We start from the raw sequence: 144,179 nt of genomic DNA, 5'->3' as shown, positions 1-144,179 counted from the left end.
ATAAATCAGGAGCTTTTACAGCCCAACGATCACCCTAGGCAAAGATATTCTATTTCTCGTCCCGAAAAATGTGTCTTGCGTTGAGGATGTGTGCCTTGCATATATTCGCATCCAGTATGAAACAAGCATGGGTCCCGAAAATTCTTCAGAAACTAGAGAAATTATCTACGAGAACTCTAGAGAAATTCGCTCCAGTGAGGCGCTCCAGTAACAAAAGCACGAGCAGATCGCCCAAATGCCGGTGGCCGCGATAATTTCTCTAGTTTCTGAAGAATTTTCGGGACCCATGCTCTTTTCATACTGGATCGCGTGTGCCTTACAGAAACTGAAAAGTTCTTCCTATATCAAAAATATAGAAAATAATCTTTTGTTGTAAAAAGGTTTTATTTTCTTTGCTGATCATTTTGAACATAAAAAATCACAAATCCATTGCAAAAAAATAATTCCGTGAAAGTGAACTATTTCCTTTAACGTATTAGTTCCTTATAGCTGATGATTTTTTAGGATTTCATCTTGTTCTCCACTCAATTCTGCGTAAGATGCCGGGTTCCGTGTCCACATAGCTTGAGCGTAACGGATGCAGCGACCGCAAACGTAAATCGAGGTCCCGAATTCCCTATTCCCCAGCACAGGCGGCGGCCGCTTTCTGGTCTGCGCAACATGGCGGCACCGTTGGACACCATTTGGCGGCCGATGCGCATTCCACATTATAGAGTTCAGTGGTGACATGTGACGTAACAGCATCAAGAGCGTCTTTTTCAAGAACTTTAAAAAATATGTTTTCTATCTGTCTTCCCCCATTTCTCTCAGCATAATGCTTTTATGAGGAAACTGTATGCACCATAAATTCTGCAAAAATAGTCTGATCATTTCTATACATTCTTCAAAAATCGAGTTCCCAACCCCATCCATTTTTCAGTACGTTTTTGATATTGTACAGTAATATACAGGGTGTCTAAAAAAACGAGACGATAAAAATCGTTTTATTTTGAAAAGTAATTACGCTAGAAAAATAATTAATATGTCATTCAAAAGAGAATTGTTGAAAGTTTTTTTTCTAAGATACGTCGGTTTTTATTGTCCGGCACGAATTACGACCATGCCACGTGCAAACATCTCGTGCCTAAAAAATATTATTTTTTTAAGTTGACAAACTTGATCTCTTCATCCGGCGTCATTCGGCGTTATGAATCAGTTCACAGACGAGCAAAAGGCTGCTACTGGTTTGATCGATATAGATCTCCCATGCTCGTAAAAAGACTTTTCCAGAAAAAAAAAATCATTAAAAGCCCACATCGTCATGGGTTTGCTAGCTTTGTAAAAATAATCTTTTTTGGGCACGAAATGTTTGCACGTGGCTCATAGTTCGTGCTGTAAAATAAAAACCGACGTACCATAAAAGACTTTCAACAATTCTCTTTTGAATGACATATTCGTAAGGGAAAGTGGGGTAAGACGGGCACCTAGACTTTGGAGCCATTTTTCGGCCGGTTAGAAATATCATAGAAACGGGAAACTGAGTGAAAACCCTTTTTAGACAATTTACTTCCATTTGCCAGAAGATGATACTTAGACCTGATTCAACAAATAAACTTCAGCTATTTTGGCAAAACCTTGCAAAAACCTGTCTTACCCCACCCCATGGGGTAAGACGGTCACATGGGTAGGGCAAGACGGCCAGCTTCTTTCACCGACCAGCACAGCTCGCAACAAATGCCTGAGATTAGCCGCATTGATACAGTCGCTCGTTGGTTTCAAGTGCTTCGGAAATGGCAGTATAAGAGATTTGTGCAGAATGCGTATGCTCGTAGGACGTGACACGTGTTACACGCAGACCCCAGTGGTGCGCAAGTTAATAAAGATTGCGCGTTAAAGGGAACCTCCCACCTTCAAAAAAGTTAAGAATTGGCATAAAAGTAATGTCACTCGGCTTAGAAAGAGCAAAAAACAAATATCTACGCAAATTTCAACAAAAATATTCACTGGTTTTCAAGATTGACTTTTGCTTACTTTTTGGGACATCCACTGTTCCTCTGCCGTCATTTGGAAGCAATAATTTGGCATCCCTAAATAGGATTTACGATTTGAATAGGATTTAGGATTTAGTATAGGATTTAAAATCCTTAGATTTGCGCTGACGTCACAAATTATAAGGGGGCATTCAAATGCATTAGCCTTTAGAAGCCGAATACTTGTAGACTTTGAAATTGAGTATCTCGGAATTACAGCATTTCTCGATGTCGTAGTGCCCAAATCGGTAATTGCAAGCCAAGGACCCCAAGTTGGCTATCCCTACTCAAAACTAATGTTAAGGTGAGATGGTCACTTTAACCCTCGCCGGCACAGGCCATTTTGAGTCCTTCGACGGCACAAGGGGGGGGGGGTTGGTACGACCCCCCCTCGCGTTTGGCCCCTGATCGAGCTAGAGCTTCGCGGAAAAAACGAGCGTGTTGCCCGTCACAAGAGGAAGCCGATGATACCAAATTTTAAGGTCCTAGGTCATCGGGTGACCTTCCAGGTCAGGTCAATGACCCGAAAACCGGGAAAATCGGGACCTGTTAGAAAGTCGTAAAGTGTGGCTGCTATGTGGTTTTCCGGGGTGCTGATCACGAATATCGTGTTAGTTTTGATCAGAGATGATGTCTTTAAGCATTTAGACCAGGTCGGGTCAGGTCAGGTCAGGTCAACCGGTAGGGGTTGTGACGGGTATTCGTAATACGTGTCAACCGCTTCGGATAGCTTCGTAACATGTAACGAAGGCACCAAAACTACTTCGTAAATGTTCAAATGGTTGCTAAATTCGAATTCAGCTCCAAAAACTAGCCTAGAAACATGTAAAACTCGAAAAAGTGAACCGAGGTCACCCGAGGTCACCAAAGGTCAATGACCTGACCTGACCTTCAGGTGACCTTGACACCCACCCTAATGCATGGGAGCAACATCAAATCACATGTTTGAACGTTTGAAACCACGAAAAGCTTGCAAACGCGCGGCTAATGCGAGCCGACATGCGCCGAACCGCGATTTCGGCCAAACATGGTCACAGAAAAGAGGTCACAGGTCAAAGGTCATTGGGGTCAGGGTTATGACATTTTCAGGGTAGGTGTAAAATTGATCAATGCGAGGGTACTGAAAGTTTCGTCGCGATCAGCCGCTTTTTACGCGAGTTATTCTCGAAAAACCTTAGGGGGGGGGGGGGGTTGCATCAACCCCCCCCCCCTGTGCCGGCGAGGGTTAATTTGGTCAGGTTATAACCTGACCAATTATATGAACTTGGTTCACCAAAGGTATTGTGCATTGTGTTTTGTATCTCTTCACGTGCTACACTTCCGTGCCCATGATTTGTCTTCATCTATAATACTTCATCAATGGCAAATTATTTATACCCTCCATTTTTTAAGCCGTTTGAAATATGCATCTCTTCCGCCGACATTCGCCATGACGTCATCAAGAAGGCTCATTATCAGAAGTTCAGGGTTCATAGGTTCATTATCAGAAGAGGTCAAATCAAATGCAATCGAAAGTTCGAAGGTAATGTATGCATGTGCGCTCGGAAAGCATCGCAATATTTGTTGGGGACCGATCACCGAAACTTTCCCGCCCGGCCCCGCATGGCGAACATAGTTGTTACTCAAACCGATAGGCGCCAGATGGTATGTGATTCTCTTCGACGGTGGACCACTAAATTGCCTAAAGGTAGATAAGCAAATGATATCGCTATTCGCTACATTAGCAGCTTCTCAGGTTACCATGAGGTTACCAACAAGTCGGGTGCAAAATCTTCGCAGATAAAATGCCCGCGGTCTTAGTCAGAAGAAACTTTATTTAAGATTTATTTATGCCTTTATCTCAATAGGGAATCAGGCAAAGACAGCCATGGCAGAATAATAAGAAAACAGAACAACGTTCAGATCAAGACAATAATGTGCCAAGTCCGATCCCTAGCACTACCCTAGTCGTGTTGAATTTAATAGAGTGCAAATAATAAAGGCCCAGCAAATCTGCTGAGTGATTTACGCATCTATATAGGAATTACTCGTAGATTGGTGATGTGAATCGTGACATCTATGAATATCATAAACAAGTGACATCCCTTTATTATCCTAAGAAAAGTACAGTTGTACGATTATTTTGTCACATGCAATACAGAGTTGTGCCCCACATAGCATTCGATTAGTATCAGTGAGGCTGAATCGAAAAGTACATTCCGGACAGTTGTAAAAATATTTACAGCTTACGCTCTTTTTACTTCAACCTTCTGCTTTATCTGGATCGAGCATCCAGTATAGAGCAACACGCTTAGAGCTGGATGCCCATTTAACCAGCAAACACTGACCAATATCACACGCACGGTTACATAACGTGAGACATCACATGTGCTGTCACATGCCGCGCTGGACCTGACACGTGCAGCCTCGTAACGCGCGAGAAATCACACACGCAGCTACATGACGCGCCACAAAACACACGTGTGAGCTGGCGGCTGTGCGGGACAGAAGGACGTTGAGCGTGCGGTGAGCGTCCGTCCTCGGGGTGTGGTGCGCTGCCGCTGGCCGGAGTGCGAGGTCGGAGACCCTCTGTCAGCTGTCGGCCGGTCAGTCGCGGGCCGACCGGTTCACCTTGTCGTAAACCTCCGGGAAGGCGGTCAGACAGTCGAACCGGCGGCGCACCTTGTCGTAGAGACTGTGGTCGAACATGGTGCGGTACTCCTCCCGAGTCATGAACGAGTCGGCGTACATCATCTGGAACCTGGGCACGGACCGCACCGTCCGCCGTCGTCAGTTCACAACGGTCACACAGACCGACCAACGCATACAGTTAATGAGTATCGTTGGTGTGGACAGAATGAGGAACACAAGACGTCTATCTGTCTACATTACAATATCATAACCAGCAGGCACCGAGCCGATTTTACACCCCAGCCTACTCACCCGCCGACAGAGATGACGAACTTCTCGATGCGGCGGCCGGTCTTGACGGCGTCGAAGTTGACGGTGCGCGGCACACCGTAGGCGCCGATGTCGATGTACATCTGCTCCTTCCTGGAGGCTGGCTGGAGGAAGCCCGGGTCGGCCGGCAGCACGAACGGACACAGCCAGAGCGGGTAGATCTGCCGGACAGATGGACGAGTTGTTATGAAAGCAGCCCACGCCCCACGCCTGCCACAGATGGCGCTCTGACGGGTGCCACAGAGGGTGCTGGGCAAGGCACCCCAGAGGGCGCTTGCCCCAGAGGGCGCTGTGCAGGGTACCCCAGAGGCCACGGGCAGGGTGGCCCAGAGGGCGCTGCGAAAGGCACCAAGGAGAGTGATGTCCAGGGCACCACAGAGAGCGCTGTGAATTGGGACCACGGAGAGCGCTGTAAATACAATGCGCCCTAGAGGACGCTGCGAGGCGCGAGCTGAGCCGTGAAGGGGGCGTCAGCTGGTATCATGGGGTGCATTACAGACGGAGTTTTATATTCGTGCTACAGATTAGGCCAAGCTGGGTCAAAATACACACATGTGATACCCCATTACGGTGAAATGTGAATGAACCAGGTCTGTACTTTACAGCTCATAGTGCTTCAAACGATCCTGGGCCAAACCCGTCACACAGCTCCGAAGTCGGATTTGAGATGGTTTCCTCTCACCTCCACCTCCCTGTGGAAGACGTCCAACGAGCTGTCCAGCTGATCGAGCGGCACCAGCATGTCCTGGATGAAGTGGTTCTTCTCGTACAGCTCCTTGATGGTCTGTCCTTGGGTGAGCTTCAGGAGGGAGACCTTGGGCGGTACCATCCAGCCGCAGAGCCAGCGGAACACGGGGTTGTTCCCGAACGGAATAATGTCCTGCGTGTGGTCGGAGAGAGACTTGGTGACGGCGATTCACGGAGCCACAGCGGTAAACAGGCATAGATCGGGAAGCCGAAGCGGCATTTACCGCTGTGGGACACGGGATCTAACTCAGCTGATAAATGCGGTGAGAAAGGTGATATCAAATAAATTCATGAACGTACAAAATACATGTCTAATGAGTGAATTGAGAAGCGCAACTCAGCCTATTCATGTAAATATGATGAAGGTACAGCAATAGTCTTTGTCTACGAAAAAAGTATGAAATTACATCAACTTATATCATCACGTGACCTCACATTCTGACTTCTGAGTCAATAAAGTGCGGTTTCCTTGTCAACACGACGCTCCGTCGCACCTGTATCTCCCAGAAGATGGCGCGCGTGTGCCGATGGTAGTAGTCCCTCAGCGGGATGTACTCGTAGTCCTCACCGCGCTCTAGGAACGTCTGCACGTGCTTGAAGAACCAGGGCTTGTGCCACAGGCCGATTGTGTTCACCTGACGACAGATGGCGTCAATGAGACCCTGCTGAGTGGACCCCGTTGAGTCACCGCCACCTGAGCGCTGACCGACAACATACGTTCTTATCTCGTAAGGACAATATCATCTGTATGCTTTTTGCAGTAACATGATATGCATGTTTCATTATATAAGTCTGCAGATACTGTCTTGATAAGATTCCTAGAGCGCCACTTAATCCAATCATAACCGACAGGGATATCCGTGTCTCGAGGAATGTTGTTTCGCTGAGATATAATAAAATAAAATGTACGTACATTTAAGAATTGCTGATCAGCATATTCAATGTCAAGTGGGTTCATATGGAACATGATGTGTCCTGCGTCGAGAATTAGATCATTTTTGAATGGCACAAAAGGGTTATATGCAGACGTATGTCTGTGATCTATGGCGATCTATCAAAATCGTAAATCTATCACAATCGCACTCGCACAATTGCCGGTTTGCCGGGATACCGCGCCAGCCAGGTCTCCCGGTCGGGTCACGGTCGTCCCGTCGTTTGGTTGCTAGGCAGCCAGCGTCCAACGGAGAGCAGGGGAGAGCCGCGACTCGTATCGACCCAACAGGCCGGCCGGCCGGCGACAGAGCGGCTGGCTGACTTCAGCCGCGGCTGCAGGGTGGGCGGTGGGCGGCCACCGGCGCGGCCGGCTCTAACCAGGTGGGGTGGCGGGGCTCGACCGCACGGTGGGACATAGGACAAAGATATAGGCTACCGAGTGCCACGGCAGGGCATTGTTCAGAGGAGATACCACCGATGACCAAGCAAAGCTGTCAATTTAGGGCGCCGAAGCTAACCGCTTCACTAACTTGATGGGCGTTTACATGGAATGCCTTGTGCGTTGACACAAGAATGCTTGCAGCACATGGGGATCGCCTTTTCTTTCGCTGCACCGCAGAAAGCCTGCGATAAACATGGTGGATGCTAAGTCAGCGTTTTACTGTACATACCCAGCGTCCCAGGGAGCATCAGTTGCGGAACACTACGGTAACACAGCAACCAGAGTCAGCATTCTGAGCAGAGGCGGGCCCGCCACAAACTAGGGAGAAACGAGCATGATGACAAACGGGCTTCGCGAGACCGGCAGACGAACAAAACTCCAAAGCTTGCAAACTCCCGGCAGACGAAAACGTCTCAGTTTGTGGCGCTGAGCTACATACGTAGCTGCGCTGTCTGCAAGGAATAGGTGCGGACAGACGGCTGTTTTTTTAGTACACGTATGGTGTTGGCTCAGCTAAATTTGCAAGCTTGATGAAGCACCAGCTCTGCGCGGTCAAAACAGTTCAGGAAAGCACTGACATCGGAGAGCAGCTCGGAACGGAGAGACTGCTATATTATGGCCGTCTGTCGACTGTGTTCTGAGCGGGCCGGCCAGCGTTTGTGTGACTGTGTGGGGGAGGGACAGGGCATGGAGCTCCGTGTAGGACAATAATCGAAGTGAGCCATATGGACATCCACCTTTTTCTTACTTTTACACGTGTATTGAAATCATCCACTATTAGTCACGGCTTCTCGATCACCAGGCATTTACGAAACAAACATGATATAAGGTAGGTATGCCGTGACTAAAACCTCTCCAGCCACCCAAGCTCCCAGTGACCGGTCACTGACCTTGTGCGGCTCAGCGGCGGGCTCGGCGTGACCGACCAGGTCGCCGGTCATGACGACGGCCCGGTCGCGGTCGAAGACGAGCGTCTCGACGAACTGGTGCGGCCCTCCGCTGACCTCTGTCAGCAGCCGGCTGAGCTGGGAGCGATCGTGCACGGGCCGGTACTGGAGCCGCACGTACGGCCGCGCCGGCACGATACGCACCTGGACGGCCGTCAGAAAGCCGAGGGTGCCGTACGACCAGAACACGGCGTGGAACAGGTCGGCGTTCTCCTCCTGAGGGCACCGGCCGGTGACATGACACGACCGGTCAGCCGCACTGCCCGAGCGTATATCAGACACACGTGCAACGTGCATACGCAGATCCGTGGGATTGCGACTGTGCAACGGTTTTTACTATCTGATGACTTGTTGTTTTAGCCTATATCACAATGTCATAGTATATAATATACGAGTATTCCACAAAACCGATGAGCTGTCTCGATGAAAAAGTTGTATTTGCTTACACAGACACTAAGCAAGCAAACCATTTTTGGGGCTTCAGCTTTCCGGTGGATAACGTTTACCAATTTGGTAGTGAAATAGATATAAATATTAAACATCCGAGAAAACAAGGAATTGGATGACGGAAAGGTAGGGCTAGTGAGCACATAAAAGAGGAACACTGGGGACCGAGGTATGCAGTCATTAGCGACGCCACTGACCCGGGAGCAGGTGACCACGGAGCCGTCTGAGAGCACCAGCTCCAGCTCCAGACAGATGTGCTGGAACAGTCCGAACCGGTGCGAGGACGACTCGACACCGGTGCCCATCACCAGACCACCTGCAACGCGAGAGCCGTGTACTCGGCGACAGCACAAACACTCACCGATACCATCGGTACAATGGGGGCTGGCCGGCGCGGCGTTGGGTCCGCATTCCGGCCGCACATGACTCGCCGTGCATCGGAGCTCATCCCATGTAGAAACGGCAGGGTGATATAAGAGCAGCTCATCCGACGGACTGGCCGCCGGCCTCCATATAACGTCATAAGTCATAAATGGCACTCTCGACACAGACCAAATATTTAATTCTTTCCATCACTAACCTCTCCTTTCTTGAAAGTGCGACTTTTTGATAATCATAATTCATACATAAGCAGGTTTCGGATTAGTGGCTTGGACCATGGTTCTGAACTTCCGAATAGTAAGTAATGCCGCTGTTGTTGCCCTGTCGCCAGCGGTCGTCGCGGTATCACGCGCCCTCTCAGGTCTGGTGCATGTGTGCAGTGGCTGTAGATGACCTATGACCGGGTGTCGCTCGGCCGGTGCCACTGTTCCCGGTCGGGCACACCGGTGCGCCGGGGACAGGTGTCGGCGGCCGTCCGCGGGACAGAGAGCGGTCGAGGACGGCCGACCCGCGGGGTGTGATGACAATCACCTCAGGTCGGCTGCCCGACACGACGGTGTGTCATGACCGGCTTCTGAGGTCTGCTGTCCCATCGTCCGTGCGTCCGCGAGAGTCATCACAGTAGTAAACGTCAGGTCGGTCGTCCCACAGGGTCGGCTGTCTGTCCGTGTGGTAGATGTCCTCCTGACCAGCTTACCGTCAGTTATCGCTCTAGTGAGACCAACCAGGGAAGTACCCCACCAGTGAACACCATGTAGCTTATACCGGGGCTTCTCGTCAAATCAAACAGGAGCTCACTGTTATGACGTGAGGCATGCAAGCAATGTGGCGGAAGTAGCTGTCGGATTACTACAAAGAATGTGAATGCTGTGTATGAATAATGCGCGTTTGACGGTTACGGATGACATTCCGGATCTGTAAGGCGTATGTCAGCTGAATAGGCTCGTTTTGGGGACGACTGCAGTGCGCAGGCCGGCCACGTACCGACAGTGAGGTCATCCATCTCCGGGATGATGGGCAGCGTCCACCCGAGCGGGTTCAGCGTGGCCGTCAGCTGTCCCATTGTGACCATCGGCTCCAGCCTCACCACCTGCAGCGGGACGCACAGGGTCACAACGTCACCGAGACGGAGGAACGGAGAGAGAGACATGGTTACAGGAACACCGGAAGCACGGGGTCACACGGTTACAGGAGCGGAGGAACGAGCAGGGTCACAGGAGGTCAAAAAGCGGAGGAACCCAAAAGGCCACACACATAGAGGAACGGTTAAGGTCACACACGTCAAGGTTACCGCGTCAATCACTGTGTTAAAAACCGTCCCCGTCCCGTTTATCGATCACTTCGGTCTCGACTCATAGTCATTGCATTTAGTTAGGGTTAGGGCCGGAGCAACTTGACTTCTACAGGATCGTAAAGTTGACATTCACCTGCAGTCAGTTTTTATTATCTCAAGAATGAGGTATGTGTAGAGCTACGCCAATGTAGCTAGTTCCGATGACGCCGCGTCCGTTGGTGTTTCGTTTTTGTTCCGCGTCCCGACTACCGTCCACGCCGATCGAGTGCAGCGCTGCAGTGTCACGCGTCTCGAGCTCGCACCTCCGATAAGACAGGCGGCGCGTCCCAGGTGGCCAGATTTTCCGGCTCACCGTGCGATACGACACACCCATTTTCAAATGTTTTACACGATAGTATACATAAATAGTGATATCTGTCTCCAAGTATTCCCAAGTGCACGTGCTTCCTAACAGAGCTGCCTATTATCTTCCCCGTCTCCGATTTGAGCGAGGTAGCATGACAACAGCGTGTGGCGGTCACGGGCGGTGACCGATAGTGACACCAACTGACGCGGTGTGTACACGAACAGAGGGGACCTCGGCTGATCTGGACACCCACCTGTCGCTCTGTGTCGATGTCGAGAATGTCCACGAGGTTGACGTCGATCTTGTGGAACGTCTTCTTGTACTTGGGCTGGCGGAACGAGATGGTCTGCCAGCCGGGCCGGGCTGTGCACATGGGCGCGCGCATTCCCTGCGCTCGCCATCGCTTCACCTATACGAACAGACGGTTACACCGTTCACAGTTAGGTACACGGTAGCACGGTTACACGCGGTCCCTGGAAGCCCATCGCACACCTAAAGACGGTCGCAGGTGTCACATATGGTCACTGCAGGGCTCCTCATGGCCCACCTGACATCTTATAGAGACGGTCACAGCTGCGGCAATGACGGACTGTCCCTGTGCGGCCCATATAGGCAGCCAGATCTGGCAACAGGACAGCCACGACCGTCATCGGTCCATATAGCGATTACGGATTGTCCATGGGAAAATAGATGAGGTTTAACAATTAACGACATAAAAACATGCATGGAGTTTCCCTCCTCATATTATAAGGCGTCTGTACCTTGGGTTTGACGTTTTCAGTTGTTACTGATGTATGTCCATTCAACGTCTTTCTTTTGCAATAGCAGGTTTTTTCTAGCCCTGATCATGTGTGTACTTCCTATTATAGTAGAGCATATGGCCCCAGACACGTTTGAACAATTCGAATTATGTATAAGTCTTGGCGGGAACATCTGCCTGAGCATTTACTTATCAATAAATCCGTCTACACAGTTACACCCATTTTTTTCTATTATTGTACATTTTAGTAAGAACTGCAGATAATATATCATCATTCCTATTAGGTACCAAAACCCAGTGTGTTCCCTGTAAAAAAGCCAGCATAATGTTATAGTGCCCATCCGAGCCCCATCCGATCTTCGCGCCGAGCTTAGCCGCGCTTATATCCTCTTCCAAAGTGTCTAAGCCCGAAGTGAGAAAGATTAGGGTAGTGTGGGGTAATTTGAACATATTTTTACGTCTTCTCCGTTGTACCAAATTCCAGCTCAACCCTGGATGAAGAAAAACTGCTTCAGTAGCGCAAGTGTCACTTGCTTTCACCTTGCAAGCCCCATTTTTGGACGATCCGAGCATACCTTGAATAGCATAGCCTCACTTCTCCACCAAGTCACGGTGTGTTCAAATTGCCCCACCGTGGGGTAATTTGAACATACTGCCTTTACCTGTCATAAAAACGATAGTCTCGCCAGCACCGATGTTGTTTGACCCATAAACAAATAGGCAGAACAATTCTAAACATACCTTCACTTGAAAAATCAACCCAACAACAAAAATAACAGTTGCAGAGTATCAATATCTGCACGCTGCACACCGGTCAGTTGACAGAATTCGCCTCTCTTCAATTAACAGAACGTCTATCATTTTTGTTTGATAAAAGCTCTCTCAACCTTACTACATCTGTTATAGTGGTGCCAATCGAAGCCTGGACATTTGGAGTTCTGAGTTTGTCCAATGTCCGATTCGGAATTGGTTGGACAAAGGTCCAGGACTGGACAACATTGGACAATGGCTTGCTACACTTCAGCGCTTTTTATAAAGTAATAATCGTGCATAGCATTCATTGGCGAATGGAAAGCTTGTTAAGCTCTAAATTTAATGAACACTTTTCGGCTGGTAAAATTACATTATAAGCAATCTAAATGACAGTTTTGAGTGTTGATGAATGCGTAATTTTCGGACATATTTGGACAAATGGCTGACTAAATTTTTTGAACGGAAATCAACGAAAATGCCGGACATTAGACGGATATTATTAGACGTAAATTTTATAAAACTGGCATCACTAATCTGCTAATGCTTTGGGTCGAAAATATTGGCAAAAAAACCTTAGAGCGTTGTTATTTCGGAGTTATCCCTGCCTTCATTGAAATTATCACACTATGTTCAAATTATCCCACGCTTAAAGTTATTTTGCCATATTTAAAAACAGGTTTCAAAAGCAATTTTTTTTTGATTGAAGGCACTGATAAGGTCATTGTACAACAAAAGCCTTTGCGAGGGGCTAGCAATGCAAGATTTTGCGCTGCAATGAAGTTGCAATGACGTGTTTTTATGCGTTTTTACTTGCGAAATTGATTTTTACAGTGTGCGTCAACATCTACATTCCCTGAAATTTTAAACCCCGTTCATATGATAGCCTTTTAAGTTGCGATAATTTCCCTCATTGGTCTTATTGCCATGCCACTTATGGATTTTCCGTAATTTTGTGTTTTTCACACTATATTCAAATTGCCCCACGTGTTCAAATTACCCCACCCTACCCTATTTGATTTTATGGGTAGTTCGAATGGAAGGGCACCGAAAACCGCATTCACTATTAACTTCATACATTTCGGAAGTTCTTGAATTCGGTATTCAAGTTGTTACCTTTGCAAATTGCGATTAGCTTGTTATATAAGCTGGCCGTGAACGGCAAAAGCAAAAAAAATTGGTATGCCTGTTATGCGTCGTGCACGTATGGCAGGAAAACTCTTTGAACTTCGACGTGGAGATAGGATGATGAAAATGGGATAGAGTAAGGCGAGGAGGGAAAGCGGAGAGTAACAGAGGAGCGAGAGGTCAGAAAAATACGCTGTATTGTCAAGCCGACGTCTCAAAGCTGTTTCCCACGATGCGAAACGACGAAATGCACGGTACTCTCTCGAGTACCGTTTCACACGTTTCGCCAATCTCAGAAAATGTTTGAGTCCTTCAATTCTTTGTTGGTAAGTTTTTTTTCCTGTTGTGAATAAGTGCCACAAAAAAGTGTCACCATGCCACCGATGAGAGGGCTGACCCCCCTCCCCTCCCCCAACACACAGCGCGGAATGTCGAACTGCCCGTACTCCGCGCCAGTGCTAATCGTGTGAGTATGGTTTTCTCCGTCGTCTCTCGCTAAAAGAGCCTTTCGCCGCGACGTTAAGGCGATATGTAAGTGCACCTTCATCCTGATTAGGCATGTTTAGGTTGTCATCCACATGCTCTCATAAGTCATAATGACGTTTATTAATGTAAAGTGTAGAACGTAATGTAAAGTGCATAGAGATATTCGTAAGTGTAGAACATAAATGTAGGTACAGTAGCACTGCATGCGTACACAGATGTGCTTCGGATTTAACCAGTTGTATCTCTCTACTCAATTCTTCAGGCCAATTGCCAAATGAGGACGGGATTGCTCACGTTTCGTCAACTCGATGTTGATCAAACAAGGATCAAGCCTTAGTAACTCCAAAATCATCAAATACTATCGGCAGATAGTAGACGATATCAGCAAACGGTACCTGTCAGTCAGAGATAGGAGCCCAAGTGGCAAGGCCGGCAGCGTGGTCTGCTTGTCTGTCTGTCTGTCACCCCCGTGGGAGTCGGCGCAGCTGGTGGCCGCAGTTTGAAGTGGACACGGTGTATGGCCCGTGACGTTATCGTTTTGAACCTGACCGCACCAGCCCCGGACTGACGTCATTACAAACTGAAACATTCAGCGGAACAGGATGCCAAGAGGAGAGTGATAAAGCCACAGAGAACCAGCCAGCCGCCGTTCTTTGACAGAGCTCTCTTCTAACCCATTCAGCATCGCATAGCCCACACCGACCCGCCGAGCAAGAATGTCTGTTAGTGTGGCAAGTCGCGGGATTGCGGATGATGACAGTGCGATCTTCGAACAAGTTATTCGAAACATTACCAATAAGCTTAACCCGCGCCGGGCCGGTGCTCTGAAATTCCGCGCCGGGCCGCGGGGGGGTGTTTGAACACCCCCCCTTCTAACTCGGCTCCTGGGCAACGTAGCGACACGCGGTAAGCGGCAATCGAAAGAACGTCAAAAATAAGGACGAAAACACTTCGGTCATTTTTTGGGTCAGGTCAAAGGTCAGGTCACCAGAGGTCACCAAAGGTAAAATGTTGACTATTTCAACATTTTGGAAACTGCCAACGGCTATCTCGGGAACCGATAGAGCTACAGCGCCGCAAAAAAGCGCATTCGATAGCCCTTTTACAGACCTTTCTGAGTAATGTTCTCAGATTTGACCTCAGGTCAACGGTTTAGCCTCCAGAGGGCAAAAACACCAAAAATAGCCGTTTTTACGAAAAACGTTTTTTCGGCAATAACTTTTGACGCAAAAGAGCTATGACATTAATTTTGCCAGCATCGTGTTCCTCTCGTCGAGACGCGTCGAATGAACCATAATATGACCTTGAAAGGTCAACTTTAAAATTTGACCTCAGGTCAAGGTCATGACCTGACCGGAAAAGGTCATGTTGCATATCAGTCGATCCGCAACGTCGAGCCGAACACATCTATGGCGTTTTCAGCGCTCTAGCACGCCTCTATCAGAAGTTATCATCGAAAAACTGTTAGATTCTGTTCGTGACCTGAGATGACCTCGGGGACATAACGAGGGGTCACAGTTGCCATTTTCTGGTTCAGTTTGTCTATTTTACCTACATCTCGATGTTTGAGAGTGTCTAGAATAGCGTTCGTGCAAAACAGGCGCTTTTCTATTTTCTCCCATTGACCGCAAAATTGACCTGACCTTAGGTCACCGATATCAAAATTCCGAGATATACATTTCATAGATAGTGTTACTCTAATCAATCGCTGAAAGTTTCAAGGCAATCGTTCAGTCGATGTAGCTATGACGAGCATTCTTATTTTTTCTGAGGTGAGGTCACTTGGCGTGACCTGGTGACCTGACCTAAGGTGACCTGGGTCTGAAATTTTCACAACATGTGCGGAAAAGATGCACGAACAGGTGTGCCAAAAACGGCGGCGCTCCGCGCCGCCGTTTTTGAGATATCTGCGAAAAACCGCAAGGGGGGTGTTCAAACACCCCCCCGGCCCGGCGCGGGTTAAAATTGACTATCTGTTTCGATATTGGGAAAAGCAGCCTTTCTTTGCTTATATGCTTTCGTGGCGGTAAGATTTAGACAGTACAAATGATCATGAATCATGGTGCTCAAGCTCATTGACTCATGCTTTATTAACGGCCTCAACATTTCAATATTTGTTTTAGTTTATCAGCTTTGCGCCTATCGATGCACATTTCATAAAATTGGTTATTGAATGAGATACGTACCTATGGATAATGAACATGAAACCGTAAAAAGTTTCTTTTATTTCATGAACGTCGTTGTCGTGATAGGCAACATTTTAACAAATTTCAATAGGGTAATGTGCGTGTTGGTTTCCTTCTCGGTAAAAGTATCATCAAAATATGGATTGAGTGTAGGTAGTACCCAAGATTACTTTGTTAATGCCTACCTACATTATCAAATATACCTATCATTTAATTGACACTGCATTCGTAAAGCCGTTCTCGATTAATTATTCCAAATGACTGTGAAAATTATAATAGGGATTTAAAATATAGCTAGCAGTAAATATCGCCGACGCATTTAAGATTATCTGGTTCATAGTTCAAGTGCAGCTTGCTAGTATAATGGATGTAAAAGAATCGGCGACTAAGTTATCACCTAAATCAGTGAGAGCCTAAGCACTTATCTCCGCACTCAAGGGTCGCACATGGTGTCGGTGTTAAAATGCAGCCCCGATGAAGCTCCCATATACATTATACATCCTTGTTGTGACGGCTGCCCGTATTTCGGTTACGTGGGTACCCGGATGGGCCGCTCGAGCGCCAGCTGATGGGGCCACTGCAGGGGACCGGTCACGCTGTGGCCCATGCGGTGCGCGCGCGGACTTTGAGACGGCGTCGGCCGACGGCGGCCCCCGCTGGCCGCGGAGGTCGGGGAGGGTGCCCGCCCCGTGTGAGGTTGACGCCGACGGGTCGACCGGTTCGGATCTGATTGTGAGTCATTCCGCTAATCAGGAGCAATGTTTGAAATGAGACAGATTAGCAGCGAGCTTACGATTGTCAATATTGAGGCTCTTAACCAGAACAATTTCAGTAGGTAAGTAGCAGTAAGTCATTTTGGATCAACTGCTTTCCGTAATTTTTTTTGCGCTCCTCTAGGTAAACAGAACATCTGTTAATATTTGGGACTATATTTTTCACAACTTATTTCCCTCAGTTATAAGCTATTGCCATGTACGAATTTTGAGTCAGTCAGCATCAGCAGGTCAACATATCTATTTGTTGGCATTATTGGCTTTATTCATAAGTTAAATTGTCACGCGGCCCAATTGAATTGAAGGTAATTAGTTGCCAAATGCAACTGGCATTGTTGTTTGTTCTCCAGAAACCTCTATGTAACATTCATGCATAAAGTCAATGTCATGTTGGGCCCGTACTTGAAAGGAGCTGTTTATTTGAATCCTTCGAAATGGATCTTTCCATTGGATGGTTGGATGCGTAGGAAATGACATCAAATAGGTAGTCACCTGCCTATTTAGTAGCTATTGCTGCAGCTAATCTACCTATTAGGTACCTAGTAATTGTCGCTTTTAGGATCGCATCAATTAAGATAAACAATGCATACGATGAAAAATGTGTTCTCGTCATGATTATTTAAATCATGAACAAAATTAAGCTCACTGTAGTAAAAAGGACATGAAAATAGAAAAATGGTTATAGAGGTTATGTATTAATTTCCGTAACTTTTTAGACTTTTGCGCATCAGGACTTACTTGTCGCTTCCCATGTTTGCATACGATTTCACAATAACTAGTAAAAAACGAATAGTTGCTCAGTATGAGTCAGTACCCTTTCAAATCCAGCATCGACGAGATCGCTCGACGAGAAGAAATTAGAAAGTTCTAAAGTTTCATCAAAATAGGTCAAAGAAGAAAAAAGTTATAGCATTTTTAGTGATGAGGTGTAAGACACATTTTTTTTTCGAAAAATTTTCTTCCAGGACCCCCAATTGTGAACTTTTTTTACTTTTCATAGTCAGTCTGAAAGTTCACGATGAAAGCAATCGAATGGCGTTTGTCTCATCAAGATCGGACGTTTAGTTTTCGAGATATCAAGGGGGGGCTGAATCGCCCCCCCCCCCCCCACCAGTTAACGTAGTCCAGAAAGCCCACCAGTAATAGGGTTAAGAGTTTTCGCCTTCTGGGGGCTAAATAGTTGATCTTATGTCAAATCTTAGAGGGTACTCCAGGAGCGTCAATAGATCTATCGAATACGCTTTTCTGCAGCACTGTATCTCTATTGACTCTGAGCTAACCCGCGCCCTGGTGGGGTCTGTTTATAACGCGACCTGGTGGGGGGGGGGGCTATTTTTTGCCCCCCCCCTCGTATCTCCGAAACTACTGGACGGATCCGCAAAATTCAAACGGCGTTCGAAAGGCCTGTCAAATTTGTTGAGGGAAACCAAATTTCATTGACCTCGGGGTCACCGATGACGTCACAGGTCAGGTCAAAGATGAAATGTTTCACCGTTCACGGGTCATCTAGGGAATGCGCTATAACACCGAAGAAAACGCATTTTGTCGAGAATCAGCGATAGGGCGTCAGTTGCCTAGTACATATATTGCTATAAGAGGTCACTGACATTACCAGGTCAGGTCACAGGTCAGGTCACCAAGGGTCACAGGTCAGGTCACATGAACCTAACTTTAGGTACTAAGGTTGTGCGATGCATGTTTTATGGCCAATTTTTCATTTCCAACTCAATGGTGTTGGTTATAAGACTATCAGGTACGGCTTAGGTCACTTTCTGGTGGAGGTCAGGTCAAGGTCAGGTCAAAAAAGGTCAAATTTCAAAGTTGATATTTTGCATAAAATGGGTATTGATTCGATGCAGCTCGTCACGGGGAGTCTAATGGTGGTCTTTGTTTTGCGCTACGAGGTCTAGAATTGCAAAAAATTGAGTTTGAAAATTTGACGTCATCAATTTTGAACAGTTTTTTCGCTGTAACTTGGCCAAAAAAAGAGGTATCGATCTCAAATTTGGTATGTAGATAGAAGGCAGTAAGTACTATCACATATATTCCGGTTTTTTCGAAATTCAAAAAACTTTTTGGATTTTTCGGCTATTATAATCAAAAAATCTATTTTTTGATTTTTTGGGGTCAAAATCCAAAAATTTTAAAAATCCGAGATAGCAGTTTTGTAGCCCTGTCAATTCTACAGCTTTTATGTCTTTATCGTTTTTCTGTATTTGCAAAGCTTAAGGCCTGACAGCTCTTCCCGCGAAACCCTTTTTTGGGTCGAAAACGGCAGAACATGACGTCACTCTGACGTCATTTCCGGCCAACCTATCATAGCCTTTGGAAAAATTTTTGGTCACAATGTGTAAAATTGATGTCCGGGAGGGTACTGAGAGTTTGGTGACGATCGGCGCAGCGGTTCTGGAGATATATCGAAAAGTCTGGAGGGGGGGCAAAAAATAGCCCCCCCCCCCACCAGGGCGCGGGCTAATGTGCAGATTTGTCAAAACGTGTTGAAAAGGACAAAATTTGAACTTTGATGACCCCTGGTGACCTCACATTTAACCTGACCTAAAAAATGACTGAAGTACTATCATCATTATTTAGTACGCTCTTTCGAATGCCGCTTAACGCGTCGCTATAGGTACGTCGCCCAGGGGCCGAATTAGACGGGGGACGGAAAACGCCTTCCCCCACCCGAGGAAAACTCAGACCTTCAGCATGGTGATTGGTGCGGGCTAAATGCATGTTCTTTTAGTAATAGCTCGAACAACTCAGGCATATCGTACTTGCTGATTTCACCTAACATGCATTTTGAGCTTAGTTCCATGCTCAGCGAATTATGCACTCCGTTCACGACTCGCATGTAAACCACTTGATTGCTCCTGCTTGAAGAGAGGTAACATTGATCTGGATGGACGCGTTCAACCGGGCAGCCTCCTGGTCGCAGTCCGACACCCCAGCTCCCAGCTCTCGGTGTCGGGAGTCCCGGGGCGTGATGGCCCATCCCGCACGGACCGTGTCAGCCGCTGACTGCTCACCTGCACCTGAATGCTGTGCACCTTGCCAACGTGGTTTTTCGGCGCGCTCGACAGCCGGAAGATGAGCCAGTTGCGCGCGTACATCCAGGCATCATAGAGTACCGAGACGGGCAGCAGGAAGAGGCAGACGAACACCCAGCGGTAGTTGATGATGACGTGCTCCAGCACGCCGGCGGCGGAGATCATGGCTGGCGGCTGGCGGTGGCGGCCGGCGCGGCGGCTGGTCACCGGCGGCGGCGGCGCGGCGGCGACTGAAGAACCGCCCGTGCTGTCGGCGGGAGGCGCGCGCACCGTACCAGCGACGGCCGTCCAGATAAGATCGATGGACGCGAGGGGGCTGACTGGGGTCGGTCCGCTGAGGCAGACGTCTCCCAGACAGATGGACGATCCAGGTGGCCACCGCGGTCAATGTCAGGGTCCACAAATCTACGCACGGGACCCAGACACAGTGGTTTGCTGCGGAAGCAATCGATTCTTGACGCCTACAACAGTTTAAGCACCATCTCGTACTGGAAACTAGACGTGTGTAAAACTAGCAATTTTTTATCTTCAGCAAACCTATCGGTCTTCTGCATTCGGCGCGGGTCGGAGGTGGACGTTTTTGGTCCCCCACCCTCCGCCCCCGTCTAACTCCATAAATAAGGCACCTATACGAAAACAAAGGCGTTATCAAGCGAAAGGTCTTTGTAAAACGATTCTAAAGCACTAAAGTTTTTCAACTCAGGTCGATTTTCAAGGTCAGAGGTCAAGGTCAAGGACAAAAACCGGCACATATGTACTGTATAGTGATCTCGAAGTAAGTGTTCTAGAGGACGGCAGGATGCATAAAACCGTCTCAAATGGGTGTGAAACGAAAGAAGAGAATCTGAGGATTTCAATAATGTGCTTAACATTTAAGGTACAGGTCAAGGTCATGCTGAAATTTGACCTCAAACTTTGATTTTTTTTCGATTGTCTTGTATACTAAATTCCAAAATATTTTGAAATGCTGTGAGGCTTATCAGACCCTATCTGTGGCTCATCTTACAGTTCCAGGCTGCTCCAAGGTCAAGGTCACGAAAAGTATCCTTGCACTTTGCTAGAGGCTATTTCGCTTTTTACAGTCAGTCATAATAACCAGTTTAACCCTCGCCCTGGCAGGGGGGTTGATGCAACCCCCCTCCCCTAAGGTTTTTCGAAGATAGCGTAAAAACGGCGGCGCGCAGCGCCGCCAAATTCGGCACAGCCTATGCGGAAACCTATTTACATATGACCTAAAAATTTCAAGTCCGGTTGACCTTGGGCCAGGTCACCAGGTCAGAAAAACCGGTACAAGGTCACGGTCAAATTTCAATTTTCTTTTTGCATCTGTCCAACTCACAGCTTTGGACTGATTTCCTTCAAACTTTCAGGATGTGCTAAGTTCACCGAGTTGTATAACATATATTTCGGGTTTTTTGATGTCACTGACCTGATGTCAGTTAGAGGTCATTACGTCGTAATGTTAACCCGCGCACCGACGGGGGTCTGCGCCAACTTAGTACCGACGGGGGGGGGGGGCGGATGACCGCCCCCCCCCCTGAGATCTCGAGAACAAAGCAAGATAGCGACAAGCGGTAAACGGCATCGGATACGCACGGTCAATATCTACAATTTTTACAAAGGTCATTTTCAGGTCAGGTCAAAGATGACGTCACAGGGGTCGAAAAAGTCAAAATGGCGGCGCTAAATATGGAGAGAGTTTTTCTCGAATAACTTTCGAATTAGTCAAGATAGGAACAAACTAAGGGCATCATCGTGATCCTCTCGTCAATCCGCATCGAATGATATATATGTTGACCTCGAAAGGTCAAGGTCAAAGGTTGACCTCAGGTCACGTGACCTCGAGGTCATCATGTATATCATTCGATGCGTCTTGACGAGCTGAACACAATGAGACCATCCACGCGTCTGTATCTTGTTCCTGTACGGAGTTATTGGCCAAAAACCTTTGGTGACCTTTGATGACGTCACATGACCTCACAGCTGCCCAACAGCAAAACAGACCTCAAGGTAGTGAAGGTTGATCGTATATGAAGTCATGTATGGTATATGGGGCCATTCCGACCCGTTTTAGTGGTAAAAACAGGGAGTTGATTTTTCCCCCATTGACTTATAATGGGGAGGTCGCGAAATTGACCTGACCTTAGGTCACCGATATCAAAATTCCGAGATATACAAATTGTAGCTACTAATGACCTAATAACATCCTGTGACTTTCAAAGGCCTCCGACATCTACTGTAGCTCTGGCACGGTGACAAAGTTGCAAAAAAGTGACTTGAGGTTGGGTCATTCAAAGTGACCTGGTGACCTGACCTTGAAAGGTAGGAGGTTCAAACTTGCACACCATGTGTAAAATTGATAAGGGAATAGTCATACCAAATTTCGCGGCGCTACGCGCCGCGGTTTTCCCGCTATTTGCGAAAAACCTCAGGGGGGGCGGATATCCGCCCCCCCCCGTCGGTGCGCGGGTTAAGCCTATGGGAAAATACTAAATTCGGAAAATACTGGAGATATCCACTCTGTTCCATCACTTTTGTGCTTTAACCCTCGCCCGCACATGCCATTTTCCCATCCTAGAACGCACATGGGGGGGGTGGTTGCCACCCCCCCCCGCGCCATTTCGTCCCTGTTGGAGATAGAGCTTAGCAGTAAAGACCAAAAAGATTCTTTGGGAAGAGACGAATCCAATGATACCCAGTTTTACTTTCTCAGGTCAGTCATTGACCTTCCAGGTCAGGTCAAACTAAAAAATGTTGCTGTTTTGGGTCACCGTTGGATATCAAGTGCGCTGCTTATCAAATACCGATGACGATGCTGTTTTCTGGTGCCAAGCCAGCTAGAACCTCTTTGTCACACTATCCGACCAGAATTTTGCTGCTGAGGTCATTTCAGGTCAAGTTAGGTCAAGGTCAATTATATGTGTTTGTATGTCTGTGTGTGTCTGTGAGTATACTGATGTGTGCACCGATTGTTTTTGGGTCCATATCACATGAAATCATGATCTGAGAAGCTTTTACCAAAAATGCAGTCAAAAAACTTCACAAAAAGTAAATTCAGCTTTCCTAAAACGCAATTATCTTAGATGACCTAGGTTGACCTTGACCCTGACCTTGACCCCTGTACATCGTCGAACAACATGTTCCATGATAGGTGGGAGGTAAGACTGGCGAAAAAGGCCGAAATCAGGGTGTCAAAAGCTCACAAGGCCCATGGCAAACGCAAGATGTTGAGAATTGGCCATTTGGGTCATGACATGACCTGAAAAACAAGGTCATATCTCCGAAACCAAAAATCACAGAAACTTGAAATTTTCAGTGGACATCAAGAAAGGATAGACGAGCAGCTATACGAAAAATCAGCCTTCTAGCTCTAAAAATGTTGAGCGCAGAGCAGAAAGACTGCCTGGGGGGGGGGGTGGCAACCACCCCCCCCATGTGCGGGCGAGGGTTAAAACCATATTAGTTAACAGCAGGTCACTTGGTGCTTTTTTTGTGTACTTATCCATGGGTCAGGTCAAATGAGGTCAACTGAGGTCAAATGACGTTTTTGCCAATAACTTGGCCTCCCAATAACTCGCCTGACGAGGGGGGTTGATGTAACGCCCCCTAAGGTTTTTCGCAAATAACGTAAAAACGGCGGCGCGTAGCGCCGCAAAATTTGGCATACTTTCTGGGGCAACATTTTCGCACCTTTCCTGAAAATTTGAAGTCCCAGTCTTTTCAGGTCAGGTCACCAGGTCACAAAAACCGGTACAAGGTCAGGGGAAAATTGGACTAGCTTAGCGGCAACTGAATTCCACAGTTCACTAAAATTGGTAACAAAGTATACCAGTATAGCGCCTTTTGGGGCGACTAACGGAGCGAGCGAGAGGGTGGGCCTTGCACGTGCGAAATTTCGAGGGGGTACCTCCAACTGACTTGTGCACGGCACCCTACCAACCGGTCTCTAGCGATTTGCCAAATTTGGGCACAATCGGCCCAGCCGTTCTCGAGATCTGGAAGCGGCACCCTGCACGTCCGCACGTGCAAAATGGGTCCCAACTGATTTGTGCACGGCACCCTTCTAACCGGTCCCTAACTGTGTACCAAATTTGAGCGCAATCGGTCGAGCCGTTCTCGAGATCTGGAAACGACCCCTGCACGTGCGCACGTGCAGCAGCACCCCAACTCTGGCACATGGATATGCAGTGCCTAGTGGGTGCCTACCTACATGCCAACTTTCAGCGCAATCGGCCAAGTAGTTACCGAGATATTGCAACAATTACAAAACTGACACCTCTTCGTTTTGCACGTGGCACGTGCATAATGGGTCACCCAAATGCATCGGGAATAGTCCAATACTTGGTAGAAGGAATGAAGCTACCTTACAAAAATTACCGCATGTAAATCGGTCAAGTGGTTGCTGAGATATAAGCCTCGCAAAAGCGTCCGCACGGCCGGCCGGCCGGCCGGCCGCTCATACTCAGAAATTTCCGTTAATCTAAGGAAAGACTCCGCTCGCTTCGCTCGCTCCGTAATCATTCGATGCGCACGGACGTCCTGAGTTCACTGGTGCTTTTATTTTTGCTCTATCTTTACTAGGTAAAAAGTTATAAGCGAAAAACTTGTAGCATGTTTTAGCCAAATTTTTGCACTCATACCCCCCAAAAACCCCCTAAATATTGACTTATGCGTGGTTCACACCGGATCCGTAATGACGCCGTAATCACTCGTAATCGTAAAACTTTCACAGGGACGAGATCTCCTATTGACCCACCTACCCTGTAGATTTGGCGTTTCTAAGTGCCATAGGAGCCAATCGCGAGGCGGGGTCGTACCAACCCCCCCCCCCCTCGCCGTCCGTGTTATGGAAAAGGCCCTCGTCTAGCGAGGGATATAATGACGCTAGAACTTAAAAATTGTGTTCCTGGTGATCAGCCGAATCGAATGATATGCGATATGATGCAATTAGGTTAACTTGAACTTAATTGATTAATTAAAGTTTACTTAAAAGTTAAAAAAACTTTAAGTACACTTAAGCAAGCAAAAAAGCATATCATTCGACGCGCCTTGACGTGCTGAGTTCACTGGTGCTTTTCTTTTTTCTCTATCTTAATTAGATCAAAAGTTATAAGCGAAAAACGTTTGACCTGTTTTTAGCGAAATTTTTACATTTATACCCCCCAATATCCCCCTAAATATTGACCTGGAGCAACCAAAGTTGCACAGGGGCGAGAACTCCAGGGGGCCCACCTACCTACCAAATTTGGTGTTTCTAGGTGCCATAGGAGCCAATCGCGAGGGGGTCGCATCACCCCCCCCTGCCAGACCGTGTTATGAAAAATGCCCTGCCAGGGCGAGGGTTAAGCCTTTTGGGGCGACTAACGGAGCGAGCGAGAGGGTGGGCCTTGCACGTGCGAAATTGCGAGGGGTTACCTCCAACTGACTTATGCACTGAACCCTACTAACCGGTCTCTAGCGATGTGCCAATTTGAGGACAATCGGCCCAGCCGTTCTCGAGATCTGGAAGCGGCACCCTGCACGTGCGCACGTGCAAAATGGGTCCCAACTGACTTTTGCACGGCACCCTACTAACCGGTCCCTAACAGCGTACCAAGTTTGAGCGCAATCGGTCCAGCCGTTCTCGAGATCTGGAATCGACCCCTGCTCGTGCGGACATGCAGCAGCACCCCAACTCTGGCACATGGGTATGCATTGCCTAATGGGTGCCTACCTGCATGCCATCTTTTAGTGCAATCGGCCCAGCAGTTACCGAGATATTGTAATTTTTATAAAACTGACACCTCTTCGTTTTGCACATGGCACGTGCATAAGGGGTCACCCACATGCATCGGAAATAGTCCAATACTTGGTAGAAGGAATGAAGCTACACTACAAAAATTACCGCATGTAAATCGGTCAATTGGTTACTGAGATATAAGCGTCGCAAAAGCGTGACCACGGCCGGCCGGCCGGCCGGCCGCTCTTACTCAGAAATTTCCGTTATTCTACGTAGGTAAGACTCCGCTCGCTTCGCTCGCTCCGTAATTAAGACAACTTTGCCATCCTGAGGCTGTAAATGAATGTTTACAGAAAAATAGAGGCCTGGGCCCGTATTCACGTCGACATCTTACGATCAGGTTTCATCGTACGATCGATTTGGTATTCATGTTGGCCATCTTAACTTTTTATCGTACGATCAGTCTGGATATTTAGGATACTTCTAATTCACGTTGACAATCTTAAGATAATTTGGTATTCATGTCAAAAGTCCTAGGATTCATCCTACGACCCAACTTAAGATGTCGTAGCAGTTCCGAAGATTTGATTTTTAGCAGCATATTCCGGGACGACAGAGAAAATGGATCCTCCGTCAAATGATACAGCAAACGAAATATATTCAAACAGTTATTAGTGAGCTATTCTTAACATTATAAAAGTAGGTCACAGATTTAGTATACTTCAAAGTTATTATGGAAATTATTTTACCATTAGGTATTATGGAAACTATATTATTATATTACAAATGATCATATGAAGAATAAATCGATAAAACATGCATTTTAACCCTCGCCGGCACAGGGGGGGGGGGGGTTGATGTAACCCGCCTAAGGTTTTTCGCGAATAACTCGCGTAAAAAGCGGCTGATCGCGCCGAAACTTTCAGTACCCTCGCATTGATCCATTTTACACCTACCCTGAAAATTTCATGACCCTGACCCAAATGACCTTTGACCTATGACTTCTTTTCCGAGACCATGTTTGGCCGGAATCGCGATTCGGCGTATGTCGGCTCGCATTAGCCGCGCGTTTGCAAGCTTTTCGTGGTTTCAAACGTTCAATCATGTGATTTGATGTTGCTCCCATGCATTAGGGTGGGTGTCAAGGTCACCTGAAGGTCAGGTCAGGTCATTGACCTTTGGTGACCTCGGTTCACTTGTTCGAGTTTTACATGTTTCTAGGCTAGTTAGTTTTAGCATACGGCGCGCCGTAGGCGCACCAAAATTTAGCTACCTTAGGGAAATGATTGAAGTGTATTGTGACAAAGTTTAAAAAATCGGTCGGAATTTTTTTTTTAGATATCGAAGTTTTAGTGACGTCATGATTTCTCATTTTTCGACCAAAAACAGCATATTTTCAAAAAATCATAAAATCACAGAATAGACATACAGACATGCCGTAAACGTCATTAGACTGCCAATACCATGAGCAATCAAATGGCCATCTTCGATTTTTGATTATCGTTCTGCATTGTCCAAAATCTTGAACTTGGCAATTTCTCGTGGCTACTTCACGACCATGATACATGCATTTCCTACATTGAATTTTTTGAACCAAACACGTACACATATGATAAAATGAATCTTACCATCGTGTCATACGCCCAAAATTACCAATTGAACATGTGTCACGGGCTGCGAATATCAGTTTTGATTTTCGGGGATGTGTGCCTACCCGGTTGACCTGACCTTGACCCTGACCTATGCTTGACTGACCCCTACATGGATCTGACACTCATCCTTATATCCTCCAGGCCTTATATGATTGTGTACCGTTTTGACAGAGTTTATGACGAGAGGCGCCCATTGCAAAGTCCTGAAGTCCATGCTACTGAAAGCCCGATTTAAGGTGTTTGACCTAACCTTCACCCGACATTGGCTGTATGCATTGGCTGTAAGCAGCATGCTGATTGGCTGACGATGACGTGGCTGCATTCCTGTGCAAGGCACGCATTCCTCTGCAAGGCACTCTTTTCGGAACGAGAAATGGAATATCTTCGTCTAGGGTGATCGTTGAGCCGTAAAAGCTCCTGATTTGTGCTAGTCTCAGCTCAAGCTACGAAACTGCTATTCCAGTTCAAAACCCCATGTCAAAAGTGAACTATTTCCTTTAATATTGTTCAATGAAATTTGGTAGATATTCATTTTTGCTCACTCTCTAGGTAACATGCAACACTACTTCTATGCCAATTCATTAACTTTTTTGAAGGTGGGAGGGTCCTTTTAAGCACGACCACCTTACTATTCGGTCCCCAACGGTGCACCAAATTTGAGCGCGTGTGCAATTTTGCGCGTGCGCAAGTGCCAATTGCGTCACAATTGACTTTTGCTCGGCACCCTCCTAAGCGATTCCTAAAGGTGTACCAAATTTAAGCGCAATCGGCCCAGCCGTTCTCGAGATCCGGAAGCGGCCTCTTGCGCGTGCGCACGTGCGAAGTGCGAACAGGGTCACAATGGACTTTTGCTCGACAACCTCCTGAGCGATTCCTAAAGGCGTAACAAATTTAAGCGCAATCGGCCTAGCCGTCCTCGAGATCCGGAAGCGGCCTGCTGCGCGCGCGCACGTGCAACCGGAGTCGCAAATGACATTTGCTCGGCACCCTCTTAAGCGGTTCCTAAAGGTGTACCAAATTTGGGCGCAATCGGCCTCGCCGTTCTCTATATATGGAAGCGGCCTCCTGCACGTGCGCACGTGCAAACGGGGTCCCAAACGACTTTTGCCCGGCACGCTACTAAGCGGTCCCTACCGGTGTGCCAGTTTTGAACGCAATTGGTCCAGCCGTTCCCGAGATCTAGGAGCGACCACTGCACGTGCGCACGTGCAGAAGTACCCCTAACGTGACACATCGAAATGCATTGCCCGATGAGTGCCTACCCACATGCCAAGTTTCAGCGCAATGGGCACGATAATTACATAGTTATTGTTATTGCTACAAACATGACATCTCTTATTATGCACGTGGCACGTGGAGCCATGGTCACCCACTTGCATCGAGAAAAGTCGTGTCCTCGGCAGAATGGATGAATATACCCTACAAACATATTTCCTAGTAAATCGATCCTGTGCTTACTCAGACATAATCCTCTCAAAAACATAAATTCAGCAGAACGACTTTGGGTTCTGAGTTGACACCCTTGGCTTCGCAAGAGCCACATGACACGGCGATCACCCAGGTGCATCAAGAGTACCTAGTCAATTACCGGACCCGGTCAATTGCCGGTCCCGTAGCTCAGTCGGTAGAGCGTTGGACTCCGCGTGGTGAGAGCACGCGTTCCCGGTTACAACAGTCCGGGTTCGAAGCGCGACAGGCGCTTGACGTTTATGGGCCTCCTGACAGGTATGGTTGCGGTTGGTGGCAGGCCGTAGCCAGGCGACGTCAGTGAGGGGACCGGCCGTGCGCGGCCATGTGCGCACGTTAAACTTTGGACTCTAAATTCTGCCATAGAACCGGAATTGCGCGATCGGAGGGTAGAGGGCAGGGTCACCGCAACAAGCTTCGCTTAGCGGGGGCTCTGTCCTTGTGAATCCTTCCAATCAAAAGGTTCGGACTAAATTTATAAAAAAAAATTACGAGGTAGGCGGGATGGGGCTACCAAAAAAAAAACGCGGTTCAATCGGCCCAGCGGTGGCCGAGATAAAAGCTTCTCAAAAGCGTTATAGGGCAGGCCCGTCCGAGCTGTACCACTCACACTGATATTTTCCCGTTACATTGAAAACTCTTTTTCGCGCTCGCTCGCAAGAAAAAAATCATAAACAACAATTTCAATACCTAAATATACAATTCATAAGCTTGGGTGACGTCTTACGACAGCTCAGTGAGTAGTCGTATCTTCCCAATACCTTCATCATTAAGGTCTTACGATCATCTTAAAATTCGACTTAAGATGTCCCGACGTGAATCGCACTTACGATCGATCGTACGACAAATGTCTACGACCAAAATTTTGATCGTAAGATAAATCTTAACTGTCTGCGATGCCAACGTGAATACCAAATTATCGTACGACAAAGAGCGATCGTAAGATAAATCTTACGAAAAATTTCGACGTGAATACGGGCCCAGATTCGTGATCAGCGGTTACGAACACTGCTTATACGAACTTGCATGTGCCAATATCAACCAAAGGTCATTCGAGGTCACATAAGGTCAGTATAATATATAATGACCTTTTCCAAACAAAATATATATCATTTGACGCGGCATGGCAAGACAAATGCGTCGGTACCACTGCCGTAGCTCTAGGACCATTTTTGTTGGTCATTTGCGAAAAAAGTAGCTCGGGTTCGTTGACCAGACCTCTGACCTCAGGTCACCAAAACTATTTTTGTAGTGTTCCCTAGTTCAAACGCTATACAACCGAGCTAGAAATTTGTCTTTATCTCTAAAACTCTATTTTTCAGCTATTTGAAGTTCACGCCTGTGACGCCGAAGTTTTCCTTGCAGGATTCTAGATTAACCCTCGCATGTGTGCGGCGTTTGCCAGCTTCTAATGTGTAGGGGGGGGGTCGGTTGGACCCCCCCTTGCCGTTTGGCCCCTGATCGAGCTAGAGCTTCGCGGAAAAAACGAGCGTGTTGCCCGTGACGAGAGGAAGCCGATGATACCCAATTTTAAGGTCCTAGGTCATTGGTTGACCTTCCAGGTCAGGTCAATGACCCAAAGTCGGGAAAATCGGGACCTGTTAGAAAGTCGTAAAGTGTGGCTGCTAAGGGGTTTTTCGGGGTGCTGATCACGAATATCGTGTTAGTTTTGATCACAGATGATGTCTTGAAGCATTTAGACCAGGTCGGGTCAGGTCAGGTCAGGTCAACCAGTAGGCGTCGTGACGGGTATTCGTAGAACGTGTCAACCGCCTCTGACAGCTTCGTAACATGTTACGAAGTCACCAAAACTACGTCGTAAATGTTCAAATGGTTGCTAAATTCGAATTCAGCTCCAAAAACTAGCCTAGAAACATGTAAAACTCGAAAAAGTGACCCGAGGTCACCCGAGGTCACCAAAGGTCAATGACCTGACCTGACCTTCAGGTGACCTTGACACACACGGGAGTAACATCAAATCACATGTTTGAACGTTTGAAACCACGAAAAGCTTGCAAACACGCGGCTAGTGCGAGCCGACATACGCGAAATCGCGATTCTGGCCAAACATGGTCTCGGAAAAGAGGTCACAGGTCAAAGATCATTTGGGTCAGGGTCATGAAATTTTCAGGGTAGGTGTAAAATTGATCAATGCGAGGGTACTGAAAGTTTCGTCGCGATCGGCCGCTTTTTACGCGAGTTATTTGCGAAAAACCATGGGGGGGGGGTCCATCCGACCCCCCCCCCCTACACATGCGAGGGTTAATCCAATATAAATCGACTCGTGATGTCACCAAGGGGCAGTGTTCGCCATGGGCTGCAAAATTCCAGTCCAGCCCAGCCCAGGCCCATGGGTTCACAGCCCGGCCCAGCCCGAGCCAATTCATGGTAAAAGTGTCAAAGCCCAGCCCGGCCCAGCCCGTCAAAAATGAATGGATTAAAAATTACTGACACCACAAAGGTATCCAAAGGTAGCAAAGAAACAATATTTTGCGAGCAGCATGCACATTGCACAATGCACATTTCAGGCGCACTTTATTTTCTCGTTTTTGAGTCTTGCACAGTAATAAGCTATGTAGTTATAGTTTTTGTCTCAGTTGCGAACCCCTGACTCCACTTTACAGTTCTTGGCCCAGCCCATCTACAGCCCATCGATCCTACATAAATGAGGGCCCAGCCCAGCCCGTAGCCCAGCCCAGTCCATGGACCATTGATTGGGTTGGCCCGGCCCATGGTGAGCACTGCCAAGGGGGCTAGGCCCAATTTTTTGCTTCAGGTGATGTTTAATTGTTAGGTAAAGATACTGAAAGTTTCACTTTTCTATCCCTAAGCATTCGGGAACTATCGTAAATATTCGCGGGGGCGAAAAACGCCATTCCACGGTCCGCAAGGGCTAAGGTGTCAGCTTTATGTCAAAACGCTGCGCAAATCACAAAATGAAGCACAGGTGTGTATATTGCATATAATTCGATTTAGCAGGTCTGTAGGAGTCCAATAGTGACTCACAAATCGCCAGCTCAATTTGATTAGGAATTGGCAGTTATTGCAGAAACTTCCGATGAAATCATGACTTCGGTACCTAACACCATTGTAACGTTACGCAAGGTCCAAAATGCAGAACCTATGCAACGAAAATTGCAAGGATGAAATCACAATTCTTTGAGCTTGCGATAGTCTTAGCAGAGACTCCAGAGCCAAAATACGTTTCAATATTTGCCCCATTGACTCACAATGGCGACGTCACGTGACTAGCCTTAACTTCTAATAAAAAGATTCCGAGACATACGTAGGTACATTTTGTGAGGACTCTGAGGTTTACTTATATCTATAAATTTCATCAACTCCATGCAAAAGATTCCCTGGCACAGAGAGCGATGCTAAGTTGCGACATTTTTGAACGTATAACAGATATTTACTAAGACGACATAACTCAGTGACCTTACTTGACCTTAAAATGAAGTTGTCACAGATCCTGTTTGAAAAAAGTCAAGCATGGCAGGGCTCTGCTTTCTATCGCTATCGCCTGATCCTCGCAAAAGTGTATTAATTACCATAAAATCGAAAAGGTGAGAGCGGAGAGCGGTCGAGGCGACTCCGATCTTATAAAAGCTGCAGTGCTTTAGGGAGTGACAGCCGGCCTGGACCTCCTCAGCCCTGTTTCACGTTGTGAAATTATTGGCATTCCTGGACAGAACGAATCTTGGGACAGACTGCGCCAACGGACAAAACGAGTTCAAAATAGTCGCTGATATCAGCCCCGCGGCCCGCGGTTCGGACGCCAGACGATTGCGGGTCGGATAGTTTCAGGTGCCGTATTTGGCTTTCAGCCCCGAGCGGTCGCACCAATCCAGACAATGCCTCCGATCGTGGACTCTCTCCAGTGCGGAGGTCGGCCTTCAGACAATCGGCCGGCAGAGGCACGCCTTCTGCGTCAATCTGTGGCCGCCATCGGCGCCGCGGGTCGGGCGGCAGCGGTCACCACAGGGGCACGGGTCGACCAGCAGCGCCCGGTAACAGGCTCCGCGTGCAGCTGCCGGCCTCGGCGACAGCCGCGCGGCCCGCCCGCCGCCGCTCCACTCATTGGTGGTCGGGCCGTGCACACTGCACACCGCCCCGGGCCAGGGGCGCAGCGTGCAGACACGGCGTGCACTCCCGAGTTGTTAGGATTCAAGTGCCATACATGAACTGACATTGTGTCTAGCCGGTTAAGTATGCTATCAAGCCTATTTTTCTCTCCAGACCATTGCTGAGTGACATTTATGGGTGCACTGGAACGTCGGCGCTCTTAGACTTCCCTCGTTTTTAATCGGGAGCGATCTAGGGGAGAGGCAGGATACCTAACTAATGCTCTGAAAGTCAGTTTTTTTTTCAAATTCTAAGATTGACGGGCGAATAAAGCTAATGGACCCAATGGTTGCGTGGGTTGTGTATTTACCTTAACCTGCGGTCCAATGGGGTCCCTGGCTCACAATTACCGGTTTCGGCACTCACAACATCGAGAAATGCCTTAAATCGGAAATATTGAATTTTAAAATTGCAGCATTTTGATTCAGAGGGGCTAATGCATAGGAATACCCCTCTGAATGTGTGACGTCAGCGCAGATATCTAACGATTTTTAAATGTTTGACTAAAACGTTTTGTAGCACGCGGTGGTATATGCTGCTTTGCGCGCAACAAGTGCCGCACTTTCAGCTGCCAAACTATTGCTTCCAAATAAAGTCGCTAGGAACAGCGGAGATCCCAAAAAGTAAACAAAAGTAAAAGTATAATATCTTGAAAACCGGTGAACATTTTTCGGTAAAATTTGGTAGATATTCGTTTTCGCTCCTTCTGAACCGAGCGACATCACTTTCATGCCAATTCATAAACTTTTTTGAAGGTGGGAGGGTTCCTTTAACTCGGCTCCTGGGTCACGTAGCGACACGCATTAGGGGAGCATTCATAATGGTCATGGTTCATAATGGCCACAGGGTGCGATATGCACAGTGCTCGAAATGGCCAATGCCTTGAATGAGCCGGAGTTCATAACCCGCGCCGGGCCGGTGCTCTGAGATTCCGCGCCGGGCCGGGGGAGTGTCTGAACACCCCCCCCCCCCTTCTAACTCGGCTCCTGAGCCACATAGCTACACGTGGTAAGCGGTAATCGAAAAACGTCCAAAATAAGGGCGAAAACACTTCGGTCATTTTTTGGGTCAGGTCAAAGGTCAGGTCACCAGAGGTCACCAAAGGTAAATGTTGACTATTGTCTATTTCAACATTTTGGACACTGCCAACGGCTATCTCGGGAATCGATAGAGCTACAGCGCCGCGGAAAAGCGCATTCGATAGCCCTTTTACAGGCCTTTCTGAATAATGTTCTCAGATTTGACCTCAGGTCAACGGTTTAGCCTCCAGAGGGCAAAAACTGCAAAAATAGCCGTTTTTACGAAAAACGTTTTTTCGGCAATAACTTTTGACTCAAAAGAGCCATGGCATTACTTTTGCATCGTGTTGCATCGTGTTGCATCATGTGAAAAACGGTTCTACATGGCTTCTGAACTAGGGTCTATATACGAGCATACGCCTTCTGCACGAATCTCGTATACTGCCATTTCCGAAGCACTTGAGACCAACGAGCGACTGTATCAATGCGGCTAATCTCGGACATTTGTTGCGAGCTGTGCTGGTCGGTGAAAGAAGCTGGCCGTCTTACCCTACCCATGTGACCGTCTTACCCCATTGGGTGGGGTAAGACGGGTTTTTGCAAGGTTTTGCAAAAATAGCTGCAGATTATTTGTTGAATCAGGTCAAAGTCTCATCTTCTGGCAAATGGAAGAAAAATGTCTTAAAAAAAGCTTTTCACTCAGCTTCCCGTTTCTATCATGTTTCTAAACCGGCCGAAAAATGGCTCCAAAGTTAAGGTGCCCGTCTTACCCCACTTCCCATAGATACGGAACCCAGCATCTTACGCAGAATTGAGTGGGGAACACGATCGAATCTTCGGAATTCCTTACATTCACTCGCCGGACCATCCTCTTTCTACATTTGCCCCGGCCGAGAGGGTTGATTGAACCCACCTCGCTAATGCGCCGCCAATTCAACTAGCATTTAGCGGTAAAGTGGTCGTATGCGGCAGAGTACAATGCAGAGTGACTGGTAGGAATCCGCTTTAACCCTCGCCGGCACAGGCCATTTTGCGTCCTTCGACGGCACAAGGGGGGGGGGGTTGGTTCGACCCCCCCTCGCGTTTGGCCCCTGATCGAGCTAGAGCTTCGCGGAAAAAACGAGCGTGCTGCCCGTCACGAGAGGAAGCCGATGATACCCAATTTTAAGGTCCTAGGTCATCGGGTGACCTTCCAGGTCAGGTCAATGACCCAAAAACCGGGAAAATCGGGACCTGTTAGAAAGTCGTAAAGTGTGGCTGCTATGTGGTTTTCCGGGGTGCTGATCACGAATATCGTGTTAGTTTTGATCAGAGATGATGTTTTTAAGCATTTAGACCAGGTTGGGTCAGGTCAGGTCAGGTCAACCGGTAGGGGTTGTGACGGGTATTCGTAATACGTGTCAACCGCCTCTGACAGCTTCGTAACATGTTACGAAGGCACCAAAACTACTTCGTAAATGTTCAAATGGTTGCTAAATTCGAATTCAGCTCCAAAAACTAGCCTGGCTAGAAACATGTAAAACTCGAAAAAGTTAACCGAGGTCACCTGAGGTCACCAAAGGTCAATGACCTGACCTGACCTTCAGATGACCTTGACACCCACCCTAATGTATGGGAGCAACATCAAATCACATGTTTGAACGTTTGAAACCACGAAAAGCTTGCAAACGCGCGGCTAATGCGAGCCGACATACGCCGAATCGCGATTTCGGCCAAACATGGTCACGGAAAAGAGGTCACAGGTCAAAGGTCATTGGGGTCAGGGTCATGAAATTTTCAGGGAACGTGTAAAATTGATCAATGCGAGGGCACTGAGAGTTTCGTCGCGATCGGCCGCTTTTTACGCGAGTTATTCGCGAAAAAACCTTAGGAGGGTTGCATCAACCCCCCCTGTGCCGGCGAGGGTTAAAGGTCTCAGGTCAACCGGTGACATCTGAGGTCAGGTCAAGTGACCTAAGGCACGGGTTCGGTTTTTGTTAAATAACTTCGCCGAAAATGGCCGTAGAGCCGCGATTTTGGCATCATCGTGTTCACCTAGCTCAGGAGCATCGAGTGATATATTTTGTTTGGGTGAGGTCAATTTAAGGCATTGACCTCGTGACAAGGTCAGGTCAGAGCTCTCAGGTCACGAAGCTGGTCGAGTAAGGTCATGTTGCATATCATTCGATTAGGCAGGTCTTTCTGAGTCCATTTGTGGCTTTCCCGATTCGCTAGCTCAATTTGATCGGGAGTTATTGAAGAAAAATGTATGATCCTTGTGACGTCACAAATGACATCACGCAAGGGCAACAATGCAAATGTGAAGCATCGAACCTTGCAAGGAGTGCATGAAATCACGATTCTTTATGCTTAAGATATTTTCAGATCGTTCCCGGCGCCAAAATAGCAATTTCTATATTTCCCCATTGACTGATTGATTGAATGATTGATTGAATTGATTGATTGAATTGATTGAAGGGCCCCCTTTGATTTGGGCATTTTAACGTTAGCCCTATGGGCTTTGCATGAAAAGAATGGGACCAAAAGTCGGCAGTCCCCCCCCCCCCCTTAGGTGTTCCGCCGCTAATGTTCGTGTTTCATGCTCTTTATTCTATAGCCAGCCTTTAGACAGAGGGGGGCCCACATAATGATCAGTGCCCTAACCCTCAAAAGTTTCCAACATTAATTTTTACTTCTTTAATAGTGAAAACTGAAATAAAGCGAATACCGAACTGTGAACATCCAGATTTTACACTGGCCCCACACAAGCCTCCGCATGCCCAAAGCAGATCTATGATGACTGGCCTTTGGGTGTCATACCATAACGTGCATTGGTCAATGTGGGCAATGTGTACGACCTCGGCGTTTACCATTTTATGCGCTGGAAACTATTGCGCTCTAAAAAATCAGGGGAGTGGCTTATTATGAGCGATCATTAGTCCTAAATGGGTTCCGGACAAAATATCGAAAAGCAAAATATCGAATAGCAAAATATCGAAGACAAATTATCGAAGTGGCAGAATATCGAAAGCAAAATATCGAATGCGCAAAATATCGAAATCGCAAAATATCGAACCGCAAAATATCGACATCGCAAAATATCGACATCGCAAAATATCGAATTGCATAATATCGAATTGCAAATATCGAACTCGCAAAATATCGAATAGTATAATATCGAAAGCAAAATATCGAAACGCAAAATATCGAAAGACAAAATATTGAAAGACAAAATATCGAAAGACAAAACATCGAAAGACAAAATATCGAAAGACAAAATATCGAAAAGGCAAAATATCGAACGCAGAATATCGAAAAGAAAAAATATCGAACGCAAAATATCGAACAGACAAAATATCGAACGCAAAATATCGAAAAGGTAGAATATCGAACGCAGAATATCGAAAAGGCAAAAATCGAACGCAAAATATCGAAATGGCAAAATAACGAACACAAAGCGTCGAAAAGGTAAAATATCGACTTGAAATGGCCCTCTGCGGACTCCTTAGAGCTCTGTCGGACTCTGTCGAAATTAGGTTTCGCTCGACAGATCTTCCGGGGCTATCAAACATAGGCGGATCCAACTCAGAGTTTTGGGAGGGGCAAACCATCACAATTTATTGTTTCTTTTCATGCACTGCCATAGACGTGATGTTAAAAATGATGTCCTTTGTGGAAGGCAATTGCCCTATTTGCCCTCCCCTGGATCCGCCACTGCTATCAAACACCGTTTGAGTTTTGAAAATCGGTCCAGTAGCTTCGGAGATAGGAGGGGGGGTCCAAATAGCCCCCCCCCAGTCAGTTGTGTTATGGAATATACCCCAGTCAGGCGCGGGTTAACATCATTTTAATTTCACTGCGTCGTCCATAAATCGTGCATTTTTATGTTTATAAGTGGGTATCTATAGCAGCAAGGGCCTATTCCTTCTTAATTAACATCTGTCATCCAAAATTAACAAACAACAATTGTCGTCCAAGATCCCTTGCATGCGTCAATTTTTGTACTTCCATACAGGCTTTTTTGGGTCCGATGCCAGTCTCTGAGAGCCATCAAAAGCCTTTCGAGCCTACGAGTATACTGCTTTCTGAAACCCTTCAGCAACTTCTGAGGGACCGACCCTGGTCGGAGGGCTCATTCGGTCTGGGGAGTCATGTAGGTCTCTGGAGTAGCCTCTAAGGGGTCGGTTTCCAAGGGGCTTTTAAACACGGTCTTCTAACAACGGTCTCGTAGGGTCCTTAATGGTCCACTGCGGATCCAGAAAAGTGGGTTGAGCTGCTGATGGTGGTGGCCAGACTAAAACAAGATTAGATGATAAAAACTAGCTGCATTTGCTTCGTTATGCTTTATTTGAGATAGGTACACTGTAATTTGAGATATTTTGCAGAACTTGTGTGTTTGTGGATAGTTTTCCAAAATCTTCGTTTTTCATAAAGCAATGATAATCACTCTAAAAAATATCGGGGGGGGGGGCGAAACTTCCAGAGGGGCGCCCCTTGAGAAAACTTTGCACCCCCATCCAAAATTACCTTCCGCCGCCACTGCTGAGATCTACAAAAAATATCAGAGTTTTCAAAGTCTGTCATGGACTCGCTAATTGCTCTTTGAGGCCTACAGATAACAGAGGGTCCAATGAGTTCGACAGAGCTCTAAGGAGTCCGCAGAGGGCCATTTCAAGTCGATATTTTACCTTTTCGACACTTTGCGTTCGTTATTTTGTCTTTTCGATATTTTGCGTTCGATATTTTGCCTTTTCGATATTTTGCGTTCGATATTTTGTCTGTTCGATATTTTGCGTTCGATATTTTGTCTTTTCGATATTCTGCTTTCGATATTTTGCCTTTTCGATAATTTGTCTTTCGATATTTTGCCTTTCAATATTTTGTCTTTCGATATTTTGTCTTTCGATATTTTGCGTTTCGATATTTTGCGTTTCAATAGTTTGCGTTTCGATATTTTGCTTTCAATATTATGCTATTCGATATTCTGCGATTTCGATATTTTGCAATTCGATATTTTGCGATTCGATATTTTGCGATTTCGATATTTTGCGGTTTCGATATTTTGCAATTCGATATTTTGCGATTTCGATATTTTGCAATTTCGATAATTTGCGACTTCGATATTTTGCTTTCGATAATTTGCGTTCGATATTTTGCGCTTCGATATTTTGCGTTTCGATATTTTGTCATGGAAGCGGTTTGCCCCCCCCAAAAAAAACTCTGAGCTGGATCCGCCTCTGTAAAGCGGAAATGGTTAGCATTTACACATATTCAAAAGGCACCGTTGGACAAACTGTACGAGCGCATAGCTGCAATATCAGGTTATGGAAATTTCCTCATGTTTAGGGCACAAATTATGAAGGGCAAGAATATACGTTTGCCCCTCCTCCAAAAATTTCTTAGGGGATGATGCCTCCTCTGCCACCCCGTATCCGTCGCCTCTGTAAGCGGTCACTGAAGGCCTGGGACCTGGGTTGCCGCTGCGTCACGTTGACGCTTATAATGCCTCCAAAACTAGGTTGAAGAGAGGAAAACTTCAATTGAACGCGAACGCTGGCAACGTATGATAAAGTAATGGGCATCTGGTTACATCTTCAGATGATCGAACAGAATAATCAGGTATATGGTTTCTTGTCTAAGCTTTGTCACAAATTATCGAGGGGGGGGGGGGACAAAAAGATGCTTTTGCCCCCCCCCCCACGAGTTTGCCAGGGGGCAGCTGCCCCCCCCCCCTGCCCCCCCCCCGAATCCGCCGCCCCTGCGGCTTTGACCTGACCCAAAAAAAAATGACCGAAGTGTTTCCGTCATTACTTTTGACGCTCTTTCGAATACCGCTTACCGCGTGTCGTTACGTGGCCCAGGAGCCAAGTTAAACGGGAGGGGTGGGGGGCGGGTGTGTGTGTGTTCACTGTTCAGACCTCCCCCCCCCCCCGGCCCGGCACGGAAGTCGCGGAGCACCGGCCCAGCGCGGGTTAACGCTCTTTCTGGCGTGAGCACTCAGATTTGACCTAGGACTAACAGTTAACCCGCGCCCCGCTGGGGGGGGGGGGGGCCGAATCTGCCCCTTCCCGTTTTTCGCCAATAACTTCTAAACGCGTTACGCCAGCGACGTCAGACTTTCAGTACCTTATCATACATCAATTTGACACGTTCCCTGAATATTTGAGGGAAATCCGTCGGAAATTTTATGAGAAATTGACGTTTTTGTGACGTCTTGTTCGCCATTTTCGCCTAAAAAATGGCAAAATTTCAAACGCCGCTAACATCTTCATTTTTAAAGGGATCAAGACGTAACAAAAAAGGTTAAACGTGATTCTACTTCGTCTATCAAATGGCTAAATCGGTTTTTTTGAAAATTTTGGATTTTGGCCCAATTTTTTTTTCTAAAAAAACTGACTTTTTTGGGAAAATAATTATAAAATCCAAAATTTTGAGTGTGTCGAAAAAAAACGGAATATATGTCAGAGAAGTGGTGTATGTGCACCTACATACCAATTTTTAGAAGAATCGGTTAAAAATGTGGGAGTTATTCAAATTTTTATGACGTCAAGACACACAAATTTAAAAAAAAAAAGATTTTTTTGGAAGTTCTAGACCTCGTACGGAAACAAAAATAGAACCATTCGACTCGCCGTGAAAAACTGCATCAGATAGATACCTTTTTAGGCCTTATCAACCAACTTCAAAATTTGACCTCACTTGACCTGACCTCGACCTGAAATCATCCAGAGGTGGTCCATATCACTTATTAAGTGTGCCTATTGAATTCTATGAGTAAAATGACCCATAAAACATGTGTCGCACATGCCCTTTTCTATATTTTGTTTTTGGTGACCTGACATGACCTGACCTGACCTTGACCTTTGAATGACATTATATGCAACGAATATTGTCTTGGTAGTCTAAGAACACGTTTTGGGCAATCAGTCTCAGTCCATTCTTCGGCAACTACGGTGCAAGGCCGATACTGTAGAAACTTGCATTTTGTACCCTTGACCTGACCTCTGACCTACTTAAGCAAAAAAAAAAAGGGCTCTTAAGATCCGCCTTGTTTAGAGCTTTCAATTGCCGTTTTCCCCGTCTTTCTATGACCATCGGTTCGGAAGTTAGACAGGGGGGGGGCAGAATCTGCCCCCCCCCCTCCCCCCCAGCAGGGCGCGTATGGCTGAATAGCCCAGCGGGGCGCGGGTTAAGCCTCCAGATGGCAAAAACTCGAAAAATAACAATTTTTAAAGAAAAAATGTTTTCCCGTAGGGTTGCTTTTGAATTAAAAAAAGATACATTTATTTTGCAAGCATCGTGTTACTCTCGTCAAGATGCATGGAATCAACTATTCATGACTGACCTTGAATGGTCAACTCGAAAATTTAACCCTCGCCGGCCGAGGTGGGGCCGCCGCCCCACGCCTAGGGCTTCTCTCGCGATAGCTCCGAACACGCTGGCGATGAGCTGAAACTTAGCATACCTGACCTTTGATTCTAGCCGGATCTTTTGACACCAACCGCATTTTCGGGTCAGGTCAGGTCACTGACCTATGTGCTATGACGTCATAAGCGAGCCTCTGCACGGTCTTGAGATGTCGCAACTTCGCAACGCCCTCACTGCCAGAGGAGCTTTCACAGGGAAATAAAACTTGCAAGATCTAGTAGCCGTTACGAGTCTCACAACTTGTATAGGTACCTATCTCGGATTTTTCCTAAAGGTCATATGAGGTCAGGTCATTTTCGTGACCTGACCATTTTAAGCCTATGGGGAAAATGAAACTGCTATTCTGGCGCCGGGAACGATCTCCAGATATCTCAAGCACACAGAATCGTGATTTGATACACTCCTTGCAAGATTCGATGCGTCACTTTTGCAATGTTGACCTTGTGTGACGTCATTTATGACGTCATCAAGGTCATATTAGTTTTTCGTCAATAACTCCCGATCGAATTGAGCTAGCGAGTCGGGAAAGCCACCAATGGACTCATGAAGACCTGCTGAATCGAATGATATGCGACATGACCTCACTCGACCAATTTCGTGACCTGGGGGCGCTGACCTGACCGTGACATGAGGTCAACACTCTAAGTCGACCTCACCCAAACAAAAAGTAAATCATTCGACGCGCCTAAGCGAGGCGAGCACGATGCTGCCAAAATCGCGGCTCTGCGGCTGTTTTATGCGAAGCTATTCACCAAAAACGGAACCGTACCTTGGGGCACTTGACCTGACCTCAGAGGTCACCGGTTGACCTAGGACCTTAAAATCGGGTATCAATCCATCTCTGCGTCTCGTAACGGCGCACACGCTCGTTTTTTTCCGCGACGCGCTAGCTCCACCAGGGGCGAAACGGCGAGGGGGAGGGGGGTCGTACCCGCCCCCCTCGGCCGGCTCGTATGTAGAAAACCAATACGTCCGGCGAGGGTACACCTCAGGTCAAGGGTCATAACCTAACGAAAAGGTTATGAGGCTAATCAGTCGATCCGTATCGCGTAGCCGAATGCACCAAGGCGTGTTCATCGCTCTAGTATGCCTCCATCAGAAGTTAAGCGAAAAACTGCGCCGATGCATTTCGTGACCTGAGATGACCCCGGGGACACGAGAGGGGCTTAGGGTGCCATTTTCCGGTTCAGTGTGTCTTGTTTACCTGTAATTTGGTGAATGAGAGTGTCAGAATGACGTTCGTCTGAAAGAGACGCCTTTGAATGTTCTCCCTTGGACTTTTACTGTAGAGGGCACAAAACTCAAACCGATCTGACCTTTAATCACCAATATAAAAATTCCGAGATATACATTTCATACATGCTGCTGTACTTATCAATGGTGGAAAGTTTCAAAGCCATCCGTCACTCGGTATAGCTGTGGCAAGCATTGGAACTTTTTCTAAGGTGAGGTCACTTGAAGTGACCTGGTAACCTGACCTTGAGGCTGGAGAGTCTTCGGTTTGAAATTTTACAAAATGCGCAGAAAAGATGTACCTACGATAAAGTATGCCCAAAACGGCGGTGCTCCGCGCCGGCGCCGCCCTTTTAAAGACATTTGTGAAAACTGCAAGGGGTGCGTTTAGTCAACACAAATCACCGAGGTCCACAATACGGGACGAGGTAAGCAATATGTAGGTGGCAATGCCATAGCGACAACAATATATTTCATCGTTTTATGCCACCATGGATGTTTTATGTATGTATTAACATCAAAAAGTCTTCCACATCCAGCGTGGCGATGACGGCTTAGATCCGAGTCATAGTTATAGGTAACAAGCATGCAGGTGGGAGAGAACAGTGAACACTCAGCACAATACATCAGCTGCCTTCCATTGGGTCGCGACAGAAACTTATCAACGTACCATGTCTTTACATATCCAGCAACCGAAGATCGAACATTTTACAAAAATCTAGAGATATTTGAAAATGTACCACAAATAATCGCCTCCCAAAACACCTAACAACAGATAACCTGAAAACCAATGTCAGAGATAACGCACCTGTGCACCTATACACCAATGTGATTCATGACTACAAAAAATAGGCTGCAGTCCGCATACAATCACGCAAAATGTCTGCATATCGATATATCGTAGACAAGAAAAAACACATCAAAATGCTTATAAGAATACAAAAATAGTAAACCCTGAGTAGCCATGATCATTCAGCATTCAAATAGAGTTTCATTCAGAAGCTTAACAGATGGGCTCGCGGAAGACAAATCACAAGCGTTACACGATTGTCACTAGGTCTTCCAGCAGCAACGTCAAGTACAGCATCTCTCTTTTATCACCACCACGCTCAACGTAGGTCGATTTCGAGATTGAATCCCCGACCTCTGATGGTGGTGAAGACGATCGGCTCCGTCCTCCCATTCAGAAAATGAGCTGCGGTCTCCATCACGCCGAGACTAACAGCAGCTGCCTGTGTCCAAAGGGGAACATTGGGGGCTTCACAGTTGGGACGAAACGCTGGGCGAGATCATGTTGGTATGGAGACCGGCGCTGGCTACACACAGCTCCCGCCATCCGGAAACATACCGCGCTGCCGGCATTACCGCTGTTGCTGCTGCTGCTGCTGCTGCTGCTGCGCAGCTACTGCGGACAGCTGGTGCAGCTGGTGCTCCGTCGCCAGACTGATCACCTGACTCTCCTGTCCCTCCGGCAGGTCCATCACAAACAGCTGCACCATCGGCTCAGTGGGCAGCGCCGGCTGCACGGCCGCCGCCGGCGGCTGCTGAGGCGGCGGCGGCGGCGACAGCAGTCCAGTCTTGCCACACTTGTCCTGATGCGCCTGCAGCTCGGTCCGCTTGCTGAACATGCCGCCGCAGCGGACACAGGTGTGGCCGGAGCCGGCGCCGTGCACCCGACGGACGTGGGCCGTCATATGCGGACGGGACGCGAACGCCTTCCCGCACTGTTTGCACAGGAACGGCCGCTCGCCAGTGTGCACGCGCATATGATTGTGCAGATCTCCCTGCTGAATGTAGGTCTTATCACACAGCTGACACTGGAACGGCCGCTCGCCTGTGTGGTAGCGCATGTGCACCGCCAGTAGCGTCCGCTTCAGGAACGTCTTTCCACACGTGTCACAACTGAAAGGTTTGTCGCCCGTGTGCATGATGCGTCGGTGCGAGCTGAGGTAGTTCTGCGAGACGAACAGCCGGCCGCACGTCTCGCAGCAGAAAGGCCGCTCGCCCGTGTGCACGCGCCGGTGCACCTTCAGTGATTCCTCGCGCACGAACCGCTTGGAGCAGAACTCGCAGGCGTGCGGCTTGACGCCGCTGTGCACGGGTACGTGTTTGGCCAGCTCCTCGGCCTTGTAGAACGACTTTGAGCAGCCGTCGTGCGGACAGATGTGCGGCCGGACGCCCGTGTGCGACACAGAGTGTTTGGCCAGCAGCTCCTGCGTGGCGAAGCCGCGGCCACACGTGTGGCAGACGTGGCTCTTTTCGCCCGTGTGGATGCCCACGTGCTGGGTCAACTGGTCGTTACGTCTAAACTGGGCTCCGCAGTACTGCGAAAGGCGAGAGATGAACCGAGGTCAGCTAGCAGGATGAAGCGGTTCATAGAAACACACAACAGGAAACGGGGGCAGGCAATCTGGCCATATGTAGCCAATCTATCCAGTGAAAACGGCGGCACACACGGCACACAGTACCGAGCGAGCAGCAGTCCCCAGCGCCGGCGGCTGCGATCGCAGAGCGCCGGCGACCGTACCTCGCACGAGTAGGGTTTTTCGCCGGTGTGGATCCGCCGGTGGCGTCGCAGGTCGCCGCTCTGGATGAACATCTTGCCGCAGAACTCGCACGTAAACGGCCGCTCGCCAGTGTGGAATCGCTGGTGGTTCTGAAAATACGATGGACATAAAATGATGAGGCAAGAACACGCGAGCTTAACATAGGCACACTAGTCGAAGAGCAACAGTCGGTAAAAATATTCCACGATATTACCAGATCCAAAAATGGTGTAAGAGTATAATAGTGGTGAATAGTAGGGAAACGCAGCGCGATTATTCAACCATTTCATCTCACGATTTTTTTTTTATTCGATCAGGTCCTTGGATTTGTGTTATATAATACTGAACGAGGCCGGTGTAAATAAATTTTCAAGACCGAGGTCCTTACTGGATTTTTGAACGAGGCCGAAGGCCGAGTTCAAAAATCAGTAAGGACTGAGGTCTTGAAAATTTATCACCGGCCGAGTTTGGTATGTATTTTACTGTATGCCAACGATGCCAACGATAAATTTATTTTCTGGACCGAAGCTCTTAGCCGACTTAGGAACGAGAACATCCCAAAATGTTGGCTTAAGTGCATTCTGGTAATGCATTTTTGACCGTGGTCAATTTGCTTACACCAGTTATTACCACACCCCTCTGGCTAATGTATTTGAATAGACCAGGCATACAGTAAATACCTATCTTGCACTATATAACCTGACTGTAGGTATAGCAGGCAGGTTATGTACCAAGTGACCTACCGGCTGCCGTAAGGGCCATCCTCTCGTAGCACTGTTCGTCGGAACCAATGTTAATCAAGCCCGGCAGCCAATCAAGGCTCACGGAAGCAATATCATTAGCGGTAGCCCGGCGGCTGGTTCGGTGACGGCAGCTTCCCCGTCCCCCGCAGACTGTTCCCTAGATAGGATCCCTTGCTCGGGCGGGCCGCGCTCACTTGTGATGACTGGCTGGCGGGTCTTCTGGCTAAAGTTATACTTAATATAATGGTCAATGATGTAATATAACATTAAAATAATTATAAAAAGAGGAAGCGATTACTAGCATAGTAATTTTAAAACTTTTTTTTTCATTGCCCAGTCATCACAATGATCTATTTCGCTAGCTCCAAGCAGCACCACATCGCCTACACGAGAGTACCGAGAAGAATAAAAAAAGATCCCGGCTCCGTCTCAATACGGACAACGCGCTCACTTTTCGGCTAAGTTCTGATTCAGTTAGAGCTAAAACGGCGAAGGATCGTGCCGCATCGACCATCGACCCTCCGTCGGTATGCAGGAAACCGATAGGCTCGGCGAGGGTCACAATGTGACTTTGAAGAACTGTCATAGGAACGGCGGTAGTAGCTTTAAGGTTACTCGAGCACAGAGCCCACACATGAAGAAGAAAAAAAATGGTCAACACGTCTCGCTAAAATTTTGTCGCAATAATATCTAATAAGCATATCGGATTGGAGATGAAAGTCTTTGGATGCTATCAAGGCCGTATAAGAGCTGGGGCTGGATGCTATGCAATCTTGCTATGCACCAGTAAAACGCCTTTTTGGGCGAGAAACAAGCGAGCGAGAGGGTGAGCCTTGCACGTGCAGAATTGCGAGGGGGTACTTCCTAATGACTTATTCACGGCATTCTACTAACCGGCATACTACTACTATTCACGGCATTCTCCACAGATGTGCGACATTTGAGCGCAATCGGTTCAGCCGTTCTGGAGATCTGGAAGCGGCAACCAGCACGAGCGCACGTGCAGTAACGAGCGAGCCGACGCCTTGGCGAGGGAAGCCGCCGAGCTAGACCAGGCCGGCGCCCCCCTGGACGTCAGGAGTATCACCCGCGCCGCCGCCAGGGCCGCTCGCCGCTCTTGGCAAGAGAGCTGGCCCGACGGCTGGTACCGCTCCATCTTCACGGACCACTCTGCCCGCGCCGGTCCGGTTTGACAGTCGAGAGGCCGCGGTGGACGTTCATCAACTTCGGGCCGGCCACTGGAGCATGTCAGCCCAGTACCTCCACCGTATCGGCCGCCGGCCGACCGCCGCCTGCCCTGGCTGTGCGGACGCCGGCTATCCGGCCGCCCGGTGCCTGGTGTGCGAGGAGGAGGCGGACACCCCGCAACACGTCCTGCTGCGCTGCCCGTGCCTCTGCGGGGCCCGCCTCCTCGCCATGGGCAACATCTACGGACGCCCCACCGACTTGAGACGGGACGACGTGGTGGCGGCCTTGGCCGCCGGCTTTCGGTCCTTCCAGAGCCGAACGACTACGCCCCGGTGACGGGGCCAGGGGAATACAACAACAACCGCTGGGTCCCAACCGACTTTTGCACGGCACCCTACTAAGCGGTCCACAGCCGTGTACCAAATTTGAGCGCAATTGGTTCAGCTGTTCTTGAGACCCGAAAACGACCCCTGCACGTGCGCACGTGCAGCAGCATCCCAACCGTGACACATGGGAATGCATTGCCTGGTGGGTGGGTGCCTAGCTACATGCCAAGTTTCAGCGTAATCGGTCCAGTAATTACCGAGATATTGTTATTGTTGCAAAACTGACACCTCTTCGTTTTGCACGTGACACGTGCATAAGGAGTGGGATCACCCACATGCATCGGTAATAGTTCAATGCTTGGCAAATAGAAGGAACGAAGCTACCCTTTAAAAATTACCGCAGGCCAATCGGCCCAGCGGTTGTTGAGATATAAGCCTCCCAAAAGCGTTACAGGCCGGAGCGCCACCGAGTCGCTCGTCCTGAGATTTTCCGTTATATTGAAAAGACTTCGCTTCGCTCGCTAGCTCGCTCGTAACAAGGTCGAACAACAAAAATCATTACATGCTGCGTTGCGTGGAACGAAAGCACGTACAGAAAACAAAGAGAGCTGCAAAACGCGAGGAGTACAACTTTGTGAAATCTTACCTTCAGCTCGTCGGAACGTTTGAACCTTTTGAAGCAGACTTCGCAGGAGAAGGGCTTCTCCCCGGAGTGGATGCGAGCGTGTTTATTCAAATCGCCAACTTGTACAAACCTGGAAACCAAGCCCGAGTCACAGATGAAGGAATTACAGAAAACCAAAATGCCGTTGTCTCGCATAACCGCATTAACCCTTCTATCCAAACATTGACTGGAGAGACTAAACAGCGAGGTTTCCGTAGCTTAGAAACCGACCTGACAGCTGTTCTTTGCTTACTTTCCATCTAGTTAGATCGAAATACATAAAAGAGCAGAACGAGCATCGCTTTCAAGCAAATTCATGTTACATGTAAATGTGCAAAAATATCAGAAGTATAATAATGAATCTGCGCACTAATGAGCACAGCAAACTGTCATACATTTATTCCGTACCAGATTCTTGATTCGTGGGCAGAAGAGCAGCCTCCGAATGATGTCATAATGAACTTCTTACCACAAAAAACGTGCGTTTGTATAAACAGGTAGCATGAACCAAGACTTCAGACGCCTGTGTGCGTGACCGGGTCCGCTACATTTGTGGATTTTTCATCTACATCTATGCACAATTAAATAACACATCCGCAATATTTTTTACAACCTCCTAGAGTGACTCACCGTTTTCCGCACACGGTACAGAGATGGGCCCGCTCGTTGGTGTGAAACTTGGCGTGGACGGCCAGCTGGTCGGCCGAGCGGAACAGCTTGCCGCACTCGAGACACTGGAACTTGCGCTCGGCGGTGTGAGAGCGCATGTGTTTCATAAGCTTCGCCCGGGTCGGATACACCTTGCTGCAGTACTCGCAGACGTTTGACTTGGAATCTCTGCCGAGGGACAGGTCAAAGCATGTTAAAATGACTTGCATTTCTCTGATACCGTGCTGTTAGAAAGGCATTTGAAGGTACCTATTCGACATTTGTTCATGCCCACTGTGATAACATGATTGGTAACAGCATTCGATTCGAAACAGCGACACACGTCCTCCTGACTGGAACCCTACCATTATATTCACGGAAACTTGTAATGCATGCATTCCATGAACACTAAACGCAGCGACATCTACTCATCTTTTGGTAAAAAGAATGTCCCTGGTGCGCCATCTGGGACAAACCGAGCACATTCGTAGAGCACCAGTCGTCAGTCGAAATGGTCGAAAGACAAAAAGGCAGCCTTTGAGGAGAGTCGACTGATGTAAATGTAAATCACGGGCAACTATGACAAGCAGTGTCACCTCAGTTGCGTCTTCACCATAAAAATATAACATCAAATACATAGGTGGCCTCGGTGACCATCGTTTGGCAATTGTCATTATTGTCATGAATCATTAGTGGAAGAATCCAACGCAAGTCTGCGTTTACAGGGCCAGATATCAAACATGACCATGCCGATTTAAAGTGCTGACTCACGGGTGCACCCTTCGGTGGATGGAGAGGCCGTACTCGGTGGAGAAGGTCCTGCCGCACACACCGCACGGGAAGGTGTCACCGTCACCGGCGGCCGGGGCAGTCGCCTCCTCCGCCGGCTCGCAGCCGCCAGCCGCTGGCTTAGTCTCCTCATCCTGTCAACAGGCCGTCCAGCCGGCAGTGGTTAGCTACTCCGCCAAACTACCGCGGCAAGGACACGACGGCAAAGTGCTTCAGTGTTCGCAGGCGAGGGGCACCGCATTCGGAGCTAATGTCATGTGGTTTTGGTTCCACGTCTGGCCCCGTCCCAATGGCAGACCTACGACCGACCAGTCACTCGCCGACCACCAGGCGGGCGGGCCGAGCCGGTGCGCTCACCTGGGATGAGGCGTCAGCCGACGGAGAGGGCTGTGGCACGCCATCCGACTCCTGCCGCGCCGGGTCCGCCGGGCGCCGGCAGCGCTGGAACCGCTGGCGCAGGTCGGCCTCGGCAGAGCGCACCTTCTGCTCAAACTCGTCCACGTAGATGACCAGCCCGAAACAGGCGCCGCACACCACCTGACCGGCCGGGTCGACCTGCTCCCGCAGGATCACCGACAGTCTGAAAACAACAGCAAACGGCTGTGAAAGGTGGCCAGAATGTAGCAAACTACCAATCTGTCAGTATTTTGAAGACAATGTTTATTAATTTAGGCAGTTACATGAACCTAATTTGTTTTGGTGGCTGATCTAGCATCCAAACTATGCGCTAAAGTGCTATCAGTTCGAAGGTTTCATTAGGTGAAAAACGGAAGGAAATAGCATGTCCCTCCTTACCAAAACACTCTTACCTTTTGTGCAGCGTCATATTCGTTTCCTCAGTGTAGGTGCTGTGTGCATGCCAGGCCTTGTCGCCATCAGATAGCTCAGTGCAGCAAACCAGGCATAGCGGGCCCCTGTGTGGCAGCACGGCAAGAGGCACCTCTTCCAGTGTCACCACCTGTGAGCCCAGCATCAGCGAGCCTGCGCTGCTGACGGCCGGCAGAGACTCCAGCGGACGCGGCTCCGCAGCGCGCCACTCCATAGTAGGTACCCCTGAGACACACAGCACCTGTGGTGACATAGCATCCGGTCAGATACATGTATCACACGCACACGTGTATTATTATTATTATTATTCTTGTACAGGGTGTCCCAGAAGTCTTGAAGCTTTTTTATTTTTGTCGTGTGACCTTGCTATGCCACCGATTAAGGCGAATCATGCCTCAAACGAAAGATAATGAACTGAAATTTTGTATTTTCATGCGTAGAGCACCACTTTAGTCAGTTGGCCCCCGTTGTGAGTCGCACAAGATTGAGCACGAGAGATCACGTTCTTCGCTGCCGCCAAGATCTCCCGGTTTGCGAAACACCGGTGTTGCCATGCCCGTTTCTTGTCAGCTTCAGAGTCTTATTCCCTAAAGCGAGCGACATAATATTATCCACATATATTTCCGACGGGTTGATATTTGTTTTAGCCCCATAATAATGCGACGAATCAAAGGATTACAACGAGCTGTTGCTTAGCGTGCTCAAGCAGCTGAGCCTTATTTCCGTAATGGATGCGTGCAAACATGTCAGGAGACTTTCTGATCAGTAAATCATTATGTTGCTAATAGTAATTCGTATTCGTTTCGGGCTACACTGAGGTAAAAAATTGTTAAAAACCAAATATTTCGGCTTTATTGAGTAGCCTTGTTCACTGGTCAGAGTGACGTCATATTTCAAACTAGTGGACAAGGCTACTCAATAAAGCCGAAATATTTGGTTTTTAACAATTTTTTACCTCAGTGTAGCCCGAAACGAATACGAATTACTATCATTTACCTGAGGAAGATTAGAAATGACACTTCGTCAATATGTTGCTAATGTTTTCTCGGAGATCCAATACTCTGTTTCCTGGCGGCTGGCTCGCTTCATGAAATAAGGGTCTGCAAAGCTGACCAGAAACGGGCTTGGCGACACCGGTGTTTCGCAAACCGGGAGATATTGGCGGCAGCGAAGAACGTGATCTCTCGTGCTCAATCTTGTGCGACTCACAACGGGGGCCACCTGACTAAAGTGGTGCTCTACGCATGAAAATACAAAATTTCAGTTCATTCTCTTTCGTTTGAGGCGTCATTTGCCTTAATCGGTGGCATAGCAAGGTCACACGACAAAAATAAAAAAGCTACAAGACTTCTGGGACACCCTGTATTATGACCTCCATACAACAATGGCTCTTCCGGTCACACAGTAATAAAATCACACAGTAAGTTCTAAAGTGACAAGCACACATAACATCGCATCTTCATGGCGGCAAAGTTCATGACGAGCACAATAAACACAAAGTAATCCTAGACCACTTTTTCTCAGTAACTACTGACAGTACGGTGACTAGTTTTCAGAGTCGTGCATTAGGTTTCCAGCGATGAGCAGTTTGGGTGGTGTTCTACAAAACACCACTAATATTTCATTGGTGCTCCAGCTTGCAAGTCCTTGGTCATACCTTCCTGGTCCGTGCCCACCACTGGTCCGACCTCCCCACCACCTGTCCCTTGTCCAGGCTGTAAGGCCTGAAAAAGGCACCTGGATGGAGAGCTAGCTAAGCCCAGCTTTCCTTGTGAACGAAGGTAGTAGGACATATGTGGATTGTAGGTAGGTGGATTAAGTAAATGGCTCACTGTATCAGTGAATTATCAGGTGTGGTATAGCTAAGCATAGCAAAATTCAATCTTCTATTAACAAGCGCTTTAACACCATTTAATAACTGAAAAATAATAATATACATAAAAGTTAGTTAAGCTCTTACTTTCTAGGTAAGCTTGAAGACTGAAGAGACACCATGCAGCAATGCTTACAATATTCTATATACCTACACAATATCTATTCAGGACCAACTTAGCCTGGGCCCTGTCCCATTATACTCAGCTGGTATAGCATTGGAGTTTGGATTCCAGGTAGTGAGAGCCTGGGTTCGAGTTGCTCTGGCACTCGTTTTTTGAGACTCCTGACGGGGATGGTCTGCAGTTGGTGGGAGCAGTCCTAGCCAGTTGAAGTCTGTTGAGTGGGACAGGCCATGTCCAGCTTTTATGGCATGTTAAACTTAGGCATCTAAATTATCCTGTTGCTCGGAATTGAGCAATCGGACGGTAGGGGACAGACTCTACGCAACAAGCTCTGCTTACTTCTATGAAAAATAGTTTGTAATAAAAATATATAAATAAAAATATTTTGACGGTCCTTCAGACTGTCAAAGACCCCTTCAGCCCATGAGAGCCTCGTAAGCCGTCTGAGGGTCATGTAAGCCGTCTAAGGGCCACTCAGACCGACAAAAGGGCCCCTTGAACTTGCAGAGGGCCCTCTCAGACAAACTAACGGCCAGTTCATGTCATTTGAGGTCCTCCTCAAACCGATAGGGCCCCTCAGATCGACATTGGATCCGATCTGAGATCTCTCAAACCGACATAGGGTCAGACCAACAGTCGGAAGCCAACAGATCACCAGAGGGCCCTTCAGGTGAACAAAGGGCTCTCTCAGGTAAATTGAGGGACCCATAGACCGGCAGGGGCCCCTCAGAACAGCAGAGGGCCTCTCCAGGTCGGGAGAAGGCCCCTGAGACTGACAGAGGCCCCTCATGTCGATAGAGGACCTCCTAGGGTGGAAAAAAACATCCAGTTGATAGAGGCCCCGCCCCTTGGACGAACAACGGGCCCCTCAGGCCGATTGGGAGCCCCTCAGACTGACAGATGGCCCTCTTAGTCCAAAAAAGCCCCTCATGTAAATAGCGGTTCCTTTAGACTAACAGAGGGTTCTTCAGATGTTCTACAATAAAATATGCATATCACTTACACCTTGTTTTTGTGCACAGTGCACACACCGTTGGGCGTTGGACTCATCCCATCCACCTAAACCTTGACCCCCTGGTTTTAAAAGGGCCCCCAAAGCTCTAAAATTGGGGCTCCCTTGGCCAAATTATGGCTACGCAGCTGCATCAAAGGATCTGTCACAGGGCCTTTGTCTTGCCGAGGGCACACTGTGTCAGCCAGGGCCCCTGACCTGGTGTGATGGGGTCCCTTTTGGGCTCCAAGGGGGGCATGGCCCCTATGGTGCCTCCCTTGACTACACCCCTGCCAGTAGGCAGTGGGTACCTAATCTCAGGTTGGGTCACTGACTCACCTGGTTACAAAACTATTGCAACATATTCAGGGTAGGTAGGCTTAGAACTTGAAAGGAGTTGCTAGCATTGGGATAACTTTATTACTTACCTGCTTGCTTACTTCCTTTGCTATTACTTGCAACATTTTATGCTTTGCAAGAAGCATAAAATGAATAAAAAACAGTACTTGGCACACCTGACACCAGTAAAAGTAAAAATCATAACAGTACCTTCTTAAAAGCCAGAATCAAATATCTTTAACTTAAGGGCAATGTTTCACTGAATGCTGCTACCATGCTGATATTGCAATTTGCAGCCTGACATCACAGTTCACACTGCTGGTAGTGTTGGAGCAATGGGTAGTGATGTCACTATTAGTAAGCCTTGCGTCCCACTTCCCAGAAATATGCCAGGTTGGGACAACGGAGATATATAAATAGACCAAAACAAACCTAACCTGACCTGACCTAACAGCTAACCTTACCTACAACAGTATCTTGCAGCTTCCTGGGACGCCAGACTTACTTATACTTTAGTTTAGTTTATTCCATCAATCATCCACAGGCACACACCCAATGATGGATGAAGCCATGATATAAAACAATAAATACATTACATACAGCACCAACACCTTTGACCTTAACACATAGGACAGGGGCTGTGATACTGTGATGTCTCCATGGAAACCCAATTTGACATGTGTGATAGCAGCGTGCTGCTATCATCAGTGACACCACCATGGCCCTGTTTCACAGATGATAGCAGCACGCTGCTATTCCATTCCGCGAACTGATGTCACACTTCTGGTAGGTAGGTATAGTCGGTCAAATATGTATCTTTCCCGGCCGGCCCTCCCCACGCTGGGCAGGTCGGTAACTTGGCTGAATCCGCCGGCCGCTGCGAGTACTACGGAGGGGAGGGGACAGGTTGTGCGGTTGCCGCGTCGGCCAATGAGCGCGGACCTGGCGAGCGGGCTGGGGCCACGGCGTGTTGACCTAATATGGTCAAAGGTTCATGCCCTGCGGGTATGGTCTGCGGCCAGCTGGCCCACTGATTGAGCCACAGCACCGGGTCGCGGAAAGGTTTCGATAGGTATCTGAATTGGAGAGTGGAGACCGTTAGCTTGAACTTGAGTGTAGTCGCTCTAGGTTTGAGATGCCGTATCACTGCACCGTTTTTGAAAAGGGGAGAATTATTCAGTTGAGTGATGAGGGTAGAACGGTTGCAGAAATCTTTAGGAGGGTTGGTTTAGGAGGTTGTTTTAGGAGGGGGCGGTTTTACGCCCCCCCCCCGTCTAACTCGACTCCTGAGCGTCGTAGAGACAAGCGGCAGGCGGCGTTCGAAAGAGCGATAAAAAACGTTTTTACTTCTGATACTTTTTCTTAAATAGCTTTTGATCCAGACAAGATAAAGGATCGATTCGAACGTCATCGTTCTTAGCTTGTCAAAGCGCATCGAAAGCTATATCATGTGACCTCGAAAGGTCAAGTTGAAAATTTGACCTAAGGTCAAGGTCATGACCTGACTGAAATAGGTCATGTTGCATATCATTCGATCTGCATTGATCAGACAAACATGATAAACGTCGAACGGAGTCTCTATTTCTATTCACTCAAAAGTTATTGCAGAAAACCCCCGCTGGTGACCTCAGGTGACCTCGGATGACCTAGCGACACCTTCCAAAGGTCACCGGTGACATCTTTCGGTAGAATGACCACCAGGGACCTGCAACACCATGATCCTGAATATATTGTGTGGATCGGGTGGCATTCAGATGAAGTTGAAATTTATCCCATTGACTTATAATGGGGAGGTTGTGAGATTGACCTGACCTCAGGTCATAGATAAAAAAAAATCCGAGACATACATTTTGTGGATATTGTCACCCTTACTAACTCCTGAAAGTTTCATATCGATCGGTCAACAGTTGTAGCTTTGGTGCAAGTTCAAACTTTTTGTGACGTTAGGTCACTCAAACCGACCTGTTGACCTGACCTTAACCCGCGCACCGACGGGGGTCTGCGCCAACTTAGTACCGACGGGGGGGGCGGATGACCGCCCCCCCCCTGAGATCTCGAGAACGAAGCAAGATAGCGACAAGCGGTAAACGGCATCGGATACGCACGGACAAGGTCTACAATTTTTACTAAGGTCATTTTCAGGTCAGGTCAAAGATGACGTCACAGGGGTCGAAAAAGTCAAAATGGCGGCGCTAGATATGGAGAGGGTTTTTCTCGAATAACTTTCGAAGTAGTCAAGATAGGAACAAACTAAGGGCATCATCGTGATCCTCTCGTCAATCCGCATCGAATGATCCATCCGCGCGGCTGTATCTTGTTCCTGTAAGGAGTTATTGGCAAAAAACCTTTGGTGACCTTTGATGACGTCACATGACCTTACAGCTGCCCAACAGCAAAACAGACCTCAAGGTAGTGAAGGTTGATCGTATGTGAAGTCATGTATGGTATATGGGGCCATTCCGACCCGTTTTAGTGGTAAAAACAGGGAGTTGATTTTTCCCCCATTGACTTATAATGGGGAGGTCGCGAAATTGACCTGACCTTAGGTCACCGACATCAAAATTCCGAGATATACAAATTGTAGCTACTAATGACCTAATAACATCCTGCGACTTTCAAAGGCCTCCGACATCTACTGTAGCTCTGGCACGGTGACAAAGTTGCAAAAAAGTGACTTGAGGTTGGGTCATTCAAAGTGACCTGGTGACCTGACCTTAAAAGTAAGGAGGTTCAAACTTGCACACCATGTGTAAAATTGATGAGAGAATAGTCATACCAAATTTCGCGGCGCTTCCCGCTATCCGCGAAAAACCTCAGGGGGGGCGGATATCCGCCCCCCCCGTCGGTGTGCGGGTTAAGTCATATAAGGTCAAAATTCGCACACAGTATGCGCAATAGATGGAAAAACAGGTATGCAAAATTTGGTGGCGCTGCACGCCGCCGTTTTTCGGCTATCTGCGAAAAACCTGGGGGGGGGGGCGCAAATCGCCCCCCCCCCGGCCCGGCGCAGGTTAAGATTTTCAGTAGATATGGCTTAACGCTTTCCCGTTAATGCCAAAAAAAAGGAAAAAAGTTTTTGCTTTATCAAAAAATAACCGGTCATAATTCGATTAAATATTTCTCTTGCGCTAATCATCATATCACCAAGCATTCAATCGTATCAAGAGCAACCATCTTAATTTTTAGGTCAGCGACCCCTGTTGAAACACCAGATAATCCTTTGATAGCTCATAGCACTCAGTCTACAATTTACACGGCGCATGAAAGCACAGCCATCATTAGACCATCGCGCTGCCCTCACATTCGTTAGATTCCTAACGCATCCGCTTGCTCGCCTCTCCCGGCCAGACCCGCCGGAGCACCCGGCGGCGAGGCCGTCCAGTGCTGGTCTGCGGTCACTCTCCAGCCGGCCGCTGTGTAGCTCCGCCCCCCGCGCGTGACGTCACAGGGCCGCCAGAGCCACCAGGGCAGCTGGGGTGTGGGCTCAGCCAACTATCGAATCCAGACCGTAGCGCCACTTGGCGGCCGGGAAAGATACATATTTGACCGACTATACCTAGTATTGGAGGAATAGGCTTGTCGACATCTCCATGGAAACCCAATTTGAAACATGTTATCATAATCCCAGTGTGCTGCTATCATTGTGCTGCTATCATTGGTGACACCACCATAACGTCCGCTCAAGAAAGTTGAGATAACTCACCCCCAAAATAACATAATATAAGGACCACTCAACGTGCTTGAAAATTTCCAAAAAATGCCTCAACCACCTACTTGCTCTATGCAAATTGCAATTCAATGCAATACCTGCGCTGGGATGGGATGTATCAGTATATCATATCAATATTATGGGCATGGCATTACAGGATTCTATATCAAAGTATTGCAAAAACGTCCTCGCCGTTTCACAGCCCACCCTATATATACCGCTATATATTTGCTATATACATGGCCTTGTACCCACCAGAATCGGCTCGGCGCTTTCGACGCTTTGCGTTGTGACTGTGAGCCAAGCTGTGAGCTGAGCGTTGAGAGTTGGTTGTGAGCGTCCAAGCTTATTGATGTTTCCATAGAAACCCAATTCACCGCTTCAGTGAAGCACGCTGAAGAGGAGTGGCGTGAAGCTGGCGTGAAACGAGCTCCACGGTAATGGGCTCCTGAGAATTGCCCTATAGATATCAGGGTATATAGATTATGGAACAACAAGGCTATAGATGCAAGGCTATAGATGGCCTTTTGGATTCTTGGAATCGCCTGAGGAGAATTGAGAAATCGCGGTAGCCAGCCCCGAGAGTGAAGTTGCAACGCATGCGCATAATGACTCAACCCTGTACTGGCGTAAATGACTGACACTGCTCACGGACTCAATCAGCAAATCAGCGTCCCGACTTTCATCAAAAGGTGTCGCTAGCGACAGGTAAATCCGACCCCCACCGGACACGATTTGGTAGCCGAGGTCTGTGACGTCAGCCGGGCGTGAAGTTTTCCCTTCACCATAGGCTTCACACACAAACTGGCCGAAGTTCATGCCAGGATAGCCCGGCTTGAAAGTGCAAAAATGATTAAATTTTGCCCTCAATAGATTCATTGCTTCATTTTATAACTAAAAACGTCCGTTATTAGGCCTCAATGAAGGTAAAAAGTACTCAAAATCGAAGTTCAAGAAGATGCTGTCCGAGCACAATCTGGTAACATCACGTGACCTCTTTTAAGCAGAATGTATATAATTCAAGGATGTTATTACACGATTGCTGCCTAAAACATCATAAATAATACGCTTGTAACATTTATTGCTTCTGTTTAAGTCATAACATTGCAAAACGCAAAGTTTATCATGGCAGTCACGTGACCAAAGGTATAGCAGGGGTTGGGACAAGCACTCAAAGGATTTCAAGTTTTTTAATTAAATTATATAAGTTTCATGATGAAATTGAAAGAATGTATTTTTTTCCTAATGAAATACAAATTTTCGTATGTAAAATATTTTCCTTTTGGGCGAAATTCTCCATATAAGAAATGTCAGTGACGTCACCAGGGCTTTACTCAAAACATCCGACCAACATCCGACCTACCTGTTTCTTATAGGTATCTTGGGTAAATCCTGCTTGCGAACACATTTAAAGAATGGAGCAGCTGCGCTGTTTCTGCCTGCTATCCTTCCATCTTAGTATCAACTTGGTATCAACTATGCCCTTTTTAGCTAACTTTAGACTGAATGAATGAATGAATGAATGTATTTGTCCACGACCCCATTTGGGGTAAGGGAACTGGGCTGCATGTTGCGGTTATGTACACACGAAACGACAATATAAACACACAAGCGGGAGGATCGCTCTCATAACAGCGACTCCCAAGTCCTAACGCACTCATCTAACACATATAGGTAGGTACAACCTGAGAACGATTCCCATCGGGGGCTCAGCACATCGGAGAAACACCGCATTTGTACGCCAAATTGGTGATTACTAACAACTTGCACCATCGGGGGACAGCTGTCTCCAATAATTACGTCAGTGTACATATCAGGTACTTATCATACATATCAGAGAACATTACATACTAACATACATATCAGTGTACAAAGCAGTTAACAAGAACACAACTTTTGGGGTATATAATAGGTTACAGGGGACTAGTCAACGTCAGGCTTGAATCGGTGGGGAGAGAAGTTAGATGCTAGGAGTGGACCGGGGACCGGCAGGGGACCGGCAGGAGAATCGGAGAATGAAATATGAATGACTACGAAAAAGCAGTGGTGATGTGCTGGATAAGCCTTGACAACCGATGTAATAGTCTTTTTTCAACAGATGAGAACAGAGCCTTGAATTTATTTGTGTCAGGATGCCTGTAATAGTATTGTGGGATGAGGGCTTCGCGCTGACTTCTAAAAGCTGAACATTCCAAAATGTAGTGGAATTCGTCACCAGGTTTGTTTCCTGTGCATAGTTGGCATGTATTAAGAGTAGCGTCATGTTTCTGTCTGCTCTCAGTGATCGGTAATTTGTGATTCCCACAGCGAAATCTAGCCATGACGAGACGGTCCTTTGGCCCTACAAGGGTCAAGTAAGGCTCGAGACCGTGGGTGTCTTTAAAAATTCTATAATTTGTGCACAATGAGTTGGTATGAACAGACTCCGACCACGTTTGTTTGGCTATATCAGTAAGGCGAGTTTCCAGTACTGCCAGTATCTCGTCTTTGTCCGGAGCATCAGCCCAGTAGTTTCCAAGCCCTGCACTGTCAAGGATACTTTTTACATTCGAGAGCCAATGAGGCCGGAATTCGGAATTCTGAAGTTTGTATAGCTGGAGCTGCATTATGATGAATGAGAGCTTGTGTTTGCTACCATTTCTCAGCCGCATCCAGAAGCCTATGACTCGCCTCTGGATGACAATGCTTAGAGGCATTCTACCCAATTCACCATATGCCATGCAGTTAGCAGAAAACTTGCTAATTTTCAACAGGTGCTTCATAAACTTTTTATGAAAGTTTTCTATATATTGCCCATATTTTGAGCCCCATATTAAGTTTTAAACTAAAGGTTATTTCTGGTGCATGTAATTTAAAAATAACTGCTTTGTGAATTTGGCCTTACTCGTCAGAATAAAAAGGCATTATATTTTTCCATATAAAAAATGTATCACCTACCCTGTAACTTATCCAGGTAAAATGCCAAATGGGCATTTTCCGGGTCGTTGGCGTACCCAAGATGGCGTACCCAAGATTCAACAGTTTCCCATCCATGAACCCATAAAGTACCCAAGGCCGAAAGTACCCATTTCCCATCCAAACGCGTAACAGTGCTGTTACTTTAGTCCATGAGCTTGCAACTTTAAGCAAAAATATTGACTAAAAGCCATTTCTTCATTACCTACAAATATTTGAGCGCGTTTGAGGCAAGCGAACGCAACACGTTGAAGCTTTCGTCTTTGTGGGCGTTTGATTAATCGATTTATCCGCAACATTCAGAAATCAGAGGTTTTCTCAGCTTACATTCAAAACATTGTCTCATTCATATACAAATGTGCATAACATACGGGCGGCCTAAAATGCCGCAAGCTTTACCACCTGCATTATGAGCATCCTCGACGACTTCAGACGCATCAAGGCTTTACTTACGCCTTTCAATGAGCCACAGCGAATAACTGTTGTGTTCCTTGACCACGTTTTGTGACAATTCAACAGCAGAACTCGTACACATTGGTGTATATTGATATCTAACAGAGTCAGAAGTTCATGAGCACCCGAATTTCTGTCCGTATCCCCGAAAGTGACGAACACCACTCTAGAACGCGAACAACAGCAGGAACGCCATCATCAAACAGAACAGACCCATGGCCTCAGACAGGGCGAATCCGAGGATGGCATATGAGAAAAGCTGCTGCTTCAGGGACGGGTTGCGCGCGTAGCCGATGATGAGGGAGCCGAACACGGAGCCGATTCCGGCTCCGGAGCCGGCCGAGCCGACGGTGGCCGCGCCGGCGCCGATGAACTTGGCGGCAGAGTCGATGTCGCGCGAGACTGCCGAGGTCTGGATGGACCGGTATGGCACCACCGCCTGGCTGGCGGCCGGCGCCGCCGCTGCCGCCGGACTGCTGACCGGCGCCCACGCCGCCGCGGTCACCGGCCGCACCTGAGGGCACAGACGGTGGCACGGACCGTCAGCGTTGCACCGCTCGCCACCATCACACTTTTTAGACTTAACAAGTGACTTAGCATGCATTTTATATCGATTTTCCTAAATCGCAGCATGCTCTATGAATCAGCTGCAACCGTACCACACATTTGGAAAACACCGACATCAGTACCTAATCACTAATCGGTATACTGCGAGTAAGCATTATTCTAAACTTTTTTTAAAAAGCAAATCTAACAAAGCCAAGATGAGACAGGTCTAATATGCGTATCTAAATACAAAATGCATAAAACAGGCACATACCGTTACCCGGGCAGCAGGCATGACAATTCTTGAGCAGGCATACATGGTGGCTGTGTAAAGGCGAAGATGGTCCACAAGAAGACCTGAAACATAATAAGACATAGACATAGTGAGAAACTTGCTTCATACAAAATTGAACACTTTCGATGCTCATCTTTGGATGGTTTTACGCCAGAACACATGTGTATGGTGCGGACGATCATATGCCAGTAATACGACCTTTGGGACGAGTGACGACAAACGAGCCAGCGAACAGTGAAATCTGTAGGGCGCACGTGGAAACTGAGCCCCGAACTGACTTGTGCCGGCCACTCTTCTATAGGTCCTCTAACCGATGAACCATACTTATTCAACCCGCGTTACGCCGGTGCTCGGCGCTCAACTTTTGACTCAAAACTAGCATATTGATTTTATCGGCATCGTGCACTACCGTCGACAAAAGTCAACCAATTAAAATTTGGCCTTCAAAATAAAGCTTAAATTTTGAACCAAGGTCAAGGTAACAGGGGCGTAGCCAGGATTTCCTCCAGGAGGGGGTCAAACTTACAGGGGCCCAAGGTAAACCCCCGCAAAATCCAAAGTCATCGGATTTCATCCACTATTTTTTGGAAGGGACCCAAATAATGTGCCCCTTACCGTACTTATGACACCGCGATGGGGGCCCTTTTGGGCTCCGGGGGGGGGGCATGGCCCCTATGGCCCCCCCCCCTTTGGCTACGCCCCTGCAAGGTAACGGTCTGACCGGGGAAATCTCAGTCGATCTGTATCGTTGAGCTAAAAACATCCAAGGACACAGAAAGTGGAGCAATGTTTCCAGGCCTCAAGGGACTGATGTTCACTGTCCAGTGGCCTATCCCTGCAACTGTTTCAGCAGGACCTGCCGACGGTCGTCAAGTCCGGCGCCTCGGAACACGGAGCTGGTGCCCTTTTCTCCCAGGTCCAGCTCGATGGATCAGAACACCCCGTGGCCCGTCTCCTGGTCTCACAGGCTCAGTGAATCACTGCTATCGACAAGGAGCACCATTTACACGACTCACACCGACTAGCCGCTGTGAGTCGGTGAGCAGAGTCTCGGCTTCACTGACAAGTAGCACCAGTATAATAGTAGCTTTTTCAGAGCGCAAGGCCCTCAGCGCGGTTCACGCGGTGGAGCGCTTGAAGTGTATCTCTGGCGGAAGCACTTCACGCTGCGGACTGATCCCTAAGCGCTCACTACGCTGGCCGTCATAGATTCTCCGGCAGAGCTGGAGCCAGTCTCCTGCCGGCAAACACGACTCCTCCCGTCAGGGTCATACGCCTATGAAGCATTACACACACCGGGGAACCACATCTCCACGGTGTCACGTCTCACCCTACTAGTGATCGAACCAGCGGAAATGTGACGAAGTTGTTCCGGTGATTGAAGAGCCTGCGGGATTGTCCCAATACGTCGATGCTTCTCTTCTGGACTACACAGCAGCAGTTGCGGACAGTGATCGCCAGCGGCTGGCCGGACTCAGTCGTTCTCCGCGGACCGGACAGCGGTACTGGTAGTATCCGCCGCACTGACCGACCAGTGCTTTCGCACGACAGCATTGTTGGTACGAAGTTGCTCCGGAGCCTGTGCTGACGGCCAGGTGTCGACCGCGTCACGATTGATCTCGCCAAGTCGTGTGGTTTGTGCCAGCCGAGCAAGATATTGCTATGGCAGAACATTCGTCCTGCCTGTCTGCCACCAGTTCTGCTTCCAACCATTCTGTGGTCCAAGCTTGGAATCGACATCGTCGCGTCAGACCGATCACCGGCTTTCCACAGTTCGCCCGGCAGTCACGTTGACTATCACGGCAAGTGAGTGAAGCTCGCTCCAACAGCGAGATGAAAGAGGGGTCGTGGTGACGTCAGGAAAATCCGTTGAGAGTTCGAGGACTACCTCCAAGAGCGGAAAATCCATCACCTGCAAGTACCGGTCTACTGAACGATGGGAAACGCACCTGTTGAGCGTTTCATCCGTTCGCTCAAGTCCTGGATGCTGGTAGATGACCAGCAAAGGGAGGTCTTGTTCCAGACCTATTTCATTGGAAAGCTGGCGCGGTACCGTGTCACATTCCACTGCAGCACCATGGCGTATCGCCTTCCGAGCTGATACGCGGACGGAAAATGAAGCTGGACCTGCCGTGACCGCACGATCGCAAATCTGTAGGAGTGAGGTTGCCAAGTACGCAGTAACGACGGAACCGTCCATATGCTAATACAGCGAACGACGCCGATGACTGAATTCCGTCACCTCGTATCTCCGTGGCAGATAAAATCCCTGCCCTCCTGCCTGGACAAGTCACGTTTAGGCTGGAGCTCCGTACCACGAATGCGGGTGGAGCGTTGCTCACTTGGCGAAGAAGGAGACTAGGGCCACGTCGCCGACGGTGCTCGAGTCGTCGCGGCGGCTACCATTTGGGGTAAGCCGACGGCTCGCTCGGGATTAGTGACAGAGTCGCCGCCGCTCACGTTGCCGGTGGGCGGTAGGTGAGATGGCTGCTAGCATCTGCGCCATCGGCATGCTATTCCACGCTCACGCCACCGTCTCCGTCGCTGCGTACTGTGCTCTCAACACGCACGCAGGTGTCATCGGAGGATGCGCGGCGCGCAGGGGAGCTGCTGCCATCCCCAGGCGCCAGCGTTTCAGGCCTGTGCGACTTGATTAAGGCGTTTTTTCAGAATATTACTGCTCAGTGCAAACTAAACTTGCCTCCACATTCTACTCAAACTGTGGGGATGTAGTCATAGTGTACTTAGAAAAAAAAAACATTTTTTTGTAGGAAAGCCACTGAAGCTTTCCATCACTTCTGCAACCAAAAGGTGACCATCGCCATTTTTGTGTGCCATAAAGCGTGCATTCAGTGGCAATAGAGCAGTGTAGTGATCAGCAAACTGAGCTTGGTCAATAAATACACACTAGATATGCACTTCAATGCATTACAGTGTTTTTTTTTATTAATTTTCCAATGGATTAAAGGGACCCTCCCACCTTAACATTAGTTTTGAGTTGAGATAGCCAAATTGGTGGCCATGGCCTGAAAATACCGGTTTGGGCATTCACAACATCGAAAAATGCTTTAATTCGGAGATATGGAATTTCAAACTTGCAGTTTTCGGATTCTAAGGGGCTAATGCATTGGTATGCCCCCTTAGAATTTGTGACGTCAGCGGAGATCTAACGATTTTTAAATCTTCTACTAAAACGTTTGGCAGCACGCGGTGGTATATGCTGCTTTGCGCGCAACAAATGCCGCACTTTCAAATAAAGTCGCTAGGAACAGCGGAGATCCCAAAAAGTAAACAAAAGTAAAAGTCTAATATCTTGAAAACCGGTGAATATTTTTCGATGAACTTTGGTAGATATTCATTTTTGGTCTTTCTGAACCGAGCGACATCACTTTCATGCCAATTCATTAACTTTTTTGAAGGTGGGAGGGTCCCTTTAAACTCAGTCATAACTAATAACTCAAAATACTCTCATTTACCTATGCTGGCCAAAGGGTCATAGTTCAGAGCAAAATGGATAGCAGACTAAGAGTCAGTGTCTATAAATGCATTGCACATGACCTGTCATGCATCAAGGTCATCCAGCCATTTGAGGTCAAAGAGTCTTTACCTTGACCTTTACACTGACAATCGGCAATGATCAGTTCACACATCTTGGCATACAAATGTGTTGTATATTGTGTTCTGAAACCATGCATTTCCTTAAACGTTATGTTATTTGCAAACAATCAATGATCAAACCAGATATTTGGATCACGGCATGATATTTGAGGTAGCTGATAGACTTGGACTTAAAAATCTGATAGAAGTGACTTCTTTCCAAAAACCAAAAAAAAACTTTCTGTTCCAGTGCTGTTCCAGCCCAATGAAGAGCTATACTGACAAGTTGTGTAAGCAACATCATGAAATGCTAGGTAAATGTTCAGATTAAGAAAGTCTGATTTATTTGTAAAGCATAAGTTTTGCATACCTATTTTAACATTATTGGACATCTTGAGACTTGAATCCAAATATGATACATATATGTGGCACAAATATAAGAAAAACATACTCAAACTTGACCTAACCTTACCTACAACCCACAAACCTACAACCTAAAACCTGCAAACCTAAAACCTGACACAACCTTCAACCTACAAGTTCCGTTGTTGTATATTTGTATCAATGGTGCCACAATTGTAGATCAGACCTTTTCTGAAAAAAATGTCAAATACCAAATGTTAACTGAATTATACCTAATGACCAGGACAGGCAAAGGTTAAACCGTTAAATTGTAGAAATTGCATTAAATCGAAAGCAGATCCAGAGTCTTCTGAAAGATACATTTGTGTTGCATACTTAAACATTTAGTGCTTGCTTATTACCCACCCTATCTCAATCTCAATATCAATAGACGCTTTTACGTAGGGTTTGTTGCAAGCTTATATCTTCGTCCGTGATGTTGCAAAAGATGCCAATGGTGCTTAATAATTTACAAAATGATCCCCTCTAAATATTTGAAGACCACTGCAACGAAATTATCGCCAAATTAACGAGCTAGAGCCTCGTCAAATATGCTATGTAAACCGGGTAATCACATGCACCAGTGCTATTGCTCTCGAACTGTTGCCACGCTACAGATTAACCAGTTAGTAGCTATGAATATGAAGGTAAGCATAAAAAGTAAGCGCATAAAAAAATAAGTAGCGAATAGCGACACAAACACGCCCACCTATCCCATTCCCCCCAGTCCGCACCGGCTCCGATCCAATCCAAGATCCAATCAAAACAAGCGAGCGGCGAGAAGCCGGCGAGCAGGCAGGCGGGAAGAGCAGCGGGAGGAAAAGAGGCGGACATGAGCCCTACGAATTTTTGTTTTACTTGTTTCCGTTTTGTTTTGAAGTAGCAGGCTATAGCCAATTGTTGTTGCGTGAACAGTGATAACCAATTATATGATTTACTACACAGAACTGTCGGAATTATTGTGAATTATCCCCATTGAAACACGTGAAAACGTATTAATCACCTTTTCCTCCGCTGGTAACAAGCTATAGAACTCCGCTGGTAATAAGCGGGAGCAAGGCCGTATGGTATATAGGGCCTTGGGCCGTATATAAGCGGGAGGGAAGCGGGTATCAAATAAAAACATGGTGTATTAGGCAGCAGGGTCTAGTCGGTATATGGTATATACCAGAGTATATAGGTATATACCGCCTTGGCCTCGTCTAACCAGGGTTACTTTTAAAGGGGGGGAAGAGGGGAATTTCCCCCCTTCGAAAATTCCGCTCCCCCTTTCAAATCGTGTCTGAACGGCTAGGTAGGGAAGGGGGAATTTCCCCCTTTCAAATTTATTTTTGAGCCCATTTTCAATCAATTTGCTATTCAGATTATATAGTCATCGTCAATCAGATTCTCGTCATCAATCAACGTTGCTGGCGCTTAGATGATTGTTAATTTTCAATTTTCGGTTCCATCCAACCATTTTACGTTTAGTGTAACGGGAAGTCCAGATTTGATCCGAAACTGATCGGATGGTCGGTGGTACCATCTCTTGTCTTGTCTCTTCGCACTCACTGACATATCGGTACAGGCGTCGGCGTAGAAACCGGCGGGGGACGGGATGACCTCTCCGAACCAAGGCCCTAAAACATAGCTCCGAACCAAAGGCGGATACAAGGGGGGAGGGGAAGGGCAACGGGGCCATGGCCCCTCCTTTGACGCAAAAAGAAGGTGACCTCCTTTTGGACCCCCGTTTATTTCTGTGTTCTTTCTCAGAAACGACCCATTTGTTCACGATTATTTTCACTTTTACATCGACGCCAAGGCCAGACATCTAAAATTGTTGTCCCAATATGACATTGGCCGTGTTTAACCATCCTCCAAACTGGAATCGTTGAAGGAAAACAACGTTATTTTTGTCCCATAGGCATCAAAGCATAATAAATACCTAAATGTTTTCTCTTTATGCAGCATTCACGTTCATCTGCTTTGCATGCAGAGCAGGGCGCAAAAAATGTACCTCATCACGGCCGGCTTTCCCAATGGAATTTTCACTGCTCACTAATACTAATAGTAATAATTCAAGTTTTGTGCTTCATTAGTTTTTGTTCGGATATCACTGCCCACTAGGGTGTCCCAAATTTCACGAAGTTTTCCAATTCACTTAGGATACACCGGGATCCCGTTCCTTGGTTCATTTGAACCTCACACACCAATTTATAGAGTAAACTACCGGTAAACAAGGTTGCCGCTAGTGCTCTGAAGTTTTATTTGCATTTTGGTGTTATATGATAGTGCAGCGTTGTAGTCTCCGAATGCGAAATGGGAAATATGTGTAAGCAACGTAGCAATATTACCTTCTTCGATGCTCAGTGATGCTCAGATCCCACGCACATTGCACAATGATGAAAATCCGGGTTTATGTACGCATATATACGTGTGAAACTGTGTGTGTGCGTGCCCGTATGCCTCTGTGCGTGTGTGTATGTGTGTGTGCGTGTGCGCGAGCGTGACTGCGTGGGTGCCTACCGGATAGAAGGCAATGCCAGTTTTAATCTTGGTGTCGGTGATTTCATGTGCCGCTGATTTCGTTTAGGAGTAAGCGATCAAATAAAGGTCTCAGGTTAGTGCTTCAAATGTCTCGCTTCAGCTCGAACAGTCTGCGGCAATGGCACACCACATAAACGCAGATTGAACAGAATCAAATTTACATTGCAGCTATGGGTATTAAGTTCACCGTACACTGTCCTGAGACCGTCCACGCGTACAACAATATCGTGCCCGGCTATGAGATCCGTCTAAAATATCGTACCCTGCTCTGAGATTCGTCTAAAACATCGTATCCTATTCTTAGATCCGTCTTAAACATCGTACACTGCTCTGAGGTCCGTCTAAAACATCCTACACTGTTCTAAGGCCCAGCTACACTCTACAGTCTATAAATAACGTCATCGCACCTTGCTATAATATCTGTCTACCACTACAGACCCACGTGGTCCTTCTTCGTGTGACCGTAAAGCGACCTGTGCCATGCCACCACCTGGGTCAGCGCCTGCAGCTGGTCCTCATCTTCCGTTCTGTCCATCAACTCCTGTGCCAGCTTCACTCCGCGATCCGCTCCATCATTCACAACTGCCAGGCTGTTGACGTATTTGTGAACTGCGCTGTAACCTGAGATACTTTTGCATTTTTTGACAGGCTCTTGCAACCATTCGAGGGCGCACTAATCCAGAATCTGGATGAGTGCGCCCTCGAATGGTTGCACCGGGCACCCGGCTATGAGAATCATATGAGTGCGCCCTCGAATGGTTGCAAGAGCCTGTCAAAAATGGAAAATTATCTCAGGTTACAACGCAGTTCACAAATACGTCAACAGCCTGGCAGTTGTGAATGATGGAGCGGATCGCGGAGTGAAGCTGGCACAGGAGATGATGGACAGAACGAAAGATGAGGACCAGCTGCAGGCGCTGGCCCAGGTGGTGGCAAAGCACAGGCCGCTTTACGGTCACACGAAGAAGGACGTTACATGGGTCTGTAGTGGTAGACAGATATTAAACAGGGTGCGATGACGTTACGTGTAGACCGTAGAGTGTAAATGGACCTCAGAGCAGTGTACAATGTTTAAGACGGATCTAAGAATAGGATACGATGTTTTAGACGAATCTCAGAGCAGGGTAGGGGAGAGTGGGGTAATTTGGCCGCTTTTTTTAGAAAACGATATAACTTAAAATTGACGACACATTTCTGCATTTTCTCAACGCTGGCAGGTGTCGCATTCATTTTACTTTACTGGACAGTGAACTTGAAATGATAGAGTAATTACTTATATCGAAATTGTGACGTATTACAAAGGTCTGCAAGGCGGCCAACTTGCCCCACTAGCAGGGTTATTTGGCCGGGGGTGTGGGGCAATTTGGCCGGTGTTAGTTTGCGGTCGGGATTTTCTGTTATATTGCGAGTCAGCTTCAGATTCAGCAATGACGTGTGTCCTATGACGCATTTGCCGCATTTTGAAGGTTGGCTCAGGGGTCACAGGGGTCAAAATAGCCAAATTAGCGGCTCTAGATGCGATCACAGTTTTTTACGAACAACTTTTGAAGTAATCAAGCTAGGCCAAAACTTCGAGTACCATCGTAATTCTCTCGTCAGTCCGCATCGAAAGATATATGTGTTGACCTTGAGAAGTCAAGGTCAAAGGTTGAACTCAGGTCACGTTGCATCAGGTCGCTTGACCTCAAGGTCACGTGATTTCAAGGTCATCATGCATATCATTCGATGCGCCTTAGCGAGTTGAACAGAATGAGACCATTTGTGCGGCTGTACCATTTTTATGTAAGGATTTATTAGCAAAAAACGTTTGGTAACCTTTGATGACGTCACATGCTCTTACAGTTGGCCAATCGGAAGTAAGGCATCAAAGTAGTCAAAGTTGGTCATGAATCATGTCATTTATGGTACAATTGACCATGAAAACTCGGCCGTCCCAGCATAGTGACCATGAGCGCACCGGCCAAGTTGCCCCGCTAGTCCCGGCCAAATTACCCCATGTTGCCATTCTGAAAATATTTGTCTATAAGGTCATCACGGATTTACGGAATTAGATAAAATTGCTCTTGGAACCACTGAACACCCCTAAGAATGGCGCTATAATGTCTGAATTCGTTTTTTAGCCCAAATACTACATGTTATACAACTTTGTAAACAGAAGTAAAAGTTACCATTTTCTAATAAAATTAACGTTTTATTAATTTTGAATAAAACTACGAGGGGCAAAGTTTTGACATTTGTCCTCCAGTTATTTCTACCCATGACAAATGAATAGACACTAGAGTTATTTCACTCACTTTTATTAGACATCGTACAGGTGGGGGCGGCCAATTTACACCACCGGCCAAATTACCCCACTCTCCCCTACGATATTTTAGACGGATCTCATAGCCGGGCACGATGTTGTTGTACGCGTGGACGGTCTCAGGACAGTGTACGGTGAACTTAATACCCATAGCTGCAATGTAAATTTGATTCTGTTCAATCTGCGTTTATGTGGTGTGCCATTGCCGCAGACTGTTCGATCTGAAGCGAGACATTTGAAGCACTAACCTGAGACCTTTATTTGATCGCTTACTCCTAAACGAAATCAGCGGCACATGAAATCACCGACACCAAGATTAAAACTGGCATTGCCTTCTATCCGGTAGGCACGCACGCAGTCACGCTCGCGCACACGCACACACACATACACACACGCACAGAGGCATACGGGCACGCACACACACAGTTTGACACGTATGTATGCGTACATAAACCCGGATTTTCATCATTGTGCAATGTGCGTGGGATCTGAGCATCACTGAGCATCGAAGAAGGTAATATTGCTACGTTGCTTACACATATTTCCCATTTTGCATTCGGAGACTACAACGCTGCACTATCATATAACACCAAAATGCAAATAAAACTTCAGAGCACTAGCGGCAACCTTGTTTACCGGTAGTTTACTCTATAAATTGGTGTGTGAGGTTCAAATGAACCAAGGAACGGGATCCCGGTGTATCCTAAGTGAATTGGAAAACTTCGTGAAATTTGGGACACCCTACTGCCCACCTTGTAGTTGTAGAGGTTGCAGTTTTGTAGCGCCGTCGTTTCTCTACATACACGACCACACAAAGAACTTTGGAATTGCTCGTTAACTGTAGGTTTTGTGAGCGTTTAAGAATTTCATGTTTTTTGCTCATTTTTGCTCGAACAGTTTGAGATCAATTACTCCTGACCTACTATAAGGTGACATAAGACTTGAAAGTTTGTGTGAAGGTTTCAAATTGATGCCCGGTAAGGTACTAAAAATTTGGCGACGCTGCGCGCCGCCGTTTTTCACTTTTCAAGAAAAACCCACATGGGGGCCAAAATGACCTCCAATCAGGGCGCGGGCTAACCTCTCTCTTTAGAAAGGCGTTACTTAATGTTTGGCCGGGGTATACTACTTATTGATACTACTGATTGGCATTTGCAAGGGCGCAGTCAAGTTGGGACCTCCCCCGCCCCTTACAGCCAAGGTAGGTGCGTATATTTTTTAGCAAAATTATTTTTTGGCAACCTTCCAAAATAAAGTGGGTGAAATCCGGGGAAAGAATAGGATTTGGGGGTAGGTAAAGTTCTGCGGGCTGCATTCTAACGAAAAACCTAATGGCATTGCCGCCCACCCCCTTTCAGATGCCCCTGGATCCGCCTTTGCCCCGAACTTTATTCCCCCTCTCAACTTTTCCTGTAAAAGTAACCCTGCGTCTAACACCGCCGGGCCGGGCCGGTGCTCTGAGACATAGGCGCGAGAGCCGGGGGGGGGGGGCAGTGGGGGCAGCTTGCCCCCCCCCCCCACAACTCTGGGGCCGTGGGGGCGGTGCCCCCACAGCTTTGAGACGGAATACCACACTTTTTTGCAAATGTTTTCTTTTTTTGTTGAAAAAGCCGAGGGGTGAAAAATAAGTGGCCTAAAACCGGTGAGAAAACTTGATTTGGGGGTACCCTAGGTCAATCTCTATTATGGTGTGCCCCCCCCCCCCCCTCCAGTCGGAAAGTAGTTCCCGCGCCCCTGCAGTCTGAGATTCCGCGCCGGGCCGGGGGGGGGTGTCTGAACACCCCCCTCGGCTCCTGGGCCACGTAGCGACTCCTAGGCGGCAATCGAAAGAACGTCCAAGACTCCAAAATAAGGACGAAAACACTTCGGTCATTTTTTGGGTCAGGTTAAAGGTCAGGTCACCAGAGGTCACCAAAGGTAAAATGTTGACTATTTCAACATTTTGGAAACTGCCGACGGCTATCTCGGGAACCGATAGAGCTACAGCGCCGCGGAAAAGCGCATTCGATAGCCCTTTTACAGACCTTTCTGAAGTGAATAATGTTCTCAGATTTGACCTCAGTCAACGGTTTAGCCTTCAGAGGGCAAAAACTCCAAAATAGCCATTTTTACGAAAAGCGTTTTTTCGGTAATAACTAATAACTTTTGACTAAAAAAAGCCATGACATTACTTTTGCCAGCATCGTGTTCCTCTCGTCGAGACGCGTCGAATGAACTATAATTTGACCTTGAAAGGTCAACTTGAAACTATGTAGATAGAAGACGCTATAGATACTAGGTAGGTATCATATAGATTCCGTTTTTTCGAAACTCGAAAAACTTTTTGGATTTTTCGGCTTATATATAAAAAAATAGTTTTTTTTATTTTTGGGGGTCAAACTTCAAAAATTTCAAAATTCGAGGTTGCAGTTGTGTAGCCCTGTCAATTCTACACCTTAGGTAGCCCGGCCGGGCCCGGGGGGTAGTCCCAACCACCGCAGCCCGGGGGGCGTTTTTCGCCCCCCCCCCCTGTCTAACTTCGTAAATAAGGGAGCTACGGAAACAAAAGCGATACCAAACGAAAGGTCCTTACGAGACGATTCTAAAGCACCTAAAATTTTTGACCTCAGGTCAATTTCCAAGGTCAGAGGTCCAGGTCAAAGGCAAAAACCGGCACATGTGTAGTGATCTCAAAGTAAGCCTTCTAGAGGACGGCAGGCTGCATCAAACCGGCAAAATTGGGTGTCAAACGAAAGAAGAGAATCTGAGGATTCCGAAAACGTGCTCAAAATTAAAGATCAAGGTCAAGGTCATGCTCAAAATTGACCTCAAACTTGGCACTTTTTCGCACATCTTGCGTGCTATCTTCCAAGATGTTTTGAAACGTTTTGAGGCTTATCAGTTCCCTATTTGTGGTTCATCTTACGATACAAGGCTGCTCAAAGGTCAAGGTCACAGAAGAGTATCCCTGCTAGAGGCTATGTCACTGATTCAAGTTAGTAATAATAAATAAGACATCTTTGCCATCCGGAAGCTCTAAATGAAGGCTTAGAGGAAAATAAATGCCAGATTCGTGATCAGCGGGTACAAATCCATCTTAAACGACCTTTCATGTGTCAAGGTCAACCAGAGGTCATTCCAGGTCACATGAGGTCAACATAAAATTTGACCTTTTCCGGACAAAATATATATTATTCGACGCGGCTTGACAAGGCGAATGCGATGGTACCACTGCCGTAGCTTTAGGGCCATTTTTGTCGAAGTTATTTCATATTTGCGAAAACTAAAACCACATTTCGGGGTCGTTGACCTGACCTCTGACCTCAGGTCACCAAAACTATTTTTCTATTTTCCTCTAGGTCAAACGCTACACAACCGTGCTCGTAATTTGTCTTTATCTCTAAAACTCTATTCTTAGCAGCTATTTGAAGTTTGAGTCTGTGACGCCAAAGTTTGCCGTGCAGGGGTCTAGAAAAATGGACCTTGTGACGTCATCAAGGGAGCTAGGTCCAAATTTTTTACTTCAGAAGATGTGAAATTGATGGGAGAAAAGGTGCTGAAAGTTTCGCTTTCCTATCCCTAAGCGTTCGAGAGCTATCGCAACTATTCGCCAGAGCCGCGATTTTGGCAGCATCGTGTTCGCCTCGCTCAGGCGCGTCGAATGATATGCTTTTTGTTCGGGTCAGGTCAACTTAGGGTGTTGACCTCAGGTCAAGGTCAGGTCAGCACCCCCAGGTCACGAAGTTGGTCGAAAGAGGTCATGTCGCATATCATTCGATTTGGCAGGTCTTCCTGAGTCCATTGGTGGCCTTCCAGACTCGCTAGCTCAATTTGATCAAGAGTTATTGACGAAAAACGAATATGACCCTGATGACGTCTTAAATGACGTCACGCAAGGTCAACATTGCAAAAGTGACGCATCTTACCTTGCATCAAATCACGATTCTGGGTGCTTGAGATGGTTGGAGATCGTTCCCGGCGCCAGAATAGCACTTTTCATTTTTCCCATTGACTTAAAATGGTGAGGTCACGAAAATGACCTGACCTCATATGACCTTTAGGAAAAATCCGAGATATGCAAGTTGTGAGACTCATAATGGATACTAGATCCTGCAAGTTTCATTTCCCTGTGACATCTCCTCTGGCAGTGAGGGCGTTGCGAAGTTGTGACATCTGAAGACCGTGCAGAGGTTCACTTATGACGTCATAAGCCAGTGACCTGACCTGGCCCCAAAAATGCGGTTGGTGTCAAAAGATCCGGCCTGAATCAAAGGTCAGGTGTGCCAAGTTCCAGCTCTCTATCGCCAGCGTCTTCGGAGCTATCGCGAAAAAAAACCTATGGGGGGCGGCACCCGGCTGCCGGCGGGTGCCGCCCCTCGCCGCCGCCCCCCCCCCCCTCGGCCGGCGAGGGTTAAACGAATGGTGGAGATCAAATACCGCTATTTTTCATCATCCAAGCTCTGATTTCCAGTTAGATCCTAGCCGAACAAGAAATGAAAGAAAATCATATCAGTACGTCTTGCCTTTTTTTTTACAAACCACGGTGGCACTCTAGAGTCGACAGTTTCATGCCGCAATCATGGTTCAGACTCATTTCACGCACGATGATCTCTGAGTAACCTCTGACACAATGGAATGCGAGTCACGCTCGCTGACTCGTGAACTCCTGAATCAGCGTTCGGCGAGACTTGCTGGAAGGTTCTGGCGTTACTCACACCCAGATTCATTCAACGTTGGAGTTCGGATTTAACACCGCCTTTTGAAGCTCATCTGACATTGGTGTGGATGATTGTGAAGTCCACCACGTGACCAATATGCTTATTACAGCAGTTATTTCTCAACCCAAGAAGCCCTGGTTTTCGATATTCTTAGCTATGGAAACTGGCTGTGATAGGGATCTGAATGTCCTCTTGATGGGTGATGTTCATATTTACTCACGCACATATTCTCTACAGCTATTCCCTCAAATATTGGGTAAAGTTGTAAACCACAACCCCTTAATTCATGCCACCATTCTTTCATATCGTGCAAAAAGGGCACGGACGAGCGGTGGCCAACTATGCTGCGTGCCTTTGTTACCGGCGCCGGTCACGGGTTGGTGGCCGGCCGGCTGTGTCGGGGGGCGAGGGAGGCCGACTGTGACCGCCGCGCCGGCGGCACCCCGCCGCGCGCGCCGCCGTCAGTGACGCCGGCCGACCCGCAGCGCCCGCAGCTACTCCCTGTCCGTCCACACAGCCCGACCATCGAGCTCCAAACAGCCCGAGAAGATGAAGACCTGGCTGACTCTCGTGATAGGTGAGTGGGGAGGCACCCTCGTCTGTCAATCGTAGAGGACAACGGGTGAAAACACCGGGGTAAATAATAAGTGCTGTAATGTACTAAATGCCGATACCCAAAAATCGTTTGAATTTATGAAACTCAGTCTACTGAGATCTGAATTCTTGTAGGAAGTTAAAGGCGACATGATTTGTCCAGTCTGTGCTCTACTCTGCGAGTGACTGAGGGAAGACATTTTATTAATTGAGACGGTTATTTAATTTTATTGATCGGGTTCGGTTAGTGCTGTGCGGAGGCAACGTATCACAAACGATCTTGTCGATGCTCGTATTTAAATTTTGCAAAGAGAATGACTAGGGCAAATAAATAAGGGTATGAATTGCTCCTATTGTAAGTACGTGATGCAAATTCATTCGCTGATGGCAATGCGATGCTCTGCATTTTAGCTTGTATTGACGGTTCCAAGAAACATAAGTCTCAGTGTTGAGTCAGGACATTATCTTGAAAACCGGTGAATATTTTTCGGTGAAATTTGGTAGATATTCGTTTTCGCTCTTTCTGAACCGAGCGACATCACTTTCATGCCAATTCATAAACTTTTTTGCAGGTGGGAGGGTCCCTTTAAGCACACTGGCGTTGGCTTTGGATTTCTGCAACCCTTTGAAGTGTGAAAAACATATGTGTGGATTTTATCAACTTTCACCTTACCTGAATTAGAAAAAATTGAATTGAATTCACCTTACCTGAATTCTTCCCATGCACCTTAGTTTATTATTAAACTTTCATTACACTTTCATTTTTTTCCTTATCATTTTGTTCATTTTGCATCCATCGACGACACAGGTAGTTCGTGTTTGACGCTATCTTTGGTGAATATCATCAATGAGAAGCTGGTACTTATCCCAAAAAAGTTTCTCGTCCACTTCGTTATACTCTCCTTGTAAATCATATGTTCATCAATCATTCAATTGCATTTTCCTTGCTTAATGACTTTGTCAAATAACTCAAGAATATTGAAACACCATTAATGAGTATTCAAATTATGGGAGTGACTGCGTTTCAAACATTCACGAGCACACATGCAGTTTATCATCGATTTGTGGCCAAATTGAACTCTGGCGCGCTGACCAAACACGGCTGGGCGGTGGGGTGTCTCGCCGGCACGCTGGGTCGATACTGGTGGGTGATGGGGTGGCCACACCATTCCCCCACCTCTCCTCTGATCCCACCTGCGGGCCCGATCCAACGGCGCTGGGATAGACGTGCCAGTGCAAACAAGGCGAACAGAGGCCATCGTACAGTACAAACTGTGAATATCTATATACTATATTACCATCGCAGTATAAAGCAGGCGAACAGATGCTGAGTGAGCCATATGAATAAACGAGTGCCTCCCGTCCTTTTTATTAGCATTAGCCTTTTTTGTGTGGTTTAAAATTGTTGTATCAAACAGATATTGTTAACCTGCGCCCCACTGGGGGGGGGGGGGGGGCTATTCATAGCCCTCTCCCGTTTTTCTGCAATAACTTCCAAACTGCTTGACGTATCAACACCAAACTTTCAGTACCTTCGGCTGCATTAATTTGACACCTTGTGTCAAAATATGAACTTCGTAGCTGCCATAGGTCGGTCGGGATTGACGTTAGAGTGACGTCATGTTCGGCCGATTTCGACGCAAAACATTGAACCACGGCAATCGCTCCCAAGAGCTCAGTTTTTAAGCTAGATCCAATTTCTTTGCATGAGAGGACTCAAAATAGACTGCGCTATCAAACTGCTATCTCGGATTTTCAAACTTTTGCAAATTTTGAAAATTATATGTAATAAAATTCAAAATTTATATTTTCATATTTTTTCAAACACTTTTCGACTTTTCGAAAAAACGGAATATATGTGATAGAACACATGCTTATGACTTACTGTAGCAAGTTTTTAGCTAAATAGGTATCTTTAAAAATGGCCAAGTTATACGAATTATTGCCAAAAATTCACAATTATAATTTTTTTCAAATCAATTTTTCGGTACGTATTTGACATCGTACACCAATACAACTAGCACTGTCGTGTTCCTGAGCTCAAACTGCATCCAATACACACATTTTTTATTGAAAAATTTTAGTTTCATCAAAATTTGACCTTTTTGACCTGAAAGTGACCTGACCTAAGCTAAATTCAACTCAAAATGACCTCGAATGACACAAACGACATTAAATTCGAAATCTACGGCCTAAATGGATCATAAAACATATGTCACGTGGCCGACGTATGATATAATATTTCCGTGACCTGTGATGACCTGACCCTGACCTGAAAATCAAAGTACAAGTTTGCTACCCTCAGGGTATCTAAAGCATCTGTTCACAAGTGTTTAACAAAAAATGGGCCTGATCTGACTTGTAAGACGGCGGCCAGAGCCCAAAATGTGAACAAGCCAAAATGCTAACACATTTTACTTTGACCTGACCTGTGACGCCATCGATGACCTCGAGGTCAATGAAATTAGGTTTCGTTCGACAGTTTTTCCGGGGCTATCAGACGCCGTTTGAGTTTTGACGATCGGCCGAGTAGTTTCAGAGTTAAGAGGGGGGCTATGGAGAGCCCCCCCCCCCCGTAGGGCGCGTTATACGCAGACCCCAGTGGGGCGCGGGTTAAGAACTTAGTATTTAAGGCTGATAAATTTTCACGTTTACCCGTTTTAAGTTTTGCTTCCCGTTTGTAAAGGTAGTGTCTTACTTGCTCCCCCGAATCAGCTGAAGAAACCGATATTCATCATCAACATCCTTGAAGGCGCCTAATGCGCTGCCGTACATGATCAGCTATGTGTACACAGAATTGCATATGCCTACGAAGCATGCAATTGGAAAAGATATACATTCTCCGTAGTGCTTTAGAAAGATACAGCCTCACAACTCAAGCCCAGGGACAATTTGTAACATTAGCTACACAGCTACGATGCCCAAACATACTGCCCAGTAACCGCGTAACATCGTGCACGCCCAAGTGTCCTCCGTTTCCCGCAAATAATCCCGCCATCACTGTGTTTGTCTTCTCTCGAGTATTCAGGGCCGAGTCGATTTCGGCTGTGGCGCAGTGTACGACGTAGCGCTCCGGCTGACTGAGGCGGGGTCGGGGCGCGCGGAGCCGGGGCGGGGCTGGCACCACCCGGTCCGCTGCCGCTGTCCCCGATTCTGCGACTCTGTGGAGTCGAACGCCGCTTGTTCTGGCTGTCGTTTGAGTGCGCCCGCTTGATCGTTAGCGGTGGGCTCGACGACATCGTGCGCCCGACGAGCCGCCGATGCGCCCGTCCGCCAGGGAGGGTCACGTGATCAGACGAACTGCCTCGGCGCCTATACTCAGAGAAAGTCACATGATCTGAAGACCCATCAAGAACATCCCTGAACTTGGCTCCGTTATGAATTTTATGCGATTATCAAAGAACAAAAAGCAGGCGTCTTTCGTGTTGTTGATTACAGGACATTTACGGAAATTATTGAACTCGTTTCAACTGGAGTGAAAAGTAACATCCCACATTGCTTACAAAAGTCAATTTTACAATGTCTGTGCTAAGGCTGACGGACAGAACATCCTTTACTGACACCCGACGGCAAGGGCTGAGTTAGCGATTGTCTACTTTTTTCCGCTACGACTCGTCCGAACAAACTGTGCATGCAATCACAAACCTATCTCAAATTCGGCACGCAAGGCTTGAATGAAAAAGCTATTTAAACATTTGTATTAACTCCAAGTCAGCCGCTACTGATTCCCTCCAGTAGCACAAATGTATTATTGGTATAATTTCCAATTCCATTATGAAATCACAAATCATTCCCGACGGTTCCAGTCCCTGCCTCACTTTGAGCCGATTTGTGCAGCCAATGCGCGCGACGGCCACACTCCAGTTTTTATTTGAAGGCGCAGCTGCTCGAGGGTGACAGGCCTGCGGTATGATAATTTGCCATGGCTGTGGAGTGATTACTGCGGTGGCGGCGGCGCGGGCGGGGGCGGGGGCGGGGGCGGCCGTCACGGGCGGCTCGTGCCCAGCACGTGCTCAGCCGGCCGGCGCGGGCCAAGTGGTCGCGCGCCGCCGCCGGTCCGAAACGCTCCACGGAGCGGTAGGCCACACCACACCTGTCGGCGGCCGGTGGCCTCCGGTGGACCCGGCACGACCCAACGGGACGGACCGCTACTGAGGAGGGTCGAACTGAGCAGGCTGGAGCTAAAGAAGGTCGAACAGGAGCGAGTGAGGAAAGACGGGACTGTGCGAGTAAACAGGGCCGAAGAGGATCTCACAGAGCCGAGCGTCACAGGCAGGACTCAGCAGGACCCAATTAAAACCGGGTAGATCCGAGGAGGACTCCATATAGCTGTCCGGCATCGAAGGCTTACGATTTGGACATTCGACTTCATCTCTAATTGCCACAATATTTCCATTTATCACTTTATACAATACCTAAATAATAAATTAATGTATTGGATAATAACATGCATCCAGTGCTCAATCACTATTATAGGATCTTTCAAAATCTGCTACGGTCCAGCCGCAGGCGATATCCGAAGTGTGGCCGGCGGGCTGCCGTTTCCGCGGCAGCAGGTGTTTCCGGAGGATCCAGCGGCGGCCGTGCCGGAGGATGGTCACCGAGGGGATGGGCGGGGCGCCCCGACTTCCGCCGGAGCTCTCAGGCAGCACCAAGGTCACAGCGGCGCAGCCCACCGCCGGAAGGGGTGGCGACGGGCACCGAAACAGCTCTGTCCTGCCGAGTCACGGCCAGGTCAGTGGTCACGCGCCCAGCGTAACGCTGCCGAGCGTCACGGGCTGCGTAGAACCGTGAGGTAGCCTGCTTTCTGGATTATCTGTGCAGCTTAAGATGATTGCATTACAGTGGTTTCAAAGTGAAAATGACAAAGCCAATCAAAATGGCATTTTCACTTGGCATTTCACCTTTCGGCTTTGAGTCTGGCTGGTACTTTGTCGCGTCATTTGTATCCCATTATATGGGAGCATGTAACACCAGGAGTATAGGATAATCTCATGAGCTGGATCATAAGGCATTAACCCTACCTCATAGCCTAGTTCTGCTGTTACGCTTCTGAATGCCAGTGGCCCAACTACTGAGCACACAGAATGGCCGAATACATCGACGAAGACACACTCGTTCTCTGCAATGATGCACTGATTCATGTGCAATGCACCTAGACTTCACTCTCCTAGAAGTTTTATCTTTGCCTCACAACCCGTATATCGCAAGGGCGAAGGTCAAAGCGTCCCTGCATGATTGTCTACTACCTTCTCCTCATGCGTGCACATGAACCCGCGCGGGGCTGGGGGGTAAATTTTACCCCCCTCGCGAATTTTTGCAATATCTCAAAAACGGCGGCGCGCAGCGCCGCCAAACTTTCAGTACCTTTTCTTACATCAATTTGACACGTTCCCTGAAAATTTGAGCGAAATCCGTCGGAAAATTTTTGAGAAATTGACGTTTTAGTGACGTCATGTTCGCCATTTTCGCCTCAAAAACGGCAAAAGTTCAAACGCCGCTAACATCTTCATTTTTAAAGGAATCAAGACGTAACAAAAAGGATATACGTAATTTTACTTTGTCTATCAAATGGCTATCTCGGTTTTTTGAAAATTTTGGATTTTGGCCCAAATTTTTCAAAAAACTGATTTTTTTTTGAAAATAGCTATAAAATCCAAAATTTTGAGTGCATCGAAAAAACCGGAATATATGTCAGAGAAGTGGTCTATGTGCACCTACATACCAAGTTTTACAAGAATCGGTTCAAAAATGTGGGAGTTATTCAAAATTGTATGACGTCACGACACACAAAAAAAAATTGAAAAATGACTTTTTTGGAAGTTCTAGACCTCGTACGGAAACAAAAGTAGCACCATTCGATTCGCCGTGAAAAACTGCATCAGATAGACACCTTTTTAGGCCTTAATAACCAACTTCAAAATTTGACCTCACTTGACCTGACCTTGACCTGACCTCGACCTGAAATTCATCCAGAGGTGGTCCATATCAGTTATCACTTATTGAGTGTGCCTATTGAATTCTATGAGTAAAATGACCCATAAAACATGTGTCGCACATGCCCTTTTCTATATTTTGTTTTTGGTGACCTGACCTGACCTGACCTGACCTTGACCTTGACCTCTGAATGATATTGTATGCAACGAATATTGTCTTGGTAGCCTAAGAACACGTTTTGGGCGATCAGTCTCAGTCCATGACTCCATTCTTCGGCAACTACGGTGCAAGGCCGATACTGTAGGAACTTGCAATTTGTACCCTTGACCTGACCTTGACCTTGACCTCAAACTTAAAATTAAGTACATGTTTTTAGTTGTTCGTGATGAGATCTTTCGATTGGCGTTTGAATTTTCCAGATCGGACCATTAGTTCGGGAGATAAGAGGGGGGGGGGGTAAAATTTACCCCCCCCCCCAGCCCCGCGCGTTCGGCTGGAGACCCCAGCCCCGCGCGGGTTAATATTGGACATATTTATTTACTTACAACGCATACCAACTAGTTATTCTGATAGGTCAGCTAAGCACTATATGCAGAATATGTGCCTCTCAGCCACGCTGGTTATTCATCAGCCAAGGTGTTGGCATGTCACTATACCTACATCCATAGTCCAATAGGCATTTAGAAAAGTCAACAACGGTCATGCAGGAATCAGGATACACGGTAATGATAACAAATGCAGACGGTCATGTTTGAAATAAGGTTGGCAGCCCTCAGACATGACTGATGCTGTGCTGTCACTAATTGGACTAGACCTGACAGAGCTGACGGCACGCCGAAAGCGGTCCCATATCAAACTTTTCTGATTATCGCGTCACCACGCCACCGCTGCACCGCTTCGCCCGGGGGCTGCCGAACAGCGCGCAATTATCTGCACGACATGTTTGCTCTGCTCAGCAATATTCTGACCGCGGAACTGCACAAAAAGTACACCCTGCCGTCTAAAGCGTGTTCTTCCTCATGTTGACTGCGATAGTTGATACGAACTAAACGACAAATCATTCCCCATTACGTTATCACGGATGACGGCACACAAAACAAAATCTTTTGGCATTACCATGACGCAACAGTGCGTTAAATAGCGAACAGTGCTACACAGCAGCAGCGTCCGGGATGTGCCAGTCCCTCTCTATTCTGGCATTCAGACCCGAATCAGTGCTTTGCATATCGACAGGGGCCGCCCAGCCCCTCCCGCGGTGTCACCGGCGCGGCGGGGGCGTTATCCTGACAGCAATGCTCTACCATCCATACACTTTCCGAGCGTTGGGAGAGGTCCCACAGCACGTGGTAGGTTCAAAGGGCCGGCGATATCCGCCCGGCGTCCGGCGGCGCCCCGCGCCACAGTCCGGGGGGTGGCACCCGCGGGGGAGAGAGGGGAGGGGGGCTCGGCCCGGGGTGTGGCGCACCGGAAGCCAGCGTGCCGACGGGCGCTCTCCCCACCGCGCCGCGGTGACTGAGCGATGCGCAGTTGTGGGCCGGTAGTACCGCGGTAGTACGTGGGCAGCGCGAGCGTCACGGAGGACGCGCTCGCGCACACCGCTGACCCGGTTAGCCCCATCCCCGGATTTGGCGCGAATTTTTGCACGCGCGTTTGCGGTCAGCGCGCGCTGAGCGCATCCATGTGAGAAGCGCGTGCCGATGATATTGGCACCGATTGAAAGAAACGAACGTGAATTGGGACAGAGAAGAGGACGATCTGTTGGACGAGCGCTATACTTCCAGTCAGTATTCCATATACTGTGCGGGAAGGTGAAGGGGGGGGGGGAGGCAGCAGAGCACCACTTCAAGCATTGAACAAGGCAGTGTTGATCAAGTTCAACATATTTCTTTACGCAACTCGCAGTCGCTGTGCACCACATTCACAGCATATACTGTGACATCATTCAACACACACTTGACCAGTCGTTTTCGTCTGCGCAGTGAAACAGTGGTCACTATGAAGCCGTTCCTCGGTGATAAAAATAACAATACCTTTGTCTGTGGAGGCTATTTACGGTACTGTAGCATGGTCGGGGAACTGTGATGATATCGCTGTCTATTCGTCAAACACCAGGCGTGACGACTGCGATGAAAATCGTGAGGGATAAAAACACTGACCCATAGAAATATAATATATGCGATTATGTAGGTAAAACTCATATTGTGATTGAAAGTTGAAATGAAAGGCATTTCGATGCGTCCATCGTTCATAATATGCTCATCGTGTCGTTTGATAGCTTTCAGCCTTAGAACTTAGAAGGGCTGAAGCAAATACATTAGATGGCATAGATTCAACACCTACTACTACAGTAGCACCAATGCTAAAGTACCGATCAGGAGCGGCGCTCGCCGTCATTCAGAGGTCGATAAAATGCTTGGAGTTGCTCCAACGAACATCTTAGTCCCACCACTGTCTCCAACTTAGCCCTCGCCTGGCGGGGGGGGGGGGGGCAGCCTCCCCTAAGTTTTTTTTTTTCGCGAATAGCGTAAAAGTTGGTGTCGCGTAGCGCCGCAATATTTGGCACAACGTCTAGGAATGAGCCTTTTGCTACCTATCCTGAAAATTCACTGCCATCCGCCGCGTCGGCACACGGGTATCTCCTCACCTTCTCCCCACACGGCCTTGACTCCCCAACTCACAACATCACACTACTGCATACGGTGACCGGTCGCACGGTGGATCTGAATGCCTACGTTTTCGCGCCAAAGTCTGAAACAACTAACGATTATCATCAGCTTAGAGATGTTGAGATTTAGCATTTTAAAGCTTCTAATTCAAAAGTTTATATGTGTGCTTTAACGCACTTGTCCTTATTGATTGAGAAAAGAGCGGACTTTTTATCGTATTACCTAATACGAAGTAACGCAATCGAAGTGTGATTTCGGTCCACTGTGCGTTTTCAGGCGCGCTCGATAAAACACCCAGGCCTGGAGAAAGTTGGAAGGGTGATTTTCTGATCCTCCTTACCACAAAATGACCCTAAGCGAAAAAATGCCCGCAGGGCGCTGCCAACGCGTGCCAGCGGCCCTGCTAGTAAGGGCGAAAATCAATGTATGTGTATGCGGAGCACACCCTTAGCGCTACGATGGCTCCTTGGAGACACCTGGAGAAACCTCTGCCGGCAGAAGGGTCAGGTCCCTCGCAGACGGCGCGGCAAGGCGGGAGCTCAGCGGGTGGCCTAGCCGGAAAGAGGATAAAAATAGCCGACTGGCCCGACCCAGCGAGGGGTGACCGAAGGGTGACCAGGAGTGAATGAGGGAACATACACGCGGTACTTACCGAGCAGCCGATAACAGCACCGGACGATTATAAAGTCATAAGTCAATGCTGTATTTTAGGCGTAAGGAAGCATCCATGTTGACGGGCGGACTGTCTCCAGCTCTTCGAAGCATTGCTAATATCTTGCTCCAACGAGCGTTGGCACGTTGGAAGTTTTATCGACCACTGCCGTCATTGCTCGAAACCGCGATCGAGTGGAACGCCGCGGCTCTGCCGCCTGAAACGTAGGCTGTACCGGCGCACACCCCTGCCGGCCGGCACGGTATATCAGCCCAGGCGCGCGGCACCTTAGCCCACTGCTCAGCGAATGCTCCACCTGACTAGCTCTATAATCTATAGTCTCCCCATTCAAATCGACGGCTGCTCATTTTGACCGACCCGTGCCCCGCTGACCGTTCTGCAGCCGCTCCCTCCGACCGACACCATCCTGCCAGCTGTTCAGCGGCCTCTGTTTTAGACCGGCCCTGATTGAGTTACAATTCGCCACTCTGCAGCCGCTCTCACTAACCGGCCCCGTCCCTTCTCGCCTGTTGACAGCGCTGGCGGCGGTTCGAGCGGGCCGCGCCGAGGAGGTGATGAACAAGTGTATCCAGCTGGCGATGCCGCTGCTGAGCGAGACCCACCTGGTGGTGCCGTCCACTCGGGAGGAGCTCAGAACCGTATGCGAGTGAGTACGCCGCCATGTGGTCGGGAGGGGACTCTGGATTGATACCCACATACTTACAAACAGACGGGCCGTCGCGATATGCTCAAGTGCTTTCCAGATCGAATGGCCCTCATTGTATCTCATCACATTGCAAACCTATCGAAGTACGGCCCTCGAGGTATCGATGCTGAAAAACTTATTCAGCTTGTGGTTTATTATCAACTTAATGTTTTTAGGTAAATGCTTGACACTTTTCAAATTGTCCAAGCAATTTTTACGTCAGAAGCACACTTACCTTCCTATTTTGACGACTACTTTGATCGACTACTTTACCTGTTTGACTTATGTTTCAGGAAATGGCGCGTATTTGTTGACTGCATCAACAATTACGTATCAAAGAAGTACACCAGCGAGCAGAAGGATGCCTTCAACGGCGCGGTGGAAACGGCCGTGCGTAACGTGTTCCGAATGTGCCAGGAGCCGCAGTACAGCGAAGGTCAGTACCTAGGGAAATATGAGATACCTACCTACATGCATTGCGGGCAGACGTGGCGGACTAGGTCACCGGTCACCATGTTTATTAGCACATGTTCGAAATCAACCGTTTTCACAAAAGGGTATTAAATAGTGAGGGCAGCTGAGATGCTCGCAAAATTACCTACCAGTTTAACTTCAGAAATGCATATCCGTAAGCGGTAGCGCTGGTAAAAAATGCTATAAAGCACGTCAACAAGCATGCAGTTAGGTAACCGAGACCTTGCACCCCCAGTCATTATGACCACCGGTGGCGACCGCGCTTGGGGGCTGGAGCCTGACTAACTCCAGTTGGCAGCACCACCCTGCGGCTCCATTTGTTCTGATGAGCGCAATTCGAGCGGCCGACACAACTTGCGCTTTTGAGTCCGGGAGTTTTGAATTGGGTGTACTTAAGCGGGCTATTTTGGGTTACAAGATATAACTTCGAACAATGCCACCTCTTTATGACTCACCACGACTTACTTTGGGCTAATGAGAAGCAATTAAGCCTCGCAACTTTACCCAGAGACAATTGTTCTAACCATAAAATCCTCTTAAGCGTGGTGGCGACACGTATAAAATACCGTAGGAGTCACTGCATTTCGCATTCAGTGGCTTAATTGCAAAGCATCACAACACAAAGTACGAGTAGTTAAAACTTAAAAGTGAGCTTCAACAGCATGTAACTTCCATTTCAAATAGACCATCTAAATATGTATACTTTGAGGTGTATAATAAGGCCATGTTGATTTCCACATAGCGATGAAAAAATCGAGATGAAAAACCACAGTCTTTTGTCGCGATGCATAGTAAAATGCACCTTCTGGGGTTCTGGGGTTTGTCGGTGTAGGATAAAATGTGCCCTTCCGGGTTAAGACAATCTTCATTTTAAACCAAGTTTCTGCCTACGTGGACAGCAGTATTGCTTACCATTCTTCAGATCCATTCCTTTGCCGATCTATATAATTATAGCTGAGAACTGAAACTGAACCAAGCCACAACGAACAACTAGGTGAACTAATGAGGGTTATGGACACATTCGCACTATTCTTAATTCTAATACTACTGCAGAATGAAGCCGCTGGGACTGGTGCGGGTCTCCGGTGGTGGGGTGCTGGGGCGGGGTCGGCTGAAGGTTATGGAGTTGTGAAACGCTGCTGCCACGGTCGGCAGTCCGGAACAATGCCGGCAGGACCGCTCAGCTGCCACTGCAGGCCCCGACAGGCTGCCGACAGCGGTCTGTCGGCGAGGGCAGAGGGAGGGAATCGCACCACCGCTCGCGCTGCTGACACGCCAGCAGAAGCACGCATCTCGACCTCACCGATACTGAGCGCATGACGACCTCATCAACAGTACCTAAATCTCTGCAACACCGCTCTTATTAACCCTATTCCTGGCGGGGGGGCCTCAGGAGCCCCCCCCCCCTGAGGTTTTTTGGTTATATCTCCCAAACGCGTTGAGCTAGGAAGCTCAAATTTTCTGACTTTTCCTAAAAGGCTTCTACGCAACATGTCTGAAAATTTTGAGTTGATCTGACCTCAGGTCAGGTCACCAGAGGCGGTTTGGTGACCCTACCTCAGAAAAGTTTGCAATCACGCCAGAGCTAGAGTTTTTGACCGATCAATTTCTTCTCTTCAGGGTTTAGTTAGAGTACCAGTATGTGCAATTTGTATATCTCGGAATTTTGATATCGGTGACCTAAGGTCAGGTCAATTTCGCGACCTCCCCATTATAAGTCAATGGGGGAAAAATCAACTCCCTGTTTTTACCACTAAAACGGGTCGGAATGGCCCCATATACCATACATGACTTCATATACGATCAACCTTCACTACCTTGAGGTCTGTTTTGCTGTTGGGCAGCTGTGAGGTCATGTGACGTCATCAAAGGTCACCAAAGGTTTTTGGCCAATAACTCCGTACAGGAACAAGATACAGACGCGTGGATGGTCTCATTGTGTTCAGCTCGTCAAGACGCATCGAATGATATACATGATGACCTCGAGGTCACGTGACCTGAGGTCAACCTTTGACCTTGACCTTTCGAGGTCAACATATATATCATTCGATGCGGATTGACGAGAGGATCACGATGATTCCCTTAGTTTGTTCCTATCTTGACTAATTCGAAAGTTATTCGAGAAAAACTCTCTCCATATCTAGCGCCGCCATTTTGACTTTTTCGACCCCTGTGACGTCATCTTTGACCTGACCTGAAAATGACCTTTGTAAAAATTGTAGATCTTGACCGTGCGTATCCGATGCCGTTTGCCGCTTGTCGCTATCTTGCTTCGTTCTCGAGATCTCAGGGGGGGGCCGAATCGGCCCCCCCGCCAGTTTCTTGTCCCGGCGGAGCCCGCCAGGAATAGGGTTAAGCTACGATATTTCATATGAAAATCCATGAACGCTGAGTTCTTGGTTGAGTTCCGATAGGCATCCAGCATTGCTGGTGAGTTGTTCGGACGGTCATCACCGTCCGGTCATTGACGATCGCGTTCTCCTGTCACCAGCCTATCTGCGGCACGCGCCGTGTATCAAGCAGATGACGATGGAGCCGTCCCGGTGCGGCACCTACTACACCAACATGGCGCGCGCTGTGACCGACGGCACCGGCTCCGACGAACAGATCTGCTGGTAAGACACCGACGGTCGTCACTCGTCATCTGACCACGACTAGTCGCCCCAACAATGATGTAAAATGTTCAAAAAGTAGCACCTTTCCCTGTCGGGTAAAGCTGACTGAGCAGCTATTCCAAACAGTGGCGACGGCTTCAGAACAGCGGCACGAAACGATCGAAACAGTTTCTGCTTTCTGAGTTTGGGGTTGACTGTCGAGCGTCGACCCCGCATACCTCCGGAGCAGCCGTCACCGCGGCCGTTATCACTGCCAGGGCCCGCGCCTGTGACGGTGACTGTGACTGCGACTGTGACTGCTGACTGTGACTGCTGACCGCCGTGACCGTTCGGCTCGGCGGCTCCAGCCGGCGACAACCGTTACTGGAGCGCGCGCGGCCGCCCTCCGCCGGCCAGCTCCGAGCTAGGCAGGATCGCTCGCCGCTCCCCTCCCCGGTGGCGGTACAACCGACTCAATTCGCGCCTGTCAGCGGCTACTGATGGCGATGACATGCACTGACCGACCGCTGCCGTCGACGTGGCTCGGCAGCTGGCCCCATGCGGCCCTCAGTCATTTCGGAGTGCCGGCGGGGCCCGGGGTCGACCCGCCCCGCTGGCCGTAACGTCTGTGATCACCTGACCTCGAGCCGGCCCGGATAGCCGGCGGGCGTGACCCCGCCGAGTCGCAGCGTCGGTAATTAGCCCGGTGCTCCGAAAGGCGCCGCTGGCTCGAAAAAGGTGTCACGTTTCATGACCGCAGACGCTACTCCATAACTTTGCGATATGATTATGCATAGCGTAATCTGAGACAGTAAGTAATTGTTATAAGCTTGTTCGCTCCTCAGCCCTGTCACTAACTAGCTGCAGAAACCATTCTGAATTGCCATTAGTTCCAATTCATAGGCACAGAACCTATTGCATTCGCCTCCCGTGACAGTTCAAAACTTCAAAACGAGCCGGCTGAGTGTTAGCCTCGTCACTTTTCGCGGCCAAGATTGGGCGTTGCGACGAGAAGGTGCCAACAATTGAAGTTACTTGAAGGGATTCCGCAAAAACCATCGTCTTGACAGTGCGCCTAGTAGCTGGGCTAAAGACATTAGACTCCTACCATTCTCTTGCGCAATATCATACAACAAACACACGTCAGTCGTCACTTAGATTCCTCCATGTGCAGCAAAACACTCTGGTTTATGCAGAGCTCTGCTGAGTGGATGGATACAATCGCTGCATGACATAACGGTTTCTTCGGGGCGGTACCCTCGCAAACCTCAGAAACACCTTATTCTCACGACCCAACCATGACGTATGCCGTATGCACATGCTCTCTCGCAGCCACCAACACACCGGGGGCCAAGGGCAGACCGTCCGGAAATGAGTAGGACACCTGGCTGGATTGTGTCAGCCAAGGTCATCACTGGCACGAAATAATGGTAACTGCCTGCGTTTCGCTGTTCGTGTAATCGCAGCGGTTAACATCGAGCGCTCAGCGTAATTCACAGGCAGTCCCCCATTACTGCCGCATCACTGCGCGGGTCTGAAATCACCAAAGGCTTTACCGTGAGTGCCGACACGCCAATGGTTGTGACAGGCTTTTCTGCAGCTCATATGCTCGGCGGTAGTCGAGAATTAATGCCGAATTAGCCGCAACCAGCTTGTATATGACTGAAATAAAAACTTTCCCCTGCTGCTGGAGCGTAAGAATGGCAGCTCGACTTTGATTGCTGACGGGTAAAAGACTGGAGTACGTGTTTATCGTGTGAGGTTTTGTTTGTCGTATGATGATTGCAGTTTGGGTGACCACACCGCCCTCCTCCCGCAGCCTGCACCGCAAGTTCCGCGACTGTATGGCCGAGCAGGGCTCGTGCGACAGCTCGCCCCGCGACTCCTCCGTGCAGGAGTTCGTCAGGGAGTTCCTCGATAACGGCCTGCACGTCTTCGACGAGAAGTGCCACAACTATGTGTGAGTTCCCGGCTCGGCAACCGCATTACCAGACTCATCGCTTATATCGCATTCACCTCTGCAACGATTCCCTTGGTTCCTTTGGGGAATAAGTTACGCATCGCGGCATATAGGAATGAATGGTTGTGAAATCGCCTGCGTTGCTGGTCGATTTCATAACCAATGCCGTGAGATCAGCCAATAAGACAAACAATATGCATCGATGCGCAGATGATCCATTGTTTGTAGCATTAGAAAGTCCTCATTATACAATACCTAGCTTGGTAAAAGGCACTGCCTTTCTGCCTTATCGTTTAGATGCAACGCATTCTCACAAAAGAACGTGACCCCCAAAACACTTTTTTAGTCTTATCAGCCAGCCATTGAGATTGATCTTGCTAACGACGCAGAAAACTCTCATTATAAGTAAAAGTCTTTGCTATGAGGAAAGGAGAGGTGACATAAGGTTAGGAGAAATTAGAAGCCTGGATAACAATGGACGCGGGGAAGCTGCAAATAATTTCTTAAAGTCCTTACTTCTCTGCCGATAAGCTAAGGTGCCGCGGCACTCCACACAGCGGTCGGTCTACCCAAGGCCCTAAAGGTCTACCGACCAAGACCACCAGAGTACCTCTCATGACCCCAGTAATAGCTGCCGTGGTTCCAGCCACCCGTGACCCGCCAGTCGTACCCACAGTGACTCCAGAGGTACCCAGCGTTACACCAGTAATGTATCCCGTGACCCTAGTCATGACTGTTGCATCCACATTCCGTGACGCCGCCGAGTATTTTCCGTGACGTTCATCCGTGTGACCCGACAGGTTCAGTCCTCGGCACTGCGCCGGGCCCCGTCAGACCCGGGTGGACGACTATGGCCGCCGTCCGGAGCCGCAGCCGCAGCCGGAGCCGCAGCCGGAGCCGGAGCTGCGGCCCGAGCACCGCGCCACCGAGGAGCAGGAGCGGCGCTGGCCGCGGCCCGGTCCGACCGCCGCGCCGGCGGCCCGGCCCGGCGCCACCACCACGCCCTACCAGAGCTGGTTCCACCCGGACACCACCACCTCCGTCTGGCTGGCCAACAACGCCATCGACGACCTGGCGCAGGCGCAGCGTCAGGAGTCGGCGGCCGGAGGCGCCGCCGCCGCCGCCCTGACCCTAGCCGCCGGCCTCCTGGCCGCGCTGGCAGCACGGTGAGCGGCACGGACCCCGGTCTGCTGCCGCGTGGTCTGGTCGGGTCTGGTCGGGTCTGATCTGGGTCTGGTCGGGTCGAGTCGGGTCGGGTCGGGTCTGCTCCGGGTCTGATCTGGGTCGGGTCTGGTCTAGTCTGGCCTGGGCCTTGTTCGATCTGATCTGGTCTGGGCCTGGTCCGGTATGGCATGGTCTGGTCCAGCCTGGTCTGAACATGTCTGGTTAAGTCTGGCGTGATCTGATCCGGGCTGGTCAGGTATGATCCAGTCTGGTCTGGTCTGGTCTGCGTGTCGCTCAGTCCGGCCGTCAGTGAACACTCGGTGACACGGTGACGGAAACGGCCCGGTGTGTGTGTGTGTGTGTGTGTGTGTGTGTGACGTCACTCACAGCGCCGCCGGAAGTGGACCACCTGCCCGTCGCGGTGCGCCGCTCCATCCGTCTCACTCCGGTGACGTCATCCGTGCTCGTGACGTCACGGTCCGGCGGCGCGCTCCCGAGGAGCGAGTGATGGCAAGGAGCGACCACCGATGTGGTCAGTCAACAGGAGACTCGAGCATAGCTGCATGTCGTGACTGAGTGATCTGAGGCCTGACTGATGATTTTGATGTGAATAGGAGGTGTTTCCGTTTTCAAATAGTGTTTCCAAGCAGTTGTAGCATAAGACGAGAAGCAGCACGAGGCTGCAGTAAGTTCACCACCCACCTTTATCGTGACATGATGAGCACATATTCGCACAAAACATGCTAACTGACCAAAGAGTGGCAACGTTTACAGCCAATCGAAGCTGGAGCGACCACCGTAGTGTATGATGTTGCGCTTGAAAGCTTGAGGGAGTGCTGTATGTATTGTATAGTGTCACCTGTAAAATGCATAGGTATTAGGTACGATTACGGTGCAGTGCGCGTGGAATGATCGAGTGTGCGTGACGGTACCATTATGTTGCGCGTGTGAGCACTGAGGTCAGCCGCGTCAAGCTGATGTATCGGTAGCTATTAAGTCGTGGAGCCAGTGGCCCCTGCGACTTTGGTTTGAAGGATGGATAGTCGAGCGAGGTCACTCGCTCAGCAGAGGCGAGCGCAGGACAGGGCGTCGAGTCCGATCGCCCAATTCACGGCGAGTCCAACAATATTTGTCCGTGACTATTTATCTATTCCTGCCCACGTCTAAAAAGTTGTTTGATTCAAATGTTTCCAATAAAGTGCACTGCATGATAAGGAAATTGTTTAAATGACAGAGCCATTAGTAGACGAAGGGGAGGGGTGAAGGCGCTGTGAGGCTGCCATCCCTCCAATAAGGCTCCTGATGTAAGGAGGAGCAGCCCGAGAAAACTGAGCGAATTTCAAATGATTATCAAATTACGAATCAAAGTTCATTAGGAATCTTTAAAGTTAGGTAAAAGTACATAGTGTCACCGGAAGCCATCAGTCACTTAAAACGTAAGCTAATGAGCAATTCCTACACAATTTCACATAAAGTTGACATGTCCACAATGGTGCTACCTCGCATCAACACTGCCCATGAGCGCGACAGTTGGAAAAAAATGCTCAAAGCATCGAAATAGTTTTCGAGCATTTCTTAGCTACGATCATCACCGAATGCAAGCTGGAATTGCCGCAACCAAGGCCAGGAAAGAGTAAAGTAGACACAACTTTTGTTGCATGGTCAAGCAAGCAATAAGATGCATGGTTGGTAATGGCAGACGTGGCGTCATCTATACTCGCGAGGAGGGCGGCCCCTACGTGACACATTCGTTCTCCGGCGCATCGGACGGTAGAGGCCAGGACGTGCACATTGCACAATGCACATTGGCGGCCTTGCACAGGTAGAAATGCACACGCTCATGCTTCATCAGTCAATCTGTCCATCAAAAACGTTCACTCTTAATTTGAAAAAAAACATTTGGCGCCAATAAATTAGATGTTAATGAATTCAAAACGCCCGAACTAACTTCTTCTGTTCCTGGTAGGTGAAGCCAACTTATTTCACATCCAGGCAGTGAGATAGCTGGGCATGAGTTACCCGTGAGTATTTGTAATTTTGCTATTAACAATGACGATGACCATCTTACCAACGGTAATCGAGCTCACCAGAAACATCTGCATACAAGATACACAGATCTATGAGCTTACCTTCTGCACATTTGTAAAAAAAAAAAAAAAAAAATCAGATAAAGTGAGAGAAAATGGTTACAGAAAAAGCAATAGACGTCCACTACGGGGTTACAGAGTACGGACCTTTTGGGCGTAAAATGGCATTCCCGTCTAATCAATGCGCAGTACCTGCGGCCAAGACAAAGTAATACTTTAGGTCAAAGACAATTACGTAACACCACAATAGTCTTCGCATCTGATAACATCTCACTAAAGCATTGGAGGCCCGAGAAGCGATCATCTTGTGTGATCGCTTCCAACAATTTTAGGCGGCCACACCCTAGGTCAGGATGAGCTGTTGTAAAATCAGTAAAATTATTCAACCTGTGTTGCAAAAATTAGCCCTCATGGCCCGGTGGAGGGACTTAAACTAAATATTAATGTCAGGTGCATTTCTTGAGGCGTCTTGAGAAGCCAGTCTAGCGCGATAGATCCGTGCCAATCGGAAATCCTAAGTAATCATTCCGGAAGAATACGAAGGCAGCGACTACGAAACAAGGCATTACAAACAAATCGCGTTATTTATAACGCTTATGCACACGACGCGTGTAGTGAACAAACGGCTACGTGGCAACTCTCACGGAGCTTCGCGCACTGAGGAAGATTTGCTCTGTTATTCCCAGAACAGACGTACCCGAAAAGTTCAGGAAGTGCTGGCACAACATGTGTCATACACACTCCACCGTTATCTGGGCTTAATTCGAGCTGTAGCTTGACAACACAGGCGGTAAGAGGCGGTGCCTCACCGGCCGCCGTACCGGTGGTATGCGGCGCGACACGTGGGTACACGTGACACGGGGTTAGGGGTGAGCGGTGGGCGCCACTTGGGCGCCACCACACAGCCGAGAGGCAGCAGCAGCAGTCGCCCGCCCTGGAGGCCCGAGAGCTGAGGAGAACCACAGACACAGTGCAAAAAAAAACTCGCAGCGAGGCGGCTGCAGTTGTGCCCCAATGAAATAACTCACGTTGATCCGTCACACAATCATAAGAAGAAAACTTCAGACACATTACGCGCATTAGAACGACTTCGGCAATGTGGTCGCCTAGCCAGATGAAACCGCCTCCAATCCATTTCCTCGCCTTCAATACGTCCGGAGCTGTCACCGGCCCGCGGATCGGTCAGCCTGGAGCTGACTGCACACACATTGAACGAATGGCCGAGCGCATTAATACAGTAATGGCCAGCCACACCGAATACCCGGAGACGGCCAGTGCATCAACTGCTGCTGCGTTCGCAGTACCAAGTACGGGTGTAGGCGGCGCACCGTAGCTGGAAACCTTTCAACCTCGAACGGCTCCATAGTGAATTTCTTGTTGATACAACACCAGTATAACGCCTTTTGGGGCGACTAACGGAGCGAGCGAGAGGGTGAGCCTTGCACGTGCGAAATTTCGACGGGGTACCTCCAGCTGACTTGTGCACGGCACCCTACTAACCGGTCTCTAGCGATGTGCCAAATTTGAGCACAATCGGCCCAGCCGTTCTCGAGATCTGGAAGCGGCACCCTGCACGTGCGCACGTGCAAAATGGGTCCCAACTGACTTGTGCACGGCACCCTACTAACCGGTCCCTAACTGTGTACCAAATTTGAGCGCAATCGGTAGAGCCGTTCTCGAGATCTGGAAACGACCCCTGCACGTGCGCACGTGCAGCAGCACCCCAACTCTGGCACATGGACATGCAGTGCCTAGTGGGTGCCTACCCACATGCCAACTTTCAGCGCAATCGGCCAAGTAGTTACCGAGATATTGCAACAATTACAAAACGGACACCTCTTCGTTTTGCACGTGGCACGTGCATAAGGGGTCACCCACATGCATCGGGAATAGTCCAATACTTGGTAGAAGGAATGAAGCTACCCTACAAAAATTACCGCATGTAAATCGGTCAAGTGGTTGCTGAGATATAAGCGTCGCAGAATCGTGACCACGGCCGGCCGGCCGGCCGGCCGGCCGCTCATACTCAGAAATTTCCGTTATTCTACGTAAGACTCCGCTCGCTTCGCTCGCTCCGTAACAATATGGTCAAAAGGCACAGACTAGTATGTCAATGCAGTGCCTACTAATGTTCCAGCAACTGATCAGCTACCTGTCTACCTGCCCCCACACCATCCTCACATATATGTCCACTAGTCTGTTGACCAGGAAATGAGTGCCTGGGGTGAAGCACGCATCTTTTCCAAGAGTTCGTCGAATGATCACACTGCAGCGGGGTAGGCATAATACACAGCAGCTGTTCTGATGCACCCATTCTGTCGCGCATAAATTCTGTTGTGCACATCTTACTTTCTGCATTTTAGCTTCGGTCAACTAGCGCTGAATTAGGCAGAGTTAACGCCACATTGCCAAGGTTACCAGGTCAGCTCTATTGCTACCGAGCAGAGCGCCATCTACACTACACCGCAGTGGCCTGGTAATGTTCAGTCGGGGGCACTTCAGCAGCGACTATACCCCGGCATACAGCTGGATCAAGTGAGAAGACGTTACGACGAGTTCAGGAAAGAGGCACTGCCGGAACGATGATAGAACGGCACGTCAACCTCCCCCCGACACATGGTTCAGCCTGTTGAAAGAACGCACGACCCCCGACCCCCTCCAGACACACGACCCGGGCCAGTGAGAGAAAGGACGGTCCGACGCGCTCATTGTCACACAGAGACGACGCCGCGCAGGGATGATCCGAGGCGACAGCAGTTGTGTAACTCCAACCGGCGCGACGCGTGATTCACTAATAAGCCTTCAGAGAAGACCAGACGACTGGAGCCTGGAGCCGCCGACCGGCCGGCCGGCCGCGCTAAGCCGAGAGCCACGCCGGCGACACCGTTCTCGGCTCTGCGCCGCTCAGATTAGCATACTGAACCATCAGGCGCAGCCGCCGTGCACTGACACACGGATTCATTGAGCACGTGCTTTATTATAAAGTGTCGCGGCAATACAGGGCTTGTGCAGTGTGATCATACATTCCATGAGCGTATCATTACTGCATATAATGTAAACGGTCAAAATTTACAGCCAGTTTTCGGCACACAACCAGTGTTTAGGATACACGTTACGAAACAAGCGACAATGAATTGTGTGTGACCGAATCACGCACTACAACGCAATAAATAGTGATAACAATACGCATAAATATACTCTGTATCTTGGAAGACATCGGTTGCTGCTGCTACACAGGGCTCAACGCGCACAATATCAAGTGCCTAAATGGTGTGCTAGTAAGGTAACTAAGTAACTCGCCATTACAATGTAGTGAACCTAACAATTAACTAGCTACCACCACCAAATAGTGTATCATAACATAAATCAGAAATAACAAAACGCTTGTGCTGATAAAACTCCGTTCTATAACGCGGGTTGTAACAAGAACGTTAAAGCTGGAGTCGCGGAGATGTGCCGGTGGGCGGCGCCGGCCAGTCAGAGACTCTGCTGCCTCTCGTTTGGCACTACAGTCGATCCTAAGTAGATGAGCCGCGATAACCGAGCCACTGTGGACCAGGGCCGGTGCCAGTGCGGGATCGGGCGGACCGGCGCCAGCGGCCCCGTCCCCCGATCTCGGACGGGGCCGGCCGGGACACCGCCATTACCGTCCCCACCCCGACCACAGAGCGCGACCCGGGCCGAGCCGACGGCCACTCCAGCCATCCGGCGACCATAACCGGCCGCAGATCGCCGTTCGCAGACGGAGCCGCCCGCATTTCAGCCACATCAACACACATCATTCGTCGAAAACGACTCCCGGAAGACTCGGCCGCTCGCTGGGCCGCGACGCGACCGACACAACACCGTCGGCGGTACCGAGAACCGTTGCGTCGCCGCCGACGCGGGCCGCGCGCGGCGTCCACACGACTTTCCGAGAAGTGTTCGCCGGCCGGCGGAGAGCGGCCATACGCGCCGGCGGATGGCCGCGCCGCCGGCCGGTACTGGCCGTCTCGGCCACTATCAAGCCTCCTCCGACCCGGCCCGCTCTCATATCGCATGCGGGTAATCGCCTCCGACGAGCCCCCGGTAGGGGAGGGGCGGCGGGTACTTCGGTAAGGACGGCAGAAAGACAGCTGCCGACTGGGAAGGCTGGACGGAAGACATACAGACGGAACAGGAAGATAAGTCAATAGGAAGCCTTGTTCACGGCCCATTCACACTCCGAAGCACACTCCGAGCCGAGGGCCGCGCGGGGCAGAGTTCGTGGTATAGGCTAGTGGGCAATACGCTGCCTGAGGGGTGTGAAGTGGTGTTGGGGAAACGTGATCGCGCGGCGATTACAAGGTGATGTTGGGCCCAATACACGCAAATGTGCAGCAGCGCCCGGGAACAGTGAGGTGCGCTGGCTCTGAAATCTACGCAGCTGGGGCAACTGGAACAATCGTCCATTACCATCAGCCTGACATTTTAAGTAGTCGGGCCATTTGGCGTCGCATCGCTCCGTCGCCGTAATCCGACAGTCTGTTTGCTGTCCTACTGCGCAGCAGCAGTGCAGCGAGACATAGACCCGCCAGAGCTCTACATACAGGGCCTTTACTCACAGCAGACGGCTCCTGCGACCCGGCGTGGCCGAGAGCACTGAGAGAGGGAAGCCGCAGCGCAGCGATTGGTCCCGCGACCGGCCGACCACACACTGGAAGTCGTAATCAGACCGACACGCTGCCGGCACGCGGAAGACGGGAGCGCATTCAGCTGCCGCTGGCCAGACGAGCGAACAGGCTGCGCTTCTGAGCAGCAGCCGGGCCTGCACTACACTCGGCCACTGCACCAATCAACTGATCAAAGTCCGATCAAACAACGGTGGCCGCTGCGGCGGGCGGCGGTCCGCCCGACGACACTTGCTCAGGAGCGGGCCGCCACGCCCTGCCGCGCGGCTGCCCGCGGGGACGGGCGACGGCTAGCGTGACTACTACCGATTATTGGCTGATGATAAATGCTGACGGTGAATGAGGGCCGAAACGGATGCCACCCACCAAAGACTGACATTAATTCCCCGGCTGCCTTTTCCTGGGACGTTTTCTTCCTACCGGTAGCGCCGGCCGATGTCCCCGCTGTCCGCACTGCCTTCTGCTCGCCGACACCGCCATCCGAACGTCCGGTCCGCACCTGAGGAGCGTCAGAACATCTGTCAGTGGCGAGCAGGCCAGACGTAACACGACCCGACATAAACGCCGCGCCACACTAAGCCGGGCCCTGTGCCAGCCGCTCAATGCTCATGCAACTTCCCGGAACACTCGCCGCCACGAAGACGGGGAAGCGAATGAATGGAACAAGATAATGCATGTTTCTAGCCACAGGGCGGCCGCCCACACGGTTCCCGGTCAGGACACGGACAAACAAGTATCGGATAACCGGGCCGGGCCCCCGGCGGCCGCGTTCGGCTGACCGCAGGCCGGCCCTCGGTGCCACCCGCCCACAGAGGTGATGGGGAACGATCAGCTTTACCCCGGTCAGCGCCGTCCACCGTGGTGACAACAGACCGACCAGCCGTGCCACTCAGCCGCCAGAACCGTCCAGACAGGCAGGGGCGCAAATCGGGATCAGCCGCCGCGTATTGGGCGGGTCAAAGCGCGGACATTGCATTAAATGCTAAGGTTGCATCACACGGATACGTATCCAGTGAAGCGAACTGAGCCATTCGCACTCGCAAGTCATTTACATAGATAGCAACAACTAACAATTTTGCAGATGATTGCATTTTTCATAGCTGAAATACGCGAGCAGAGTAGTGCACATTTTGTAAAAGATTGCATATATCCATGCTCAAATGCGCAGCAAGCAGAACAGATGATAGGTCCAGGCGCTGGCCGCCCGGGGCCCACTCATTGCAACATGACGCAGAGAGTTTCATCTGAACCCGACATCAAACGTAATAACACCATAAAGTTGCCCAGCTACAACACAAAAGTTGGCGGCCGAAACTCGAGCACTATTCATCACCGAGCGAGCGATTCAACCGTCCAGCTTCCGCGGTGATGATTCAACTCAACTTTAGTCTAGTTTCCGGAAAAAATGTGTCAGTAAAAAGCGAGTGGGTCATCACATAACTCAAGCGCGTCGTGATTGAGCCTTTTCGTCAGGCCGCGTTCGGTGTCAGCGTCGGCCAATCAGACAACTATAGTAGTCTGTGAGAGTATGCGTGACTGCGTGACAGGTCAGCAGCTAAGTGTTTAGTCGGAAACACGACCCAGCCCTAGCCTGGACGCTAACATTTCACAACAAAACCTGAGCATATGCCATGACTGATCCAAGCTCTTCCCTCCCGCAGTCGCAGCCCAGCCTGTTGTCCGCCCTGAACGGTCCCGCCCCGGTCGGTCTACGCACCCGTGCCTGGCCGCGGGGAGCTCTCAGCAGGCGCGGCCGGCGTACTTGACTCCGGCGGCGTTACGTAGCGGGTTCTGCAGCAGGTCCGGGTGCGACACCATGACGCGCAGCAGCAGCGTGTCCAGGTACTCCTCCAGGTCAGACGCCTGTGGACAGAACGGGTCGGGGAGGTTCAGGCGGGGCGCGGCCACGGACAGACAGCAGGTCGGGGCGGCTCGGACGGGACGCGGCAGAGGACAACGAGCACATACGGCCGGTCGGGACGGCTCGGACGGGATGCGGCAGAGGTCAGCGGGCACAGAGCGGCCGGGCGGCAACTATCAACGACAAAACAGGAAGTACCACATACCTACAAACTACACGTTATTAGTGGCATGCTGATAGATATAACGAAACAATGCCAACCATTTGCACGTTTCCAGCATTAGCCATTAGAGCTTCATGGGAAATACACACATGCTGACTCCAATTACACTTTTATAAAAAAGCAAATTATAGCGAACATACCAGATACAAAACTAAAAGAATGACACATAGAAACAGCCTAGAAACCAAAGCCAAGGTGATCACTGTTGGTAACAACATCACGTTGACAGCAGTCCCGCTCGGAGTGACTCACCTGTGCCTTGGACTTTTTCAGCTCGTCCTTGACCTTTTTCAGTTCGTCCTGCAGGCTGCGCACCTGCTCGATCAGACTGTCTCGCGAGCGGCCGTCGAAGGCGCGCAGCGTCTCTGGCGAGAGGCGCGACGGCTCGGCGGCGGCCGGCCGTCGCTCGTTGCCGCCCTCCACCACGCGGGACTCGCGGCCGTCAGAGAGGGGCAGCAGCGACACGGTGGCGCCCGCTGTCAAAGGAGAGACGGCAGCCGGTCAGTGCGGCGGCTCAGAGAGCGGGGATCGGCGGGTCGGGCCGCGATCCCCGCCACTGTGAGGGAGCAGAATCCGTGAGAGAGCACTGGCCTGTGGGATAATTGGGAGGGGAGCGGGAGGAGAAGAAATAGACGGGTCTAACCAAACGAGAGGAGAAAGCAATCAAAGTACAAAAAGAGTTTCCATCATTCGTCTTGAAGGCACGGCAGCCTCCGCCGGCGTGGATCGGGGGTGGTCCACAAAACATCCCCTCCTCCCGGGCCACGGCGACACCCGGCACCTAGTCTTCCTCGTGGAAAACATGGAAAAGGCCGGCAACACAGGTGGTGTTCCAGCACCCTGCGAGGAGCACCGAGTACCTGTTCACACCAGACATTTTCCTCGTCGGATAAACGAATTACATGTCAAGTACACGGAAAAAGGCCGAGAACAAACAGACTACAGGTGTAACTGTTTGCTTCTCTTAACCAGACTGGTGAGCGTATCGTAGAACTGGAAGCGAGCAGCGATGTGCCAGTCCCGTCTAACATTTCTAGAGAAATGAAATACATGTACTGTCTGTATCGAAAAAAAACCTTTAGAGGAATGCTAACAGTATTACACGAAAGTGTCATAACAACACTGACAGGAAACTCATCACAACAGACGGTCAAAAATAGCGATGACATCATCCTAGGACAGGATTAGACAAATCCCTGTCTGCAATTACCACTAAGTTGGTAATTAATACGCCTTGCGCTCGCTCCTCCACTAATGGCGTTACGCAGCGCGTCTGACCGCATTCCCCGGCTCCCTGCAGCCGCCAGCTCATCCCCACGCAGTCCGAGCGCGTGGCCAACAACACGGCGCCGGGCGGCGGCCGATCCTCTTTTCACGGCACCGGCGGCCACCGTTCCCAGAAGGCGGCGGCGATTTCTCTCTGTGGTCAGTGCCGCCGCCTCTGCGGCGATAATGCCGCGTACAAAGAATGTCACCGGGGGGGGGGGGCGATCTCCCCCCTGGCGCGCGGAAGGACCGCCGGGACATCACCAGTTGCGGGGTAAGTTCACGAGCCACCGATCTCGGCCGGAATAAGCCGACTGTCAGGCTCGGCACGCCCTCCGAGGACAACATTCTACGCCTCTACTTACTGCGACGCACCCGACATTAAGCAAAGTCACCGGAAGAAAACCTACAGCGTCGCCGGTCGGCAAGGCCAGAATCGTGGTAATGGCAAGCAGTCATATCACTGAACAATGGTTATGGTCAATACTGGCCAGGGATATGACTGCTACTGCTAATGGTTTGTCCAAGTTCGTAGGCAAAACAATTGAGGATAATGTTCCGAAACATGATGACTGCAATTGTTATTGACGTGGTCAAGTCAGTAGTTTGATTTTTTTTCACAATTACATTCTGACCTAACTGACCAATCTCGGCCTCAACTTAAATAACCGATGCTAGAGACGATAACTGATCAGTGAGTCTCCTGGCATAATTCCCCCAGAGCGTGTAACTTCATGCCCATCCGCTGTCACCTCGCTATCCGCGCGCTGCCCCTCTCCCCTCCAAACTCACGTGACTGCTCTTCCGAAGCCGGCTCTCTCTCGAACACATCCATCGGATCTTTCTCCTTCTTGGCGGCCAGCTGGCGGAAGATCTGCGGCGTCTTCTTGAGCGGCGACATCATCTTCTCCAGCTTCTTCTTCGCCTTGACGTCGCCCTCGGGCGGCTCGTCGGGCGTGTCGTCGGCGACGGCGACCCTCTCCCGAGGCTCGTCGCGTCCCAGACGGCCCGACGAGCGAGCCGACACTGCCAGTCGCCGAGCTGACGCTGAGGGAGCGCACCACGGCTGAGGTCAGAGGTCACGGACGGCATGAACGAGCGGGGGGGGGGGGAGGACAGGAGTGGACAAAACGGGACAGGGCTGGGCAGTGGGCAGAGCAGGGCAGGTCATGGTAGAGCAGATCAGAACGGGGCAAGGCGGGACAGATCGTGATATGATGGGACAGGACATGACAGGACATGACCGGACAGGAAAGGACAAGATGGGAGAAACCAGAGCTGACAGGAAAACAAGAACAGGCACGACGCAAAATACACTCGGGACTGAGAACCCGGGGCTGCAGTGGACATGCTTTGCTGGCACTCCCATCGCTGTCAGCGCGGCTGAGCCACTGAGGGTGACGAGAAAATGGGAGCGATGGGGCGAGCAGAACGGACAGAGTGGCTATATATGGGCCCGCACTTGGGACTTATTCCGTTATATAACACAAACAAATAAGAGATGGAAAATATTCATATTAAATCATCACCTATAAACCATTTCAATATAGGTGCATTCGTCGTAAATACCAAATATTGTGCAAGGCAACATTAAAAAGTGTCTCACCCGCTATATGACCCGACCATTATCATATCATGACTTATGACCACAATATGTATAGGTGATGCGGCGAGTTTCCGGCGCCGGGACCGTACTATGTCTCTCGTCGGTCCCGGCGCCGTGTGTCTCTCCTGGTCCCGTCGCAGTACTCACGTTCGGGACTGTCGGCCCGCGCGGCCGCCTGGGCCGTCTCGGCCGGCCGCTCAGAGATGGCGGCCAGGTGCGGCGCGGCCGGCGGCGCCTCGCTCAGACCCGACTGCACCGAGCTCGACAGACTGGAGAGCGGCGTCTCGTCGACCGTCGGCGTGCCTGGGACACAGCAGACACCGGTCAGAGTGCACCAGGGCACGTACACGGGCAAACTCACCACTCTGTTTGCAACTGTACTGACCAGACAACTAGCCACATCAGACAGATGCCAGGCGCAGCAACTGAGGACAGTTGACAGCAAGTACAATCAGAACTTTAACAGCTACCGGTCACAAAAAAACACCACCAGTTGTCTTCCGTTCCAGAAGACAGCGACAAATTCCGGTCATAACCCATAGCAGACATCCGCCGGCCATTCCAAAAGGCAAGAGCTCTCGAAATACGCACACAACTCACCAATTCTGCCGTTAACGAATGCACGAACATCTAAGTGCATTGATGTATAAACGCTAATTAAACCCATATAAGTCTGCACATTCTTGAACAAAAGTCAGAAAGGTTGAAAATTAGTGTTGAGGCTTCGCATTTCATCAAGTACGGCGCAAGTATTCCAATCAATAGATCGCTATTCCCAAGTTTAGCGCGAGCCGCGCTGCCGGCCGCCATCAGACGGCTGGCTCGATATAGAACATCAGTAGAGCATGTGTATGCAGGTAGCCGGGCATACGGTGGGGTTCTTCTCAGAGTCGCGGCATTCGGTTACCGAGTGTGGCCGGCCGGCGAGCGGACGGTGGCCGGCAGACCAGGCTGGTCACGTGACCCAGCCGACCTCTAACCTCTCCCTGCTCCCTCTGCTCGCCGGCGGCTCACCTCTGTGTAGCTGACGTCCCAGGGAGCCGTGCAGGTCCGGTGTCGCCGGCTTACGGCCGTGGTGGTGGTCATCAAACTGTGGCACACACGGCACAAATGCGTTCAGTAAGACAAACATGGAACACCCGAGTCAGGGCCTCGTTTCATAAAGCGAGTCCGTAACTTACGCCGGTTTTTGGTCTTGTATTGCAAGTGCATGTGAAGCGATCACGATAGTTTGAATCGCTGAATTTATTTATTTTGCAAGCAAGAACAGAAAGGAGAAGGGGAAATAAATTTATCGCTTCACATGCGCTTGCAATACAAGCCCAAAAACTGGCGTAAGTTAAGGACTCGCTTTATGAAACGAGGCCCAGTATGGCAGATACGTCACACTCGCGTCAGTATGGATCACGAGTCACGACCATGGGTGTCGTTTTGTATAGGCATGGTAGGGCCCGAGCCCTACCAATAATTTTGGAAATTTAACATTATGCCTATGGCGTTGCGTGGAAAGAATCGCTTTGCATTGGCAAAAATTTACATTAGAGCCCTACCAATAATTTTCGGAAAGTGTCGCCCCTGGTCACGACACAACCCGTCAGAATGACACACGGTAGACTCGATACAGTATGACACACGGCACAATCGCGTCAGTATGGATCACGACACAACCCGTCAGAATGACACACGGTAGACTCGATACAGTATGACACACGGCACAATCGCGTTAGTATGGCAGACGCCACGCTCGAGTCGGCACGGCACACACCAACACACAGACAAGACATCCATTCGGTGGCGGCTCAGCTCATTTCCAATCATTGCCACGACACGTATGTAAACCAATCATCACAGTCATCTACGATCGGCAAATTGCATCCTAGATGAAAAGCACGGTACAACTACGAGTAATAATGTGAATACACCCGTAATTACATACATAAAAAATTATTATCATTATTATTATTATTATTATTACTTCGTTTATTTCCACTAACCACCAGATGGTGGGCATTACAGGGAAATGTAAATAACACACAAACACACACACTCATACGTATTCGGTGATTAGTACAACTTTGGCTTGGCTAAAAATTGGCTTTAAATTCCAAAATAATGTATCTTATCCACTCAAATATTATACGACGACGCTCAACTTTGAGACTGCGCAATGGCCAGCATTAACATTAATCAGCATGTCGATTGCCTAGCCACGAGAAGAAGTCCGTGTTCAATCAGGCCAGTCAAACAGGAACAATGATACATAAGCGATACATAAGCCCTTGACTGTTCAATTACGCCGCCGTACGGACTGTTTGGGCAGCGCCGCTGATCGTTTCAGTGGCTACATCACGGCTTCCCTGGCCCCGAGTCGCAGGCGCGGCGCAGGGCGGCCGGTGCAGCCGCCCGGAATCGCTCCCAGACTGCCCGGCCGCGAGGCGTGGCCGGGCCGGGCCGGGGCGGCGCCACATCAGCAAGTCAAACGCGCACTATTGGCTGCAGGCGGCCGCTGCCGGGCCCGCCCGCTGCCGCCGCCGAGCAGCCGGGCTCGGCACTCAGCAGCTCACTGCACAGCGCCCAGCCGGACCGACAGAAGGATAAATGGCGACACTTGCATTTCTGATCATTATGTACGTGGTAGCAAAGCAGCATAATAATAAAAATTACACCAATCTCAAGTCCTATGATTGCAAAATCAAAGCTATGACGACAAACCTTAGTTGGGGCAAAAACTAAATTAAATTTGAGCACCACAACCAAACCCGAGTAAAGACTTGTAGGAAATGGCTGGTGTGCAGCTCTAGAAAGCATGGTGAAAAAAAATCCAATAGATACATTTGTATTTTCCATTTTCCATAGAGGCGATGGGCGTTATTCTGCAAAATCGCGGCGCCTGGCCTCGTCACGTTTCAAGCTTGTTGAAGCACAAGGAATATTATGAAGCAACCGATTTCTCGGACACTGATGTCGACGCAGTCGATAGCTGGTGAACTTCACTCGTTCAAAGTACCACGAGAACAACATTTAAAAAGGCAAACAGCTAGCACATGACCCATCCAATACGCTGCCCTCCAAGTCACGACCGACCAGTCGTTAGGCGAGTTCCGCTGAATTGGCAATCGCCAGTAGTCCGCAGTTGTGGGTTTCCCGTTAAGCAATTTTGATGGTGATCTGTTGAAATGGTTGTTCCTTGGACCAGCTGGGATATCCGATCATACGGCAACGGGACAGTGCACGAACCGCGCTGCTCGGCCACACACCGGCTAATGGCTCTCCGGAATCGGGATTAGGAGTGCTAACGACGCGCCGCCGAGCGGGCCCGGGTGGGCAGTGCGGACACGACTGGCCAGTGCCGCCGATGTGCGGACCCGACCCGGATGGGGCGCCGTGAGAACAGGTGCCGGCGGGTCCGGGCGGCGCAGCCACTGCCGCAGGGTTATCGGGGACGCCGGCGAACCCACACACACTTTGGGCCGCAGAATCAGATACCCGTAAATATGGTGGCGCGGTTATCGGCGCGGTCCAGGAGCCCGGCCGGTGTGCGGGCTCGCCGCTGTTCGCTGCGGGCCGATCGGCTGTCGTACCGATGACCCGACGGCAGGGAACAGAGAGCGCCGACGCCGTCAAGCCCCGACGGCCGCCGCAACCCAGCAATTACTCACACAATCGACCGGCACACCAATAGGCTAGCCCAGTGAGCGATCTGATCCAGCAAAATTACTCCGCCGAGGAGCCAGGTTATCGCGGAAACAGCTTTCTGTAAACCTATTATTGACGAGGGATTTTCACCGTACTGGCAGAACAATGATCTGTTGAGTGGCCATAAGTTGCGGTCAAAATGAGCATTAACTGCGTAGCATGCTCCCAATTCCAGACAAAATCGTTGGAGATAAATTAAAAATACTGACGGACACGATGCATAAACACACTTGTTTCCAGCGTATTGGGTGGCAATTTAATTGTATCATGGGTCAAATCAGCTGATGAATCACATAACTGCCTTCACTTGCCTACATTCTAAGCATCTTTTCGTAGTACGAATGGAGGGGCAAATCCAATGGTCTGCATGCACCCACACTACATTTGTTTAGCTGATTTTTTTTTTCTCACAGTCACCGATGTCCGTGTGTGCATGTATCCAAGCGTGACTAAGAAAAAACCGTCATGTTCGTTTATAAAATAATAGCATGCCAGCTCATAGCACAAACCGAATCGGAGCCCCACTGCCCGATCTTATCCATACTCGCCTTCTGAACTTTTCACTCAGAATGCAAACTAGCGGAGTGAGATGATTCGCGGAAGGCGATCATCCAAATCTCGTCACTGGCCGCGGAATAATGCGCTCAGGCGCTTTCGGCGGCCGGTGGCGCGGTGGCCGCTGGCGCCCCTCCCTCCCCGACCTCGGCCACCGCCTACCCGCCGACCGCAGAGTGGCGGCTCCTCTGCCGGCCACCGCAGCGGTGACCTGTACCCAGCCAGCCTCCCAGGCACGCCGCACAAAGAGGTGGCAACTGAGCTCCTCCCGGGGCCCGCGTGGAAACAACCACCTACTTAGGAGCCGCTTCCTCTAACGCTGGTACTCGTGTTGATATTTGAATGAAGTGTTACTTCAAACAAACAGCAAGGTTGTTGTTAATGCAACGGCAAGGTATGCTTTTTGCATCGGGTTTAACCATATTTAAACCGGTAAATCGGGTAAAAAACATTTTCATTTCAGCTCAGAGACTGCCCGTATCATTTCAGACCATTCCCACAAACCACAGCCTCTGGCCACCCGTGCGGGGCGCGGTCACTGACCCCGAACTCATCCTCCTCGCCCTCAGAGATGACGCCCGGGTCAGCGTTGCTCGAGGCGGCGTCGTCCCAGCCGAGGTCACTGCCGACATCCGAGCCGGCCTCGCTGCCGGCGCGCGAAGAGCCGCGCCGACGACCGCCCGCCTTTGCCACCTTGTGACCTGTCCGGGAGCAAACAGAAAGGACGGCAGTGTTAGACAGGTACCCGCAGAGTGGCTGGGAAACGAGTGGGTTGACGAGTCGATGTACATATTCGCAATCCTTTCCGAAAAAGCACACCTATAATACACCTATTATATGTAGTTGCAAAAAAAAATCTGGTGATAACCAGACGTCTCACTATCAATTGAAACGTTTTGGGACTTGGAAGTAAATCAATTTAATTCATTATCTTATTACCTTTAAGCCATTAAGAAATGTAACATAAAAATAATATAAAAATACACCGAGAGTCAAACATCGCTACTTAGAGTACAGTCAGGTACATGGGACATGAATGGAAGAGAACGAAATAATGGCCCAGCTGCGAAGCCTCCTGTATCCAGAGTGCCACAATTACTGCCACCGCGGCTAGTAAATACGCCTAAAAAAGTGACGAGGCGACATGCAGACATCAGGAAACAGTCTCGCCGGCGCGGCCGGCGTCCGGCTGGGTGCGTCCGGCCGTCGGGCACGCACCGTCCGCCGTGGTAATCCCAACACGGCGAAACGGCGCGCCGGCCGTCCGGACACGGTGGCAGTTTCCTGCTCCCTGCCCCGCCGTGTGTAGGACACTGGCCGCGGGGATATGCACCGGGTCACGTCCCCGGAATGACGGACACAGGTGGGCGCCGGGACGTCGCGCCGCGCATACCACACCGGGCAGCCGGCGACACAAGACGTAGATAGCGGCATTAAACACGCTTCCCGCCAAGGCCACCACAAAGCTAAACAGCTAAGCCAACATTTGAATTAAAATGAAAGTTGAAATACCTGCAATACTCCAGGGCTCCAAAACCACGAAATATGCAGTAACGAAACATAAATCGTCTCAAACCCGTCGTATTTCCCAACAGCGTACTCTTTATCTAAAACTGCATAAGAAAATAAAATAAGGACAATCACTTTTTGAATGGACACATGATCCAGACTAATGACCCTGTCCTAGCTAGGGTTCCCTGGAACCGAGCATGGTAAAGCAGATGTTCAATGCATTCTCCCCATTTTCCCCATGGTGTCGGCAGGGACGCTCTACGCAGGGGAACCATGGTCCTATCTTATTTCTGACGGCGGTATGCTGTGGCAGCCATATTCTCAGACTACCGATACACTACCGTTGCGGCGGGTGACCGTCCGGGCGAGGACATTACAGAAAGTGGCTAACACCCCGAGCTCTCTCACTCTCACACAACGAATCCCTTCTTTCAACTCAGATCCCCAGCGCCACTGTCCCGTCTCCCCGCACTCACCGACCGACGAGGCCAGCTTCTTGATGCTCTTCTTCTTGTGACCGAGGCTGGCCAGGCTGCCGCCCAGGTGGCCGGCCACCTTGGGCAGGCTGACCAGCGACGAGCGCAGCTTCTCGCCCGCGCGCAGGTCGGCCGTGCTCGACGAGGCGGCCTTCACCGTGAAGCCCAGGCGCACCTCGAGCTCACCGCGCGGCTTGTTGTCCTTCTTCTCCGGCTTGCTGTGTAGCTGGTACGTTCTGCAGGAGTGAGACAGGAGAGGTCAGCACGGCGCCAAACAGGCGGTAGGACGCAGAACACGCAACAGTGACATGTTTGCTGTCATGCATCTGGTTAGGATGACATAATAAGTTGAGAAAGACATGGTACAACAGAAAATGGAATGAACAATGCGTGAGAAAACAAATCATGCCAGTGCACTTCCAATAAAACAAAAGGAAAAGGTGGTCGTAAGGCGATACAATGTACATTTGTGTCCTGTCAGTTTTTCATGCACCTGGTTCTGGACAGATACTGGAAATCCCACATCGTTGCCCAATCACCTAGATGCATAAATCATTGCATGATCCCGTCAGCAGCCGTTCGGTCGGCCAGCTGCGTGAACCGAGTGCACTTCACCCACCAGCCTGTATTCAGAGCAGCTAAAGCGGCTTTTCAGTGAAGCTCCGTCCGAAGGGAGGGGTGCTGGCGGGTAAAGCGCGGCCCTCTGCTTCAATCGGCCCGGTGGAACCGCTAGTCTAAGTCTCCGGTTCTCCCGACCCGAGGGCGGCATAGCAACAGTCCGGCGGGTGGTGGGCGGCGGGAGGCGACTCCGGAGCCACAGCCCCGTGCCAACGCGCCCGGCCGACCGGGGTGTTTACAGCTTACGCCCAATGCAGGCATCACGATCATTCCCGCAATCCCGAGTGTCAACCAGACTGAGCACACTGACCACGGCCCGAGCCGTCCTTATCACACGTTCACAGAAAAAACACTCGACGCATTGACGAGGTAACTACCAGGACGACTTTTCGGCAAATTTATAGGAGCGCTGATAAACCGCTTATTTTCTATATCTTTACCCCTGCTCTTACATTCCGGAAGCAGTGTTTCAAAAGTAAGCTAAAATGGTTCTGGTATTCAAAATTCAGTAAACCGTAACAGGTTTTCCTCTATGAAATCTCCAGAGCGCGCTTTGACCACCTCAAGTAATGTTGGGTGATCCTGGTCGGCGTCTGACGTGGCCACTCTGCCGGTCTCCGTTACCTGTTGCGCGGTAGCTCGTAGACATCAAAGTCGGCCAGCGGGATGGAGGTCTGTCCGAGGAACTCGTCCACGCCCAGGAAGTTGCGGTGCAGCACCTGCAGACGTATCTCGGCCGTGTTGCCCTGGCTGGGGATCGTCCTGTCAACAGACGGCCGCGTTATCCGACCGCACACGCCGGCCACCATACACTCACACACACGGAAAACATATCTCCGGCGGTGGCCGACAGCTCTATACAGCTGCTCACTGAATGCTCCATCAGATTCGCAGAGGTATACTCTGTCGCTAAGAGCGCAGTGTCCAATGCCCAATGCACACATCCAGAGGCTGATAGCTGCACTGGATACACAAGGGTAGGCAAGAGACGCTTCATCCTGAGGCCCGGCAGTCATCTCTGAGGCTGGCCGCCGTCAGCAGTCAATGCCACTCACTCCTGGGTAAATGGAGGGGAGCGCGAGGGGCCAGGATTCCATGCCTGACCGCTGAGGCCCGGACGGAGTCAGAGTCGGAGTCGATTACCCAGTCCCCGGTATTCAGTCCCAGCCGGGCAGGCTGGCTAAGTATCTGGCTACACTGGTTGGTGTGACTGCCAATCTGTCCCGGGAAAGTCGATTTGGGCCGATATGGCGGAGCCTGTGACCGGGTCTTTTGACGCCGGTGGTCTGCGCGGCGGCTGACCGCGGCTGTGATCGGGTGTCGGCTCCAGCCGGCAGTGCGCGCGGCGGCTCAATGGCCGCGGAACGAGCGACGCCGCAGCGAGCCGCTCAGGCCGGCCGGTAGAGATTGACGGGTGATTTGGGGAGAGGTTTACAGGCCGATTCACATCCCGGTGCGGTACCAGGACGGTTATGTAATTAGACAGCAGGGTATCAAAACTCTTTTCATTTTTAGGTGGCCATCATTGTTCGTCGAGGAGTCCAGCACATACAGCTACATATTGATATGATACAAAAACATCAAGCATGCATGCATAAACAATCCGAAGCGAAAATGCACCCAGTGACACCATAAATACATCAGTCATCTACCGCCCTTTCGGAGGCAGGTTGCGATGTCTCCTTAACTATCAGCCGGCCTAGGTGGCGAAGTTCGTTCAGGGCACTAGCAGACCACAAAGTGGAGAAACCGGCGACACCAGCTCCCACCTCGACCACGGGAGTCGGGGTCAGCCCGCCGCGGTGCCGCGCGCTCCGCGGCCGCAGAGACTACGGCCCTACCAACAACAGACCCGGCCCGCTCCGTGGCGAATGTAGTCCATGCTACACACTCAGATTGCATAGCAGCTGTTCTGTAAGAAGATACGGCAGAGTATCACAAGTCACAGCCGCGGTGGCTTATCGTGTGTAATGGTGCGGCAACGCGCGTGATTGTGAACGACATTGCTGGGTTATTTCGAGCCTGCAGAGCAAAAAACGGATCCCTGGAAATTTCCAACAGCCAACGGGTAATATTTGGAAAATTTCCTACGTCATGTCCGATTGCGGCGATGTTTCTGACGTTGATACGGGCCCGCAGCAGCCTCATTAAAAAATAAAATCATATAAAACAAATCCCATTTCTTAAACCACTCAGCCGTACCGTAGCGTGGCAGCAAAGGTTCACGTTATCTGAATGCAAGGCTGGCACGTTACTTTTCATGCTGCGTATTTGCATACCCACCGTGACATTACCTACAACACCTGGGCTGAGGGGGTCGTCCGTGAGGATCCTCACGAACACCATGAATGGGATGAAAAGAGGAAGGGTGGGTAAAACGGCGTGGCGCACAGGTATATAGGGCCTTGCGCACAGTAGATACCCTGCACAGTAGCATCCGACAATGTTTTTCACGTCATATAAGCCACGGTATATAAGCCACATAAAAACACAACCAATTTCGCGTGACAGATAAACGGTTCAACCTCAATAATGGAAAACATTATTGACATTCCTGCAGATGTCAGGTTTGTTCATGTCCTCCGGCTAATGCTAACTAGACGAATACTCGATGCGTTGAAAATTTTCACATCAACATGGGTGACGTAATACAAGTGACCAAAAGCACTGTATAGTTGACAGGAGGAGCTTGTAAGAAATTATTTACAGAATCACGGCACACCACAACAGTATACACCACAGCATGAAGTCACTATCAGAGTGAAACCAATATCACCTCGCGCCACATCCCGCTGCCGGCTGCTGCGGTGGTCGGCCGCACTGGAATTACACGCCAGGCCGGGGCATTGCGGCCAGCTCAGCTTAACTGGCTGGCTGCGCCGCCCGTCCCGACCTGCCGACAGGTGCCGTGTCACGGCAGGTAGCTGACATCTCATCCTCCAACAATGCCTTCCACTAATGGAGCGTCCCGCGTCCGATCAAGCCAAGATCGCGCTTCAAAAGCTTGGCATGTTGAAGAGGGAGGAATGTCAGATGTTCCGGCATAGAATGCAATGTGGAACCAGGCAACTGCGCGTCAGTACAACAGAAAGATGTTATGCTTACTCGAGCTCAAGCAGTTTAAGAAGATGATTGACATCGTGCTTGAAAATTTCATCAAGAATTCACTACAGAAGAAAGCAACCCATAACGGAGAGTAAATACCATGAGCTGTAGCAATAAGTTCTCCCAGAAGCCAGAAGGTATCTATAAAACGTATTGGCACACTACACACTACCTTATTTTTGGACAGAGGATTCCACCCGGTTGAAGATTGGTGGCGAGCTTCAAAACATAAACTTAAATTCAAATTTTCAGAACTCTGCAACTCTAACACAGGCAGTGCTAAAGCATTTACTTTCCTGTGTTTGGCACCGGGCGAGGGAAATTGTAGCATAAATTTATCAAATTTGGCAATCTAAGAAATGATAAGATCGACAATGGTATGGTAAGAAATGGTAAGACCAACATAATAAACAGTTGAAAATTTTGGTATTTTACACAACTTGCTGAAAAATTCCTGCCGCATGCTATATCCCGGTACGGATGCAGATGCAGCGTTAGTTGTCTCAGCCGGCCACTGATCTGGCCTCTGGCGGAGACTCGCACCGCCACGTTCCTCCGCTCTCCGCTGCCGCCCCAGTCAGCCGGGATGGCACCTGACAGCGCCGAGCCAGGCTAATGGACCATAACAGGTACTGCGGCCTCATGGCACAATGCACGAGAGAGTTGTGCACACAGGGGCCGCGGCGACATTTGTCAAACATGGGTGAAATTTACGAGCACACTCTTAAAAATAAAATCGCTGCTCTCCTGGCGATTCTGAACAATCATTAGCGGTGACGGTGTGCAATACCAAGTACCACTAAATTATCGCAGAGGCCTACCGTTACCTTCGAGGTCACAAACAGCGGTCCCGACCGTAATAAAGCATGATCGTGTGCCAATTACTAAACATAAATGAAGTTATTTCTCTCGTGGGACTTGATTTTGAGAAATGAGGCACCGAATAACTGGAAAAAAATGAGATCAGAATCGGATCACTAGCATGCCATCTGGCTGATGGATTTGTACCTCGCCGTTTCGCCAGCGCTGGCCGGCCAAATTGGAGGCGCACCTGAGGTATGCCAGAGGACATTCCAGCGCTCCGTAAAAAACGCAGCATCCCGTGACGACAAAACCGCAACAGAGTAACGGCCGACATATTTTCCTCCGGCCGGATTCGGCTCGAGCCAAACGGACGGATAGCACAGGTTTGGCGCATAAAAATATTGACCACAAGAGTTCATTTTTGATGTCTTTCTTATCTTAACCAATGACAATTGACTTATGGCTGTGGAACACAATGCATCCTAGAATTACCATCAATAATGAGAAAAACAATGCCGTGTGGGCGAAAGCCACAGATACAATCAACTTCCCACATGCGATAGCAAACTAACAAAATACGAATTTAGCGGTTGCATGATGAGATACTATCGATCTGGGCTAATCACTAATTATAACGATATGGCACCTCCGATGCGTTCCATATCAATGCCTGATAAAGACATTATCCCCACGCTTATCGAAAACTGGATTATAACAATCTTATGTACATGTTCGTAGAAAAGGGAGGGCGCGGAGGATCAAAGCCAGGGGTCACGTTGTGGTTATATTCGGCGACAATCGCATTTTAAAAATACAATTGAATTGCATACCTACAACATATATTAGATGTCACGAAAGATACGACCTTGTCCGAACTCTCAGCCTGACTATACCGCTAAGAGGAAGGAAGACCGAGACTACTATCAAATGTCATTATAAAACTCGATCTTGGGAGATCAGCCATTTTTTCTAAGGCCACACTTTTCATCAAAACAAAACCCAGCAATCCGAGAAATTGTTCTCCGCGCGGAGAGGCGAGATATCAGAGCACCGCAATGGTGTGAGGTTTTCATTCGCACGTGCCCTGTAAATCCCGGCCAGGTGGAGCGTTTCCGTGCCGCGGTCACTGTGAAGTGTGGAGATCCGAGCGGCCCCGTCAGAAGACGTCCTCACTCACCTACCGGCAGATGTTCTCCGCTGCACAGTTCTGAGCTGGTAATATACCAGAGAAAATAAGACATTACGGACGCCGCAAATAACATGTTCTGATTATATAATCCATTGTGCGGTTTGAATTATTTTAACAGTGTTGACGCGTCCAATGCAGACACGGCTATATAGCGTCATTGGACACAACATGAAACATAATCTACGCGAGGTGGCATCACAACTTGATCTTGTGCCATGCGCATGCCCACTCAATTCTGAGGATCGCCGCATATATACGTCACCGACACAAATTGAGAAGCGCGATCCCATTATTCTAGTTACCTGAATGAGGATAGTCTTACGAGGCTCGGGAAGATCAAACCATCATCTATTACAATACGTCAGTTTAGCTTTAGCTGCAGCAGTTCAGCGCATTGGGGTGTCAGTTTAGCTGGCCTGAGCTGTCATTCAAGCTGGTGAACCGGGCACGGCCGATGTGGTCGTGGTCCTCGTGATGCTGCACAATAAGCTGTGTTTAGGTCGCACCCATGCACCTGATCTCCTCTTCATTACGAAGAACCTCTAAAAAAAAAAAACATCGCGAAAGCTGCAGCCGCGATTCAGAGAGCACGTGTTAATGAGTGGACCACAGACGCCACCACCGCAAATCGGAGCTCCATTTCACCCTCCAGTGCGACGTGCTTGATGGCCGGCAGCGACAAGAGCAGAACACGAGCCAAACCGAACAACAAAGCCCTCCGATGGACCTGGCAGTGCCCGAGGCCGGCCCACCCGCTCTGTGCCATGTGCCGTGGCCCGGGTGGCATCTAGCAACCGGCAAATCCTGCCGAAATGCAGGCGCACCGACCGCAACAACAGGAACCTTGCCACCAGCTAAACATGGATTTTCGCCCACACTAGGAAAATTACACTCGCCATATCCCCACCTGCCTACATCATTGTGTCCCATAACAGCAAAGGAACGTTGGGTAAGCGCAAAAAGGCCGACTCCAGAGCCAGTGACCAGATGACACGGCAATCTATTTAGCATCGTCTTTGCATTTGTAATGTAATTGCGCCGGCGGCGGCGGCGGCCGGTGATCCGGGCAGCAGCGCTCAGCAGCGGAGACGGACCGTCGCCGGCACAGGTGTGAGCGCCGCCGCCGGCCACCGCTACCGGTCAGCCCGCGCCAGGAGCACCCCAGAGAGGTAGGCCAGCAGACACGTCCAAGGCCGACAGAGGTCAGCGGGCATCCGGCAGCTGCCGGGGACGCCGCGTCTTTGGTCGGCGTACCGCGCAGGCCGTGGTGGGAGTTCGACTGACCGAATAATCGGGCCACAGCTGCGAGCTGCTTAGGTGGTTCAAATTCGCCACGATAGGTGAAGACAAAGTACACATCATACAAACACAACCAACAAATGACTTAGCGGTAACAAGGAAGAGCCACCCAACCATCCGCGTTTTCAGAGGAAATCTTATCAACACATGTGTATCAGCGTGCTATAAAAACGGGACGATTTGGCTGAGCGCAACTGCAATGCCAAATGTTACAAGGGTGCATAGAAATCCACTTCAATGAGGCGTCGCTGCATGCTGCTGTTATGATCCGTGGCACCTGTTATCAGCCAATAAAGCGTGGACATGGCCGGCGACCAAATGAGGGCCGGTTGTTCATGCCAATGTGACTGCACCTCCGCCAAATGATTGCCATTTGCCACGCCGGCCCGGAGCGGGCGGCACCAGTGAAATGAAGACTGGTGCGAGAGCCCAGTACAGAACAGGGGAGAGACCTTGATTGTGCTCGTCTATTCACACGATCGACATCCACACACATGGCGGCAATCAAACCAGTGAAACCTTTTACGACAGATTGGAAAAGAAACTCGCAAATGATTGGCGTGAATCATCTAATCCGACCAGAAAACCGTTGGTCATCTATTGCACCGGTAGTGAGGAATTTCCAAGGCAGCATTTCAGAGCTGCCTGAAATGGCGACCGGCTTCGGCCATAATGAGTCACGTAGACATAATTCCAAGATGTTATCGGGATTCGTCGGTTGGGACGACCAGTGCCCTGAAGGCTCCGTGATTTATGCTAAACATTATGATATTTAGCGTCGCTTAGGTTTGAAAGTGCATTCATTTGAAAGATAAGTAATCTTTCTACCAGTGGCCAAGTGGAAAACTTGTGAACTAGAAGGAACTATAAGATATAGGTGAATTATAAAAACCTATTTTTCCACAATTTTCGCTTTTTGATAGCTCCAGCGCCACTCGGAATTTTAGTCGATTTTTCGCGCGGCAATCGTGACGCCCGACACTGTGATCCTCTACTTCGATATCGTCCATTGTGAGGTATTCAAATCAAGCCAATGATTGACAACCAAGCTTACCGACTGAGAATCGGAATGTTCTACATTCGTGCAAGGTTAAAACCAAAATCAACAAGATCATTTCAACATAATTCCATTGCACTGGGGATAGCCTTGATCCTCACCCTTCTCGTCATAGGATGTGTGGAGCAGAACCCGGGCCCTGATTCCTCGAATGAACATCCTGCTGGCCCATCCTTCTCTGGCGTAACGCTAATGGACGTAATGGAAGCAATTCGACTCAGCCAGCTCCAAATTGATCAGCTTACAAAACAAGTGAACAGCATGATGATGATGCTAGCAGGCACGTCAGGAGATGGCAAGCATGTAGCACCTGCGTCGATGACTTCGAATGTGTGTCCCCATTCGACTCCTCACCGAACCCCGACGACTCCCCCCGACCGATCGTCTGCGAGACCGGCATCCAGCGCAACGAAAGAAACGAAGAAGCCGGTGGTCAAAACAGCTTCGCAATCACCATCTGCTGATGATCGAAAGACCCGACCAGTTTCCAGTCTGCGGAAAAGAGGCATGGACACCAGAATCAGTACGGTCCCGCGCGTTGGTACAGTCATGCTCGGCTGTCAAAACGTGCGCCGTATTGCCAAGGCGGCCAGAGACGAGTTTCTTCTTGGAGCTCAGGTAGTGTTCGACAGCATCCGGGGAGGAACTGCTCGCAGCGCCCTGTCTGCTCTTCACGGCGCTGTGGCCGGCTGCAGGGCGATAACCGCTGACCTCGTCCTTCATCTGGGAGGAAATGATCTATCGCGGCACAGCGTGGAGTATACGCTTGACTGCATAGTCGAGGTAATCAAGGCCGCCAAACAAGTCAAAAAGGTAAGAGACATTGTGATATGCTCGGTGCCTCAGGACATAAATGCGACAGAGAACTTTCTCACCATGAAACGCAGTCATTTGAATGATGAACTCGAAAGAATGTGCGTCAGCGAAGGTGTTCGTTTTATTGACCTGCGACCAAGACTCAATGAATGTGCCCACAATGGTTTAGACAGGTCCAGGTTGAATTTGAACAGAGCAGGTTGTAGAAACGTCTGGCAGATGCTGTCGAGCGAGGTAAACGGTTTTTTAGACTGAGGCCTTCCAATAGTGTGACTGATTGTAGCGACACCTGCTCAGCTAGTTTTAACGTCTCGCACCATGTACCTACTTCCAAATATGGGCTATCGATCGGCAATCTGAATGTCAGGTCACTGACACCCTCAGCCGACCTTGTGTCTGACTATGTAAAACGTCACCAAATCGATGTCATGTGCTTTACTGAGACATGGCTAAGGAAGGGTGAGCCAAATGTCCCCATCGCTAATTTAACGATAGCTGGCAGAGCTGATCGGGGACGCAAAGGTGGCGGTGTGGCCATTTACTGTCGCAGTGATCTGACTTTCAGTAAGATCACCGGCCCTAAAATGTCACAATCTGGGCGTCTTGAATTAATTTGGGTAAGCGTACAATGTGGACACAACCGGACATTGGTTGTTGGTTGTGTGTATAGACCACCTATATATGACTGTATAAAACAGGATCTCGAAGCACTAGAGCTGTCAGTCCAGACCTTGCTGTCGCAGGGCAAGCAGGTCGTTTTATGCGGAGACTTAAATTGTGATCTCTTGCGACCGAGCCTCCCACATGTTCGACAACTACTAACTCTCATTGGCAATACTGGATTGCATCAGTGTGTGCAACTGCCGACCCGTATTGCTAGTTCCTCATCGACTCTCATTGACATTGTTCTTGTAAGTGATTTTTCTTTTGTGACAGGGTGCACTTCCGAAGATTGTATTGTATCTGATCATAATTTAGTAATAGTCAAAATGAAAGTTAAGAGGAAAAAGTTGAAACCGTTTCCAATAACGTTCCGCAGATGGAAAAATATTGATTTCCAATCCTTCTGCAGAGACCTGCATGACGCGATACCCTGGGCCCCCGGGGTTGATGTTTCTGATCCCGGCGAGGGTTGGAAATGCTGGACAGAAGCAGTCATTCCAGTCATTGATCGTCATGCTCCGTTTGTAACTGTATCACTTAAGCACAAATCCGGATTTGGAATTTCAGCTGCCGCCAGGCAACTTATCCGCTTAACGACGGCCCAGTTACGTGTTTCGAGACGCACCAACGCTCAGTCCGATATCACCCTCTATAAGGATATGCGCCGTCAGGTTAAAAAAGTAATTTGCTTTGAACGACGAGCAAAATTTGAGTCTAGTATCAGATCGCATAGGTCCAGCAGAGACACCTGGAATTTAATAAATGCAACGCTTGGCAAATCTAAAGTCGCCCAGTCATTGGACGAAAGCACGGCACGTTCATTCAATGATTTCTTCTGCTCAGTAGGTGGAAACCTCGCTAGCAAAGTAAATATCAGTGCATGTACAGATGAGGTGTTTTTTGGTCCCCCAAGAGTATTATCAACTAGATTCGACCTTCGCCCAGCAACATTGGACGAATTACGCTTAGTTATTAGATCCTTAAAATCACACACGTCATGTGGGCCAGATAGACTCCCTGCTTTTTTATTCAAGTCTTTCTCTTCCAGGCTTCTTGGATCGCTTCTACGAGTGTTTAACTCATCCATCACCAGCGGTACTTTGCCATCCTGTTGGAAAATAGCTGAAGTAGTTCCCATTTACAAGGGAAAAGGTGACCCAAAGGAGGCGTCTAGCTTTAGACCTATATCCCTTTTAAGCGTCGCTTCCAAAATTCTCGAGAGACTTGTCTCTCTTCAGCTAAGTACGTACCTAGATGACTGCGATGTGTTGTCAGAAAATCAGTTTGGTTTCCGACCACGCTATTCCGTTGAACATGCCCTGATTGCATTGACGGAATCCATCAGGGCTTCTATTGATAAGGGAAACATTTGCATTCTGGTATCGCTAGATCTGAGCAAGGCGTTTGATTGTGTAGATCATCGTATATTGCTAGCGAAACTCTCACACTATGGCATTGAACACCCATGGTTCAAAAGCTATCTTTCTGGTAGGCGCCAGTATGTGAGGGGTTGTAATGATGCGAAGGGTGATGTGCTGTCAGGTGTTCCACAGGGAAGTGTGTTGGGTCCGATGTTGTTTAACTTGTACATGAATGATTTACCCACCGTTGCGTCTGAATCAGGATCAATAATTCAATACGCCGATGACACTCAGGTGATGGTTTCGGGACCACCAAACGAACTAGATACTGTGATAGGTCGCCTTCAGACCCTTCTTCAAAGGCTTGGGGTGTGGTTCTCCCGGAACCGCCTTTCTGTAAATGCTGCCAAATCACAAGTCACTGTTTTTGGCACTAGATGTGTTTTGAAAAAGATTAATTTGAAGAGTGTACATGTATTTGATACTGTGGTACAAGTTAAGCCGTCTCTAATTAGTTTGGGCGTTACTTTAGACAGCTGTCTTACGTGGAGTATCCATATCGACACTGTTGTTGGCAAATGCATTGGCATGCTGATACGCCTGAGTCACTTGCGTCACATTATGCCCTTGAAAACTATTGCACTGCTTGTTAATTCGTTAGTTCTTCCACATATCCGTTTCTGTGTTTCTGTATATGGGGGAATTGTGGCTTGACACAGGGGAAAAGGATATCTAAAATTGTAAAATTTGCTCGGCGTATCACGGGTCGTGAGAGTGCGAATGTGGCATGGCGAAGAGACTTAGCCTTCGAACATGACATTGCTGCATTGAATATAATTCGTCAGTGTCTGCTTTTTCCGGAGATTACAACACCTTTGATATCCTCGCTCTTTATAACTAGAAGATCTGACCGTGAGACAAGACAGTCGGAGAACCTAGATCTGGTTGCTCCGCGAACAGATTTTATGAAATATTCACTGTCATATCATGGCTCTAAATTGTGGAATAGTTTGCCCACTAGAATGAGGAATGCCTCAAAATTTGAACTGAAAAAGTACCTCCTAGCAAAAGCAAACACTGACAACTGATGACCACGTTTCACCCAATGTGTGCGAATGTACTTGTATGTACCCTGTAGTGTACCGTTATATGTACCAACCATCACTGTTAACCGCATGAACAGACGTGTTGGAATTGGCAATGTGTGCGGATGTGCTCGCATATGCCCTGCAGTGTACCGTTAAACGTACCAACCATCATTGTTTACTGCATGAACAGATGTGTTGGAATTGGCAATGTTCCACTGTAACGCCCACCCGATGATCGTGGTTAGTGGAATAAACGATATAATAATAATAATAATAATAATCTTTACAGACGTTGTGGACAGGCAAACGCCAGATGAGCTAAACTTCATCAAAACATTGGTGATCTTTATATGCGGAAGCGATTCACTTGATTCAATGAGGACCGGTCCAACAGAAGAGGTGTTCGGCACAATAAAAATATTTGACTTGTATTCATTCAATAAAACAGCTGTTTAGGTGGTGTTGATGTGCCATTTTCGTAAAATAATTTATATAATCAATATATGTGTCTAAACTGCCGCTTTCTTGTCAAACCACCCAAATTACTTACATCTTGAGTAAAATAATACAATTACTTACACCTCAAAATGAATGCCAAGCAGGTCTTGGCACGATCTTATGATAAGGAAAGCCTCTTGAACCATACAAAACAAAAATATCTACCAGACAGCAAAATTTGAAATTCAGGGGTGCTAACGTTAGAGGGGCGACATAAAACGAGCCGGCTCCGTAAAAAAGAGTTCCAACGTGGCGCATTTAATAACCACCTGACATTAATTCATGTTGAACCCACAATCCATACTAGCCAAGCTATGCCCACACGAACTCGGTCGCTAACGGTAAAATGTGAAGCATCGCAGCCAACACGCCAGTTCATCCCAGCCCACATGCAACACAAGTGGCACTTCCTCACTCACTTTCGTGAACGAGATGACAGCCCAGATTGGCAGGGAAGCTAAGTCTAACAAGCGCACAGGGAGCCAAAAACCAGCCGCAATCCGACACAAATCGGCCCGCTGACATAATGGCACTGACTGCTTCGGACTAACTCGTGCTGGTATTTGGTAAGCGGGGTCGGAGCAGGACCACCATGTCGCGCCAATTCCCAGAGCTGGCCAATCTCTCCGCAGAGAAGCCGCCCGCCGACAGCCGCTCTGGTGGTCACCCGGCTCCCCTGACGACAACACGCCTGAGCCTACAATGACTCCCCTGCCGACAACCCGCCTGAGCCTACAATGACTCCCCTGCCGACACCACGCCTGAGCCTACAATGACTCCCCAGCCGACACCCCGCCTGAGCCTACAATGACTCCCCAGCCGACACCCGCCTGAGCCTACAGTGACTCCCCAGCCGACACCCCGCCTGAGACGACGGGAAAAGGGCTCCTCTGTCAATGGTCAGGCGCCAACCGCCCTTCGTTCGCTGGTCAAAAGGCACCTGCTGACCTCTTGGTTGTTTGTTTGTTTGTTTATGGGGCCTTTAGGACGCGCCGACTGCAGTGGTTATTTTGCACCTATACCTGCCGGCCGCGACCGGGCTGCTGATCACTACCCCGTTCTCATCGTTAGATGTACCCCTTGTCGCTGACCAAGGGTCGACCTTTTCAAAGTTCAGTCAGAACACGAGCCGGAACAAAAACGAGAGAAGGCAGCGACCTTCTGCTTGCATCAAGAGTCAACTTTCCTCGATGTGATTACCCATAAAAGGCTTCTGAAGTATTGGTGCAAAGGCATTCACCGCTTTCGCGAAGTAAAAACATACAGCACGGCCAACAGGCATAACAGTTCCTAGCAAGAGCACTTAGCGACATTATGCTGGTGAAAGGCTTCGTATTTCAATGCAGGCAAGCCGTTGCCAGGTCCAAACGTTCTAGATTACTGTTCCGTCACAAAGCTGAAAAAGCCTAATACAACGAAGACAAGTAGGTATAGGTACAGATATTTAGGTATTGTACCTAGGTATTTCGAATATCACTGTTAACCCGCGCCGGGCCGGGGGGGGGGGTGTTTGAACACCCCCCCCCCCTGCGGTTTTTCGTAGATATCTCAAAAACGGCGGCGCTCCCGTGCATCTTTTCCGCACATGTTGTGAAAATTTCAGACCCAGGTCGCCTTAGGTCAGGTCACCAGGGCCTCGTTTCATAAAAGGAATTACTTATGGCGTCCCGTCAATTATGCCAGATTTGGCGTATTTGATGCCAATTCGGTTTCATAAAGCCGGAGACCCGAGTAATTCACGCCATCGAAATTACGGAGCTTCATTTACGGCAAATGCTCGAATCCGGACCAATTGATGCCATTTGGGTTTCATAAAACGACGTAATTAACGACAAATATTTTATCAAGTTATTGATATCAGTGGTGTAAACTACGCACAAAAATGTTGCGTGAATTTAAATTAATGTGAAGATTCGAAGCTAATTTTTAATATATTTTATAATGTTGAGCCCGGTGAGGAAGAAAGAACAGCCAAAATGAGAAAAAGAAACTGCAAATCTTCTGTACCAGTCGCTTTTTGTGGCAGCTATCGGAATTTTGTTTATTCGCCGCGCCGCGCCACTTTCGTAGTAAGGCACTTCTGCTTAGCTGGCTTTCTGCTGTTTTCAATATATTGATTTAATAAAGGATGGTCATCAATATCAATTTTGTTTTTTTCATAAATAGTTTTTAAGATTAAAATTCAACATAATTGTTTTATAATTTCTCGTGAAAAATAAGTGTTGACACGAAATTGTAATTTGTAGGACGCTTGATAAAATACGCCAACCACGCAAATGTGCTTAGTAACGGAGGTGTAAACAATTCCAGTTGTGGCTTTGTGAAACCGTTTCATTTGCGCTCCGTAGACTGAAAGGGTGTGAATTACGGAAAGGTGTAAGTTACGGCAGAGTTTTATGAAACGAGGCCCAGGTCACGCCAAGTGACCTCACCTCAGAAAAAAGAATGCTAGTCATAGCTACACCGATTGATCGACTGCCTTGAAACTTTCAGCGATTGATTAGAGCAACATTATCTATAAAATGTTTATCTCGGAATTTTGATATCGGTGACCTAAGGTCAGGTCAATTTTGCGGCCTCTCCATTATAAGTCAATGGGAGAAAATTGAAAAGCGTCTGTTTTGCACGAACGCTATTCTAGACACTCTCAAACATCGAGATGTAGGTAAAATTGACACACTGAACCGGAAAATGGCAACTGTGACCCCTCGTTATGTCCCCGAGGTCATCTCAGGTCACGAACAGAATCTAACAGTTTTTCGCTAATAACTTCTGATAGAGGCGTGCTAGAGCGCTGAAAACGCCTTAGATGTGTTCGACTCAACGTTGCGGATCGACTGATATGCAACATGACCTTTTCCGGTCAGGTCATGACCTTGACCTGAGGTCAAATTTTAAAGTTGACCTTTCAAGGTCAAATTATAGTTCATTCGACGCGTCTCGACGACAGGAACACGATGCTGGCAAAAGTAATGTCATGGCTCTTTTGAGTCAAAAGTTATTGCCGAAAAAAACGCTTTTCGTAAAAACGGCCATTTTTGGAGTTTTTGCCCTCTGGAGGCTAAACCGTTGACCTGAGGTCAAATCTGAGAACATTACTCAGAAAGGTCTGTAAAAGGGCTATCGAATGCGCTTTTCTGCGGCGTTGTAGCTCTATCGGTTCCCGAGATAGCCGTTGGCAGTTTCCAAAATGTTGAAATAGTCAACATTTTACCTTTGGTGACCTCTGGTGACCTGACCTTTGACCTGACCCAAAAAATGACCCATAGTGTTTTCGTCCTTATTTTGGACGTTCTTTCGACTACCGCTTGCCGCGTGTCGCTACGTGGCCCAGGAGCCGAGTTAGAAGGGGGGGGGGGGGTGTTCAGACACCCCCCGGCCCGGCGCGGAATCTCAGAGCACCGGCCCGGCGCGGGTTAAAAGAAAGAAGCATGCGTGCCGGTATTCGATAACTGTTTTGAAAAATCACCCCGCCATGATCATTAAGCCCACAGCTGGATTACATGGCGAGACCGCTCCAGAGGGCGGGCGACTTACAGTTCGCATTCCTCGCACCACTCGACGTTGGGAGGCGACTTCTCCTTGACGGACGTCTGGTACTTCTCCTTGCCCAGGCTGATCACCACAAAGCAGTCGTTGGTGCCTGGGAACAGAGCGCAGAGGTCAGTCATCACCGCCGCCGCCGCCGCCGCACCACCACCACAGGCAATCAGCAATCAGCCGAGCTTGCCGAGCAACCGGCGCCGGGCGCCTTTTTACCAGCGAGGCGGCAGCTCTCTGTTATCACAGCGTAAAACTAAGCTGCGCTTCTATGCTAAGCCATTAGTCTAGGGGAGAGTGGGGCAAAGCGGCCACCCTAACGCTTCTCACGATGCCAACGCTTGATTTTTAAACTTGGAAAGATTCTAGTTCTATACCAATGTGATCCCTATTAAGTTGCCTTTTATTTCAACTGCGTTTTATTTCCAAAGGCGTTCACATATGGAAGATATTGACAAAACTTTAAACCTAAGCATATTGGCCACTTTGCCCCATACCCTGGGGCAAAGCGGCCACCGGCGTCTTCTCAAGTCCCGATGAGAAACAAAATAGTTGCCTCGTTTTTGATGGTGGGTATTTGATGAGGGTATTGATACGACTAGGGTATTTGATGGTGACAAGGTTAAGCGAGGATGGAGGTTTATCATCTTCCACCTGTAGGTAAACAAAGAAAGGATTTTCATGAAAAAAATTAATTGCATTATTTGGTAACTCATGCAACTGAAAAGTGGCCAAGATGAATGTATGACGACACATTTGAATATAAATAATGTTTTTTATCCAGATGGAAACAACTTATGGCCAACTGGGGGTGGCCACTTTGCCCCGCGCATACCGTCCGAGACAAAAATATTCCAGCTTAGCTATTAGTGGGGTAAAAAACATTAAAATTGGTAGAATACATGTACGATAAACGCTTATAAAAAACGCTTATCAAAATTTCAAACGGTTATGGAATAACATAACATTTAAAAATTGTAAACATAGTTAGTAACCAAACTATGACAAACAAGGCAAAACTATGACAAACAAGGCAAAAAACACCCCTCTTGGGGATCACGTTACCCAAAGACACCCATCATGTACAATCACATCATCGTCATTCAAAATCTCCATTGAAAGAGTGTGTAAAGACGTCGCTGATTTAAAAATATCCGAATCAGTGGAAATAAGGAACCAAAAACCATGTTTGAACACCCAAACTTCATCCTGGCCACTTCTGCAGCGTCCATCGTACACCCCCACATAACTATATTGTACATATCCACAAATTGATTGTGACAACTACTGTCTGATTGTGCCGTTGATTTAGGCTGCGCCAAACAATGTGATGATTCATGCAGATTCTATGTTGTTATTTTGTATTGTATATTGATCTTGTGTGTTGTATATTGTACATGTATCGTAGGTATCATGGACGGCGCATCGTTATTTCGAGAGCCATGTATATATGAAATTATTCTCTCATCAAGGAGCTGATTGAAGCGCTGCACGATTTATTGATTGATGGAATCGAATTTTGTTTGTTTGTGTCGACAATTGTTTCTGTACATTCTGAAGATGGCGCAAGCCGAAATATATCAATGATTTTGTTTAATTATTCAATTTCAACAAAAAAGTGCAAAGAATGAGCATAAGGTTATTTATACATACTTTTATAGTTAGTAACCTGGCAAGAAATGCTTTTCCGTGTTTCACAGAACAATGGTGATGGGCCTGAAACCCCGGTCTGGCTCATTCGAACGACCGTGAAGAGAAGTATAATTGGAAACCATAAATTGGAACTGACGCCAGCTATGAAGGGCTGTTTATTGTTGGTGCTAAACATGAATATCGTACCAAAAAGTTGCATCGGACTAGATATTTGAGATAGGTTGTGTGACGACGCCATTTTATACATATTCAGCTAATCCTTTTCATTGCTTCCTAAGGCTATTATATTCAGATATTTGAGCTGTTATTTTCGCCAGGCAGCACATACAGATTATTACGGAGCGAGCGAAGCGAGCGTAGTCTTTCCTTAGATTAACGGAAATTTCTGAGTATGAGCGGCCGGCCGGCCGGCCGTGGTCACGCTTTTGCGAGGCTTATATCTCAGCAACCACTTGACCGATTTACACGCGGTAATTTTTGTAGGGTAGCTTCATTCCTTCTACCAAGTATTGGACTATTCCCGATGCATGTGGGTGACCCCTTATGCACGTGCCACGTGCAAAACGAAGAGGTGTCAGTTTTGTAATTGTTGCAATATCTCGGTAACTACTTGGCCGATTGCGCTGAAAGTTGGCATGTAGGTAGGCACCCACTAGGCACTGCATATACATGTGCCAGGGTTGGGGTGCTGCTGCACGTGCGCACGTGCAGGGGTCGTTTCCAGATCTCGGGAACGGCTGGACCGATTGCGCTCAAATTTGGTACACGGTTAGGGACCGGTTAGTAGGGCGCCGTGCGCAAGTCAGTTGGGACCCATTTTGCACGTGCGCACGTGCAGGGTGCCACTTCCAGATCTCGAGAACGGCTGGGCCGATTGTGCCCAAATTTGGCACATCGCTAGAGACCAGTTAGTAGGGTGCCGTGCACAAGTCAGTTGGAGGTACCCCCTCGCAATTTCGCACGTGCAAGGCCCACCCTCTCGCTCGCTCCGTTAGTCGCCCCAAAAGGCGTTATACTGGTCATATATGTCCATACGAAGCACAACCTGCGTACCTAGCTTTGATGCATCACATGTTACCGTAATATCATATTTGATGCTATTTATTTGGCAGCAATCTGCCACAAGAGACCGATCATATCATGTATCGCTGTGATATTTCCGTGTGGAAGCAGCTGGAAAAACGCATCTGCGGTGTGCCTTTCACACAGTGCGAGGTTAACAGTAACATAAGGTAAGAGCAATGCATGGGGAAGCACAGTAATGCAATGCCCTGAATAAAAAACTGATGGCGGTGGTGAAAAACTGATTCCAGGTTTGGAATCAGCGGCAGCGAAGTAGGTACGTCTCCCCGGTTTTAGCGGTAGGGTTTGCACCTAGAAAATTTAGTGTACTTCAGGCCATATCTTCGTCGTCTTAAGCTTGTAAGTGTTGAAGATGCACACAGAAAAATATTGACACCGTTAGCGGTGTAATTGCACAGTACATATCTGAGCACTTGAGGAAAGTTAATTTAGTCCCTTCCCCGCTTAAATTACTCGCGCTTCTAAATGAACACCAGGAAGAAGGTAATAGAACACTGTTAGGAGGGTTGGGTGTTTTACTACATGTAGCAAAACACCCAACCCTCCTAACAGTGTTCTATTACCTTCTTCCTGGTGTTCATTTAGAAGCGCGAGTAATTTAAGCGGGGAAGGGACTAAATTAACTTTCCTCAAGTGCTCAGATATGTACTGTGCAATTACACCGCTAGCGGTGTTAATATTTTTCTGTGTGTGCGATCGACTTGTTGGGAGACAAGCCGGCCATGATCGTGTAAAATGGCTTTATCGTAGATCGTTTAGTTTCTGAGATATAACCGGAAATGTAAAAGTGCAAAAACTACCATTTAATCTCGCGAGCCGTACATAGAAACACACACTAGCATAATGAATCCATTTTGGCCGTTGACCAGTTAAACCACACAAGACAATGACATTTATTTTCTCAGTGTCGAATGTTGACAGTGCATTATAAACATAAGTGAAATTTGACCTCCGTTCCTCTACCCACGATAAGAACTTAAGAAGTAATGGGAGGCGGCAGCCACCCTTCACGTATACGGGAATTGGGGCGGTCCACTACCAGTGCCAGAGTGCCGCACTGGGACCTCACACCGGGCTGGGCCGTCGACCGGCGTGCGATAGGTCGCGCCGCCGTCACCCGACCCCGCCGCTCGGGTGGCGCGTGGCAGACATTCCGCCGGGTCGCGGGGATCCAGTGCCGTGCTGCCCCGGCAGCCGCACGGCCCTGAGCGGCGTCCTATCACGGTACAGCCGCCCCCGGCGCGGCGAAAAGAACGCACACTGAACAGGGCTCTGCTTGGGGTTAGTTATCGAGTAACTGGGGTTTACCGGCGTGTTGACTACCGGATCATTTGTGGTATCTATTCAACTGTCACAGGATAAAAGTTACAACCGCGTTACACTCGCTCAATAACAGTGACAGCTGATGAGGCCTGTGCGTTCTACTCACTAGACAACGATTAGACCTTACTGATGCCTAAACAAAATAGGATGTAGCTTCGCCAAGTCAGACGTTTTCCAGAAACAGTAGTTAAACAAATAAACTATAACCATTAGCAGTACTGGAGATCGATGAAAATGTTACACGTAACATGACCCGGGACCCCGTCATTCGTCTCAGCGGCTGGGAAAGTTGGAGCGCAGGTCAGGAGGCGCCGGCCGAAGGCAGTGCCGAGCGCCAGGCCGTCTGATGGAGGTAGCGCCAGCCGCCCGTCTGATGGAGGCGGCACTGAGTCCCAGCCGGTCTGATGTCATTGACGTGTAATGAGCGCGCCTGGACACGGCTACCGTCACGCTCAGCGGCGATATGGGCGCCGGGCGGCCGTGACCGCGTCCGGAAACGCTACGGCGCCAGATCCCGGCGGCAGATGGGTGTCGTGATCGGCGCACGGCCAGCTCCGGCTCGGACCACCATGCGACAGACACTGGCCTCGCTGACAGCACGCCGCTCCGATGGTTAACTACGTCAGCTCCCGAGCTCGCATCAAGGCGAGGCGATGACTGCACCACGCGGACACACACTCAGGGGGCCACCAGACCGCCTCGGTGCAGCCAAACAGCATGCGCGGGCGGACGAGAAGACATGATATCACCGCCGCTTCTGGGGAGTCCGTCCCGGTGGAAAAGGTCATTGCGTTGGGCCGCGCTGCGCGCGAGCCCTGGCAACCAGACGCCCAGGGACAGGATTCGCAGGTGGCGGAAGATAGCATCGAGAGGCGGCGGCGCGATCCGGCTGAGCCCTGTGCCGGGCGCGCGCGGCGCGGCATCTCACTCCACTATCGGGGATCATCCCCGGGTCCCGGCCGGACACACAACTGCGACAGGGGAGGGGGGGGGGATAACGTGAACCCCTCTAACCGCGGCACGGTGGTGAGGGAGTAGCGTGTACCCCTCTACTGCGGAAGAAAGGGTAACGTGTTGCCCTTCTGACTGCGGCGGGGAGACGACATCTTCCCCTGTTACTGCGGCAAGTGGGGCAACGTACCCCTTCTGACAGTAGCAGGATTACCTGTCTCCCTCTCGGAGCAACAGGCGTGGTAACGTGTCCCCCTAATACTCCTGAAGGCAGAGGAATGCCCCCCCCCCCCCCCCCCTGGCCGCGGCAAGTCGGACAAAGCAGACCACCCAGGCACCGCAATTTCATTCATTGCGCTGATTCGTTATCGTGTAAGCTAGCATCCGAGAACCGCCGCAGTGACAAAGCCCATGGGACCGGGAATTAGCGACCGCTGAGACGTTGCGCAACAAGTAAGGTGATGTTTCTTTGGAGACAGCGACGCCGTTCCTGAAGAAATGGACGACTTTTATTTTTTGGGAAGAACGGCTAAAATTATCAATGCAGAGAAGCGGAACTTCAGACCGAAGCCGCGACTGGTTCTCTGGATGTTCGTGATTGCAGGTTGAAGGCAAGTTCTTTGATGATGCTTGATCCTGTCATTCATGTCCAGGTTTGCGACGGAAATTCAACCTTTTCGGATTTCATGTGTGCATTTGAACATGGCCACCCACATATTTCTTATAACAAACTTGATTGAATAGAGACGAGCATTAAATTTGTTGCAGACAGCTTTTACACAGAAATGAAGGCGAAATAGCAAAAACTTGGATTAGTTCACGAGAAAGGCACGCCGGTATCGTCCAGCTGGCATCTGTACTGAGTAGCCCCACAACAGACACCACCAGCTGCGCCAATAACCGGATGGTGCATACCTGAAATTCCGACAGCAAATACATAATTATCTTTCTAGCTCAAGAAAGTAAAAAGTTTAGTAAGAACCAAAAACATGCCACTTATGGGATAAACATCGCTAAAAAGAGGGAAAACTACCAGTTAAGTAAGAAAAAGATCAGCAGTTTCGATAAAACAAATCCTGAAATGCCACGGCGCAACTTGACTCTAATTCGCCAACCTGGTATTATTCACGGTACAGCGAACAGTTGTAAGGCTAGCCTAATGCGATCGAGTAATGCACATTAACTATGACTTGCTAGAGTTGAGAACTTTAAAAAATGTTTGAATGATAAGTGAATTGTTCCGTTTTTATGACCAACTGGCGGCAGACCAAAGGGAAGGGTCAGCTGTAATTTGCAAACATCCGAACGTGGCCGAAACTAAAAAAAATGGCAAATTTTCTACGATTATCGTACAAATACAACTTAGGCTAGTGGGGCTAGTGGAAGCATTGCAAATAACTAGAATGCTTATATTATTTCGAGTCATTCTGAGAAAAATCTTACGCCATTTTCTCGGTGTTTCGAAAGGTCGGACACCTCAAGTCATAAAAAACGCCCTTCGCCCTTCGAAAAACGCCCTTCGAAGTTGCGCATGTGTAAGCTAATGTACCTATATACATTATAGCTACCTTTATTTTCTCATTTAGGAAATCCTGAGCACAAGTCGAAGCTCAGTTGAAAAAAAGACTTAAAAGGACCGTCACTCGACTGCTACTTGGACTACCTATGCCATACTACTTGGGCGGGCTAAGCATAGGCGAATGCGAGGATTTGGCACAAATAATTAACATTTTTCTCAATTCTACATCAACACCAAAGGACTGGGAGTCTGGGACTGAGAGACATGCGAGTCTTCCAAGGATCAGCCCTCGGTCCTCTGTTATTCACCATTTTTGCCAACGACCTCAGTCTGCACGCGCCGGACGCTCATGTAACCCAGTACGCTGACGATACCCAAATCCTTATTTCCAATACCAAGCGCAATCTTCCTTACCTCATCCAACGCATAGAGTCTACCCTCACCTCCTTGGCATCGTGGTTCCATGCCCACGGACTTAAACTCAACACGTCCAAAACGGAAATCCTCCTCCTTGGCACCCGACAGAATACCTGAGATCTCCCCCCTGTCAGCGTGCGGGTCGGTGGCGGGACCGTTCAGGAGAGCCCATGCGTTAAAAACCTAGGCGTCATTTTCGACCGCCACCTTACGTGAGATGCTCATGTCAGTGACGTGGTTCGTAAGTGTGTCGGCCTCCTGATCGGTCTCCGCCACCTGAGGAGCCTCCTCCCGCGGCGGACGCTCCTTGCAGTCGTGCAGGGCCTGGTCGTCTCGCGCGTGAGATATTGTCTATCTGTGTACGGGAACGGCTCCGCGGCTAACAACGAACAGCTACTGAAAGTTGTGAACTTTGCCACCAGAGTAGCAGCCGGTCTCCAAAGGTACAGCCCTCTGCAAACTTCGTGGTAGGTATTCTTTTTTTCGACAAAACCGAGAATAGCGCGAATACTTTGCAATCGGTCACTCGTAAATCGTAAGAGCAAGACGTGCGAGACTCCGCACCTTAGATTGGCATTACCATCGTATTCATTTTCCATCCAGTTTGGCAGCGAAACCCAAAAGTTCATATTTGCCCCCAAACAAACTTTTGCCTTTTTTTGCCACACAAGGCGTTTACTTTGTTTAGTGATAGACCCAATCGAAGGGGTGGAGCATGGCGCTTCTATTTGCGGTGAGTTCCGACCGAATAATAACACAGCCTTTTAGTTATTATCGGTTTTGTCAAAAAAGAATACCTACCACGCATTCTGCTCTGAGGGCTGTACGATCGTGTGTCTCGCGCGCGGGGCGACCTGGGCCTGCACACACCGCGCCAGATGTGTGATGCGCAGACCGCTGTCATTGCGCATAGAATCCGTGCCCTGGGCGAGCCCGAGGAGGTCGCCTCACTGTTTGTGACTTTCGCCGACGCACGGCAGTGTAACCGCCCCACTAGACAAGACCGTGACTTGCGCCCGCCAGCTACAAGAACAGCGGTCGGGCGGCGAGGGTTTGCGTACCGAGCAGCCTCGCTTTTAAACTCTATGCCCAGTGACGTGACACGGCTCGAGCCCGGAGCCAGCGGCTTTTAAACCGGCAGCGAAACGTTTCTTTTATTTGGAGTGATCGTGCGTACGTGTGTGTGCTGTTTCGGCGGATGATTGTTGTTTGCCGTGTACCTTTCGACTTCCCCAACCGTTTTATTCACTGACAATTGACACGTAATAGCCACCGTGTTGTGGAGTGTCTGCTGACGTAAATAAATACTGTGGACATAGAACAAGACCAAGACGATATCAAAAATTCAAAGCAACACTTAGCTTAGCTTCGCATCTATCTCACAATTAGCTTAATTTCGCATCTATCTCAGAATCAAATCACTGTAATTTGTCCTTTACGCTACACCGGGGGAGTCATTAGGACCAATGCCAAGACGACAGAGACCGGGCGAGCCACGGCCCACTTGGGTTGCGGAAAAAAAAACGATTGTGTCCCGTTTCAATCCTAAAAATCAGCGACCTGTGTGCCACAGAAAAACAAACCGCTGATCACCACTTGATCTAAGGCGTAAGAAAAACGAGTCTCCCTTGATCGCCAGAATGAAAGGATCTGCAGCTGGCCACCTGTGGGCGCAATGACGTAGAAAATCTGAAATACCGTTGCAAAAACCACCTCTAAATGACGTCATGAGATTGTGATCGGATGTTCCGGCGGGTCTACACACATTATCAGCAACATGCTCAGTTTGGGGTTACAAGAGCCGGGCATAACCTGTGAGATCCCGACCAGTGATGCTGGCGGCGTTCAGATCAGCCACGCCGGAGGCAGGACCACCATCCTCGCTGGTCTGAAACACGCCTGGCCTGATAAGCGGGTGGCTTCCAGCGCAGCGGAAGAAACGACAAATCGAACGCACAATAGGCATATAGCGTGCCTGGCGGATCACTGATTGTCATACGCAGAGGACCATCGGCTCACTGGCAGCTGTACTGAGTGGGGCACCAGCTCAATATGAGCCGCCGTACCGAGCGGATCATTGTACTGTCTCAATAACCAGCGTACCGAGCGGACTACTGCACTGTCTCAATATCCAGCGTGCAGAGCGGACCACTGCTTAAATAGCCACCGTACCGAGCGGACCACTGTGATAACCAGCGTACCGAGCGGACCACTGTTTAAATAACCAGCGCACCGAGCGACCACGATCTCAGTGGCAAGTGACAGCATTACTGAGCGGACTACCGACTCAATAACCGTCCTACCGAGGGGATTGCCGGCTCAATAACAACCGTACCGATCAGCTTAACCGCTTGTCTATTAGGGACCAGTGACGGTCCACGAGGAAACCCATCACAAACGTATACGGAAGGGGAATCGTAGGGCGACTTTGCTCGACAGACGTCGAGATTGCGGTTGTTTACACTTTGCCAGTGCAAACTGTGCCAATGTATCAAAGTTACGCTTTCCCACTGTCAGTAGGACGTTACGTCTCAGCGGAAACAAAGCGTCAGTACCTGCCACATACGTAGCAACTCTTAATTCTCTCCAACTGCTCTTGCACATACCTACCATAGATGTCTCACTTCATGCAGGACAGGAGCGGCCGCCAACATAGGGAGATATATCAGGAATGCAGAGAATGTTGCCACGACATCATTCATTAAAGGGACCCTCCCACCTTCAAAAAAGTTAATGAATTGGCATGAAAGTGATGTCGCTCGGTTTAGAAAGAGCAAAAACGAATATCTACCAAATTTCATCGAAAAATATTCACCGGTTTTCAAGATATTAGACTTTTACTTTTGTTTACTTTTTGGGCTCTCCGCTGTTCCTAGGGACTTTATTTGAAAGTGCGGCATTTGTTGCGCGCAAAGCAGCATATACCACTGCGTGCTACAAAACGTTTTAGTCAAACATTTAAAAATCGTTAGATATCTGCGATGACGTCACATTTTTCAATTCAATATTTCCGATTTAAGGCATTTCTCGATGTTGTGAGTGCCGAAACCGGTAATTGTGAGCCAGGGACCCCATTTTGGCTATCTCAACTCAAATCTAATGTTAAGGTGGGAGGGTCCCTTTAAAAGTAAATCCCAGTAACACGGATAAAAGGACGCCATCCTGCGTTTAACCCCAGACCTGCAGATTCGGATAGCCCTACCGGCCTCGGCTTTCTGTGGCGGTTACAGAGTCACTGGATAGATCACCCTTCACATAAAAGTGATACATCAGTCGCAATATCAGAGGTCACAGAAAAGCAGCAGCACTTCAACCCAGCAAGGGGCAGATCAGCAGCGGCCGCCGTTCGGGACGGTGATACCGAGAGCGTTGACGATATTAAGCCACATCACTACGTGCGAGACTCACGGTCGAAAGGGAGACCAAGGGAAAAAGAAGAGAGAAAGGGAAAGAGAAAGGAGGGCGCATTTCTCACCGTTTTTCCCTTTGACCAGCAGTCCCCTGGCGCGCTGCACGGTCAGCTGGACGTGCGTTGGCATCCACATGGTGGCAGCTCCGATTCGCACGGACGCAGCTCAGAACATCACCTCTGAAAACAAACAAATCACAGATCAAACGGAGCCAGAAAATCACAGAGAAAAGAACAAGCCGAATTTAGAAGCCGAGCCGAAAGCCAAATTAGCAAACGCGTGACAACGCAAAACAGCGCCACAACATGCTTTGGCACGACGGTGAGGTGGGTCATGGTGGGTTATATCCAAGAGGCATGTTTTGTAGACTGAGAAATTGCTATAAAAACATGCGAGGATATGCAAGTAAAGTTTGAAATTTTAAAAGTTTAAATATCTAATGCAGGGTCACCAGGCAACAAATGAATAATCAATATGATACCAAGAAACCTTTCGAACTACATGTTTCACATCTTGGTACCTATGCAGGCTTTATAGCTGACAGCTAAAGACGGACTCTGTTGCCTAACCCTTTCTAAAAAAAAGTATCAGCAGTTATATCCAAACTGAAGAAAAAAAAATGTTTAGTATCGTCATCTCGGCAGACCGGAGCCATCAAGATTCCTTTACTACTCAGGTTGGTTCACTAGGGAAATAAAGGCGCCGTGGTGACGTCATCAGAGGAAATCCTTCACATTCAAATGAAGGGGTGATTTGAATTGCTGATTTTTGCTCGATATAGGCCTACTTTTTTAGTTTCAGTCCCATTTATCGTAATGAGGCCAATTCATTGTTACATTGGTACATCTTTTGATGACATATAAGCCTTGATTTTTTCTCCAGCTCGCCCGAAAGATGATGAAATTTGCATGCATGCCTATGGGTGAAGGGAGATTCTGCCGCCGTGGTGACGTCACGGTAAAGGGATTCTGGAGCTCGTGAACGGGGGCTGGGAGCCATGAGGTAACTTTCTCAAGGTAAAGCATCATATCACCTGGGTATTTATAGATTAGAAAAGCGAGTGAAATTCTGGAAAACCAGCCGAGAGATGCTCTTCTTGAAATCGATGTGACGAGGCATTTCCAATGTAGGTAGCTCAGGCTGACTTAGTACACATATTTTCATCCGATATTAAAAATGGGACATAATCGACAGCTACCGATACGATGCGAAAATCCGTCCTATGCGGTTTTCAGACGGGACTGGGACGAAATTCCCACGGCAAAAATGCCGGACAGGGTGTCGGCCGTCGGGCGACAATTCCTGTGGACAAGGACTCAAAGGCAGTGTCCCAAAATTGTATTTTGGCTATGGTTTAAGAGGGGAAATCCCTATCCGAAAATGGGGATAGAAGTTGAAAATTGCCAGTCAAATAAGGCCTTAAAAGAGTGGAAAGTGTATCAATGACATAAATCTATAAAAAGTGTGGTAAAATGTAGGATTAAAGCCATTTTTAGGCTTAGTCAGTTAACTTGACCTGGTGACCTGACCTGACATGACCTGGGGTAAAACAAAATCACACATTGTCAAAAATTGATGTACAGCAAGCTACTTCAAGCGGCGCGACGCTACGCGCCGCGCTTTTTTATTGACACGCAAAAAAAAACGTGACAGGGTGGTAACATATGCCCCCTCCCTACCCTCCCGCCCCAACTGGGGAGAAGGTTAAGATAAAGGTTTCACTTGTCAATTGTCATTCTCAGTCATATTTGAATATTTTTATATTGTGCAGAGAAACATTTATGAAATGATCATATGGCAGGAATGTGGATGGAAGGAAAGAGAGGGGGTGACAGGAATGGGGATGCAAATTCTCATTCTCATGAACAGGCTCTTGGATTCAATTTCGTGACTTTCAAAAGTCTCTTTCAGCCTTCAGGGCAGCCTTTAGGGTGCTGATGTCACAGTGACAGGAATTTGACCTAGCTAATAGCTTGATTTCCAAAAGCTGCAAGAAGCCAAGCAGCACTCAGCAGGCAGGAGCAGTAAATAACCACTGACCTGACGGACACCACTCCATTTTATCACTATTTACAATGTTATAGCATGCCTGTAAATAATGTAATACCAACACCTGCACTGCTACTTTTCCTTACATCAATGATTATAATGGGCAAAATAAATTATGAATGGTACACATTTAGAAAGGCCTTAACTTGCATCAAAACATGAAATTCACAGCTGGGGAAACTGAGGTTGGGTCTTCAAATTTTAGAAGCCTTCCATGTTTGAAAAATGCATACCCATTTATGGAAGAATCTTCCAAAAGTGAAAGACTTCTAAAAATGGAAGATTTGACCACAGTTTCCCCAAATGGTGTCGCTCTCTGAGACACTTTCAATGCAGTGTGCTAAGCCTAAGCCTAGCTAAGATGCTCAATACTCAATAGTGGTTTCATTGCGCTTGTGCGGAGCATGTAAGCTTGAGCTTTAAATGTTGTGTGCCAGGCGTACAAATCACAGACATGAGACACAGGCATGCATTTCTACTCGCCAGGCATGCATTCCCATCAAACTGGGCGCACCTCGAACATGCACAACGCACATGCCACGCTTTGCAGTCTGGGTTGCTTGTTTACTGTCCCTGAATGTCTTCATGGCGATTTGATGCACACTGGTCGTCAATCATGTTTACCATAATGATACGATATATTGACATGACACAGACTGAGCAATGCAGTTAGTATCAGGATTCAGGAAATTGCCCAGATATATTGGGTACATCCCATGGCCACAGGCCTTACAGACAAAAGAAAAAATCCTGTTGGCTGTTACCATAAGGTTGAGTATGATAAAGTAAGTTGTTACAAGCACTATACTCTGCTCCTTTTCAAGCTTGCAGCTGAAGTGCCCTGTTGAAAGCAGTGCATGATTTCTGTATATATCAATATAGCTCTTACATTTTAAGACGCAAATTCTTGAGTGGAGGAGCGATCTGCCGAAGAAACTCTGACTGCAAACTTGATATGGAACAGACTATAGTGAAAACACCAATTTCAATTTTGATTTTGAGAATTCATGTTTTAGTTTGAGCTGCCAGGTCAAGGTTGAGTAAAGTTGGAATTTCACTCACCTTCCTCAAAACTTAACAACTTTAAAATGAGTTTCCAAATAATCTACCAGTGTGGCACAGAAATTGACAGCAAAGGGCAATTATTTATATAACAGCAAAGGAGCAAGTTTTGTTTTGTAAAAAAAAACACACACTTCAAAGAGGCATCAAACGAAAACAACACGGAGAAGAGCGCTTATCTGTGTCGTGTTTAGAGTGTTTACAGTTACGTTGCATTCAAGGTATGCGTAATTTCATGATTGTGGCTCGTTCACTAAAACGCAGCTATATTTAACCCCAAAATTTCACTTGCCTCAGTGAAAACTTTAGAATAATCGAGATTCGAGGCCATTAGCGTCGCCACGGGGGGGCAAGCGGGGCAGCTTGCCCCCCCAACCTCGGACCGGGCACCCCCTGAGATCGATGCAGATCCGATGAGATTTTCGGGTCGGGAAAAAATGGGGGTACCTTTCGGAGAATGTCTGTGAGGTCAGACTCGGTTGGAGCATGCAGTTCAAACAAGAGTCAGAGTCGCAGTCGCCAAAAATCTTCAAGACTCCGACTCCACACTCAGAAATGCCAATGCTGTGATTCATTTCATGTTCCTAGTTGGTTCTTTATTACATTTTATAGCTGGTTTTCATAAGTTTTGGAGCCTACTGACACATAATTTTCGTTCAAAGCGTGACACGAAATCTTCGCGGTCTTTCTCAACTCTAAAGTGCCGCAGGGCTCATGAGCTTGCTTTTCACACAGGCTCCTAAGGAGCTCCACTGAGCCCTGAAGAAGCTTTCAGAGGGCCCAAACCGGCCTCTGAAAGTCCCACTGGTGTCCATGCTCTCTGAGGGCCCATAACAGGGATCTTTGAGGGATCGTTACAGGGATCTTTGAGGACCTTATACATTATGTAGACCTCTGAAGGGACACACGAATCTTTGAGGATGCCTTCGAAAATTTCTGAGAACCTTAATTGGCCTCGGATAGTTCAGTCGAACTTTTCAGCGACAGACTTTGGTAACCCCAAGCCGGCATCTGAGGGATCACAACTAACGTGCACCTCTGAGGGCCGCAACACATGTTTCTTATGTCCCTACGTAGGGTCTTAAAGGAAATAGTTCACTTTTTAACATGGGTTTTGAATTGGAATAGCAGTTCCGTAGCCTGGGCTGAGACGAGCATAAATCAGGACACTGGCGGTCGCAGCCGCTAGCAAAAGGGGGGGCCAAAGTCACACTCGCGTGACATAACATTTATCCGTCACCGGGATGGGGGGGGGGTGATCGGCTAATTTTTTACGTCCACGAGGTGCCGCGCAGTTGGCATTACTTAGGGGAGATCCTTGTAAGACGCCCAGGGTCGGTAAGAGGCCCCATCGCTTTTTTTACCAAACCAATAATGTTATTTATTTTTTAATGTTCTTGTAAAGCAGAAGCCCTCTTGAAACAACAACTCACGAAACCTGAGGTATCAGGTGCGTCGCAGCGACTTTTGGTAAGCCTGTTTCTGTTTTTGCCCCTTTACTTGCTAGATATATGCATCTTTATCACCCTTATATATCTGAAAAAACAATGACTATCAAATGCAATCTTATCTCATCGAAATTGTAACATTTTAGCTTCAGAATAGACCATGTTCTGGTGCGCTGCAAATGTCTCATAAACCATAAATATTGTGACGTTAAAACACTGCATTTTTTTAAGAGGCCCTCCCTTCGAGGATTATAAAACGCCCCCCCCCCCCCCCGATAAAAACGCCCCCGATGCTAAAACGCCTGCACCTGCGGCAGACGTGGCATTCTTTTTTCAAGGAGTTTGTTTTTGTTTTGTTTTTTTTTTCTGTTTCTTTTTCTAGAGGTAATAGGTACAATTTTCGTTGGTCATCAGCGTTTGGTTGTGCTAGTTTTCGCATTGTTCGAGCGCTTTGGAAGTGTTATTGGTTTCGATAACACCGTATTTGCTTAGCTTTTCGAAATAAAAGGCCTTGCAGCTATGTTCGCAAAACGTCTTTTACAAGTCGACTTGCCTTGTTAAACGCCCGAGGGTGGGGGGGGGGGGGGGGGCGTCTTACCATACCCATAGTGTAAGAGGCCCTTTTGCAACTTTTTCCAAAATGTTAAAGTTTACGGTTTGTGTACCCCCTAGATTCATTTTGAATGCAAATATGTATGGGAAAATGATGCATGCTCACAGCGCATGCACACGTTAGCTCTTAAATATTATCAGTTGTCTAAAAATAGCAACTGAGCTTAAGGGGGGGGCCTCCTGCACCACTCTCCCCTATGCTTCATCCATCTGATTCTTGCGTGAAATCTTTAAGCTCAATTTAAGGCAAAATCACCAGTTCCATTGCCCGTCCCACGGTGTTTCCACCGGTCGGCCCACTGCACCATGACGACGGATCGGTGTAGCATAGGTATACTGGAAGGTCAGGCACGCGGATTCATGACCTTACCACTATAAAACAATTTGGAAAAGTACAGATACCTCTTGCTTTGAACAAACATGTGAAACCCAGAGAGCATTTTCAGACTATGACATTTACCTACCCATATAGGTAACATACCTAGTTGTGTGGCGGCGGGAGAGAGTAGGTACACCGACCTCTGGAGACCCCCCACAGGTTCCGAGCTTTCAAAATTGGCATCTGAGGGCCGCGCGCGACTCCTGCGGGGCTTCGCAACGGCTCTATTGGGGCTCACTCAACCTGCCTAGTCTTACTGCTAAAAAGACTGGCCCTGAGCCCTAAGGACTTCATCAGTCTCTGCCAGCCCCAGGACCCACACCGGCTCATGGGGTCCCGACGTCGAAATATGAGGGAATCTGAGCCGGACCATCAGGACGTAAAGTAATTTCGATCAGGACCAACGTAAGGCTGTGCCGGAGACTGCGTGAGCCCTCTGATCTTCAGAAACCCACCCATGTATCTTTTCACGTAGAGGCCAGTTTAGGGCCCTCAGAGACCAGTACAGGGCCTGCAAACTACAAAGGCCAGTAGTTTGAGACAATCAGTGACCGAGTTGGGCTCTCAGAGGCTAATGTGAGTCATTACAGGCCAACATGGGCCCTCAGAGGTCAGCGTGGGGCCCTAAAAGACCGGCATGAGCCGTCGTTGGACCCCAGAGGCCAGCAGAGGGCCCTCAAAGGCCAAGATGGGCCCTCCTCAGAGGCCAATGCAGGCCCTTAGAGGCCGGCGTCGGGTCTTCAGCAGCCAGTGCGGGGCCCTCATTGGCACCTAAAGGTTCGTCTTGGGACACCACAGACAGAAATAAGGCCACCAGAGACCGGTGTGAGACCCTCAGACGCCGGTTGGGACCCCTGAGGCCGGTTAGGGGCCCTCATAGGCCAGATGTGGGGTCTCAGAGGTTGATGTAGGCTCTTAGCGGCCAACGTGGGCGCTTGACCGCCACTGAAGTTCCCTCAGAGGTCAGTGTAGGACGCTCAAAGACCGGTGTGGGAGCTATATTAATAGCTGGGCCGTGGTTTTTTTTTTAGCCTCGTGACGATCGAATAATTGCCAGGGCCCCATACACCTACATATATGGGGGCCCATTGGTTGTTTGAGGGGGGGGGGGGCAAATGATATGATGGCCCCCTTTATTGACCTTTGGGGGGGGGGCATGGCCCTGATGCCCCCCCCCCGCGACCGCCACTGTGTACACATGACACACATATGCCTCTGAGATTACATACTAGCTCATGCAAACTCTATGCAGGCCCCGGAGTTCCCACGCTAATCCTTAAGAAACCAAGCCGGCATGCGGCGTCACCACCGGGCTTCTGAGGTACACAGCACCAACCCATGAGGTCTTACGCCAATCTCCTTTAGCAGGGCCCACCCACCACTGCCGAAGAGGGTCTCATGCCAGCCATTGCTGGGCCTACGAGAGCCTCAAGTAAACCCACGCTGATATTTCATATAAGATCCGGCCATACTCGTGAACCGGTGCCAGAGACGCTGACCGCCAAATTGACAGAATGCGAAACTGAGCCCACTCATGAGTGAAATTTACGTCCTTTGATGGCGCAAGAAAGAAAATGAAACATACGAAAAGCTTTTCTAGGACTTTTGTTCGATCTGAAAGGTGGGGCCAAAAGATAGTATGGCCCCACCTTTCAGCACCAAAGGGGGGCCATGGCCCCCGTGGCCCCCCCCCCCCCCCTGGGACCGCCAGTGAATCAGGAGCTTTTACAGCCCAACGATCACCCTAGGCAAAGATATTCTATTTCTCGTCCCGAAAAAGGTGTCTTGCGTTGAGGATGTGTGCCTTGCATATATTGCATTCCAGTATGAAAAGAGCATGGGTACCGAAAATTCTTCAGAAACTAGAGAAATTATCTACGAGAACTCTAGAGAAATTCTCGTACTGATCAATAAGGACATTCAGCAGCAGCAGATCGCCCAAATGCCGGTGGCCGCGATAATTTCTCTAGTTTCTGAAGAATTTTCGGGACCCATGCTCTTTTCATACTGGATCGCGTGTGCCTTACAGAAACTGAAAAGTTCTTCCTATATCAAAATATAGAAAATAATATTTTGTTATAAATAGGTTTTATTTTCTTTGCTGATCATTTTGAACATAAAAAATCATAAATCCATTGCAAAAAAAAATAATTTCGTGAAAGTGAACTATTTCCTTTAAGGGATTCGACACAGACCCCGACGGTTCACACTGTTATCCGAGGGCTCCAGGCTTACCCTGGGCCCAGTCTCTTAGCGCCCGCCGACTACACTGGCTTCTGTGGGTCCCACCTTGGGCTCGGAAAGCCCCAAAGCACCACATACACGTAAATATTTGGGATGACCCACGCCGATCTCAGGTGTCCTAAGCAGGCTTCTGAGAGTCCACACTGATCATGAGTGGCCAGGAAGTCCCAAGCCTATCTCTAAGGGATCCCTTGCCGCTATGCCGTGCGTAACGTTTGGTTCCGTTAAACATTTTTTGTTCACGTTTGCAGCGCTTCCCTTCACACGAAAAGCGAGAAACGTTTTGTTCACACTCGAGTGAACAAAACACTTCCTCTCACTGGAGCAAAGATGAATTATTTCCGATTCACACTTCCGAGATTCACTCTCAGTCTCCGGCGAATGCCCAACTTCGCTACAATCGGCGGCTGGGATAAGCCCTATGCATTTCACGTAAAACCTCTGCATGCATGCGTGAATGGAGGTTTTAGCAGGGTGATCGGATTAAATGGAGCGTTTGTCACCTTTTTCTGGGTAATGATCATGAGCGACGAG

At 48.8% G+C, this 144,179-nt stretch overlaps 5 protein-coding genes across 13 annotated transcripts; 1 reads left to right on the top strand and 4 right to left on the bottom strand.

Annotated features, from left to right (window-relative positions):
* Nucleotides 1–3,817: 3,817 nt before the first annotated feature.
* LOC122386485 (delta(24)-sterol reductase-like) lies at nt 3,818–20,036 on the bottom strand. Its single transcript, XM_043375725.1, has 9 exons — nt 19,596–20,036; nt 10,740–10,895; nt 9,831–9,936; nt 8,663–8,781; nt 7,962–8,234; nt 6,191–6,331; nt 5,632–5,829; nt 4,932–5,110; nt 3,818–4,749 (listed from the first exon to the last, which is right to left on the bottom strand). The coding sequence occupies exons 1-9, from the start codon at nt 19,779–19,781 to the stop codon at nt 4,596–4,598; spliced, it is 1,512 nt and encodes a 503-aa protein (XP_043231660.1). The 5' UTR covers nt 19,782–20,036; the 3' UTR covers nt 3,818–4,595.
* A 23,109-nt stretch (nt 20,037–43,145) lies between these two features.
* On the bottom strand, nt 43,146–57,712 carry LOC122386484 (gastrula zinc finger protein XlCGF26.1-like). Of its 2 annotated transcripts, none has more exons than XM_043375723.1 (8): nt 57,262–57,712; nt 49,952–50,211; nt 49,500–49,722; nt 49,125–49,276; nt 48,336–48,542; nt 47,688–47,796; nt 44,766–44,894; nt 43,146–44,562 (listed from the first exon to the last, which is right to left on the bottom strand). In XM_043375723.1, the coding sequence occupies exons 2-8, from the start codon at nt 50,182–50,184 to the stop codon at nt 43,600–43,602; spliced, it is 2,016 nt and encodes a 671-aa protein (XP_043231658.1). In that variant the 5' UTR covers nt 50,185–50,211; nt 57,262–57,712; the 3' UTR covers nt 43,146–43,599. The 2 variants fall into 2 exon arrangements, with proteins under 2 accessions (XP_043231658.1, XP_043231659.1); XM_043375724.1 differs by having other exon boundaries at nt 57,649–57,669.
* Nucleotides 57,713–60,486: 2,774 nt separating this feature from the next.
* LOC122386483 (ATP synthase subunit 9, mitochondrial-like) lies at nt 60,487–66,080 on the bottom strand. 5 transcript variants are annotated; one of them, XM_043375717.1, is made up of 3 exons: nt 65,977–66,080; nt 61,235–61,317; nt 60,487–60,928 (listed from the first exon to the last, which is right to left on the bottom strand). In XM_043375717.1, the coding sequence occupies exons 2-3, from the start codon at nt 61,277–61,279 to the stop codon at nt 60,581–60,583; spliced, it is 393 nt and encodes a 130-aa protein (XP_043231652.1). In that variant the 5' UTR covers nt 61,280–61,317; nt 65,977–66,080; the 3' UTR covers nt 60,487–60,580. The 5 variants fall into 5 exon arrangements, with proteins under 5 accessions (XP_043231652.1, XP_043231653.1, XP_043231657.1 ...); XM_043375718.1 differs by having other exon boundaries at nt 65,989–66,062; XM_043375722.1 differs by having other exon boundaries at nt 65,964–66,024.
* Nucleotides 66,081–75,248: 9,168 nt separating this feature from the next.
* Nucleotides 75,249–92,745, top strand: LOC122386482. The gene is made up of 6 exons (XM_043375716.1): nt 75,249–75,356; nt 85,166–85,295; nt 85,628–85,770; nt 88,300–88,423; nt 90,222–90,362; nt 91,163–92,745. The coding sequence occupies exons 1-6, from the start codon at nt 75,329–75,331 to the stop codon at nt 91,530–91,532; spliced, it is 936 nt and encodes a 311-aa protein (XP_043231651.1). The 5' UTR covers nt 75,249–75,328; the 3' UTR covers nt 91,533–92,745.
* Nucleotides 92,746–96,570: 3,825 nt separating this feature from the next.
* LOC122386481 (rab11 family-interacting protein 2-like) lies at nt 96,571–139,189 on the bottom strand. Of its 4 annotated transcripts, none has more exons than XR_006257388.1 (13): nt 138,963–139,189; nt 135,917–136,030; nt 125,493–125,598; nt 110,700–110,837; nt 109,458–109,693; nt 108,013–108,170; nt 104,233–104,308; nt 103,366–103,521; nt 102,405–102,659; nt 100,599–100,822; nt 99,980–100,125; nt 97,604–98,761; nt 96,571–97,547 (listed from the first exon to the last, which is right to left on the bottom strand). XR_006257388.1 is itself a non-coding variant. In XM_043375715.1 (12 exons), exons 2-11 carry the CDS (start codon nt 135,984–135,986, stop codon nt 100,003–100,005), a joined length of 1,542 nt encoding a protein of 513 aa, XP_043231650.1. In that variant the 5' UTR covers nt 135,987–136,030; nt 138,963–139,189; the 3' UTR covers nt 96,571–98,761; nt 99,980–100,002. The 4 variants fall into 4 exon arrangements, 2 of the variants coding, with proteins under 2 accessions (XP_043231650.1, XP_043231649.1); XR_006257387.1 differs by having other exon boundaries at nt 99,986–100,125; nt 138,963–139,159; XM_043375715.1 differs by having other exon boundaries at nt 96,571–98,761.
* Between the last annotated feature and the right edge of the window lie 4,990 nt (nt 139,190–144,179).

This window comes from Amphibalanus amphitrite, unplaced genomic scaffold (assembly GCF_019059575.1).
Source record: "Amphibalanus amphitrite isolate SeventyFive unplaced genomic scaffold, NRLGWU_Aamphi_draft 000253F_arrow, whole genome shotgun sequence".
NCBI classification, from domain to species: Eukaryota; Metazoa; Arthropoda; class Thecostraca; order Balanomorpha; family Balanidae; genus Amphibalanus; species Amphibalanus amphitrite.
This window is presented reverse-complemented; position numbering and strand designations above follow the sequence as displayed.

Coding starts and splice junctions, on each gene's coding strand:
- LOC122386481 (XM_043375715.1), bottom strand. CDS start 135,986: ATGTGGATGCCAACGCACGTCCAGCTGACCGTGCAGCGCGCCAGGGGA. Junction 125,599..135,916: donor GCTGGTCAAAGGGAAAAACG/GTGAGAAATGCG, acceptor CTCTGTTCCCAG/GCACCAACGACTGCTTTGTG. Junction 109,694..110,699: donor TACGAGCTACCGCGCAACAG/GTAACGGAGACC, acceptor TCACTCCTGCAG/AACGTACCAGCTACACAGCA.
- LOC122386482 (XM_043375716.1), top strand. CDS start 75,329: ATGAAGACCTGGCTGACTCTCGTGATAG. Junction 75,357..85,165: donor CTGGCTGACTCTCGTGATAG/GTGAGTGGGGAG, acceptor GCCTGTTGACAG/CGCTGGCGGCGGTTCGAGCG. Junction 90,363..91,162: donor GAGAAGTGCCACAACTATGT/GTGAGTTCCCGG, acceptor GTGACCCGACAG/GTTCAGTCCTCGGCACTGCG.
- LOC122386485 (XM_043375725.1), bottom strand. CDS start 19,781: ATGATCTCCGCCGCCGGCGTGCTGGAGCACGTCATCATCAACTACCGC. Junction 6,332..7,961: donor CCGCCGCTGAGCCGCACAAG/GTCAGTGACCGG, acceptor ATCTGTCGTCAG/GTGAACACAATCGGCCTGTG. Junction 5,830..6,190: donor CCATCTTCTGGGAGATACAG/GTGCGACGGAGC, acceptor GACCACACGCAG/GACATTATTCCGTTCGGGAA.
- LOC122386483 (XM_043375721.1), bottom strand. CDS start 65,301: ATGTTTTTCTTATATTTGTGCCACATATATGTATCATATTTGGATTCA. Junction 61,318..65,222: donor GTCCAATAATGTTAAAATAG/GTATGCAAAACT, acceptor ATTATGTTTCAG/GTCTTCTTGTGGACCATCTT. Junction 60,929..61,234: donor TGCCTGCTGCCCGGGTAACG/GTATGTGCCTGT, acceptor CTGTGCCCTCAG/GTGCGGCCGGTGACCGCGGC.
- LOC122386484 (XM_043375723.1), bottom strand. CDS start 50,184: ATGGAGTGGCGCGCTGCGGAGCCGCGTCCGCTGGAGTCTCTGCCGGCC. Junction 49,277..49,499: donor CGGCTGACGCCTCATCCCAG/GTGAGCGCACCG, acceptor GCCTGTTGACAG/GATGAGGAGACTAAGCCAGC. Junction 44,895..47,687: donor AACGTTCCGACGAGCTGAAG/GTAAGATTTCAC, acceptor TCGTATTTTCAG/AACCACCAGCGATTCCACAC.